The 142861-nt window shown below is 48.2% G+C and overlaps 2 protein-coding genes across 4 annotated transcripts in view; one reads left to right on the forward strand and one right to left on the reverse strand.

Moving 5' to 3' along the window:
• Positions 1–3145: 3145 nt before the first annotated feature.
• On the reverse strand, positions 3146–77450 carry ERICH6B (glutamate rich 6B). Its single transcript, XM_089303301.1, has 10 exons — positions 77287–77450; positions 69490–69541; positions 53331–53695; positions 23799–23935; positions 21532–21593; positions 16406–16563; positions 9395–9480; positions 9079–9231; positions 6668–6893; positions 3146–3533 (listed from the first exon to the last, which is right to left on the reverse strand). Exons 3-10 carry the CDS (start codon positions 53634–53636, stop codon positions 3327–3329), a joined length of 1335 nt encoding a protein of 444 aa, XP_089159427.1. The 5' UTR covers positions 53637–53695; positions 69490–69541; positions 77287–77450; the 3' UTR covers positions 3146–3326.
• Positions 77451–132231: 54781 nt separating this feature from the next.
• CBY2 (chibby family member 2) overlaps positions 132232–142861 on the forward strand; it is a 12249-nt gene continuing 1619 nt past the window's right edge. Inside the window, exons 1-2 of one of the 3 annotated variants that reach the window (XM_002712956.6) lie at positions 132232–132306; positions 132585–132665. In XM_002712956.6, the coding sequence (XP_002713002.4) occupies positions 132232–132306; positions 132585–132665 (156 nt within the window). Of the gene's footprint in view, positions 132307–132584; positions 132666–133757; positions 133806–142861 lie in introns of those variants that run through there. The other 2 variants (XM_051850053.3, XM_002712955.6) reach the window with 2 other exon arrangements.

A 142861-nucleotide genomic window follows, 5' to 3' on the forward strand; every position in this document is an offset into this window, starting at 1 on the left:
GCACTTGGACCATGATGCTTTGCTTCCCAGGTGCATTGGCAGGGTGCTGGATTGGAAGTAGAACAGCTGGGACTTGAACTGGTGCTCATGGTGTTAAAGCAGTGGCTTAGCCTGTGGCAGCACAGGGCCTGCCCCTAAGGTGGTATGAACTCTGAGAGCTCACAGGTCCAGTAGGGCCCTGGTTCCTCCCTGCTGCTGCTCAGCCTTCATTACTACCATTGAACACAGTAACAGAAAACAGTGCTAACTGTGCTGAGGGCAGACCAGAGGCTGGAGGGAGAAGATTCCTCTTTCATCAAAGAGTTGGTGCCGATCGACTCCATGCTGTGGCAGAGCCTGGCGGTCACAGCAGCATTCGTGACTGTGAGAGGAAGAGAGATGGGAGTTGGCAGCTTATTCCGGTGATGTCCTCACCATGCTACCGTGCAGCAGGAAGGCCCTCAGCACACTCCTGGACTCCTCGTCCTCCCGAGCTGTGAGCTAAATAAATCCCTGCTCTACAACTGCGCGGTCTAGGGTGTTCAGTTATAGCAACAGAAAGCATTGCAACACAGTCCCACTTAGGGCATTTCCTGCCAAGTCTTTGAAGACAAAATGATACGGAGCCGGAGTTTTTCCCTCAGGAAGGTGGGCATCCGAGGGGGGGGGGTTCAAGGGCATTAGGCCGAGCCGGGGACTCCCCCAAGTCTCAGCAGGGAGCGGGGCCTGAGAGACGGCGCAGGTGGGGTCCATGTGGTTGCCAAGATGCTCTCTGGGAGTCTGGTGTGTGATAGGGAGCAGGGTTTCTGTGCCCACTGAGCTGAGTTTGGGACAGCCAGGTGCTGAAACTTAGCGGTTGGCACATAAAGGGATGCGCCTCCAGTAGTCACGTAGGTCATTTACGGCTCATTACCTTGCAACAAAGTCACTGCTTATTTTAGCTCATGGCGCCGTTCGCCACCGAGGTGTGACAGTCACACAGTGGAAGTGACTGCGGAGTGTCCCTGCCAGCCTCCTGTCTAGTCCCGCCCCAGCTGCCTGGTGATGACATTTGGTGAAGGTCGGAGGCGGGCCGTGGGAGGAGGCCAGGGGGTCCCTCTGGTGTCACTGCTCACAGCAGGGACAGCTAACTGCTGGGCTGAGCCGGGAAGGAGGAGTTCCCTAGACTGTCTCCATTGAGGCTGGAGTTAATGTCATCTGGGGAATTTGAGGGTGTCCCGGGGATGTATAATGGGGGGCTATGTGGGAAGGGCTGCGTAGCTTGATTCCCTCCCTTGCCCTTTTTTTTTTTTTTTTTTTTTTAAGGTTTATTTGCAAAGCAGAGTTTACAGAGAGATCTGTCTGCTGGTTCACTCCCCAAATGGCAGCAGTGGTCAGGGCTGGGCCCAGCTAAAGCCAGGAGCCCAGAGCTGCTTCTGGGTCTCCCATGTGGGTGCAGGGGCCCAAGGACCTGGGCCATCTTCCACTGCTTCCCCAGGCGCATTAGCAGAGAGCTGGATCAGAAGTGGAGCAGCCGGGACTTGAACCGGCACCCACACGGGATGCCGGTGTCACAGGCAGCAATTACACCGACTGGGCCACAACGGCCCCAATTCTCCCTTTTCTAGAAACTTCTTTCCCCCTTCCTATGCTTGGGTATTGGTGAGGGACACATCTAACTCCCTTACACATTGGGTTGGACTAAGGGTGGTCTGATGTGAGTGAACCCAAGAAGGAACCCCTGGGAGACAAAGCCATGTGACCTGAGTTGCTCAGAAAACATGTCTGGGGCTCGGGGTGAGCGTTGCAGAGATGAGAGAGACTCGCTGGGCCCCACAGGCCTCTGCTCCAGTCCCTCCCGAGGCCCGACGCATCTTCTGTCTGGCTCAGTGTTCTGCCTTCTGGCTACTGTTTCCTTTTTGCATTTAGCTGCTTGATGATCCTTGTGGGTGACCCAGAATGTCTTGGCTGATGGAGGAGGTTGGGGTGGGCACCTTTGGGGCTCCTGGGATGGGGAACCAGGTGCAGGCTGGTGCAGGCTTGCTGTCTGGGTTTCTCTCTGTTGGCCGGGCGGGTGAGGGGGTGTTTGTGATGAGGCCCGGTTTGCTGAGAGCTGCTGAGGGGACAGTGAAGAAGCGTAGGAGATCCAGGGGCTAGGCCATGTCTATTCTCCACTCTCAGCCTTGGCCGTGAAACCAGGTAGAGTAAGAGCGGTGGCACTGGGGGTGGGGGCGTCAGCAGAGTGATGTCGCTTTGTCGATGGATAGGTGGGTGTGCCAGTCTCAACTACCAGGTGTGTGGTCCTGGGGGGTCACTTTGTGGCTTGGAGTCCCCTGCTGAGAAACCACTCTCCCGGCCACAGAGCCACATGAGGTACAGCTTGCACAGTGCTTAGCTCGGGCTGGCCTGAGGGAACTGGGCGGGGCCATGCCTCTGCAGCCGAGGGAAAGGCAGCCCCTCAGTGCCGTGGCTTGGCTGCCCGTTCCAGCCCCAGGGTGGCGCTACAGGGAGATGGTGGAACCACGGGGCAGTGGGGCTCAGTGGGAGGGCCCTAGGTCATGGAGGTTTACCCGCGGGAGGTCTCAAGAGAGGGCTGCTATACATAAACCTGGCTTTGAGCCTGCCCCCACTCCCTGCTTTCTGGCTTGGCACCTGAGCCTTCCTCCTCATGTGGTCAGCCACCCACCATGGATCCTTTGCTGGGGCCAAGCCTGCACCATGCTGCTTACACACTGGACCCCGCGTGTCTTAGGTAGTTGTGGCAACCAAAAGCTGATGAACACCCTCCGCCTTCCTGAAGGGATGCATGCGTGAGAAACACTGGGAGCTACCCAGGTGTCAACAGGAGGGCCAAGCTAACAATAATTGGAATGACATTTCCTGCGTGGTTTCTAGGCCCATTGTATGGATGCAGACACTGAGGCACAAAGCTCCTTGCAGAGCACACAGCCAGCAAAGGGCAGAGGTAGGTTTGAGCACAGTCTGTGTCCTGAGTCAAGGCAAGAATCCAAAGCCGGGAAAGAACTTCTACAGGGCAAGCGCCTGGTAGGGGCAGGCAGGGCGGGTGTTGGCGCACTGCCTGTTGCCCTGACAATGGGCTTCCGGTGCCGTCCGCTCCGGGCTGAACGTTCAGTCTTTCCCGTGCCCAGCCATCAAATGATTTCTCCATTAAGTGCCCCTCCAAAAACTTACATTTGTATTTTTTTTCAAATTAAGGAGCTGTGACAGGTCTCAGATGACAAACCCACTCTGAGAGGACACAGACAGGTCTTGGGGACCTGAGGACACCCCCGCACCCCCGACCCGGTCCCAAGATACTGCAGGGGCTTCTGGAGCCATCCTGGGACAGTTTGGTGATGGCTGTGACATCAGAAATGACAATCTCGTCTTCTGGCATGCTTCTCTAACAACAGCCTGGCGGCCTCTGCGAACTTCTCCAAGTCACGGATGGGCAGGGAGTTCAGGGCCCTGCTCATCCTTCTCAGGAGGGTCTGGATCTTCCGCACTATCGGGCCGGGTTCCACCTGCAGGATGGCTGTCTCCCCCATTTCACACAGCACCTCTGGGGTGGTGGGCTGGGGGGAATCCAGAGAGGCCCAGGTGAGGCCCATGCCCCCTCCCCAGGATTCGGCCCCCTTGCGGCCCTGAGTCCTTCCCCATCCCCCCACCCCCTCACCCCCATCCGAGGGCAGATCTGTTTTCCCAGCCCTGTCTCTTGTGGCCTTTCTGCTACCTCCCCAGACACACTCGCTTGGCCACGTCGATGCTGGAGACAAGGGCTACAGCCGTGCTGGAGCTGCAGGGCTTCACGGTGCCTGTCGGTAAGGCCCACTGCCACTTGGGGCCCCATCTGGGTTTTGCTGGGAAGAGGCTCTGGCTCAGCAAGGCCACCCCAGTACCCACCTCTGCCTTGGTTCACAGATGGCTGAGGGGAAAGTCTCCTGGATGGGGAATCTATAAAGGGTAATTCCAGTATGCTCAGTGCGTAAGCAGCCCCCAGCTCACGGAGTGTCTCTGCCCAGCGAGTTGTATGTAAGCCTCACAGCCACCCGCACTCACATCGCAGACAACCACAGGCTCGGCATTGGGCAAGGAAGGGTATGTCTGTCCCGGCGCCCCTGCTCGCTCAGCCTGGGCTGGTCCTACAGAGGCTGTGTGCACCTCTAGCTCCGGCTCTGTCCTTTCGCTCCATTGCACTGGGACAGACTAGCCTCACCAGGGACCCTCCCCTTCCCCGGCACAGCTGCCCCAGGCACCCAAGCCCCGCCCAGGGCTGTCAGGCCTCCTGGTCTCTGCCCATGTCTGCTCTTGACGTGAGTGTCCTGGACACGGCCTCCCCTTTCCAGCCCTCCTCCCTCAGGGAGCACCACTGCCACTCAGGGGCCAAGAACCCAGGTCTTCTTGCCCTTTCCAACGCCAGCTGTCTTGTTTGTCACTGCTATGGCAGAACAGTTGGACCGTCTGGGTGAGAGTGCCGACCACTTCTAGGGAGTCCACTGCTCTGGGACATCGAGTAGGCAAGGACATGGGATGTGGTTATCCAGCCTGTGAAACAGGCAGTGAGGCCCAGAGTGACCACCTGGCCAGGCCTGCTTGGCCCTCCCCCAGTTTTGGCCCTCAAAGACCCATGTCCTGGTAGAGCCTCCATCCTAGGCTGGTGACCTGACGCCCATCACCTTTCCGCCCCTCCTCCCAGCGCATTCGCAAGGCTCTGTTGTGCGGCTTCTTCCCGCTGCTTCATCACCTGCCTCACTGCTTCCAGAGGCCCGAGTGCCTCCCCATCAGGCTCTGCAAACGGCGCTGCCCATGGGAAACAGCCCAGGGGATGGAGCATGAACAGGCTCTTACTTAGGTCTTCCTAGGTGGAGATGGATGCTAGAGACACAACTTGCCCCTGCAGGGGTCCCGGGAAGGGTCTCAGGAGTCCACCTTCTTCCCCTACCACGGTCGGAACTCCAGGAGTCACCATCTGTGGTGGACAGAATTGTACCCTCCCTGACAGATCGGTCCAAGCCCTGGTCCCCTGCACCCAGGAATGTCACCTTATTTGGTCTTTGCAGATGTAATTGAGGATTTCAGGATGAGATCATCCTGGATTTAGGGTGGGTCCTACATCCGGTGACTGGTGCTCTTATAAGACAAAAGATGCAGATTGGACACACACAGGCACACAGAGAAAGCTGTGTAAAGATGGAGGCAGAGGTTGGAGATCTGCAGCCACAGGCCAAGGAATGCCTGGGGCCACTGAAGGGAGTCAGGACAGAATGGCAAAAAGATAGAGAGGAGCCAGCGTCATGGTGTAGCAGGTAAAGCCGCCGCCTGCGGCGCCAGCATCCCATATAGGCACCGGTTCGAGACCCGGCTGCTCCACTTCTGATCCAGCTCTCTGCTATGGCCTGGGAGAGCAGTGGAAGATGGCCCAAGCCCCTAGGCCCCTACACCCACATGGAAGACACAGAAGAAGCTCCTGGCTCCTGGCTTCCAACAGCTCAGCTCCGGACATTGCAGCCATGTGGGGAGTGCACCAGCAGATGGAAGCTCTCTCTCTCTCTGTCTCTCCCTCTCTCTGTAATTCTACCTCTCAAATAAATAAAATCTTAAATAGAGAGAGATGGAGAGAGGGAGGGAGAAACACAAAGAGGCCCCTCTGGTAACATGGAGCATTTTCTTAGACGAGCTGGGAAACCGACCTGAGCTGGAAAGCAAGCATGACAGTGAGAGAGGCAGAAAGAATCTCACTGATGGGCTGGGAGCAAATCAGGCTGTGGCACAAGGCCACGCAGAAGGCCAGGTGCTGGAGCCGTCTGGGCCCCGGCCTGGGAGCATGGTGCAGACAGACAGCTGCCCCCACCCACAGGCCCCGAGACAGCCCTGGAAAACGTCACGACCACACGGGCGGAATGGGACGAAGGAAGGCAGGATGAGCTCACCACATGAGTCCCGCTCTCCTTGAAGCTCCTGGTCCACACCTCCCAAGATCACTGCCCTCTGAAGAAGCCACCTTCCGGCTGCTTTCCTGGGAGCTTCCCCTCTGCTGTTTTAATCCCTTTGCTTTTTAAAATAAAACCCTTTGGCTAAAAATTGCCTTCACTGTCTGTTACCTGCCTCACTGTTCCGTCGCAGGTGGAGCAAGCTCCCCGGGGTTCAAATCAGCTGTAAGGCGACCGGAAACCGGAAGGGGCGGGCTCTCCCAGAATGGCAGCGGCTCTGACACCAACACCTTGATTTCGGACTTGCATCCTCCCGCAAGGTGAACGAGGACGCCCGTCTGTGTTCTAAGCCTCCCAGGCTGTGGCAGTTTGTCACGGCAGCCCCTGGACATGAGTGTACCCTTGCTGCTTTCTGCTTGCAGCCATGTTTCCACGTGACCCTTTTTGAAGAGGTAAGTGTGTTTGGGGAGGAGAGAAAAGGACTCCTGCTTAGGCCTGGCCCTCCCAGGGCTGTTTTCAACTGTCAGGCGAGATGATGCCTGTTGACATCTTGGATTTTGGGGTTTCTTGTTTTTTTTGGCTCCTAGCCAGCTCTTTGAGGCTGTCCGCCTCCCATAGTGCTGGGAAGTTGCACGAAAGCATTGGTATGTGGCTCAGCATCAGGTAAATGCGGGTAACTTGTGTTCCTATGGGTTGCCGTCTTACAGAACCTGGCCCAGGAGGCCCGTGGCATGAACCAACCCAAACCAGCAGTGTGCATGCAGGTGGGCACAGCTTACCTTATACCTGGTGCCCAGGTTTAAACAAATCCGCTTCTGTTCGTGGATGAAGTGCAAGATGATCTTATCCTGGCTCCTAATGTGTACCTTGATGTACTGGTTGATTTTCAGGGTTATGGGCTGGACGGGGGGTGTGTGCACGTGGATGCCCAGGTTCCACCAGTTCCAAGCCTTTGTGTGCTTGCCTTTGGGGAAGTAGTAGCCCAGGTTGCTGCTCAGGTTCAACCTAAACCAAGAGGGCTTGTCAGGCAGCCACCGTGCTTAGCCAGGGGGCTGGGATACAGCCCTCCTGTAATAGAGCAGGACCCCTGCCCACAGAAAGGCCTCTCAGGGTCGTGGCAGGTGGGAGAAGCTCCAGCAAGGAGGGCCAGCTTGGGACCCCAGGGTCCATCCTTGCTTGGCCCCTCCCATGCCATGGTCCTCCCTTGCTCCCTCTCCTCCCAGTTCCTGGTCTCACGCTCTGCACGCTCCTCGCTCTGCCAGGAGAGGCCTCGCTCCCTGCGTGGCGTGGCTGGCACCTGCTGATCCAATAGGGTTCAGCTTACATGTCCCCTCCTGATCAGTCCCTCCCACTCCCCATAGACTCACTGTTTCCACCTCTTGTTAGTTTCCCTCATATAATTCCCTGATATACACAGGCAATCCCTGTTACTCCCAGGAGGTCTATTCTTTGAAGTCACCAACTCAGTGAATATGGAATCTGTAACTCCTAGCGGAAGTTACTGTGCACCACAGTCCCCCCAAGACCCCCAAGGAATGCCTGAACCCTGTATACGCTCTGTTTTATCACACACATACACGTGATAGTGATACAAATCCTATTCCTGCGATAAAGTCTAATTTATAAATTAGGCACAGTAAGAGATGAGCAATAACTAGTCGTAAAATAGAGCAACCCCAACAACATACTAATAAATGTTATGTGAGAGCTCTTTTTTTCAAAATATCTTACTCTACTGTAGTCACCCTCCTTCTCCTTCCCCGTGGTTGACCATGGGTAACAAACTACAGAAAGTGAAGCGATGGCTCAGGGGGCTGTGTACACACAGGAGCACTCGCCCAAACACATCTCACATAGATGTTAATCTTGAATCCTAAAAGCCAACTCTTCCCGGTGGATTGTTTTCTCTATTTTACCAAGAAAATAAGGTGCAGAAAAGTCAAGCGACTTTCCTGAGGCCGTCACTGGCAGGCACTGGCTGGGTGTCAAATCCCGTCCCACTGGCCCCAGCGTGGGAGCTTCTTGCACCCCACTGCCCTGCCCCTTCCCCCATCTCCAGTCCCTGGCCCCCTCTGTGTGAGAGACAGGAAGGCAGAGTGTCACCTCATCCCACCTCCACCGGGAAGTGCACACTGGGCACCTGTTACCGCCAGCCGTTAACCATCAGGGACTGTACTGTGCTATCCCCATGCCCTGGGGTGAGAGGTCTGCCCTGTCCAAGGGTGCTAGGGCTCTCTTGGGAAGATGGAGTCCAGAACACCCAGAAATAGGGGGAGTCTGGATCCTCTGCAGGAGGCATGAACACCCTGAATTGTGGGGTGGGTTGATCCCACCCAGCAAGGCCCCTGTGCTTTGCAGCCTGGTGCGAAGCCTTGCTGTAGACTTCTTGGCCTGAGGGCTAAGACATGGCCATGTTTGGTATCCACACACCTGGCGAATGCCTGCCTTCCCCTCTGCCTTCCCCTTGGAGATGGAAATGCAGAAATGGTCCTTCCCAGTGCCCATGACACCAGAGCCAGGCAGGTCTGTGTGGTAAGGGTGTCGGGGGAGCTCCCAGCAGTTCTAGTGGGGCCCTGACTTAGCGGCTCCTGCTCTCCAAGGACGAGGAGGGGCTTTCCCACACCTCTCCCCGGGGAGCCTGGCACTGCCCTCTGCTCAGGGGTTCCCTCCAGAGCCAAGCCCTTCCTGCAGGCCTCCTGTTGGCCCCTGGCGCAGCTACCTCTGGGACAGGAGCCAGCTTGGGCAGGGGCCCACTCAGGGAGAGGGTCTGGCCCTTTTCTGACTTTTGAGGGAGATGGGTATGGCAGGGGGTGACAGGTGGGCCATCTTATCTTCGTATGCAGAGGACGGGGCTCTGTCCAGGTGCTGAGGGCGCAGAGCAGGGAGGGACTGGCTGTCGGGTAATTCCCACAGGGTCTGACTCTGAAGCAATGTAGTCTATAGGATGAGGTCGCTATGACTGTCATTGCCTCCTCCCGCCCCGGGGAAGCAGCAATGTGATGGGGATTCTCCTGTGCCCTCTCTCAGAGCAGGGACCTGCCGTACCAGTCTCTCATGGACACACTTTCCCATCTCCAGCATGTGGGAATCGGGGAGACAGGAAAGGAGGAAGACCCAGGCCTGGGAGCCTGACTCGGACCACACTGCTTCTCCCCAGGCAGGAGATCTGGGACTGGGGCCCCACGCTTACCAGATATCTCTGTTATCATCATAGAAGGTGGCGCTGCCGGAGTTGTTGATAAGAGCCCGGAGCCACGTTTCTGTGCGGTCTTCCAGAACAATGTATGTGAACTTATTGACTTGTGTGCACAAGATGAGCAGCGCCAGGTTTCCTGATGGATAGCTGAGGGGTGGTTAAGGCACAAGCAGTCCCCTGGGATCCCCTGGAAAACACAGGGCCCTGCAGAGGGGGCAGGCCTTAGGCGTGCCCCACTCTCCAGCCCGAAATGACAGACGCATTGGGTGTCAATACATGACCAGGAGCATCCCAGTGCTCCAGTGGATACTGTATCTGGCCTGTTCCATCAGGAAAGAGAATTTGGAAGACTTTCTTGTTGGGGTAAGGAACTATTTTTCCATCAGCTCGATGCACCTGGCAAGAGAAGACAAGCCTGTTGTAAATGTTTGAACATCCTCCAGAGGTCCGGGTGCCTCAGGTCTTATGTTAATGATTAATGGATGAGTGCTAATGGTTAATGGGTTAAGGGTGGACACTTGATCTGGTTACGGCATCTGGGAAGTGAGCCTAGTGTGGGTGAGGTCCTTTGGTCATAGGGGTGGGTTCTTGGAAGACGATTCTCAAGAGAGGACTGGTTATATAAGCCAAGTTCAGTTCAGACTAACTGTTCTCTCTCTGCTTCCTGGATTGCCATGCCCCCCCCCCCCCCCCCCCAGGCTCACGGCCAAAACCGTAAGCTGAAATAAACCTTCCTCTTTCCTAAGTAGCTTCTCTCAGGAATGTTAGGTAAGCACTGAAAAGTGCTTACACCCATGAAAAGTGCCCTTGATGTCCTACTGGAGACAATGATGGGGTCACTCGAGCACTTGGGTCTTATCTAGTCTCCCTGTAGGCCCTGTGCATCCTCCCTTCAACTCCCCCTACCCCCCAGTTCTCATGGGGCCTCGTTCACTTGTCTTTTAGGTGATGAGGCTGACCTGGATCCGTACTCTGTGTGTATGTGTGTGTGGATGCCAGCCTATCATTTCCACCGCCTCACCTCCATGCCTACTGGTTGTATTAGTTTCCTAGGGTTGTGGTAGGAAAGTATCGCAAACTGGGCAGCGTAAAACGAGACGTTTATTTGCTCACTGATGTGGAGGCCGGAAGTGTGAAGTCAAGGTGTGGGCAGAGTTGGTTCTTTCTGGAGGCTCTGGGGACGACTCCCTTCCGGGCCTCGCCCTCAGCCTCTGGCAATGCATGGCTGCCAGTGATGTTTCAATCCTGCCTCCATCCTCACATGGTGGTCTCTGTCTTCACGTGCTGTCTTCTTACAAGGACACAGGCGCACTGGGTTGGGGGCACACTCTGCTCCAGTGAGGCCTCATCTCAACATACCTTTTACATCTGCAAAGACTCTATTCCAGATCCGGTTGCATTCTGAGACACTGGGGGTTAGGACTTCGAAATGTCTCTTTGAAGGGACGTAATCCAACCCATGACATTGATATATTCTGGTTCTTCATTTCTTCTTGAATCAAGGTTAGTAAATTTGTCCATTTTATGTAAATTTTTGAATTTAATGCCATAAATTGCTTAAAAGATTTATTTCTTTGAAAGACCCCTCCCCCCAAACACACACACACACACACACACACACACACAGTGAGAGAGAGAGAGAGAGAGATCTTCCATCTGCTGGCTCACTCACCAAATGAGTGCAGAAGCCAGGGCTGTGCCAGGCCAAAGCTGGAGGCCAGGAACTCCTTCCAGGTCCCATGTGGGTGGCAGGTATTCAAGTGCTTAAGATCACCTGCTGCCTCCCATGGTGTGCATCAGCAGGAAGCTGGAATTGGAAGTGGAGCTGGGATGCCCAGCCTCCAGGCTGCTGAACCCTCAGCTCAATGTTGCGCTTTCGTATTTTCATTGAATAATAAGAACTATGTTGATTATTCCCGGTAAACAGCAATCGTGTTTCTCCAGTGGTTTCCTAACAGTCCCGACAGATGGTTCTGTGTGGCACCTTTCACGGGGATTGCAGATGGTGACTCCAGTCCAGCACAGCACTCGCAGGCGGTGTTTATCAAGAGTCCACCCATCAGGACTTCTCTGTTACGGGTGGCCATGGAGTCCTGCCCTGCTGCCAGGGCTCTGCTCTGCTCCGGACAGCCCTCTTGAAGCCTCATGCGTATTCTTTGCGCTATTTCAGAACATTTCTGCAAGCAGCATTCTGAACAGGTGGTCCCTCGGGTTTCACTTCTCTTGTTGTGAACTCTTTAGCACAGTCCAAAAAGCAGGTTTCTGTAGGTTTATTCCAAGAAATTCTTTCAGCCATTTCATCTGGTCACATTCTGGTGTTTTTGCGGCCGTATTCTTTGGGATGTCCATCAGCCACCTTTTCTGGGACGTGAATTTCCTTTTTCTCCTGGAAGCGTAGTTGTCCAATCTCGGCTCGAATGTCTCCTGTGAGGTCTGATTTCCGACTTTAAGTACAGGCCGGCATCTGACACCAGTCCTAGGTCGGGGTTGCGGTCAGCGTGGTGCTAAGGCTGCCGGCTGGGCTCATACTTCTTCTTTTTGAATATTTTTAAATTGATAGGCAGAGAGACAGCAAGATAGACCAATGGATCACACAGAGAGCTAAAGCTGCTGTCCACTGGTTCACTGTCCACATGCCTGCTTTCCTGTTGAAGAATTCTTTGTTCACAAAAACTGGAATGCTAAAATCTAAGATGGTAAGAGAATGAAATTCAGGTCTGCTGGAGCCTGGGCATCAGGATGGAAACTACCTCTCTTTTTTTTAAAAAAAGAAAAAAAAATGTTGTATTATTTAAAAGAAGAGTAACACATAGAGAGAGGGACACAAAGAGAGATCTTCCATTCATCCACTGGTTCACTCCCCAAATGGTCTCCATAGCCAGGGCTGGGCCAGGCCAATGCCAGGAGCCTGGAGCTCCACCCGGTCTCTCTCATGTAGATGGCAGGAGTCCAAGCACTCGGGCCATCTTGTGCTGCCTTCCTCAGTGCATTAGCAGGGAGCTGGATTGGAAGTGGAGTAGCTGGGACTCAGAGCAGTGCTGCTATATGCGATGCTGGTGTCACAGTGGCAGCTTAACCCAGGGTGCCACGACGCCAGCCCCAAAATCACTTCTCAAGGTGGCGACCGTGACTCAGCACTTTCCCTCCGCCAAATGAACTTGCACCAAGCACTTCACTTCTTTTTTTTTTTTTTTTTTTTTTTTTTATTCTTTTTTTTTTTTTTATCTTTTATTTAATGAATATAAATTTCCAAAGTATGTCTCATGGGTTACAATGGCTTTCCCCCCCATACCGTCCCTCCCACCCACCACCCTCCCCTTTCCCACTCCCTCTCCCCTTCCATTCACATCAAGATTCATTTTCGATTATCTTAGTATACAGAAGATCAGCTTAGTATACCTTAAGTAAGGATTTCAACAGTTTGTTCCCACACAGAAACATAAAGTGAAAAATAATAGATGATTTTTTTTTAAATGATGATGAAATCAGATCAGACCTATTGTCATGTTTAATCCCAGCCAAGCACTTCACTTCTGCAGTGCGGTGAGCCCACAGAGTTGGCACTGCCATTAGCCCTGTCGAGACGGCGGAATGACTCACACGGGTTACCCCATGAGGACAGAGCCAGTGAGCCAGCGTTTTCCCTCTAGCGGGACTGAAGGAAGGCCGGAGACACAGGCTCCTCTCCTTCCTTCCAGCTCCGAGCCTCCCTCTCTGGCCCCAAGCAAGTGGTGATGAGTGCTGGGTTTTAGACGTGCCATTTGGTCCCCATTTCCCAGTGAGAGAAATGTGCCACCTCCAGCTGTGTGTCAGGGATTTTGCTTTGCCCGTAGCGTCCTTATTGTCCGAAAGTGTCATGATGTGACCAGTGAATTTGCTGAGCAAAAAGCATCTCAAGAAAGTCTGACTTTCACAGTTATCACCTGAACCCCCAATACCCTCTTTCCATGAGACAAACCAACCACGGGTGTGCTCACAAAAACTTTCTAACCAAATTCCCACCCAAAGATGAATGGATAAGAAGGCTGTGGTATTTATAAAGGTAGCTAGGTATACAAGGGCATACCACGCAGCCTTAAAAACTAAGGACGTCGTGTCGTTGGGACAGTGTGCAGGAACCTGGAGGGCATGAAGCTGGGTGAAATAAACCAGGCTCAGAAGACAAATCCCACATGATCTCATTTACAGGTGGAGTCAAAATAAGAAGCAGAGAGGAGCCTGGGACCCGGGGGATAGGAGAAATGGGGAGACATTGGTTGCAGGATAAAATTATGAATAAAATATAGAAATTGCAGACTTGAAGATATAAAATTTCAGTTACACAAGAGGAATATGTTCTAGGGATCTATTTTATATCAGAATGACTATAGTTAACAGTATAATGCATACTTGAAAATTACTGGAGTAGATTGAAAATTTAAAGAAAAATTTAAAAAATTTATTTGAAAGACACAGAGAAAAAAGGGATGAAATAGATGCATGTAGAGAAATCTTCTGTCTACTGGTTCCCTCCCCTAAATGCCAGCAACAGTTAGGGTTGGCCCAGGCTGAAGCTAGGAGCCTGGAACTCAATCTAGGTCTCCCATATGGGTGGTGGGGACCCAAGTACTGTAGCTATCACCTGCTACATTTGCAGGAAGCTGGAATTGGAAGTGGAGCTAGGACTTGAACCCAGGCACTCTGATGTGGGATGTAGAATGTATTCCAAGCAGCACCACCCTGGGAGTAGATTTTCAGTGTTCGCATCACACATGAGAAATAAGTATATGAGTCACACACACAGTTGTGAGGACAACTCCTCTCAGCCCACTGCTTTCTTCCTGGCATCTAGCCACAGCCGGCAGCACCGCGCAGCACTTTTGGATGCTGGCTCTCCTCGCAGATGGAACACGTACTACAAGGGAGCGGAGACTTGTTTTATGCACCCTGTGTCTCCAGCACTAGGAAGCATGGCCGGATGCCGTGTGCTCCTCACACATATCTCTCCAGGGCCCACGTAATGCCTCTTGTGCGAGCTCCACGCTGTTAGCTCCCACTCAGTCACTGCAACCTGCTGGGGCCAGTTTTCACCTATGACTGTGTTGTATCAGTCTTTATAAGTGTCCCATTTGATTTTTTTTTTTTAAGGTTTTATTTACTGGTGCCGGCGCTGTGGCATAGTGGGTAAAAGCTGCTGCCTGCAGTGCCAACATCCCATATGGGCACCAGTTCGAGTCCCGGCTGCTCCACTTCTGATCCAGTTCTCTGCTGTGACCTGGGGAAGCAGTAGAAGATGGCCCAAGTCCTTGGACCCCTACACCCATGTGGGAGACTCAGAAGAAGCTCCTGGCTCCTGGCTTTGGATCTGCACAGTTCCGGCCATGGCGGCCAATTAGGGAGTGAACCAGCAGATGGAAGACCTCTCCCTCTCTCTCTCTGCCTCTCCTTCTCTCTCTGTGTAACTGTGACTTTCAAATAAATAAATAAATCTTTAAAAAAAAAGATTTTATTTATTTGAGAGGTAGAGTTACAGACAGTGAGAGGGAGAGACAGAAAGGTCTTCCAACTGCTAGTTCGCTCCCCAAATGGCCGCAACTGCTGAAGCTAGGCTGATCCAAAGCCAGGAGCCAGGAGCTTCTTCCAGGTCTCCCATGCAGGTGCAGGGGCCCAAGGACTTGAGCCATCTTCTACTGCTGTCCCAGACCACAGCAGAGAGCTGGATTGGAAGAGGAGCAGCCAGAACTAGAACAGGCACCCATATGGGATGTTGGCACCGCAGGCAGAGGATTAACCTACTGCGCCACAGTGCTGGCTCCTGATTCGTTTTTAAAGCATGCTTTGTTTTTTAGAGCAGGTCCCAGTCAAATATAGGGGGAAATACAGGGATTCCTGGAAGTCCTTGGCCCCTACAGACCCCCAACCCTCTCCCCACCAGGGAGGTAGATGTGTTAAAACAATCCACGAACCTAGACCAATACATCATTGTCACCCAAGGTCAGTAGTTTCCATTAGGGTCCCCTTTGGGGTGCAGGTTTGGACAAATGTTTAATGACACGTATCTGCCATTGCAGTATCTCACAAAACCGCTTCACTGTCCTAAGATCCTCTGTGCTCTGTGTCTCCACCTGGCCCAGCCCCTGGCAGCCACTGATCTCTCTCTTTACTGTCTGCACAGATTTTTGCCTTTTCCAGAATATCATATGGCTGAGATCATACAACATGTAGTCTTCCCAGATGGACTTCTTTCATTTAAGTTTTCTTTGTGTTTCTTTGCATTTTTTTCTCTATCTTTTCCTAACTTGATAACTCATTTCTTTCTTTCTTTTTTTAAAAGATTTTATTTATTTGAGAGGTAGATTTATAGACTGTGAGAGGGAGAGACAGAGAGAAAGGTCTTCATTCTGCTGGTTCACTCCCCAAATGGCTGTTATGGCCAGAGCTGCGCCGGTCCGAAGCCAGGAGCCAGGAGCTTCCTCCTGGTCTCCCACGTAGGTGCAGGGGCCCAAGGACTTGGGCCATCTTCTACTGCTTTCCCAAGCAACAGCAGAGAGCTGGATTGGAAGAGAAGCAGCTGGGACTAGAACCACAGCCCATATGGGATGCCAGCGCCGCAGGAGGAGGATTAACCTACTTCGCCGCGCAGCCGGCCCCATTGATAACACATTTCTTTTAGTGCTGTATGATCAGCAGTCCATCGTGGGGCCAGCGTTGTGGCGCAGCAGGGTAAGCTGCCCCCTGCAACCCTGGCATTCCACATGAGGCCCCATTCAAGTCCCAGCTGCTCCACTTCGATCCAGCTCCCTGATAATGACCCTGGGAAAGCAGTGGAAGATGGCGCAAGTGTTTGGACCCCTGCCACCCATGTGGGAAATCCTGATGGAGTTCCTGGCTCCTGGCTTCAGGCTGGCCCAACCCAGCTGTTGTGGCTTTTTGGGAAATGAACCAGAAGCGATTCATTCTCTCTCTCTCTCTGTATCCCTCTCTAACTCTGCCTTTCAAATAAAAAATGTTTAAAAATTCCCTCCTATGGGTGTACTACCAACTCTGTGTAGCTGACTTTTGAGGTAGGCTCTAGTTTATTAAGGGAGGGATCTATATATTATAACGCATATTTGCTTCCCAATCCGGATGCCTAAGACAGGCCTTACAAGGCAGAAGAATCTCAATAAACCCCAGTAAAAACCCCAGGCATTGATAACCTGCATGCTGAGGTGTCTCCCTGTACATTGGGTACATTGTCCTGTTTGTGTTCACACTGTGTGTTGGTCCTGTTGGCTCTCTGAGGGGGGTGCCTGTGTCTCCCTGTGCTAAGGGAAAACACCAGCGCACCCGCCCCACTTACCTGTGTCTTCTGCTTTATCCATTCTGGGTCAACTTCTAGTTTCTTACGACGAACGGGAACAACAGGTTGTGCTGTGACTTCTTCCTTAGGCTGCTCAAGTGCTTTTGGAGCCGACAGGGAAAATGTGAAAGTGGACGTTTCTGCTGCCCTCTGACTTGCTGTGTAATGATGGAGCGAACATTCAGTCCAGTGATTGGATTGAGTAAGAGTGTGAGGGCTCGGGAGAGCGGCCACACACACACACACACACACACACACCCCGGCCATGTCAGGAAGGCTCCCGAATAGGAGGAAGAGCAAGGCCTTGGAAGTGGGAAATGCAAGGGTTGAAATTCCAGCTGCTTTCTCATTCATTCAACACACATGTATCAGGAGCCTGAGATGTGCCAGCCCAGCTCTATTCTGGATACAGTGTTGAAGACCACCTGGTCCAGACGTGAGGGCATGCGGAAGTGACACACCACTCTACCAACTACGTCCTGAGCGGAGTGCTCACTGGACAAACGTGTGGCTGCGGATTCAAAATATGTGAGTGGGGAGAGGTTAAAAAAAGGAAGTGCATTTTACACCTCAGGTATGTTGTTTTCACTTGAAATATGAATGTGTGTTAACAGGTCACTTAAAATCGAGGACAGAATCTTTCCTTTGTGTGTGGCCTGAGGACCGGGGCTCCGGGATGGTGTCTTTCTCAAGCCATAGCCACCATTTATGGCTTAGCATCCTCAGTGTTGCCAGTTTCTAAACAGTCTTGAGTTTCAGAATCGTACAGTGTTTTAAGAATTTTACATTCTATAATCTTTTGTGTCTGTTTAGTCCACATCTAATTCAAAGTGGTTTTTATTTTTTAAAAAATATTTATTTATTTATTTGAAAGGCAGAGTTACAGAGAGGCAGAGGCAGAGAGAGAGAGAGAGAGAGGGAGAGAAAGAGAGAGAGATCTTCCATCCACTGGTTCACTCCCCTAAATGGCTGCAATGGCCTGAGCTAGGCCAATCCAAAGCCAGGAGCCAGGAGCTTCTTCTGGGTCTCTCACACGGTTACAGGGGCCCGAGCACTTGGACCATCTTTCACTGCTTTCCCAGGCCATAAGCAGAGAGCTGAACTGGAAGTGGAGCAGCTGGGACTCAAATCGGTGCCCATATGGGATGCTAGGACTGCAGGCAGTGGCTTTGCTTTACCTGCTATGGCATGGTGCTAGCTAGCTCCTTCAAAGTGTTTTTTTTTTTTTTTTTTTTTTTTTTTTTTTTTTTTTGTTGTTGTTGTTGTTGTTTTTACAGGCAGAGTTAGTGAGAGAGAGACAGAGAGAAAGGTCTTCCTTTTCTGTTGGTTCACCCTACAATGGCCGCTGCAGCCAGCGCGTGCTTCTCCTGGTCTCCCATGCGGGTGCAGGGCCCAAGCACCTGGGCCATCCTCCACTGCCTTTTCAGGCCACAGCAGAGAGCTGGCCTGGAAGAGGGGCAACTGGGACAGAATCCGGCGCCCTGACCAGGACTAGAACCCAGGGTGCCGGCACTAAAGGCAGAGGATTAGCCTAGTGAGTCTTAGCGCCAGCCTTCAAAGTGGTTTTTAAAAGCTATTTTTCTTAATTTTTAAAAAGCATTCAACTTAGCTTTTATCACCACAACAAGTTTCTTTCTACCTTCAATTTTGTCCATTCGTGTAACAGTTGAGGTTTGGGATTCTACTGGCAAGGGCAGCAGCAGGGCAGAACCCGTTCCCAGTGCCCATGATACATGTTGAATGGGGCTGGCTCTGTGGCGTAGCAGGTAAAGCCACCGCCTGTGATACAGGTATCCTATACGGGCGCTGGTTCTAGTCCCGGCTGCTCCACTTCCGATCCAGCTCTCTGCTATGGCCTGGGAAAGCAGTAGAGGACGGTCCAAGTCCTTGGGCCCCTGCACCCATGTGGGACACCTGAAAGAAGCTCCTGGATCATGGCTTCAGCCTGACTGAGTCCTGGCCATTGTGGGCATATGGGGAGTGAACCAGCGGATGGAGGATCTGTCTCTCTCTGACTGTAACTTTGCCTTTCAAATAAATAAAAATTTAAAAAAAGGTGTTGGACACAACAGTGGGAGCTGCAGGGGCCAGAGGCATGGAGAGGAATTGTGGCTGCGGTGTCACCCAGGATTTCCTGGTGGGGAGGAGGAGCCGCAGCTCACCTAGCATCTAGGTTAGGGGGAGCTCAGGTAAGCCAAGGAGGCCAGGGTATCTATCATGAGAGAGAGCTCCTGGGAGAGAAAGTAACCAGGTTTGGAAGAGCCCCAGCATGTGGAAGGGGAGGTTGGAATGGATCAATGGAGATGGTTCAGGAATGGTAGGCTGGGTTAGATTATTGGTTCATTTGCTCACGCAGTAAACTTTATCGTGTGTGTGTGTGTCTGTGAACACATGTGAGCGCTGGCTTGCAAAGGTTGACCAGGGAAAGTATTTTTGAGAAGGTAGCATTTCAGCAGAGCCCTGAATGAAGTGTGAAGTCACCCACAGGCTGTCAGAGCCAAGAGTGTTGTAGGCAGAAGGAGCAGTACATACAAAGGCCCTGTGGCATGGGACACTTGGTTCATTCAAGGAAGGACAAAAAAACCCAATGTGGCTGTGGAGGAATTGAGAGCCTTCTAAGCCATATGAGGCATATGGGCGTTTTCTTGGAGGCAACAGAGGGCTGAGGCAGAGATTTTAAGATTTTATACTGAAAACAATGTTAAGAATGAGAAAGGACTGAGAGACAAAAAGATGGGAGTCAGGGAGACTAGAATTCCAGGGGAGAGATGAAGGTGATGAGTCCTATATTTCTTAAAATAGGATGGCGCTGCCTATAGTGTCCTGGGTGTTTACTGTACGATAATGAATGCAAGGTGCTTGCCACCTGGTAGAAGGCCAGTGTATCTGTGTCCTTCTCCAAAAAGACCTTTGCATGTTGATGATTGATGATTCATGATACACACTGCAATGTTCTGCTTCATCTCACCGGACTTGAGGTCTGAATACAAGGGCTGCATAATACCAGGAGCCTAGCGCTGAATGGAAATATAGAGCCTCTCTCTCTGAAATCAGTAACAGTTTCAAGACAGGGATGGGAGAGCTTTAAACCGCACAGAGCCCCTCGCAATGCGGAGCCCCAGGAGACCTTGTAGGTTAAAGTACATGATATTGGCCTTGGTTTGGATGAAGAGTTTTCAAAGACATGGGGCTGTGTGCCTGGAACATGGCAGACTGGACTGGAGACAGCGGGGAAATGAGTTTGCATGGCAAAGGCAGTTGGAGATTTCTTTGGGACTGGCCACAGCACGAACATGAAAAATGTTACTGTATAAAGCACCCACACCTTCTAGAGGAGCAGGGGGTGGGTGGGGCTGGTGGTGGAGACCTCAGGAGGAATCTGGCTGTGTGTATTAGACCAGGTGTGATTCTCCAATTAGAACTCCTTCTCTGAGCGTATGACAGTAGAGTCTCCTAAAAGACCTTTATTTCCCCAAAAGGAACAAAAGCATCATACTTGCACGTACATATCCTTCCGTTTAAGGAACACTAAGCATCAACTGTGTACCTACCCAAGGTGCCAAAGACAGATACAGACATCTACAGCTCTGGCATCAGAAACACAGCAGGAGACAAGTGTGGCACAATTAGTAAAGCAGACATTCGCTGTTGAGATTTTGGCATCTGAGAATCTGAACTGCCCTCCTTATATTGGGGTAACCCATTGTGTGAGTCTAAGTGGGAGGTGGACCCCCACTTTGCTAATTGGAGGAGGCCCTGTCCCCTTAGGCTAATGAGGACATGAGACCTAGGCTCAGACACCCTATTTTCTTCTCTGGACACACCTGTGAGAAGTAAAGACAACTGGTTCATATTCAAAGTAAGATGTCCAGATGTGAGTAGAGAATTATTAACAACTAGCTAGCATAACAGTTTGCAGATGTGTAGAAAGTTACAAGTACGTTCAGCTGGAAAGTTCTGGAGTGATGGGTATTGAGCAAATGGAGTGGCTAACTTAGCAAAGCTAAAACAGATGGAAATAATAAAACGTAGGTGATGTGCAGGAAGAGGGTAATCCTGCAGTACTCAGCCAGCGAGGAACCAGGGGAGGGACCTGCATGCGAGGGAATCGACAGCTTGCTGTAATCCCCGCCCCTGGTGTGCCTGCCTACCAAGCACCTGATCTTGCAAGACCATTCATAAATCCTCACTTTAACTGCACCTCTCAAGTCTGACTCCATCCTTTGAGTGGTCGGTCAGGTGAGGATATTTCCCACATATCAACCTCTGGTTCTTCATTGAATATGCCAGGGGGACTAGACCTGGCTTTGGCCTGAGAGGTCTGGGGCTAGGGTGTGGTGCGAGGCACTTAGCCTGTCTGAGGCTTCCTTAGAAGTACTGTGTGCTAACTAGTTGTGCCAGTGGAGTACCCTAGTCTTTCCTTCTTTATCCTACTTCGCATGGTGTGAGGGTCTGTTTGAATCAAACCTAACCTAACGTATGTGAAAGGACCTAGCAGGCAACTAGTGTTGAGGTGAGGGCCATGAATTGGTGCTAGGGATGGGAACACTCTTGAGAGGGAATCTGAGACCATCAGAGATGAGCGACGTGTCCCCTGGGCTTCATCACATCTGTGTTAGTTGGATCTGGTAATCTGAAAGGTATTCCCTATTGTGGTTTTGAGTTTCTCAACTTAGTAGCCTGATGCCTTAGCCTTTTGACTCAAGCCTTTCATGATTAGATCCATAAAAGTATTCTGTAACTCCTGTGCTTGGCAAATTTTAACAAATGGACCCCACATGCCTTCAGTCTCCTGGCAAAGGGAGTGGTTTCTTTCCAATTAATATCAACTTCCTAGAACACCCTCACCCCCACCCCCCAGTCTAGGATAGACCCCATCCTGTGTGGTCCCGTCCATTGGCTTAGTTATTCTGTGTGGTAATTCTCTACTTTCTTGTCTTTCCCCAAGAAGGCATAAGCCTGTTGAGGTCCTAGACTGTATCTTTCTTGCTCTGTATTTTACTAACCCGGTAGGTCTTCAAGGGAGCTAATGGGCATGTTTGTCTCCCTTTCAGAACCACAGCAGGAAGTGAGAGGCAGCAGACAGACAAGCAGCCATGGGCAGAAGGTGTGAGGATGGTGCCTACCTTCCCTTCTCCTCAGAATCCATAGAATTGCTTCCTTGTATTTTTCAAAATTTTTCTTCAGTCTAGAAGGAAGGCAGATCACATTTCAAAGCCAAGGCTGAGTTCATGCACAGTGTGCATCGTCTAGCGGCTGCTGAGTTTTTCATATGGGTGGGAACTCGGGCCAGTGGTTCTGCCTGAGTCTGATGCAGCCTTTCTCCCAGTTAATGTCCAGGAATAAAGGGACGGCACATGACATTGATTCAGTGCTTGCTGCCTAGTCTGTACCTGACCTTCAACCTGGGCCCATGGCCTGATCCCAGAACTCTTCAAAATGAATTCAGAAGGGGTCACTTTGGGGGCCAGGGGAAGAGTCGCGAGGTCTGATTGCAGCTTGATTTTCTAAGGCTTGTCCACAGCCCAGTGAGGGTTGCCTCTGGAAGTGGCTTGGAAAAGCAGCACTGTTGTGAACTGGGCAGAGCCACCCAAAGTCTTTCTGCCTTCAGTAGGATATTTGCAAATAGGCTCAGTCACAGCTTATCAAAAAAGCCTTACTGAGGTCCAGCCTTTCAAAGTGATGGAGCCATTTATCCTGCTCATGTCAGTGTACAAAGCGAGTTAACCTGGCACTTCAATGACTGGAGCTGTGCTACTTGCAAGTAAGCAGGGTCTCTAGGGCAGCTGTGTTTTCTGATTCTCAGATCAGAGCCCCTTGGAAAGGGAGGGCCCCAGAAAGAGTGAGCTTCCCAGGCTTAATTGGATCTGAAAAGGAGGCCTTTGACATGACAGTTTTAAGTTCTTAGCTCAGCTTCCTCAGGGAGAGCAAAATAATTTAACCCTGTGCAACCCTAGGAAGCAAACATCCTCTGCTGGGAAGAGCTGCATTGCTTCCCCTTGCAGAGGGCATTGGTTTACTATTGTAAGCAGCAATAGGAGAAACTCAGAAATAAGGTTTTCACGGCCTGTTTGTACTAAATAGCAGTGGTTTTATTTGCAAACACTTTTAGTGGAATGGAAGCATTTACCAAGCCCACTGGCACCTGTGGAAAAAAGTAAGGCTAGGGAGGGTTGGAGACCTGTCCTCCAGGCTGAGAACAGGATAGTGGGTGCAGGCCAGTGTTAAATTCCAGGGAGGGGATCCAGCTAGTGGCAGCCAAGGCTCTGTAGTGAATGGCAGACTGTTCTTTCCTTGTTTTTGCCCACCTTTACAAGCTAGTGGAATCCCTACCAGTGAGCTCCTCCGTGGCAGAGATGATGGGTACACAGTGCTGTGTCCCAGCTGGATTAGCACAGAGCTGGTGCTCAGGAAGTACTTGTCGAGAGCAGTCAGGTTAGAATGAGCCTGTGTTGCAGGCTGACATGGAAGATGGGGAGGGAGGAGCACCTGAGCTTGCAGGATGATTGACGGAGAAGCTGTGTAATGTTTGTTTTTGCTGATCCCAAAGCTTGGAAGTTCCTAGTGCTTTCTAGTCTGTGTGTTTTCCCCTCCTGTTTTCTAAGGAAGCCTTGGGGATCTCTTGCCCCACAGCAGGAATTGATGACAGTCCTTCTCTTCCTGACTTTGTGAATGCTGGGCTCCCCCAAGGGATTTAGGTAGGGTGCTCTGTCCCCACAGCCTGTGCCTGGTGCCACTGCTGGAGGACCTGCAAAAGATCCCTGGAGGCCCAAATACAACCATGCTCTCTCAGGCTTCTGACCACAAATGAGAGAAAAAGCCAGGCTGGGTCAAGAGCATGTCATGCACCATAGGCTGGAGGCACAGCCTGGTTCTGGAACAGTTTGTGACCTGGTGCCAGCCATGGGTCTGCAATAGCCTTGTCATGCCCACTCTGAATAGGACTCTGACCATGATCCCAACTCAGGAAGCTCACAGCACTCCCTTCTCCACGAGGAAACCACCAGCCAGCTTGGAAGGAAGCTAGGGAATTTGCTAAGCTGATGTCCAGGATCTGGATACTTCATTGCTCCCCCCTTTAAAAGCCCAGGGGTTTAAGCCTTGCTCCCTGGACTTTTGAAGTTCATGGTTCCTTCAAGACTGTCCAGCCTCTGCCCCCACCCCCTTCCCTTTGCTCTTGCGCCTCTCAGGCTTAGGACTCCCTTGCCCTTGAGTTCTGATCTTGGTCTGGCAGCTGGATCACTCTCCTGTGCCTGCTCTTTGACACAGGGGACCTGCCTGGCGCTGGCTTGGCTCAATTCCCTGGTGGCCCAATTTAGCCTTCGACTGCTGCCTCCTCTGGCCTGCCCAGACCCACTGACCAATAAATAGTTCCACCCCTCCGGCTACTCACAGCATTCTCAGCTTCTTTTTGTTTCGGCTTTCCAGCAGCCTGGTCAGGGGAATGTCAAAATCCTCATCGAGTTCGCTGAGAGCCGTCATCTCCCTGATTATCATCCTAAACACTGTCTGGTAGGAGCTGTTAAGCATCTACAAAGGACCGCAGAATGAAACATCCAGGAAATGGGAGTTAATGATTTATGAATCACGTTGCCGACTCCCAGGGTTGGCAGGTGACATTTCAGCGTGTTATTAGGAAACAATGGGAACAGTTGGGTGGCCAGAGCATGTCTGCGATCCTCAGACCCTCTTCTTGCCCCCCAGGTCCCTCAAGAATCTTTTTTATCCTCAGAATACCAAGCAACCCTTTGAGAACATAAAAGTATCCTCTTTTTTCAGGTGTGGATGGAGATGGCTGTAGAAGGTAAAAAAATGCATGCATGCTTTAAGAAGTGTGACAGGCTTTCTGTAGGCTGAGCTCCCAGTGGTGGCTTGTTTATTTGATGTCAAGAGTGAATCTTCAGCAGCTGGCACTTGGTGCAGAGAGTAAAGCCATCACTCCACCACGCACGACTCTGACATTCCATATGAGCCCTGGTTAGAGTCCCCTGCTAATGGCGGAAGTGGAAGATGGTCCAAGTGTTTGTGTCCCTGCACCTACATGGGAGACCCATCGCTCAACTCAGGGCTTCAGGGCAGATCAGGGTCAAGGCCCTCACTGTCAGTTTCTGACATTAAATTCCTCATTGTTGACGATCCATCCCTTGGGATGCAGTGCCTATCTGCCTTTGTCATTGTGTTTCCTTTGAATTCTGTATTCTGCTCACCAGAAAATATAATGTCCACTGTGGTCCACCAGACAGCAAGACCCATCTGGGAGGTTCCAGTTGAGATTCTTGTTCCACCTAGGCTATGCCATATGTGCCATCTTTGACGTCTTATGGGGTCCTCATCATTGTGTAGGTGTATTGGGGACCTCAGTGATGAGGTCTCCCATGCCTAGAGACCCTTCCTGGGTGAATCTCTGGTCCTTGCAATCAAAAGAATTTTCACAGCAAAGTTTTTGATGCGTAATATGTCACAGAGGTGAAAACAAGTGAGTGGCAGTGAATTATAAACAGCAGATGACTTGTCACTGTAGCTAAAGGATAGGTCATTAGCTTCCAGCCAAACAGGAGGGTGTAAGCTCTCTCTTCCTCGTCTGTGCCCAAATGGTTTCTGTTATTCCCCTCAAAAGGGCCTCCGTCCACACAGCTTTGCAGTTTTGCAGCTGCAGGTATCTTGTGGCACTCACTCCATGTCTCCGGTTCTGGCCCCATTTGACCACATCTGCTGCCTACTGAGCTGCTTGGTGCAGCTCTGCTTTGCTGAGCTGTGTAACTGCCTATCACAGGAAGGGTTTATGTGCCACAGGTGCTGCCTCAGGATCCTGAGCATCCAGTCCTTTGGGGACCATGTGGCACAGACACTTTGTCACCTAGATCCTGGGACAGTACTGCTTGTGCCAAGTGTCGCAATGTACGTCAGGATTAGTTTTCATAAGTGACAGCCTTTACATCCTGACTGTGGGGGCTCAACTCTAGTCTGTGGCTTTTAAGAAATAAGACACCAAGCCAGCATCATGGCATAATGGGTTAAGCTACCACCTGCAACACCAGCATCGCACTGGTGGGCACTGGTTCAAGTCCTGGCTCTCCACTTCAGATCCAGCTCCCTGCTAATGCACCTGGGAAAGCAGCAGAAGATGGCCCAAGTCCTTGGGCTCCTGTGCACGTGGGAGACCTGGATGAAGCTCCTGGCTTCAGCTTGGCTCAGCTCCAGCCATTGTGGCCATTTGGGGAGAGAACCAGTGGATGGAAGACCTTTCTATCTCTCTCTTTCCAATAAAAATAAGAAAAATATTTTTTAAAAAAGAAACAAGACACAATATCACCCCCTTCTGTCATTTTTTCCCCCTGGAGCCTCCTTAACAGACCCAAACCCTTTCTCCTTGCTCTATGCAAACCCAAAGCCCCTAGGCTTATTGGGAAAACTAAGTAATATTGGTATTTTTTAAGGCATTAAAATTCAGTAATTTATTTAAAAAATTTATTTGTGATACATACACACACAAGAGAGGAGAGAGAGGAGCCAGGGACCCAATCCAGTTCTGCATGAGTGGCAGGAGTCTAGGTACCTAAAGCATTGCTACACCTCCCAGGGTGCCCGTCAGCAGGAAGTTGCAACCAGGAGTGGAGCCAGAACTCAAACCAGACCCTCCAATATGGGATGTGGCTGCCCAAGTAGCACCTTAACCACCACCACTGGCATATTTGGGGTTGGGTAAGGAAGTATTATCTTATTCAGATAAAAGATGCTCTAGGACCCCCTTTACTCCCAAGGCTTCAACTCCATGCTAAAGATTCTCTTATGGCTTGAATTATGGCCTCCTCAATTCATGTATTGAAGTTTTAATCCCTAGCATCTCAGTGCCCTAATTCCTAGGCCTTGTCTGGCAGTAGGTTCTTTATAGAGCTGATCAGGCTAACATGAGGTTGCTGGGGTGGATCCTAATTCAGTATGATTGGTGTGCTTACAGAGGGGACATTTGGACCCAGAGGCATGCACAGTGAGATGGCATAGGGAGAAGATGCCATCTATAAAACGAGGCGAGAGGCCTGGGCCAGAGCCTTACTTCCCTGTTCTTGGGAGGAAACAAGTCCTCCAACACCCTGATTTTAGACTCCCGCCTTCAGAACTGTGCGTCATTGCAGCTTAAGCCACTCCTGTCGTGGCACAGTTCATATCACAGCAGCTTTAGTAAACTCATTCAGAAATCATTAGCCAGGAGCTCTCTCCTAGACCCTAAATGAATTACTTTACTTTTCAACTGGACTTTATCTCAGTGTCTTACCGGTCTTAGTATGTTCCAAACTGAACTTGGCCTACAAAGGTGCCTTCCCTCTTCTCTTTAGTTTCTCAGGCTGCAGAGCAGAAATGGGTCCTACGTCATGGCAGGTGTAAGGGCACTGCCCTAAGCAACTAGGCTTTATGCATTTGTTCCATCATTCATTCTTGCCTCCCGTCTCCCCTATCCCAACCCATCACCTACAAAACCATTGTGGTGACCTTAAAAATGCAAAATTGATCCCTCTGCTGTGAAAAAATCTCAGTGTTTGGGAGGACTTTGGCTAGATTCCCTGTCATAGATTTTCCCCAAATAATTCCATATTATCTATTTTAAGAGATACTTAGAGAGCAAGAAGAAAACATGAATGGAACTCCATAAAGTTTTGGCTACGAGAAAGAAAAGACCTTTATAAACATGTAAGAGAAAGTGATTTGCAAATGAGACTCCCTAAAAATTAAAAATGACAACGGCATGGAAACTGCCAGAAAGGAAGTCGGGATAAAATACAGACTGGCACCGTTGGCGTGGTGGGGCATGATCTTGCTTGGAATACTCGAACTCCATGTTGAAGTTCTGGCTTGAGTCCTGGCTGCTCCACTTCGATCCAGTTCCCTGCTAATGTGCCTGGGAAACAGCAGATGATGGCTTAGGTACTTGAGACTCTGCCATCTTTGTGAGAGACCTGGGTGGAGTTCCTGTTATCCTGGCTTTGGCCTGGCATAGCCCAGGCTGTTGTGGACATCTGGGGAAGGAACCTGCAGATGGAAGATTTCTCTCCCTCTCGCCACCCCCACACCCCCACCCAGGTCTCCTTCTTTGTCACTTTGCCTTGCAAATGAGAAAATAAACATAAAAAAAAAACACAAACCAGGGGAAAATTTACAACATGTATATCAGAAAAATGACTACATTTTTCAATATATAAAAGCCCTGGAAAAACAGAAGGAAAGAGAAATAAGCAGCTGCTGTGATTTGGATTAGTTTGAATTTGACCCTCCAGAGCTCCTATGTTGGAAACTTGGTCCCAGGGTGGTGTTGTTGGGAGACAGGGATTGTAGGGTCCAGTCTTAAGGTTGTGATTTCATTCTCCCACAAGTGCACCTTCTATTGTGACACCATCTACCAGTCTGCACCAGTGGGGCCACCTGATTTTGGACATTGACCCTCCAAAACTGTGGACTAAACAAACCTCTTTTCTGTATAAAGTTAGCCTGCCTCAATTATCTCATTATAGTACTGAAAAACAAATATAGCAGCTTAATGAAAGAGCAGAGAAAGGATACAGGATAACCATTCATAGAGAGACACACACACATGACCAACAGATGTGAAAAATCCCAAACAACTTTTTTTTTTTTTTTACAGGTAGAGAGACAGAGAGAAAGGTCTTCCTTCCGTTGGTTCACTCCCCAAATGGCTGCCACGGCTGGCTGCTGCGCTGATACGAAGCCAGGAGCCAGGTGCTTCTTCCTGATCTCCCACGCGGGTGCAGGCACCCAAGCACCTAGTCCATCCTCCACTGCCCTCCCGGGCTACAGCAGAGAGCTGGACTGCAAGAGGAGCAACCAGGACTAGAACCCGGCGCCCATATGGGATGCTGGCGCCGCAGGCGGAGGATTAACCAAGTGAGCCACGGCGCCGGCCCCGCCCAACAACTTTCACAATGAAGGTGATGCAGGAGACATCACGGAGAAATGATGATGTTTATCCCATCAGAAGGGCCAGAATTGAGGATCCTTTTTTGGTGAGGATATGAAGAAGGAAGTCCTCTCATCTCTCTTGGTGGGGATAGGAAAATGGCACACCTAACTGGGATGGTGGGGGAGAGTTTATCCATACCTTTTGAGTTAAAGTTGCAGATACCTTTGGATTCAGGTTCAAGTGCCAGGAATTTATTCTTTAGCTACATTTGCATTTATGTGAACAATTCAATGCAATATATGAGTGTGTGTGTGTGTGTGTGTGTGTGTGTGTATAAAGAACTGGCAGGCAACTTAAGTATCTGTTCAGAGGGTGCGAGTTAAATTACAGTACAGGATACAATGGAATAACAAAGATTTTCCAAATATGTTATTAAGAGAAAGCAAATTATGTATACTGTGAATATTGTGATCTCATTTATGGCTGTGCATGTTTTTAAAGATATGTAAGTTTATAGAGGTATTAAAATTTCCAGAAGGATCTATAGAAAGCAGTATAGAATAGTTATTTCTGGGACATAAGGAGTTGGAGACTTGAAACATGTATTTTCTAGCCTTATTTACTGTTTCCATATTTAAAAATCTTGTGCTTATTGTAGCTTCACAAATCAAAAGCAAGGACTGAATTAAATAAAGAAAGAAACAAATTGGATGCGTCACACCCTCTGCTGAGAGCCCTTTTGTGACAAAGCCATGGGGTGGGGAGGTGCTGGTGACAGGTGCGTACGTGCTCAACCTGCCTGTCCTGTAGAACTCTCTGGAATGTTCCTGAATGGACCCCGCTCTTCCAGAACCTCACACAGCCACAGGGAGGGTGTGCTGCCTGGGAGTGCGGCACTGCCTGATAAGGGAAAACCTCAACACACACAGCTCTGAAGGTTTCTGAATAATTTAAAAGTCTAATTAAATCAATTCCTTGAGGTTTTCAACTCTAGTTGAAAAATCTTTCTAAAATACCTGAGTTTACTTCCCTGTCTTAATAAATTCAATACTATAAAGCCAAGTTCAAGCAATCTTTTTCTCCCTTCAATGTACTATTTCAGCATTTGAAATGCAAATCTTATTAATACAGAGCTGCAGAGAAGCAAATGCGGAAGGTAAGGGTAAGTAATTGAGGGCTACCTAGGAAGAGAGGCCAGAAATTTTCCCAATTAAAAGTTTTTTTTCTAAAGCTAATTTTTTTTGCCTTTCCTGATGGGAGTTTAGAAAAATACCTCTGTCTAATTTTGGGTTGCAGGGATACAAGCAATTATGTTGTAATTACCCATAGTTAGTACCTGCAAATCTAATAATTAATAGTGCTCTCATCTCCACCAACCTGAGTTCTAAGTCTTAGAGGTAAGTTGACACAGGAAATTAGGGCTACCAGGCTGCCAAAGCAGGCAAAATGTTCATATGGTGTATTTACAAAACAGAATAAAAGTTTTGCTTTAAAGACAATACTGATTGAGTGTTCCTACTCTGAAATGCTTGCGAGTGTTTCAGAGTTAAGAGTCTCTAGAAGGGGCTGGCACTGTGGCTCACTTGGTTAATCCTCCGCCTGAGGCGCCAGCATCCCTTATGGGCGCAGGTTCTAGTCCAGGTTGCTCCTCTTGCAGTCCAGCTCTCTGCTGTGGCCCGGGAAGGCAGTGGAGGATGGCCCAAGTGCTTGGGCCCCTGCACCTGCATGGGAGACCAGGAAGAGGCACCTGGCTTCTGGCTTTGGATCTACGCAGTGCTGGCCATAGCAGCCATTTGGGGAGTGAACCAACGGAAGGAAGACCTTTCTCTCTGTCTCTCTTTCACTGTCTATAACTTTATCTGTCAAATAAATAAAAAATAAAAGAGTTTCTTGAAGTAGGGGATATTTGTATATATGAAAGTTCTTCAAAAATGTCGTGGTCATAGAAAGTGCATTTTATGAAAAAAAATGCATGGATTTAAAATGTTTTTGCACCAAACTTATCTTTGAATTTCATTTTCTGTGAACTTGTGGAGTACCCTCATGAAATGAGATACCTTGTTGAAGAGACTCAACTCTAAACACAAAATTCGTTTATGTTCTGTCTATACCTTGTACATGTCACCACATCACCTGGAAGTAAGGATATACGGGATTTTTTTGTGATCCTGTGTTTTGACTGTGACCTGTCACATGAGGTCAAGTGCGGACTTCTCCACATGTGGCGTCATGTCGGTGCTCAAAAAGTTTCAGACTTTGAATTTCGGGCTTCTGGATGAGTGATGCTCAACCCGTACCATACAAGGCACACGCAGGGTTATTTCAACTGTTCTGACTTCGCTTCTCGTCTCTAGTTGGGAGCGCAGCAGAGAAGAGGATGCCCGCTGGATGTCCAGCACTATGTCTGGGTCCCCCTGCAGGGCGTGAGGTCAGAGGACCGCAGAGCTGGGGGAGATGTGTGCTGCTCTGGGTTGCGGTGCTTGCTGGGAGCACAGGTTATTGTCCAAGGTTTCCTCTTTCACCAGATCGCCCCGTTAGAGACGGTGGGCTTTTCTTATCTGTGCTTGTTGCAGTTTGGGGGTTGCTGTCTTTTCCAGCACTCAATCTGGGACATAAGAGTCAAAAAACCAAACCAAGCAAACAAAGCCCAGGGTAATCCCTCCCATGCTGTTCCTTTCTTGGTTCTGGAGTTCCCAGGCAGTCCACCTTCTCCTCTCCACTGTTCAGCGACTTCTAGGCCTCTTTTTTTTTAATATGGTATCCAGGGTGTTAAGCCATGCCTTGCTTTTTATATAGGATTTCTGCAAAAATCATCTGCCTTGACATCTAGATACTATTAAGAGTTTTCTTTTTCCTGTTCCAGTTTTCAAAAGCAATCTTGGTGGCTATTTGTTCATATTAGTAGCAAGGTACTCAAGTAGGGGCTTGGAATGCCATATAGGGCTTGCTTCTGGTCCCATATGACCTGATGTGGACCTCTTAAAACTATAGCTGCCGGGCTGGCGCTGTGGCGCAGTGGGTTACTGCCCTGGCCTGAAGCGCCAGCATCCCATATGGGTGCCGGTTCGAGACTCAGCTGCTCCACTTCCAATCCAGCTCTCTGCTATGGCCTGGGAAGATGGCCCAAGTCCTTGGGCCCCTGCATCTGTATGGGAGACTTAGAAGAAGCTCCTGGCTTTCCTGGCTTCAGATTGGAGCACTCTGGCTGTTGCGGCCATCTGGGGAGTGAACCAGCGGATGGAAGATCTCTCTCTCTCTCTCTGCCTCTCCTCTTTCTGTGTAACTCTGACTTTCAAATAAATAAATAATTCTTTAAAAAACAAAAAACAAACAAACAAAAAACTATAGCTGCTTTAACGGGAAGCTCAGTTGGGCTGTGGCAACAACACAGCAAAGCTATGAATCCCAGAATTCAGGCGGCAGTTGCTGCTGGCCCTGGGCTGCCCACTCCAATATTTGGAGGAAGAGGGTCCCAAATTTTTACCCAACTTACACTGACATCAAAGTCTTCAGTTTCCTGCTTGCCAGCTTCCTCTAATAGAGCATCCCTCAGATTCCTGTCAGAAATAGGCTCCATGCCTTTCAAGGCACATCAGATGGAAGGATATTGAGGGAAAAAAAGGGAGAAGTATATTTATGGCATTTACCCTTGTCCTTTCAAGAAAAATGCATACATATTGAGTCTTTAAATAATAAATAAATAAACTAAAATTCAACTTGAGGATATCAATAAAATAGAAACAAAAGGATCCCTTTCAGGGTTGACCTGGTAAGTATGGGTTCCTGGGGCCATGAAGACGCACTTGACAGTGTGATAATGAGGGTGTGGAGAATGAAGCTAGGGAGTGAGCAGGCGGACAGAACTTCCCAGTAGGGGACCAAGAGGGGGCCAGTTGGGGAGGTTGGAGAGGGACTCAGGGGCAGGGGCCAGTCCTCAGAGGACCTTGCAGGCCTTGGGAAGGACCTTAGGTGAGATTGATTCTGAGTGTGTTTTTCTCTTGTTGATCCCAAGACGTGTATCGCCCACCACTTTTGTCACAGACTGCCAGTTTCTAAGAATTGCATCCAGTTCATAATCACGGACCAGAGCAGAAGAGATGACTCCCCAGGCCAGTGAGCTAGAGGAAGTCGACCATGAGCACCTTTGTTCTTGGAGGGCAGCCACAGCCTCGGCACCCTCTGGGTCAGGTCAGGGACTGCAGCCTCCTGGGTAATGGGGTGCAAACTGAATTGTGGAATTGATCATTACCACCTGCGTCTCTCTCCCCTGCTCCTGGGAAGAGGCAGGTCCTGAGGCGAGGGCTCTGAGGCAGAGGCTCTTACGTGACAATTGAGCCCCGGAGCAATCATGGAGGTCTGTTGTGGCAGCTTCAGGATGACACCGGCCCCTTCAAGCTGGGGTGCCCAGGGAGATTTGAAAATCCACCGGATGGCATGGGGCTAACTTACTAGGTCTGAGTCTGTGTGCCTCTTAGGAGTTTGCGGACAGAGAGAGGCCACTCTTTGTCATCTCCTTCTTGCTCAATTTTGGTTCCATAATAGGCTCCCTGACTCATCCAGGCTCCCGATGGAAGGGAGAAGTTCACTGAGCTGTCACTGCTTCTGCTGACACTGAGTCCTTCCTGCCCGCACACTGCCTCTCTCAGCCTTGGATCACTCCTGACAGAGGGAATTCCCCGGCAGTTCTTCCCCATCACTTCCGACAGGTGCACGCGTGCCATCCTTGGGTACAAGGCAAGGGGCAAGTCCAGCTGGATTGCAAAAACGCTGCATGTTCCCAAGCTGTGTGCCATGGAAATAACTGAGGGGAGTTTGGAAGAGCCCTTTAGGAAAACCCAGCAGGAACCCACGGGAATTCAAGTAAGCACTCGGGAAGCTCCTTGTGGATGGCACCAAGAGAAGAAATGGAATGAACTGGTAGGCGAGGGGTTGAGAGACTGGGGACAGGCACCTTTCAGTGCCTGCCTGGGATGGAGACTGAGTCTGGCTCTGCCCAGAGAGCTCAGCCAAGGGCCCATCGTGTGTGTGGCCATATTTGAATAGGCTTTTGAATAGTACCGTTAGTTTGAGGGGAGAAAGAAGTAGATATTTATCATGGGAAGAAGGTGAACTTGGCAGCCCTTCATACTGTATGAAACGTCGTGCTCAGAAGCATTGGTCTCAGGGCAGTAATGAAGCTTAGTAACATCAATGGGCATTGTCTCCATGCCAGGGGAACACACTAAATAAGCAGTACTGTAGCTGGAACTGGGGCTGAATGCATAGGAAGAGTTTTACTTCTAATTAAACTGTCCCTGTGGGGGTGTCTGTCAACCCTGATCTCTGTTCTGGTGAGATCACTACCTCCTCCTGCAGTCACTCCCCCAGAGGCTGGGCGAGGCAGGCAGAGGGGTCAGGCCAGGTTCTAGTGGTGGCCCTGTCAGCCGGGGTCTGGGCCACTTCTGAGAAGTCACTCAGTCCCTCTGCACCTTGCCCTCGTCTGTGTAATGGGGACACTCAGACTCCTCTTTTGGGTAGCTCAGAGGACCAGTGCTAGTGAGGGTCAATTCTGTCCCTCAGTGGAGCCTGCCTTCCCCTGGGGAACAGATCTTAATTCTCCCTCATCCAAGTGCTTCTCCTGCAATGCATTTATTGATAGAACTACAATGTTCGGATTTGGGATAAATGTTTGAGCTGTATGTTTTTTTCCCTTCAAATGCAGAATGAAGGCCACAATCCCACATACTTGGGTATGGGGTGGAGGTATCAGGTCAACACACAGCTCATTGCATCCCTGTCCGTACCCCTTGGCTTATCAATAAACCCTGAAGTCTGGACCATTCATCTCCCCAAGAAGGCTGCTGCCAAGTACAAGGCTCTCCCTCTTACTCCATTTCCCAAGGTGTTTTGGAGCAGAGCTGCTCAGACTTCGATGTGCTGCACCGAAGGTTCTTTGCTTGACCCAACTTTTATCAGGTTCTTGAAACTTCTCCTTCTGTGCCTTTCCCTGTGTAATCCAGCTTCAGCAAGTTCCTTGCTAAGCCTTGCATAGGAAGCAACCACTCGTGATGGCTGATGAGCCTCAGTGTCTGACAGGCGTCCTCTTCCCTAGACATCTCCCAGGTGATGTCTGATCACCCTGGCCTACCTACAGTGAGAATCCAGTGAGGTCTGTTTAGCCCTGATGTTCTCCTCCCAGTTCCCACTGACCTTGGCCCTGTTCTTTGGGCTGTGTCCATTCGTACTTGCTCATGCTGTCTTCTGAGTTGAGCCTAATCTCTCTCTCTCTCACCTCAAAACCCCAGTGCTGTGGACCCTATACCTGCTCCCAAAGGTCCTGGAGAAAGTCTGCCTTACCATGCCAAGTGTCACTGCCTGAGTGTTTTGAGAGTTGACGAGGAAAAGTAAGCGAGGTGGCAGGTGAGCAGTGTAGCTCCACGATGAGTGAGGCACAGTGAAACCCAGTCTTGTTTTCACCTCCTCCATCCTGCATGTAGTGAAATCCTTGTTATCCCAGGCAGGTAGGTCAAGGGCTGGGCCGGGCTGGCGGTCCCTGTAGGCACAGATCTATAAGCTATTTGAAAGCCTGGCTGCTCAGTGTGTGGGCTGTGGCTGAGCTGCAGCAGCTGCTGCTGGGAGCTTGTTAGAAGGGCAGACCCTCAGACCTGCTGAATCAGGACCTGCACCAAACAAGCTCAGCATGGGACAGCACAGCGCATTGATGTCTGAGCAGCACTGCTCCAAAACACCCTTGGGAATGGAGTAAGAGGGACAGACTTGCATTTGGCAGAGGTCTTCTTGAGAGGTTGCATGGTCCAGAGTTCAGGGTTTATCGATAAGCCATGAGGTACGGAACAGGGATGGAATGAGGTGTGCATTGTATGTAAGACCTGACACCCACATCCCATGCCCAAGTACAACAGACCATAGTCCCTCAAGTGTTTTCTAATGAGGCTGGGTCTGGCTAATTGCTGGGCTTTCATTTTATGGAGTATTGTGTTTAAGCTGAGATTCTGTCACTATAAGGATTCTCCCCTCCTTCCCTCCTTAATAAACACTTAAAGAAAAATCCTTAATCATTCGTAGGAGCTCCCGTTAATTGGCTGCCAAGGGTCCAGTGGATGAGTCTATCTGGGCGGGGGAGGTCCATGTGTCCCCGTTAAGCCCTGATTTCCAGAGTTCAGGGCAGCCTAGGACAGATGAGCCCCTCTTTAACCACAGGGATCCCTACAGCAGCCCCTTTGAGTGCAGAGATGACCTGCTTTCCAGGTCTGTCCATGTCACTCCGCCTCCCTCTGGAGCCTGTTTTTCTGGTTTTATGCTCCTTCTCAGCAGGTTCTAGGGCTGTGTGCTCAGCATGTCCCAGGTCTCCTCCAGGACTTGGTGCAGGTCAGACCAGCAGTGGGTCCCCACCCCAGGGGCACCCTCCTCAGCCCAGGACACACTGTGGAAGTCAGGGACCTTTAGCTCTAGGTATATTATGGTGGACTCTCACCATCTTCATACTCTTTATCTATTTCGCTGACAGAATACTCTGAAAAAGAGCAGGAAAAAATATTAGTAGGAATTGGTATGGTAGACTCTAGGTTACACTTTTTTTTTTTTAAAGATTTATTTATTATTTGAAAGACAGAGTTACAGAGACAGAGGGAGAGAGAGAGCAAGAGAGAGAGAGCGAGAGAGCAAGAGAGCGAGAGAGAGAGGTCTTCCATCTACTGGTTTACTCCCTAAATGGCTGCAATGGCTGGAGGTGGGCTGATCCAAAGCCAAGAGCCAAGAGCTTCATCTGGGTCTCCCATGTGGATGCAGAGGCCCAAGTACCTGGGCCATCATCTGCTGCTTTCCCAGGCCACAGCAGAGAGCTGGATCAGAAGTGGAGCAGCCAGGATTCGAACTGGTGCCTGAATGGGATACTGGCACTGCAGGAGGTGGCTTTACCTGCTATGCCACAGCACCAGCCCCATCTACACCTTTTAATCTCTCAGGGAATTAGTTTTCAGATAATCTCCTAAGTCAGCTGGGGAAACTCAGAGTGGAGATCATTCATTTTGGGATAAGAGGTTTCCTTGATCTTAGCAGTTTGAGGCCTATAGCGTGTGCTCAAGGAATAGTGATTCCCCCACCTTGTGTATATTTTGTCCTGTGTATGTTTTTTCCTTCCTACCAAGCTGGGAGGGGCTGAGATGGTGTTGTACATCTTGATATCGAGTCCCAGCAGACAGCAGGTATACAGTGCATGTGCTGGCTGAGCAGAGCACAGATGACCTGGTATCTTCCCTTCTAACTCCATGGTGGATATCCCCTCACTTTCAAGAAGCTAAGGCACTTGGTGCTTTGTCTCTTTCTTGCCTGACCTTTGAGCTTTTTAAAAAAATTTTTTTTTAAATTTATTTATTTGAGAGGTAGAGTTACAGAGAGAGAGAGAGAGAGAGAGAGAGAGAGAGACAAAGGTCTTCCTTCCATTGGTTTACTCCCCAGATAGCCGTTTTACTCCCCAGATAGCTGCAATGGCCGGAGCTGCGCTGATCCGAAGCCAGGAGCCAGGTGCTTCCTCCTGGTCTCCCATGTGGGTGCAGGGGCCTAAGCACTTGGGCCATCCTCCACTGCCTTCCCGGGCCACAGCAGAGAGCTGGACTGGAAGAGGAGCAGCCAGGACTAGAACCAGCGCCCCTATAGGATGCCAGCACTGCAGGTGGAGGATTAACCTACTGTGCCACAGCGCTGGCCCCATGACCTTTGAGCTTTGACATTGAGTCCCAGAAACAATGTCTTGGCCATTGGCCTGAACTAAAGCTCCCACATCTGAAACAGTCCAGAAAGACTGGGCTCTTCTTGGCTGGGGGCACGCTCTTTCTGTGCTTCTTGCTTTCTCATGGACAGATTAGTAACTTCTGTAGTTTGTTTAAAATCATCATCATGGCGATGCTTTGGCACAGCATCCCATATGGGAGTGCTTGAGTTCAATTCCTGGCTCTGTCTTGGATTCCAGCTTCCTGATCACGCACACCCTGGGAAGCAGCAGGTAATGGCTCATATACTTGGGTCCCTCCACCCATGTGGGAGACTGGAACAAGTTCCTGGCGCCTGGCTTCTGCCTGGCCCATTCTTGGGGAAGAGAACCAACGTGTTGGAAGATCTCTCTCCATCTGTGTATCTATAATAAATAAATAATTTGAAATCATCTTAAATTATACCTTCTGTATCAGACTCCAGGGCAGTTAGCATTGAGGTCTCTTTGTCTGCTTTTAATTTTGATATTAAAGATGTTACTGTTGAAAGATAGACGAGGGTGGCCATTAATGATTGAAACCTTACACTTCTCAGTGGGTGCCTATGGGGTATCTAGGGTCTGAGGTTCTTTCTTGGCACCAAGGCGGATCATCACACTGGAAGAACTGACACTGGGGCCTATGTTGGGTGCTCCCTCTGTCCCTCCTCCTCCTCCTGCTCCAGCTCTTGGCTTTGGTGTCTTACTCTAGGTCTGCAACACATCAGTGGTCAGGAAATGTAGCCCTCTGGTAGCACTGGGGTTAGTTTGGGTCCCCAGGACCACCAGGATGACTGGGCTCAGGGAGATTGTTTTAGAGACATTCCTTCTGCCCACGACATCTTTAGACCAAGTGGCTCCAAGACCATGTAGACCCACAGTGGGATCTCCCTGTCACTAGCACATGGGAGTCTCTGGTATTCTGTCACTGAGGATTCCCCAAGAGATGGGGAATGGGGGCTGGTTGAGAAATATGGGGCTGTCTAGCACAGAGCCATTGAGATGTGCACTGGGAAGCGCCTATGCATTTTTTTTTTTTTTTAGAACTTCCGTTAGCTCTTTGGTAGCCTTGCTTACGTCTTCTGGAATTTTGTGATCTCTGCTCCCTTTTACTTCCCCCACCCCCATCTCCTGCCTATTCCTAAACACGTGTGCATGCACACACACACACGTGCACACCCTACCTTCTATTCTTAATAGCAGAAGATGAGAAGGCCGGTTACAAGAAGGTGGAGGCGAGTCTGCTCCACCTGGTTATGGGAGCGTCAGCGTTTGAGCCTGGCCTGTGGTGTTGTGATGAGAGGCCTTTAGGATCCTGACAGCAGCCACATCTGTGAATCCTTCAGTGTCAGACCGAGCACCTCTTACAGATAAGGAACTCCAACTCATCCTCCTACAGTGCAGCTCTCATTGTTAAGAATCATTTCTAGTGGTTCCCCATTCTAGATGGCAAGAGTCAGGTCTCCGTCTTGAGCAGCAGATGGTGAAATTTTTAAAGACAGTGTATTTTCCAGACTTAACATCATCCCCTTTTGCGTCAATGGCTTTTGGTGTGCATACCCTCAGCCTCTCCTTTGAGCCCCCAGTCAATCTGCTTCTTCTTCTTCTCTTCTTTTTTTTTTTTTTTTTTTTTTTTTTTTTGGACAGGCAGAGTGGACAGTGAGAGAGAGAGAGAGAGAGAGAGAGAGAAAGGTCTTCCTTTTCCTTTGGTTCACCCCCCTAATGGCTTCTGCAGCCGGTGCACTGCGGCCGGTGCACCACGCTGATCTGAAGCCAGGAGCCAGGTGCTTCTCCTGGTCTCCCATGCGGGTGCAGGGCCCAAGGACTTGGGCCATCCTCCACTGCACTCCCGGGCCACAGCAGAGAGCTGGCCTGGAAGAGGGGCAACCGGGACAGAATCCGGCGCCCCGACCGGGACTAGAACCCGGTGTGCCGGCGCCGCTAGGCGGAGGATTAGCCTATTGAGCTGCGGCGCCGGCATAAACTTTCTTATCTGCATCCAAAGTCCATCATAAAAGCGTTGCATGGGACAGAGCCCTGTGGTTGTCCACTGAAAGCCAAGTTGACTCTGATCCCTTAAACAGTATCTCCAGTGGTATCCAATCTTTCATTGTCCCATCACCTTACATTAGCATCTGCCTCATCTCTCTCTTGTCTGGGAACATCTGGAAGCCTTTGGAAATGAAATACCTTATGAAATTTGGTCTTATGGGGCCACAGTTCCTTGCCCTAATAACCTTGTCCAAAAGTGATGTAAAAGCCAGTGTTATGATTTCTCTTACTGATCTCTGCCGGTTTCTTGTGGTCATTTTGCTCTCAGTATTTTCCCCCAGATTGGCACTGACTCGTTTGTCCAATTTATTGTAATTCCTCAAAATCCAGAAATACATGATTAAGCTATTCTCTTTCTCTATATTCTGGGATATATTTTATTTAGGTCAAGAGGTAAAAGCTGCCATTCTCTTCTGATCTTTACATCAGTCTTTGATTTTTGCTATTTCTTACCTAATTTTGTTGTATCCTTTTCAGTCTGAAGATAATTTTCCTTCACAGTGAGGTGAGAATGAAACAGGATTGAAAAATCTGACTTTATCTGAATCATTCATCAACCCGTACTAAACAGTAGTGGCCTGGCTTGATCCTCTTTTTGCTCCAGTCATATTTTAAAAGAACCTGTGTCTTTTGTTGCTGACTGAATTAGTGTTGTCATTATTGTTAGCACCATCTTTTGGTCAGCATGTTTATCCTGGAATTCAGCTTTTTGACACTCTTCTTACAGTGCGGAGCTATTTTCCTGTATTCATCATTAGAAGTACCCTCAGGGTTTTAACCTCTGCCCGTGATCTTTCAAAACTCCAAGTCCACTGCAGGAAAAAAAAAATACCAGTTGGAATTTCTGGGGATTTCCTAACCCTCCTTTCTATTGGGTCACGGGGGCTTGAAGCACCACTTCTCCCCTCTCTGTTTAGCCGCACGCACGTTTGTACACACGCAGGCGCTATACATGCACATATTTGTACTCCACAGCCTCCCTCCTACCCAGACAGGTTCTTGGGAGCAGGATATGCCCTTCTGTAGCCGTGATCAGATACTGAATCAGACGAGTGTTCAACAACAATTTCACAAGTATTTAATAAATATTTATAGGTGCTTACTCTGGCCAGGCATTAAATCGTGAGGATTTCTACAAGCGCGGATATAATGCTTGGGGTTAGACTTTCTGGTCTATTTACTTTATAACCCTGCTCTGAGCCTGGATAGATAGACCCGTGAAGGTATAAATAGTCTTTCTGGTCCTCTTGAACACCTCCTCCTTCAGACCACGAGGTCCTTCCTGTGCCTTTAGCATTCTTCCCATGTCAGACCTGTCACCCTCTGGAGTAGCAGGTTTCAAGGATTTATCTGGGTGTTTTCTGCCATAGTTGGTTCAAAGTTCTATCTGTGCAGAAGGGTTGTTCCATGGAAAACACTGTTGCTGATCTATTGGGGTTTAATATTCCTATAGTGCAAAAAAATTTTTTTTTAAAGAAACAAGATTGGAGCATCTTGGAAGTTCCTCCTAAACTAGAGGTTGGCTGCTTTCTGTAGCATTTCTGTGCCCGGGAAATCTCTGGGCTCTTGTTAAGAATGCAGAGTCCGGGCCCATTCAGGCAGGAATGCAGATGAGGGCCGGAACCTACATCTGTACAAGCGCCCTGTGATGGGACACGCAGTCCTGGCCCTCTGCAGCAGGAGCCCATGCCTGCTGTCACCTCCGCTGGTCCCCGCTGGCCCTCAGCTCCTCACCTGCAGCCCTTGGCACTGCTTTGCTGTGGGTGCCTGTGCTTCTCCAACAGGTAGATGAGTGGCTTCTGCCTGGCCTTTTTTTTTTTTAAAAGGCCATGCGTGGGTATCTTTAGTATTCTGTCTTCCGGCCATAGAAGGCCTGGCTTTCCCCTCCCGCACGAGTGTTAGCCCTGTGTCCAACTTGGCCTTGAGCTCCTCTGCCTTCCTGGAGCTCCTGCATCCTCCTGCCTCCTTTCGCCCCCGAGGAGGTCTCCTGCAGTTCCGCCTCCTCCAGCCGTGAGCAGTCTGTGTTGGAGACGGAGCTCAGGGAGGTGGGTGTTCCTCCACAGTACTCCCCGACTCCCTTGGGACTTGGGCAGTGGAGCCGAGGACGGGGACTATTTCAGAAGGAGCACAGGGACAACTTGGCAGGAAGCACAGCTGGCTCGCCTGCGGCCTTCTCTGTTTTCCAGCCTGGGTCATGGGGTCCGATTTCTTGACCCCAGGAGGCTGCCTTTGGGGAGGTTGGACGGTTCCTTTCCAGGCTTTCTTGGCAGCCGGCTCAGCCAGCTGGCCTGTGAATATTCTCCTTGCATTTGGCAAGGTCAGGGTCCCAGAGCACTGCTGGGGCTACCCATGCATTGTCAGTCTTGGGTACACTCGCTCATTCCATTGACAGTACAAGTGCTCTCCGGGAAGACAGATTGTAACTCACAGGCAGAGGGGAAAGAAAATTTCCATGAATTCTTGTGTTTGAATCTCTGCTATAATGACTGTTGCCACAGGTACCTGCAAGGCACCTAGAGTGTTCTCACTGAGCCTAAATTGGAAGCTTCCACACAGTGCACACCCTGGCCACCACCATCACAGTCTTGATCATCGGACAATGACTGCGGGTGGTGAGACTGTTACTAAACACTCCATGTATGCTGACTTTAAGGAACTCAGTATTGGAAAGAGACGTGCCCAGATACAGCATTAACTATACATGATGCTCACCACCAAGATAGAAACAGACATGATTGGCTGTGTAGGTTAAGTTTAAAGACCAACATGATGGCGGTTTAACATGGCACATAAAAGAACCACTTAGCAGGGCTTCTTTCTGGGGTGGGCCCACAAGGGTTTGGAAGGAGTTGAGCTCTTTTCCTCTCACTCCCCTGCCTTCCTCTATCTTTTTTCTCCTCTCCCACATCTCTTTGAGCTTAGCCCTGGCATGTTTACCCAGTAAGTGACATTCAGGACTTTCCTTGTGAGTACTTAGGTGGAGGCTCAGGTTCCTCCCAGCTGTCATGCTTATGGACTCTGTGATGGTTCTACTTCTTGGGGCTCTGTGAGGGTCCACATGCTAACACAAGTGCCAAATGAACCGACCGAGCCTATAACACTCTCCATCATGTGCTAGCTGGTGTGGGCCCATCTTCCATCTCTCCATCCCCTCCTTTAGGGTTTCTGATGCCTAATTTCGCTGAGCCACATTTGAGCTACAAACTGTGGCAGGCATGGACGGCAGCAGGGAGGTGAGGCGAGGGGGGCATCTAATTTACTGCTGCCACGATTGCAGATGTGAAACAAGCCTGCGAATCAGTGATCGATTGATCCCACCTGGGCTGGATTTAAATGATTAATAATAAATAATAAATGATGTTCAGGCTTCCATAACCAGGAGCTCTAGGGTGAAGGGCCTTTGGGCTTAATTGGGCAGGGAATTAGGATCCTCAATGCAATCTTGCCAAACCTTCTCCTGGGGTCTCTCAGTTGTGGCTCTGAAAGTTCAGGGTCCAAATGGTTTGGGCTGGTTCTGAAGCCAGGGTGGCTGTGACCTGCTGCATTCTGAGCAGTCGGAGATGGTCTGGGCCCATGTGCCCTTGTCCGCATGATTGCAGAAGGTCTATGACCCCCAGGGAACCAGTCTGTAACCTGGGAAGGAAATGGCCAGCATCCCTGAAGGAAATAATGCCTGTGTTCACGTAGAACAAGAACAGGGAGACCAAGATAGGAGCCCGGGAAGAGGCTTGGGAAGGTGGAAGACAACGGCTGTTTTTGCACTTGGCTGCTAATATCTTACTCAAAGTACAGTTTCAGATGGCCCATGAAGCAGCCTGATATCATTAGTATGGGAGGCAATATTCAAGCCCCGGTATTTCTCACAAGGCGGTGTGGCAAGAACTTCCTTATTCCGCACCCCAGCCTGCAGAGAGCCTGGCTGCATGGTGGCCAGCAGGGGGCAGCTTCTCTTACCCAATTTTTTCTCATATGTCCATTCCGTCTGACTGTCCTGGTCTCTCATGGAGGAGGAAGGAAATGAGTAAGTGTAAGACTCGGTGGTAATCTCAGAGGTGGAAGGAGGAGAATTGAAGGCAGGTTGAACAGGGGAGTGCGTGGCCATCATGGGGGTGCCAGTGGCAGAGCTCCTAGGAGAGGAGAGGACAAAGTTTGGTCAACTTCCATCAGAGGCCAGGTCAGGAACCCAGCTGTATGGCATGCAGGGAGCTCAACTCTTGCAGTTGAGCTGTTTCCTAGTCCCAGATGGGCAGAGGCCACAGGGTTAGCAGGGACCAGTTTGTGGATCATGGGAAATAGGCCCATGTGCTACCCTGGGCAGCCAACAACTGCCTGATTAAAACATGAAAGAATTGAAGCCAGTCTTGTGGTGTAGCAGGTAAAGCTGCTGCCTTCAACACTGCTGGCATCTCACGTGGGCACCAGTTCGAGTCCTGAGTGCTCCACTTTCCCTGTTGGTGGTCCAGGAAAGGCAGGAGAGGATGGCCCCAGTGTTTGGACTCCTGACACTCACGTGAAACACCCAGTTAAAGCTCCTGGCTCCTGGCTTTGGCCTGGTTGTTGCAGCCATCTAAGGAGTAATACAGTAGATGGAAAATTTCTCTCCCCCTTTCTCTGCAACTCTGTCTTTCAAATAAATAAATACATCTTTTATTTTTAAATGAAAGGATCTGTGGATGCCTTCAAGGACCACGAGGCCTGATGGCCATAACTGACAGTGGAATGTTCCAGAACACTCCCCCTTCTTCCTGGCTCATGATCCTACTCGTTCCAGTGGCCCTTCCTGTCTCACGGTTGAGTGGAAAAAATTCCCAAGTGGATGCCGTAGCAGTTTGAAATCAAATGCTGAGGTCTGTTGCTATGGCTGGCCCATCACAAATGCTGCCAAGATCCAGAGCATTTTCCATAAGCTCTGATGGCAGGACACCGGCCTTGCTGTCTGGTAACCTTTGGATAAGGCATATGGCCCCAACACAGCCAACTACACCGTGTCCTTTCTTAGGAATCTCTGCCTTCTAACTGGAGCCAAGAAACTAATTCAAAGGAGTGAGAGGGGTCTCCTGGGGGCTTAGGGCCCTGCAGTCATTTGGAGTAAACTGGCCCAGCTGGCAGAGACTGTACCCAGCAGATCAGTGGGTGGTGACTGTGGTTGGTGGAAAGAACATGGACTTTGCTGTGACATGACCTGAGCTTCTGGCTTGTTCTTGAGCTATAGTGGTAATGTCTTGCTCTTTTAGGGGAAGTCAGAGCTGATCCCTATCTGGGCCAGGGTCCCCGACGCACAGACGGGGAGGGAGGTGGCATCTGGAAGTTGGGGAAAGCTGCTGCTGGTTCTACCAAGTGGCACCGGGGGAAATGGTTCCCTTCCATGTCTAGCGCGGTGACAGGCCCTGCAGGCACCACCTGAGGGACCTGTGGGAAGGCCAGGTCTGTGGTGGCCCTGTGGGCTGAGGCCAAGCAGCTGTGTTCCCCGCACACACCACTGGAAAGATGCTCATGTCCTAGGTCAAGTGACGATAGGGGCAAGATCAAGTGAACCCCGGTGAGCTCCCTGGGAATGTGTCACCTCTTGCCCTGCTCCGGGCCTGATGGAGCAATGCTTGTCCTGCCTCACTCACCAGACACCCACTGGGATGCCAAGAGGCCATGCAGGTCCGCCTGAGAGGACTCTGCAAAGCCACAGCTGCCTGACCAACAGAGGAGGCTATCCTTGAGTTGATGTTGGCCACCCAGTCATTTCCAACTGTGCCCCCATGCATCTGCCCTGGGCTGGGACATTGCAGGGCCTACAGGGGTGCTCATTAGGGCTGTGCTGTGGCCTTGGCTCCAGGAATTCAGACCAGGATTCTGGTCTATCTGGGATATCCATCAGCTTCATGCCCCATCCAGAAGGGAGAGGGGGCAAGGGGAAGCTCGTTAGAGCCTGGATCCCAGCAGAGTTCTGTTCCAGGCCTGTTTTTGCAGCCTCTGTGGAGTGAAGAAGGGCAACTTCGGCAGGTGTGAGGAAGTGGGCGGGGGAGCTGCTCTGCTCCTGAGATAGCAGGTGCCCTTCCTCTTTATAAGGGACCCAATGAGATGCTTGACTTGTATTCACTCCCCTTTCCCAAACTCTGCCTGCACACAGACACACACAGACACACAGACACACACCCCACTGTGCCCTTCTTGTCTAAAGGCACTTAGGGAGGGTTCAGTCTCTCAACTCTTGTGTGTGAGGAAAATCCAGGACCTGTCTGAGTGCACTGAGGTCCAGATCTGGCCCCTGGGAACCCAAGGCCAATGAGCACATGGACACTGGTAAGGCCCCCAGGGCTGCTCTGATCCTCACGGCTCTGTGCAGGGGCCTGGGAACGCCCCCAGTGCTGGAATGTGAATAAGGAATTAGACAGGTGTGTGTGTGTGTGTGTGTGTGTGTGTGTGGAGCAGAGCTGTTGAAAGCATGCTTCGTGCTCTGGGCACATGTGGCTTGTTGGGAGCGGCATGGAGAATAACACCAACTTGTAGCACTTGCTGGGTGTTGTGGCTGCTGGCCATTGCTCTAAGAGCTTCCTGTGGGTTAGTGCTCATGTAACCTTCCCCACAGCCTCTCCCCATTTTACAGGTGAGGAAAGTGAGGCACAAGGAGAGAAGTGTGTGCTGGGGAAGAGTGCAGACTCCGACTTAGGATATCTGACTCTGGGCTCTGTTCCCCATGGTGGTCACAGCACTGCCATGCCCATTCCCTGCCATGTTGCACTGTGTGATTTGGGGGTGTCAGTAGCTGATGTGAGGGGTCTTTGAAAAGCCTCTCTATATGTGCATCCCGTTTAGAAAGGGAGCTGCCTATCGGATCCCCCTCGCTGGGCCTCTGGGGTACACAGTGTGGACTGGGGAGCCTGGTGTAGAGCAGGGTGGGCTGCCTGGCCAAGCCCACAGGGAGCCTGTGTAGGAGTGCTGTGCCTTCAACTTCTAACTTGGGGCTTCTGTACTTGGAAAAGCCAGGGTTTCACTCCTGCTTCTCACTGTAGCCCAACTGGCCTTTTGTGCTTTCTTGAGATCTAGTGTCAACCCACTTCACCAGGGGAGAACATGAACACCTCACCCTACAGGGGAACACTGGGGAGATGCAAGGTCAAGGACTGTGGGTCGGAAGCCGTGAGCCCCTGCACTGGCTTCTGCAGAGCTCAGCACCCGGAAGGCATGAGGGCACGAACTCCCTGGCTCTGTTACAGGCAGTCTGGCAGGGGCCACGCTCTGCACCAGCAGTTTGGCCAACAGTCACTGCATGCCTGCAAGTGTCCCGGGCCTATTCCCTTCTTGGGCATTGATTCACCTGTTCCCCAGACAACGCTGGTTGTGAGCGCTTTGTTGCCTCGTCTGGATGAGGCCAGTATCCCTAGAATCAGGTGTCCCTGTCCTCTCGTCTGCATCTGTCCCTCTCCTGTGAGCAGCTGAATGGCAGACGTGAGCAGGGCCCTGACCTCGAGAAGCCCCACTCAGCCCTCCTTCCTCAGGGGACCTGCTGTCCATACCCTCACCTCCCTGCCACACACTCCCCGTGTGAGGTATCTGAAGATCCTGAAACATCGCCCCTAAGTGTGAGCTTCCATTTGATTTACCCCCCAAGAAAATGATCACCTTGCAGCAAGATTCTGTGTGGTTTGTGGTGGAAACATCGTCTTGAATTCTATTGGTAAAACAAACAGAAAGACAATATTGGTCAATAAATAAATAAATAAATAAAGCCTCTTTCTATTTAGAACTGCACTGGCACTGGAATGTCAACAAATGTGAATCAGCAATTTTGAATTTGAAACTTAAGCATTTAACATTTAATCTATCCATTACTCCCACGCACAGAAAATTCTTGATGAGCATTTCTTGGCTATTAAGATGGGGTCTACAAAAATTAAGCAACATGAGCAAATGGTGAAGTTTCAACATTAGGTTGCAAAAGTAAAACACAGGTTCCCCATTTTGTGTGAGAGCTGGTGAAGCCATCACCTGTGACACCAGCATCCTATATGGGTGAGAGTTTGTGTCTCAGTTGTTCCACTTCTGAGCCAGCTGCCTGCCAATGACCTGGGAGAAGCAACAGAGGATGGGCCAAGGGTTTGGACCCCTGCACCCATGTAGGAGACCTGGATGAAGCTCTTGGCTTTGGCCTGGCTCAGCTCTGGCCATTGTGGCCACTTGGGGAGTGAACCAGCAGCTAGCCCCTCCCCCACCCCAACACTGACTTTCAATTAAGTAAATAAAGCTTTAAAATACTGACTTGTATGCAAAGCAGGTTTAAACAGTAAACATGAAACAAACACCACAAACAGACCAAAGCTACCAAATACGCTAAAAGTAGAGGCAGGGGAGAGAAAAAAATCACTCAAATCAGAATCAGTTTTGTTTATATTACTTGTGAAGACATTGGTTGATGTTTTTCTATGTTTCACTTTACAAATTTTCATTTTGTAAAAGAATAAGAATAGATTTTGTTTCTTTAATGTCACTCTTCTAAAAATAAAGTGTGCGCACAAGTCATGAAAAAGCCGAAACAGAGGCTGAAAGGAAGAAGGAAGGGGGAACAGCAAGAAGTGGCAAGCAGAGACGAGAAAGGCGGGGAGGCCCTGCTGGCTCTTCCTGTTGTTGCCTGAGGCCTTGGACCCGTCACACCTCCTCTGTCCAACTCCAGGTTCTGCATCTGTGAAGTGGGGGCAAGGGAGATAATGGTAGGGAGAGGTAAAGGAGATGGAGATTGTGAAATCTGCAGCCTACACACTTTGCCCCATTCAGTGGTGTTCCTGACCTTCTCTGCACAAGACGTGCAGAACATGAAGCTGTTTGTAGCACAAGGGAGGCAGCAGATGCGTGGCCCTGGGGCTCAGCACCCCACAACCGCCACAAACTGTGACTCTCCCAGCAGGAACAGTGGGCTGGCTCTCCCATCCATGCCTTATGAGTATCTCTCACATCTTTCTTCTTATGTACACAAAATTGCTTGGTTCCCTGGAAATGGTAGTAGGGGCACCAATGCTCAACTGGAAATGGTAACTGAATCACAGCATTTAGTCCAAACAGCATTTGAAGCTGTTGAAGAGGAGCTAGCAAGGGTGAAGAAAATCCAGTCCAGAGCGCCATGTGCATCAGCATCCATTAGGTGAAAACACTGTGGATCAAAACCAATACATGTGATGTCTCTATGACATTATTTGCCACAGAGCAAATAATTCACCATTGGAAAGGTCTTGGGTTCTAAAAAAGCAAAGGAGGGGCTGGCACCGTGGTATAGCAGGTTAAACCCCTCTGCCTGCTGTGCCAACATCCCATATGGATGCTGGTTCTAGCTCTGACTGCTCTACTTCCGATCCAGCTCCTTGCTAATGCACCTGGGAAAGCAGTAGAAGATGACCCAAGAGCTTGGGCCCCTGTACCACGTAGGGGACCCAGATGAAGCTCCTGGCTCCTGACTTCCATCTGGCCCAAGCCTGGCTGTTGCTAGGAGTGAACCAGTTCAGGGAGTGAACCAGCACATGGAAGCCTTCTCTCTCTGCATCTGCCTCTCCCTCTCTGTAACTCTACCTTTCAAATAAATAAATAAATAAATGTTTATAAAAAAATAAAAAACTCAAAGGAGTCTCACTGTGGTGCAGTGCCACCGGATAGGGTGTTCTGTGGCAGCAGGGGAGCTTCCTTTCTGTGAGATCAGAATAGCATTTTTACACCTTACACTTTGTGGTGTAGGAGAGCTTCCAAAGCTCTTTCGGATCTGTCACTTCACTTTCTCATCACCGCCACACTGTAAAGATGGGGGTCCCTGCACCTGGGGGACAGAGTCCCAGTGATGGCAAGGGACACCCAGGGTTGGTCACAGGCCCCACTATGTGTGAAGTCTTCAGATTTCCACACCAGGCCATTATACCACGTTCTAAGTCTCCCTGGAAGGGCAGCCAGATATGAGTCTCAGCTAGCTGTGACTCCAGGGGCAATGGATGAGCATTTATATTAAAGTTTGCCATCTGAGAGAGGCGCCTTTCTCTGAAGGGAGGAAGGAACCTCCACTGTGATATGGCCTTGACTAAACAAATTCAGAGTTGGTGAACTCAAGGGGCTTCCATAGCCTAGACAGCTCATAGCAAGAGTCTCGGGTGATTGCTGACGTCATAAATAAGAGTGCCAATTGTTAAATCAACAATGGGAGTCACTGGGTTCATGCTCCCCTCGCAGGATCTCTGTCCTTAATATATTTAACTATGAAACTGAAAAACAACACTACTAGTCGAACAATACCCTATACCTGGTTCAGTTGTGTGAGTGCAACCTGTTGAAATCCCTGCTTAGTATATACTAAGTTGATCTTCAGTATATGAAGGTAATTGAAAACGAAACGTGATGAAGAGCGGGATGGAAGAGGGAGTGGGTGAGGGGAGGGCCACGGGAGGGAGGGGGGGGGAAGCAACAACAATACAAAAGATGCATTTTATATTCTACTTAAAACTATTGGTTGAACTCTGTAATTAATACACAATTACTCTTAGGTGTTTAATTAATGCTATAACTAGTACTCAAACAGTATTTTACACTTTGTGTTTCTGTGTGGGAGCAAAATGTGGAAATCTTTACTTAACATACGCTAAATTGATCTTCTGTATATAAAGATAATTGAAAATTAATCGTGATATGAAGGGGAAGGGGAGAGGGAGTGGGAGAGGGGGTCATTGTGGGTGGGAGGGAAGTTACGGGGGGGAGGAAGCTATTGTAATCCATAAGCTGTACTTTGGAAATTTATGCTCGTTAAATAAAAAAAAAAGTTAGCCATTTGATTTTACTGGATTTCTCCTACAGACAATGGAGGCAAATCATCTCTTTAAGGAAGAGAGAAAGGTGAAGGTTGTTCCTGGCCTAACCTGATTTGATTTGTCCAGGGCAATGGGCACCTGAGAAGTTGACCTTTGTGTGGAGTGAAAGGGCAGAAAGTACAGACCCTTCTCTCATCCCACTTCATTGCACTTCTCATATTTGTTTGTTATGTGCTTCACACAGGGAGGAGATGAGGCCTCGAGACTGTGGTCAATGGCAGTAGAGTAATAACAGATAACATAATGGCATACTAATCATAGTTAACATGTATATATCCTTAACATGCCATGTGCCTGGCATAGCTCTCAATGCTGTCTATGATTTAACCCCTTTAATCCTCACAAACATTCTAGGTAGGTCTGTTGCTATTCCTAATTTACTGTGAAGAAAACCAAGACAGAGGGAGGTTCAGTGATTTTTTTCGAGCTCATGTAACTAGGAAGTGGGAGAGAGCTGGTGTGCAAGCCAGGCCAAGGCTCCTGAGAGAGCAAGAAAAATGTGCCGTATGTGCAGACTCCTAGCTGCTACCAGAAGGAGAACAAATGGCACTCATGTCCCTCCTCTGCTCTGCTGCTCATCCTGTGGCAGACATCACTAGTTGATCACAGCATTCTTTTATGATGAGCTCAAATGAGACCTTGGCATCCTCAACATACTGCTCTACCACTAACCTTTAGTAATTAATCCATCAGAAAGACAGACGGAAGCCTATCTGTCAGCTCTGAGCTCACTTTGTAAATGTCAATTAATTCATAAGGTTATTTAGAAAACTCTGTGTGTGTGTGTGTGTGTGAGAGAGAGAGAGAGAGAGAGCAAGCGAGCGAGCAAGCGCACATGTGCCTGGCATTGTGAGTGACTGATCACTCGATTCAGTTTGCATTTACAGGAGCATCTGCAGTGGGTTAGCAGGCCAGTCATATTAGGCACTGAGGTAACAACACAAAAGGTAAACAAATTTATGTCTCCTAATACCTTTGGATTAGAAGACTATTCTACATAAAGAAAAACTGTGATTTAAATTCTTTTGAAAGGCTGAGGATTCTGCTGTAAACCCCTTCTTAACCTGTTTTGTACAATCTGGCTTGGTACCTTGTGTTTTCATAGACTAAGACATTCTTTCACGTGCCCTTAAAGGCATTTTAGCATTCCCCTGCCATTTTTTTCCAGTGTCCCTCTAATTTTTTTCTAGCAGGGGCATTTATTTTCAAAGCTTTTGCTTTATACACAGTTCCATTCACTTGACAGCACTGCATTTGTCCTACTCTAGTGGGTAATATATTTACAAAGATCTAGCACAGAGAGGGACATGTTAAGAATGTTTGATTCATACTGTGCTAGAGAAAAGCCCTGAATGCTATTTTTCAGTATTAGAATTACACTTGGTATTTGAAAAGCAGGGATATTAGGATTCCAAGAGGGAGCTTAGTGGTAGAGTCACACAAGAAAGAGTTTCCCAGTGATAGAGGAATTTTCTCTTCAATTCAACAACCACACTTCCACAAAGGGAGTAGGCGTGGAGGATGGCACATCTGACTTGACAGAAGGGGACATAAAGGTAAAAACACTTGCATGGCTGCTGAGACTACCCAGTGCTCAGGATGTAGGTTGTGTGTATTCAGACTTTGAGGGATGTAGAAATCCAAAATGCCTGGGATGCCTATGTTGGGAGCAGAATTGGATCTAGAAAAGTAGCTTATTTATACTTCTAGGTCAACAGTAAGATGATGCAGGTGGCCTGGGTTTTCAAATTTCTGTACTTAGCTGGATCTGGCCATGAAGACACGACATCGAGGGAAGACACCCCACGGGCAGACGAGTAGAATGCACATGAGCCACTGCTAGCAGACAGCACACGGAGGCTGCTGCCAAATAATAAAACCCAAATTAAGGAAACATTGCCAACTGCAGAAATAGTATTGGAAAAATGTCAGCCCTGGGATGAGAACAAGCATTTCAAAGTCAAATACTCACTGCAGAGGAAGATTTCTTCTGGGGGGCCAAATGGGCACCCCAAGAAGCGAATTTGTGACTACTGACCTCACAACAGGTTGTAGGAATGTATTCCAGGAAACAAGTATTGACCACTGAAAAAAAACTTAGTCACATGGATGTTAACCAAAGTGCTTTTTGTAGAGCAATACCAAATTAGAGGCAATAAAATATCAATGATAGCAGATTGATTAAAAATATAGTGCTTCAGTACCATGCAATGTGATAGAGCCACTGAAATGTTTTGTAGAAAATTTAATAACAGTAAATATGAAACATAACACATTTTCATGTAAGTACACAAATTGTATATATATTATATAAATTTACTAGAGGGTTTTCAGAAGGTTTATGGATGTATGTATTATGAAAAATCTATGCATGGATTTCAAAATTTTGCCCCAAAATAAACTTACTTTTAATTCAACTTTTCCATGAACTTTTTGAATTCCCTTTACATAAATAAATGTACCTTAAAAAGCAGACTGCAAATACTATATAAAGTTTGATATTTGCATATGGATTATAATATATATGTCTGAGGAGGATATAGCCAAACTGTGAAAAGTAATTATCATCTCTGAGTGATAGTAACTTTTGCTTTCTTCTTTTTGCTTATATAAGACTACTTCAAAAATAAGCTGATTTTAGGGGCTAGTGTTGTGGTACAGTGAGATAAGCCACTGCCTGTGATGCTAGCCTCTCATATGAGCACTTATTTGAATTGTGGCTGCTCTACTTCCAATCCAGCTCCCCTGTTAATGTGCCTGGGAAAGCAGCAGAAGATGGCTCAACTACTTGGATCCCCTTCACCCGTGTGGGAGACTTGGAAGGAGTTCCAGGCTCTTGGCTTTGGTCTGGCCCAGCCATAGCCCATTGGGTTATTTGGGGAGAGAACCAGCAAACAGAAGATCTTTTGCTCTGTGTGTCTCATTTTTTTCTCCTTCTGTTGCTCTGCCTTTCAAATAAATAAAAAGGCCATTTTAATGCAAAAAGATTTGAAATCAATGTATACAATTTTCATAATCTGCATTTTTCATGAAGTTTTTAAAGACTTCTCATATAGCTTCTGAAACATCCACAATGAACATGTACTACTTGTGAATATGGAAAAGGGGAGAAATAAATTATTACTGTTATTATTACTAATTATTATAAACAGGTACTTTATGCTCATGAGGTCTCCCTGACTGCTCTGTGGGTTCCTTGCTTTGGGGCGTGGCTGTTGTAGCTGTGAACAGAACTTGGTCAGTAATGAGTCTGTGTGCACCTGTCAGCACCATGGACAGGGTTGGGAATTTGAGCTTTGGCTACATCTTCAGTTTGTTCTTTGTCCTGGGCCTTGTGGTGAGCTACAGCCACCATCCCAGTTCTTCTTCATAGAGATACTGTCTCCCTTACACATAGTTTTCTTTCTCCAAGTACTTCCTCTCGTCTAGATACGCACCCTCTTGCAGGTATTTTCCATACAGGTAGTCCTTTCTTTCCAGATACTTTTCCTCATATAGGTATTCATCCTCCTGCAGATACTCTTCCTCCTCGAAAGACTCTTCTTCTTCTTCTTCTGGAGATGGAGAGGCATCCTGCAAGTTCTCTTCATCTACTACTGCTTCAACCTCCTCTTCCTCTGAAGACAAAATCTGTGTGGAATGATGGGAAGTGGTGGGAGGGGACGCTCCAGGTGATTGGCTATTTTCAGCTGACATGATGGGGAAGTTTTAAGCAGATTAACCCCTTCAGCAGCAGGCAAAGTCACTTTATCATCCTGGTAACCAAGAGAGGAATAAAATCCCATTAGTCAGTAAATACAGTCAATACTGCATATTGATTTCAATCTATTTGTGTGCATTCATTTCATTCAGTCATCTTTGGAGGGCCCTTTAAGTATGCAGATCAGTACATGGAGGCCTATGAAAAGGCACAAAGAGAGGGAGCAGAGACTTTACTGGCATTGAGCTGATTGGGAGGTCATATCTGAAGGCAAAGCCTTTGAAATTACTGCAAGATATGAAGTAAGCAATGAGGACTGGAGAGAAAAGGAGGCATCAGTATTTAGTGGTTTGATTATGAGGGAAGATTTTTATTTATTTTTCAAGAGCTAATGCTCCAACAGACAAGACAGAGACTGTTTTCCAGGAGCTGGAAGAAAAAAAGTATTTCTGTCCGGCGCTGTGGCTCACTTGGTTAATCCTCCGCCTGTGGCGCTGGCATCCCATACGGGCACCGGTTCTGTCCCGGTTGCTCCTCTTCCAGTCGAGCTCTCTGCTGAGGCCTGGGAAGGCAGTAGAGGATGGCCCAGGTGCTTTGTGGGGAGCAACTCGGACTAGACTAAGTTACTGGAATTAAGACTTATTCTATACATCTGCCCTCCCACAATATGGCGCTGGGAGAGGAGGAAACAGCTTCTACACAGCTGCCTCCAGTTCAACCAATAAACAGCAGGACCTGCTCCTGATTGGAGGAGAGCAGCGTACTCGGCGTGTGGGTAGCAGAGTTGGGATTGGTGGAAGAGGACTATAAAGGAGGAGAGAGACAACATGCACCAGGAACATCTATCCGAATAACACCTGAGCAGCCCCCGAGAGAGCCGGCCGGCGGTGTGCCGCTCCCCTGCGGAAGTGGGGAAAGCGGCAGGGGGAACCGCCCTTCCACGGAGGTGGAAGGGACGGTAGCCAACCCGGGAAGAACCAGCAGCAAACCCGGGGAGGGCCGAGCAGACGAAAGAACAGCGCAGGGTTCAGTGTCGTTCCTCCATGAAGAGGGGGAGCGACAGTGCTTGGGCTGCTGCACCCGCATGGGAGACTAGGAAGAGGCATCTGGCTCCTGTCTTTGGGTTGCACAGCACTGGCCGTAGTGGCCATTTGGGGAGTGAACCAACAGAAGGAAGATCTTTCTCTCTGTCTCTCTCTCTCACTGTCTATAACTCTACCTGTCAAATAAAAAAAAAAAAAGAAAAAAAAAGTATTTCTAAACATAAAGTGAAAGTATGATGGAAGTGGTATGTGCAGGATGATGTAGATACACTGGTTGGGAGGCACTCGGCCAATTAAGACCCTGGTGGTTGGAAGTCTGCAGGGCACATTCTCATGGCTGCCATGGCACTGTCACCTTGGCTAGAAACACCGCTTACTGTTTATTCACTCAGCCTCAACTGTAATCCCCAGCCTCAACTCCACGGTGAGCATCTTGACTCCTTCTGGAAGTCTCCCAGGCTCTATTCTCTGGTCCACCATGATGCTATGCTTTGGATATGGCCTGAGGTCTCCCAAGGCTTCTTGTACTGAAATGCAATCTCCATGGTGATGTATTGAGAGGGTAGGAACCTAATCTAACCATGGTGTTTACAGGAGAGGCCTTTGGGAGGTGATTAGGATTAGATAAGGGAATTCAGGTGGACCCCCATGATTGGTGGTTATATAAGAAGAAGAGAGTCCAGATTTACCCAAACACATGCACACACCCTGTCTCCCACCATGTGATGCCTGCACCACCTCAGGACTCTGTCAGCGAGGAGGCCATCACCAGATGAGGCCCCCGGACCTTGTTTCTCCAGAACCTGGAGCCCAAATTGCCCTCTTTTCTCTATCAGTCAGCTGACCTCAGTTATTTTGTTACTGTACTGAAAATACCAGACTAGTTCCTTCTACATTTATATCAAAGTCATTATTTTGCTGTATTCCTTGTTTGCACACTTTTCTTTCCAACTGTGTGAACAACTTCTTCTTCTTCTTTTTTAAAGATTTACTTATTTATTTGAAAGACAGAATTACAGAGAGGCAGAGGCAGAAGCAGAGAGAGAAAGAGAGAGGTCTTCCATCCACTGGTTCATTCCCCAAATGGCCACAACAGCTAGAGCTGGGCCAATCCAAAGCCAGGAGCCCGGAGCTTCTTCTGAGTCTCCCAGGTGGGTGCAGGGGCCCAAGGACTTGGGCCATCTTCTGCTGCTTTCCCAGGCCATAGCAGAGAGCAGATCAGAAATGGAGCAGCTGGGACTTTAATTGGTGCCTATATGGGATGCCAGCAGTACAGGTGGCAGCTTTAGCTGCTATGCCACAGCACCAGATCCTATGTGAACTTCTTAATGTTGGTGGGGGGAGTGTTGATTTTTTTATAAATCCTTTTTGATTCCTTCCTGCTACTACTGCCTGCAGTGTGACCACCTGTGGTGAACATGGCATCTCTAGTCTGGATTACAGGCTTTCCTGGGACCAATACAGCTGCCCTGCTAGCATTCTCCATGAAGATTATTGTAAACACCTAAATCATATCAGGATATCCACCACTTCAATCCTCCCAGCAACTTTATGCTGTACTTAGAATACAATGTAAACTTCATTGTGTGTCCTCTAGTGCCTGCCTGTTTCTCTGACCTTGTCTCTTCCCATCCCTTCTCCACTGCCATACTTTGTCATTCTTTCCTCCTGAACTTATCACTGTATCTAATTATGTAACTATTTCTATGTTTCCTTGTTCAGACTTTCTTATTCACTAGACCCAAGTGTCTCAATGACAATGACTGGTATGACCTGTTCACCACTCTACCACCAATGGTTTATCCCAGAATCTAATGCATGATAAATGTCCAGTAAATAGGTGGTCAGTGACTTAATGAAGGGCTATACAGAAGTGTCTGCAGAGGTTTATTCTGCACAATGGGATATGCTGAAGAGCCTGCTCATTGGGGAGGCAGCTGGTCCAGAAACCTCCTGTTTGCTCTGGGGAGTTAAGAGATCAATATTTATCCCGTAGTATCATGGGAAGCCAGCCAGAGGAGATTGCCAGGGTCACTTTTAGCATACAGTCTGATGCTTACAATGAGGGGTGTAGTGGGGAAGGATGTTCATAATGGCAAATGGGCACATTCATCCACCTGCAGGGTAGCTAGAATCCCTGGCTTATGGGATTCTGATACAGGGCTAGCCTGGGGGCCATGTGGTGAACATCATGGTGTGCCATCCAGATCCCTTTTCAAGACAGGGCTTCCACCCAGCCATGGGGAGTGTGGTCAACAGCCTTTACCTGCCAGCTCCTTCAGGATCTGCCTCGATTGCAGTAGCCCCTTCCAGGAGCCGTGCCCTTCTCAGGACAGAAAGATTCAAGTGAGAAAATGGGGTGGGTGTTAAAGAACCCAGCCAACCCCAGGTGGGACACCCCTGAGAGGCAATGTTCACCCTAGTGCTCTCCAGGCTGGCCAAGACTTGCCAAGCCAGTTCCACAAGTACCACCTCCCTCTGCTAGGTCTTGCTTCTACCTCCTTCTCTTTCATGAATTGATGCTCAGAGACACTTTGCATCTCAGCACTTTGTACCCCAGAATCCTTTTCCAGAGAACCCACACTGAGATAGCCAGTTGCTCAGAATGCCAATCTGGAAAACAATTGACTGCAAGAGTTGGTCAAGAGTTGGTTCCTTGATGGTGTAGATGGTTGGGCTTGGAGGTAGGGAGTAATCAGACCCACCTGGAACAAGGGAAACTGGCTTTGCTGAGAGATGAAGACTGTAAAAGTAGAGGAGCTGGTGGCTGGAGAACTCAAACCCATTATTACACATTTTCTATTGAGTAGTGTCAAAAGTCAAAATTAAGTCAAAATTAGTTATAGATCTGGTTGGCCTTTATTTCGGACTCATGAATCAGCACTAGACAATAGCAGAAGAGTGGGTTTTGTAAGGTGAGAACAAAGAAGCGGCAATAAAAGAAAGCTGATAGCTAACCTCAGGCTGTTTCAGTTACTTTTTCCTGCAAGGTTTAAAGCAGAAGAGGATCCCTTATGATATGGACTCAGTTAGACTGGATCCCCTGTTTTAGGACAAGCTGATCTGTTTTGGGAATCTATGTGGTTCCTTATGGTTTTCAGTTTGATTATGTGGCATTTAGTGTGAGTGATTCTGTTAAAACCAACAACCCCCAAGTAGTGCCTTGAATGCAGATGCTAGATATCAGCAGGTTTCAGTCTGCTAACCTCCCTCCCATAGTTTAAGAGTCCTTGCTCTGCCTTTTGACAGCACTCAAATCAACGTACTGGACTGAGGGAGTGGCACAGCTGTCCCTACAATGTCCTCTTCACTGGACTCCTGAGGTCATTGGTTCCTCCCACAGGCAACAACATCTTGATGACCAGTATTGTCTCAAGGGGGTTTTATTTAGTAGACTTTCAGGTCTGGGCAAGGGAATTCCAGGTCCAGGGCAGAAAGTACTGAAGCCCACTTGGCCTTGATAAAAATTCCTTGAAGAGTATGGCATTGCTGGCCAACCAGGAACTTGGACATGAGGGGGAACATCTAATTGGGCCACAGAACTGCTGTGACTTCAACCAGCCCCTTGTTGCCTGATTGGAGGCCAGCATGCGGCTGGCCTACCCTTTGTTTCCCTTGTTCCTGATTCCCCCTTCCTTGTGGCCTCCTTAAATACCCCAAAGCACCCTCATTTACAGAATGATTGTTCTGGAGACATGAGTCTTCTACCTCATCATCTTTTGATAGATTAAACTTGTTTTTTTTTTTTTTTTTTTTTTTTTTTACCCTCAAACCTTGTCCATGTTATTTGGATATGGCACTGTGGACAAGGACTGAGATTTTGGTAACAGCATCACTGGCTGATGCCCCAAAAAGCTCAAAAATATTTATTGTGACTCATTTCTACTTGAAGATCTTAAATTTTTCAAAGCAACTGGCATCCTCCAAAGTTGTTTTTGGGATTTCAGCGACATTCTGGGGAGCGATGCAATCACCAGCCACCCTGAACTTGTCCAGACCCTACTGTAAGGGCAACGCCTGCACAGATGGGTCAGCAGGTGTCCTTGTTTCACTTTAATACTAAGATCTCCACCCCAGGAGGAGCTTAAGCCCTATTACCTTAACATGTGATACATGTCAAGACATGTTTCTGATCTACACCTGCATGGACTTGTGTCCACACCTATATGTGATGACAAGATCTCCCCCTCTTGCATATTCATTTCCCCTTAGAATAAAAGATAACCATTTCTCCTTGTTTAAGGAATCACAGCTTTGGAAATGATTCCCTGTGGTCTCCTTATTTGACTCAGATAAATTACTTTGTGTGACAGCTCCCTTCTGGTGCATTTCTAATGAACTTGCCAGGAAATGAGCACATAACTTTGGGTGGTAACACTTCCATGCTAGTGCCTAGAGCTGGAGTTCAGTCTTAAATGAGCACCTCCATACTTCTTGCTCAACAGTGGAGACCAGGAAAGTTAGTATTAAAGCAGCTTTTGGAACAAGAGGATGCTTGTGGCCATTTGCTGGACAGTTAAGAAATGATAGAGCTTGAGAGCTGGGCCTGCAGTTGACTTTCTCTTTTCTGGCTCTGCAGTAGATGCATGTCTTCGTGTGGGTTGCCTCAAATGCAGAGGAAGCAAAATATTTATAATACATGAGAAGTAGAGGAAGCTGTTCTTGGGGCAAAGGGCAAGACACTAGAAAGCTCTAGGTCCTCTCTCTCTCTACAGAAGCCTCTTCCATTTCAAAGGAAGCCATCCAGCATGACTTTGCCTTAAAATCTAAACACACCATCTACAACTTCTTGCTCTTGATGCTGTCTACATAAGTCAGAGGGAGGGATGGTGAACAGGGTGACAAAGATACTTATTGGACTACACTTTAGTCAGGTTCTTAAACTTTCTTTCAGGCCCATCTGTGCCCTCCCTTGTAAAATTCAGTTTTAGCAAGAACCCTGCTGGGAAAGGGTGATGTTGAGATGGAATCGTTCCTGAGAGGAGAAACGTGGTGGGGGCAAGAGGCGCAGAGTCACCACACAGACCCTGGGAGTCGGGTGAAAGTGGGCCATCTTGGCATGGCCTTCTCATTCCACCACATTTCCCCCTTTTTGTTTATTTTTGAGCAACAGGAGGCATGATTCTTGGCCATACCATTGTTGACCCTGTTTCCATGTGGTCTCTGTACGCGGCTGTGCTGTCTTAGGTTGTCCCCCAGGGGATCTTACCCATCGTTGACTAACCAGCACTCAAATCAAGAGTCTACAGGATTGCTTGCTCAGATAGGGGTAGGAATGAGGAATAATGGGTATCAGGAATGGCATGACCTCACACAGGCTGTGGGCCAAGATGGTCGCTGGCAAGCGAGCATCAGTTACTCAGGAATGGCTTTGAAACCCACCTGGCAAATGGAGCCTGCCTGGCAACAGGCTGTGATTGGATGGTTTTGGAAACCACATGGCAAATGGAGCCTGCCTGGCAACAGGCTGTGATTGGATGGCTTTGGATACTACCTGGCAACAGGCTGTGAATGGTTAGAGCATAAACTGCCCCTTGACCGGATTGGCTGTCTTGGCTATATAAGCTGCTGTACTAACTGAAATAAACGAGTCTGCGGGCTGCTCGCCTCTGGCCCACTTTCACCTGACTCCCGGGGTCTGTGTGGTGACTCCGTGCCTCCTGCCCCCACCACGTTCCTCCTCTCAGGAACGAATCAACAGCAACAGGGCAAGATATCCCACCTAAAATATATTTCTTTGTTGTATTTCAAGTTGGTTATTCAGAGAAAATCAGACCTCTGCAGACACAGGAGTGGCTCTGCCAAGCTGTCCTTTTGTAGAGGAGACACTTGCAGCATCTGTGCACATTAGTGAAGGAAAAGCAGATACAGACAGGGTTTCTCTGCTAAGCTCCTCTCAGTTCATGGGGAAAAAAATCCTGCCACAGGAAGAAAGGGGTTGGAGGCCACATCTGACCCAGGCAGAGCTTTCCCCCAGCAGCTGAGGGCTGCTGCTTGGAAGATTTTTCTCTGCTTAATAAGACAAGCTTTGTCGTGCATTCCTCTCTGCCATCTTTCAGAATTTGACCCACCTCTTGAAGAAGCCCTAACCATAGTTTTCTATTTCTTCCTTGCAGTTCAGAATGTTCCAGAAGGCCCAGCCCTTTTGCCCCTCATTTGAGTCTTGCACTTTGTATATAGCTCCTGTGTTTAGGCACATCATACAATTTGTATAACTAACCCCCTCCCCCTGTTAATCTGTCTATTGCCAATGTACTTCATAGACTAAAATAATCAAGCGTTTAGAGGGAAAACAGTAAAGTTAAGACTTCCCTACATAGCTAAGTCAGTTCAGTGAGACCTCCGGCCCCCTCTCTCTGTATCTGACCACACTGTGTATCTGAGTGCAGTCCTCATCCTCCACAATCCCCCAAGTGATGTCTGGTCACCCTGCCTGTCTTCTGCGAGAGTCCTGTTAGCTCAGGTTCACCAGAATCCCCCTACCCCTGACATGTCTTAGTTGATTTCCCATCCACCCTGTGGATATCCTGGGGTTTCCTCTTGCTAATTTTCTATCCACTGATCCCTACCCTCCCTACCCTTGGCTGTAAATTCCCACTTCCCATGCTGTAATCAGAATGGAGCTCCGTCCCTTTTCTCCTGTCACAATAGCTCTGAATAAAATCTGTTTTTACTCCCTTAATGGCTGTGCCTTTTTGGTTTTGATGGCGGATCTGTCCAGCTCTGCCCTGGGAGGGGTGGGGAGCACCCGTAGGCACAGCCACTCCATCAAAGGCTTACACATCAGGGTTCCTTGCCTTTCAGACTTTTTAGCTGCTTAAGAGATCCAATCAGCTGGTCCCCTGGACAGCCTGAGTGCGTTTATCAACAGCGTGCTGTCACTCAGAGCTCCAAGTCTTTTCTCTCCATTTTCTCATCAGGCCTTGTGAAAAGGGCCCAGTCAGCCGCATTCTCATGTGAAAGCGCAGGAAAGAAACTGCATTCCAGACACCCTCCCTTTAGCTCTTTTAGAAATTTGTTTAGAAAAGCCTACAGGCACTGAAGATAGTAATGGCACCCTGGCATCCAGAGATACCCATCTTGGCCCAGTGCAATGGCCGTTTCAGACAGCTTGTGGGCTAATTTCTCCAGTCATCACAAGGAAAACAACTTTACAATGTAGGTGGTAGCTCATTAATCTCTAGCCTGGCTTCGCAAGATGGCTGCCTCCATCAAATCAGGCTGGTGGATATATTTTACTTGGCTTAAATACTGTTTTCCTAAGAGTTAGAGCAAATAATGAGGATTGACAGAATTCCCAAAAAAATTGTAGGTTGTGGCTTCTCTAAGCAATAGGAGTCAAACCTGGGCTTGCTTTCTGATGTGGAAACTGACAAGAGAACATTTCTGAGATGTCCTAAATTTAATTACAAGGGTTGGAAGATGGAAGAGAGGAGAGATAGGGGAGCTAATTGATGTGGGGGATATAGGCAGGAGTATTAGGTAGAAACAGGTGAGCTGGAAGATTGTTTTCTCATAATTTCTGCATAGCCTTGCATCATAACTCCACCCCTTATCTGTCAATCCAGCATGCCCACACACCCACTTTCCTGTGATGCACCTGTGTCTTATCCAGGATCAGGAAAAAGGAGGTACCATTATGCGCACAAGGAAGTTAAATGCCACATACAGGGGCCATGACATTCACAGAAAGCTTCATATACACTAAATCCCACCCAGACCCCACCCCCTTCATATATTCAATTAGGGCATCACCCTCCCACCCATAAAGAGGACTGTTACATGTGAGAGCAGCCCTTTTTGCTTTTTGGTTTCTGCCCCTTGTTTTTGGGTCTTTCTCTAGCCTCCTGTTCTCTCTCTACTCACAGGCCCACTCACGACAAGTATCTCTCTGTGAGGGGTTGCCCACACTCAAATGTGACTGTATATTTATTCTATTTTAAATAAATCCTGTACACCATATTTATGCCCCTGTTTCAAATTCTAACCTCTATGGGGCAAGAATTCAGAATAAAAATTAAGATACTTATTCCCTTAACATAAAGGGTTGGGGATGGAGGAGGGGAGAGAGAGGAGGTTAATCAGTTAACAATGGTGGTTCAAACCAACAAAAGACTAATCCACAGTCCTGAATGTATTCTAAGACTTTGACCTTGATCACCAGGTGCTGTCTCCCCAGCCAACCAGAAACAGCAAGTGCTTCTCCTCACTGCCTGCCCTGCTGTCCCCAAACTTTCCCCTTCATTTTATCCCGCCCTTCTTATCTAGAGCCAAGGTCAGTTCAGTGTCAACAACCTATGCTGTCTTGCCTCAGGTTTTCATTATAAAAATGCTCTTAGCTTTAGGTCCAGCAGACATATTTCCAACTGCCTTGCAGTCCCACTGTTGGTAGTCGTGAGAGCTTACCCCCCGACCCGATCCTTTCTTGGGTAGCATCTGTAATGGCCCAATAAACCCACTTGGTTCAGAGATTCCTCAGTCTCATTAGTTCTGGTTTAATGACCCATTGATGCTGACTCGAGGCTTCCCTCTTTGAAGAGGACATGCCCCTTCCATTGCTGCCCATGTCCCCGCCTCTGCCTGTGTATGAATGCTGGATTCAGAGGCGGGTTATCATCACCTGCTCTAAAAGTCGAGCGACCGTTCTCTGTGTTCAGGTCTCCAGCAAAAGTGCAAAAACAGCAGCTGCACTGAGGTCTGATGTTCCCTCTGCCTCCTCAAGCATTGGCTTTATCTTTCTGGCTCCTGCAGAGAGGCTGGGCCTTGCTCCAGGCTGCTGTTTTGGTGGGGGCAGGTGTAACATTCAAACCATTCACCACTGAACACTTGCCCTTAGCCGAGTACTGGGCACATGTTAGGCACTCAGTAGCACAACTGAATGAGTGAATAGAGGAAAGTATTTTCTCATGTGCTTTGTGCTTGGTCAGCTCTATTTCCTAACGATGAGTGTGTGCTGAGTGAGTGAAGCGGGGTAGACCTTCACGCAGAGGTTGATGCACTACACAGTCTTCTAGATGGAGTTCTGCACCGCACGGTCAATGTGAGGCTGACTCATTCCCTATGTGGAGGTATTCCTGTGTCCCCTGTTTGATTCTGAGGTCAACATTCTTAGTAGCAGCAAAGGAGGAAGACACAAGTAGCGAAAACAGCCAGGACACGGCTCTGTGAGTGGCTGACTTGATGACGAGACTGAAAAGAGAACGAATGATCACCACCTCTGGTTCCCAGCAAAGGACCCAGCAAAGGGCTCCAGGCCCTGGCTGTGGTTGTGTAGGGAAACAGGGCTCTGCTCTGCCTCCTGTGACCAGAAGCTGCTGCTGCGCCTGAGCTGCTCTCTGTCCTCTCACGGGGGCCCTGACACGTCCTCCTGACTTTCTAAGCACTTTGCTACTTCAGAAGCTAAATGAACACAAAGGGACCGGCGGTTGGATTTGAGCAAAGTCCTTGGGGTAAGGGAAGGGAGCAAGAAAAGGATGCTCTAGGGCCGGCGCCGTGGCTCATGTGGTTAATCCTCCACCTGTGGTGCCGCATCCCATATGGGTTCTAGTCCCGGGTGCTCCTCTTCCAGTCCAGCTCTCTGCTGTGGCCCAAGTGCTTGGGCACTTGCACCCGCGTGGGAAACCAGGAAGAAGCACCTGGCTCCTGGCTTCGGATCAGCGTAGCGCTCCAGCCGTAGTGGCCATTTGGGGGGTGAACCAATGGAAGGAAGACCTTTCTCTCTGTCTCTCTCCCTCACTGTCTTTTCTTTTTTCTTTTTCTTTTGACAGGCAGAGTTAGTGAGAGAGAGAGACAGAGAGAAAGGTCTTCCTTTTTCTGTTGGTTCACCCCCCAAGTGGCCACTACGGCCGGCACGCTGTGCTGACCTGAAGCCAGGAGACAGGTGCTTCCCACTGGTCTCCCATGCGGGTGCAGGGCCCAAGAACCTGGGCCATCCTCCACTGCCTTCCCCGGGCCACAGCAGAGAGCTGGACTGGAAGAGGAGCAACCAGGACAGAATCCGGCGCCTCAACCGGGACTAGAACCCAGGGTGCTGGCGCCTAGTGAGCCGCAGTGCCGGCCTCCCTCACTGTCTAACTCTATTTGTCAAATAAATAAATAAAATAAAAAAAGACAATGATGCTCTGTAGGAAGAGCAGGTTTGTGTGGCCCTTGGTGGTGGCCTTGGGCTGGGAGGGACAGACAGACAAGCACATGGCTTTCCAGTGCCACTGTCCTTCCCTCCTGTGTACTCCTGATTGAAACCGAGCTTCCATATAGTGCCTCAAATGCAGATGTGAGAGCCCGTCAGGCCTTGTCTCCAGGCCTTCCTCCCTTGGCTGTGACTTTGACAGCAAATCAACCACTTACTAAAATTAACTCACCGAATGGAGGGAGTGGTGCAGCTGGCCCCGCAAGGTCCTCAATCACCAGACTCAGCGGGGGCATTTGCTTCTCCAACAGCTAACACCTTGGTGTCAGTGCTGTCGTGAGGGGTTTCTCTTCCAGGAACCCCAGGCCCTGAGCAATGAGTTACTACCACCTGCACATAACCCCCAGGCTAACTGGACCCACTCTGCCATTACCAAAATTCCCTAAAGAACATGACATTGTTGACCAATTGAAGGAGGGCCACAAGCATTGCAGACCAACCAGGAACTTGGACATGAGCTGAGTATGCACCAAGTTCAAACTGTAAGAACCTTCACCACTAATCCCTCGGGAGTCCCGTCTGGCTCCTTTCTGCCGCCACCCTGGTGTCAGGGGTTGGCTTTCTGTGTGTTGGGCGCGTGGCCCCTTTTTGGGGCATGTTCTATCTCATGACCTCCAGAACTGATGTGATTCTGGGGAAGCAGCCCAAGGACTTCAGTTGACTCCTGGGCTCCTGCCACCAAAGGGCAGTTCTTGATCACCACCAGACTCGCTCAGTGCTGCTCCCAACACGCAAGGCACAGAACCCCGCTCCCCACTTAGGGCATTTGCTCTGTCTGTCCTCTGGGCTCTTCCCCCAGATCTCTGCCTGGCTCATGGCCCCGCCTGCTGCCCTGTTTACTGTCACTCTTCTTACGGTGCACTTCTGGTCTCCCTTAACCTCACCTACCAACAGACTAAGTAAGTGGCTCATGGATGACGAGTATTGTCTGTTTCCTCTCATCAGAAATTTACTTCCCTGAAGGCAGGGACCTTGTCTTACTGATGTAGCCCAGGTGCGGGGAGCCCTGCTTAGCACATAGCCGGTAATGATACTTAATGAGGAAATGTGTGAATCAGGAGTCTTTCTTGACAGTTCCCTCACCATCCAGTAGATGGCGTGGTTCCCAGCGCCTTCACCACTTTGGCCACTACTAACGTGGCTGAGCCTGGAACAGAACCCGAGCCTGGTTCCTGACTGAGTGGGCAGAAACGAGGCATAGATACCGTTCCGACCTCGCTTGGTGGGTCAGGGCCCAGTGAACTCTGTCCACTCTGTGGACACATCTGGATCCCTCACCCCAAAAGGGCACGTGGGTTCCTGTCTCCTCCCACGGGGGCACTGCCTTTCTCCAGCTTTGTCTAAATAATGTTTTATTGGACTGCCGGCTGTTTTGGAACCCTCTCGGCTTCATTCTTCTATGTCCAGGTGCTGCGGCAGAGAGCCCCAAGGACGCCCAAGTGGCTGAGGACTGGCTAGGGACCCCCGGCTCGCTGCTCTCCGGCCAAAGTCAGGAGAGGCCGCGGGCAAAAAGCTAAGCATTCTGTCCAGAAACGGCTTTCAGTTTTCGAGGGAAACAGAAGAGCTCAGAATCTCTGCAAACGTCAGAAAAGTCGTTTGAGGGGAAAAAATGGTTTCTTTTCAGAGTGGAAAAAATGAGCTCAAAAATGAGAAGAAGAGCAGCCTACTAGGAACACTGTTGGAAAAACAAGAAAGGTCTTGAAGAACACGGCTCTCTGAGATTCTTCCCTGGGGCCCCATCCCAGGACTTTCTGGAGCTCCTCTCCCTCCTCCTCCTGAGCCCCCCACCCTGCACCCTGAGGCCCTTCCCTCTCTCCTGGGGCCCTCTCTCGCCTGAAGCCCCTCCCCTCCTCTTTCGGAGGCACCTCCCTCCTTGGTTCCCCAAGAACTCTCCCCTCTGTGAAAGTTTCCCCCTTCCCTAGTGGATGGTCGGAGAGGGCCAGTCCCTCAGGCCCACCCGCCTTTCCCTCCAGGAATCCCTGCTGTCCTCTGGCCTGAGGGGTCCCAGCCTGACACCCTGGAATGTTCTAGAATTCTGCCCAGAGGCACCATCAGACTGCCTGGGCTATCATTTTGCACATCTGCCTTGTCCTCTTTTTATTGAAATCAGGGAAATTTCTCCATGTACTGCTTCCGTTCTCCACTATGGCTGAACAACTGGTACGGTGCTTTGAGTTGTAACACGCTTTTGCCGGCCTATAATTTATTTATCACAGCAGCCTTGTGCAGTAAACACTATCATCTACACCGGGCGGATGAAAGCACCAAGGTTCAGAGAAATCAAATCACTCCACCGAGGAAGTAGCCAATCCAGGGCTTGGACCTGGGTCTCTTGTTGCCGAGTACCACGTTCTTCCCCGACAACAACCATAATGTGTTCTTCGGAGAAGAGCGCCTCCTAGGGGCCCATCTTGGAGTTACCCCCAGGGCTTTCCTCCCAGCAGCCTGTTCCCCCAAGCTCTAATCAATCATGCATCCTGATAGACATGAAGAGGAGGTGGAGAAAGCAGGAGGGAGCTGCTGGGCTTCTGGCATGCGCTGAGCACTATTATGTGGCCAGGACAGAAGAGCATGCTTTGCTTTTTTCTTTTCCATTCACAACCATTCACAACCAAAGCTGCTAGATAACTGACCCTAAGCCGTAGTTACTGAGCTCTGTCTTTGGCATTGGAGGGAAACCAGGTCTGTGTACTCGCAGTATTTTAAACCCCTCTGCGAAAGAGGTGACAAACAAGATCTCTCTCCATCTTTACATCTCAAGTTCTTAGGGATTCCTTCAAATATCTGCAGGCTTTCATGGCAATTATTTCAAAGAACAAAGAAACAAGTTTTAGATTCCCTGCTTGTGAAAAGGAAACTCATTTAGATGGAAAGACACCCTCAGTTACAAGCTTACTGTATGAATTTTGTAGAGTCATGTGGCTCATCTTTCAATGGACCTCCCTCAAATCATTGAAACTTATCAGCAACAAAGCAGGATGATTGGAACTGTTAGAACAGATGGCATATTCAATTTCAGATAGCTCAACTTAGCTTCTCAGTGGAAGAGTGTTTTGGGATGGTTACCCTGCCTGCACTGTCACTGTGCTGAGATGTCAGCGTTTCAACACATACAGACACATGAATGGGACACCTCACGGGATGGTAAGGAGCAGGTGCCAGGAGAAGTTGCCCCATTTTGGCTGAGCTCCAATCTCAGAATGCAATTTTTGAACACGTTTCCTTTTCCTACTACCTGGCTCTAGATTTCTTTTCTCACTTAGAGTATCAAGAGTTTGACTTAGAAGGTCTGTAGGTTCCTTCCTACCTTGTGTTCCTAAAACTAACTAAATCGTTCAAAGCCCTCGGGGCCAGTTATGTTGTGAAATTCAGGTACACTGGCTATTTGGCTAATAGAGGGAGGGGACCTAGGACAGCACCCCATGGTGAATCTTACTTAGTAATATATCTGCAGAAAATGTGTACATTTTCTGTCGGCGCTGTGGCTCACTAGGCTAATCCTCTGCCTGTGGCACCGGCACCCAGGGTTCTAGTCCCAGTTGGGGCGCTGGTTCCGTTTCAGTTGCTCCTCTTCCAGTCCAGCTCTCTGCTGTGGCCTGAGAAGGCAGTGGAGGATGGCCCAAGTGGAAGACCAGGAGGAAGCAAGCACCTGGCTCTTGGCTTCGGATCAGCGTAGCGCTCCAGCTGTAGTGGCCATTTGGGGGGTGAACCAATGGAAGGAAGACCTTTCTCTCTGTCTCTCTCACTGTCTAACTCCTCCTGTCAAAAAAAAAAGTGTACATTTTCACAGAAAATGGGATGAAGAAAGAATTTTAAATAGTCCTATCATAGTTTAGGTTGGACCCCCCCCCCCCACTTGAATTCTAGAAAGTCAAATTTCAGGCCAAACAAGATTCCCACAAACTTATCAAGAAGACTTCCAGTTTTTAGAACCTTGGCTAATTTACAGAGAAGGGATATTAATACAGCAATGACCATTTCTTTGGATGCTTTATGGATGGTAACACCAGCATTTATCTGAGGTACATTCTTAATGGGAAAGATGATAGATTTAAAATGCTTTTTCTGTAGGAATCTAAAATCCACTTCACGGAGATCCAGGATGGCCTTGCTGTTTCTGGGATCACCGTGTGGCTAACATGGAGGACAGTAAGAATTATCAGAAATTGTGACTGTTTAGTCTTTTTTTTTTTTTTTTTTTTTTTTTTTTTTGACAGGCAGAGTGGACAGTGAGAGAGAGAGACAGAGAGAAAGGTCTTCCTTTTGCCGTTGGTTCACCCTCCAATGGCTGCCGCGGCTGGCGCACTGTGGCCGGCGCACCGCGCTGATCCGATGGCAGGAGCCAGGAGCCAGGTGCTTTTCCTGGTCTCCCATGGGGTGCAGGGCCCAAGCACTTGGGCCATCCTCCACTGCACTCCCTGGCCACAGCAGAGAGCTGGCCTGGAAGAGGGGCAACCGGGACAGAATCCGGCGCCCCGACCGGGACTAGAACCCGGTGTGCCGGTGGCGCAAGGCGGAGGATTAGCCTAGTGAGCCGCGGCGCCGGCAGAAATTGACTGTTTAGTCTTCAAGACTTGGATCAATGTAGCCCCATTAGGCTCAGGGCTCAGTACTTACAATGTTAGAGAGTGAACTGAATCCAGTCCAAGAGGGTTTTCAACAGTAACAGCTGAAAGGAAAATATTTTCTGTTCAGATATACAGCAACTTAGGCAGAGAACACTTTATTTCCTAATAATACTGGCGGTCAGATATTTTGGACTGACCTTTGCGGGTCAGCAGCTCTCCTTGAATACCCAATAAGCAAACTGAACCTAAGAAACCATCTGTCTTACAGTATTTTCCTCGTCTCCCACCCCTCATCTCTAAATGGTATAATGCACCTGTGCACTCAAGGCCCCTTTAGCTGCAGAGGTCCCATAGGGACATGTTGGGGTTTAAAGTTTTGAGGGAAACACAATACTGCACATCTGTTAGACATCGTATGAACTGCTATCTTTAGTTATACTACATTCCTTTTAATGATGGCATATTTTACAAAGCTGATTTTTTTGGACAGATGTTGAGATAAAAAGCAAGTACTACCCAAAAACCCAGTGTGGCACAGGAAGTTAGGATGGCTGAGTCCAAGACTTAAGGAGTTGTGTAGCCTCAGGGGGCACATATGTGACTTTAGTAAGCTGTTGTGGCTATTTCAGAATGAGATAAAAAAAACATTTTTCTTTAATTGTCAGGTTAAATTTTGACATAAGTATGTGACACAAGGATGAGACACAAATATTTATTAGGTTACTTGGACATCACTACTTAGTAAATGGAACCATTAGGAATTTCTTTTGGCTTAGAGTACTGTGAAAAACTCACTGAGATGCTAAGGGTGCCAGTGTTGCTGAAAGCTTGGTCCCTGTCCCTGGTGCCAAACAGAAATAACAAAGTTTTGGGATAAAGAAAAGAGAACATTTAATCTGTCGGCAGATGAGAGGGTAGCAGACCTCAGGCTTTCAAGGACTATTGCTGTGCTGGATGAGATGGTCTAGGGGTTTATAAAGGGGCTCCGAGGAAGGAGGTGCTGGTATGGTGACGTCACAAGCCATAAAGGAGCTGCAGGTCTTTGGTGTAAGGAGCCAGGGCTCGTCACTAGGCTGATGGCAATGCCTTCCTTCTCAGTTTCATCATGATGGTCCTTGAGGTCCATGGGGAGTGACATTTGGCCCAGTTCCTCTGTGTACAGCTTCATCTTGCAGGTGCATCAACATCCCACAGCAACAAAAATGGACAGTTTTCCTCCGGAGTTATCACTGTGTAGTCTCTCTTTGATTTGTCTGATCCTTGAAGCTATTTCCACCCAGGAAGTTTCACACCAGTAGTTTCTAAGGGGATATCGGGCAGGTCCAGCCTGCTAGGACACACTTGCTTAGTAACCTATAATCAGTCATGTATAGGTTCCCCATACGGTCCAGAAGCAAGGTGGCTGGATTTTTAGAGCAGCATTAGGTTATCAAATAACATGACTTAGCATTTCCCAAACAGCCAGCACCCTCCCTTTTGTTCCAGAAGTGGCAGCACACAGTGAGCTGCATGTACTGTGGTGGACCTGCCGGAAGTGAACCAGTGTGTCTCCTGCAGTGCCTCACAAGTGGCCTTATCCTCAGACACAGCCTTGAGTGACGATGTCCAGGTTTCTGAAATGTACGCCATAAATCATTTTATTTTTCCCAAATGTTGAGTCGCTACTCCCAGTCCCACTCCTTTGACAATGACTCTCAGGCAATCATGTGTGAGAACCCTATCTTTCTAAACTCTTAGCCAAACTAGGTAATCTCATAAAGACAAGGGCTTCTTATATTCTTTGGGAAGAGAGAACAGCTTGTTAGTTAATGAGGGCTTCATTTTCCTTAGCAATACTCATGATTTATCATATGCAATTGTTCTGGGTTGGATAGTTAATGAATGAAGCAACTTCATTTTATTATTCTTCATAGCAGGCAAGCTCTACATCCCTTATGCTTCTGTCCTTTAACCAAGAAAGAAAGACTTGCAAAGGAGCGTTCCTAGAATTAAACCAACTCGCCGATGTGTTTCCTTCTGCAGCGGTTAAGTCCAGGAAGGGTGCCCTGCAAGGCAGCAGCAGGAACAGGTGCAGAATCACTCAACGTCTCTGGTAAACAGCAGTAGGGATTAACAGAGCTTCCTTTAATAAGATTAATTCTGAACTACTAAGAGCGGCTTGGCATATCCCCAAAGATACGAGGCATTTGTATCTCTGTAAGATTAAAGGAGCTTTCACACAAAGCAATTTTAGTTTTCATCATCAGAGAGAGGCTCTGGCGGGGTTGCTGGAAGGAGGCACCCTACAACAAATGGGTGCAGCACACGACTTCTTGATAGAAAAGGCTGTTCACTCAGCCGGGAATTGTGCTGGTAGCTTTCACTGCCCAGAACACCCGGGGCATTGTTCCTGGACTCTCAGGATTATGGAAAAGAGGCCCTGGGTTAGGAATCAGCACGACAAACACCCCAGGCAGGTGGCTCTCTGGTGATAACCTTGGGTTTCCAGGGATGGGGGCTCCGTGCTTTCAGAGGCAGACTGTTTGACAGCTCCAATAAATAATAATGGCCATGACGCGGGTAATAATCACGATAACAAAGATCACAGCCACCATTTGTATGTGCGAGGCACTGTACTTAGCATGTAACAAATGACACAGACGTCTGCCACTAAATCTTCCTCCTGTGGGTTCCCAGCCAGCCCGCCCAGGTCTGCGCTCTGGAGCTGCACACAACGGACTTGCTCCACGGTAAGCTACAAGCACGAGAAAGCGGCTCGCGTGTTCTTCACATGTTTGTTTGTTTCTGTCCTAAACTGGTTTATTTTCTTTTGAAATGAATACAGGTATTTACATGGATTAGTATTAAATTTCATCGTGCCGGTGTTGCTTCACACTCCCAGGCTGCGCAAATATTTGTGAATCCTGGGTTTAGTACTCAGTGCATTAGTCAGACCTTATATAACATGAGCCTGCAATTTGTAAACCTCTAAGTCCCCCCTCCCCCTCCCCCTCTCCTCCCTCCCTCCCTGCCTCCCTCCTTTCCTTCCCTTCAAATGCAGCCACAGAGAGGGAGACACACAGAGAGATCCTGTATCCGCTGACTCGCTCTGCAAATGGCAGCAAGCAGGAACACTGGGGGCCCAGGGGAAGCCAGGAACCTGAAGCTTCATCTGGGTCTCCCACATGGGTGGGTGCAGGGGCCCAAGCACTTGGGCCATCTTCTGCTGCCTTCCCAGGCACATTAGCAGGGAGCAGGGGATCCAAAGCAGAGCAGCTGGAGGACACAACGGTGGGCCCCTTTCACCTTCTTTTCCTCTTTCCTCCCACAAGCATTTATGAGAATGCTGCATCAGGCACTGGGGCTGGCAGGTTGCATAAGGCCCACCTACAGGCCTCGAGAAAGTTTCTTGCTTAATCAGGAAGACAGAAAAATAAACTAAAATACAGCAGAGTGTGATTATGTACTAAATGAAAAGGTTTTTTTAAAGATTTACTTATTTATTTGAAAGAGTTACAGAGAGGGAAGGAGAGAGGGAGAGAGGGAGGGAGGGAGGGAGAGAAGGAGAGAAGGAGAGAAGGAGAGAGGGAGGGAGGGAGGGAGGGAGAGAGGGAGAGAGGGAGAGAGGGATTGGGAGAGAGAGAAAGATCTTCATCTGCTGGTTCACTCCCCAGATGGCTGCACTAACCAGTGCTGGGCCAGTCCGAAGCCAGGAGCTTTGTCCAGGTCTCCGACCTGGGTAGGCAAGGGCCAAAGTACTTGGGCCATGTCTCGCTGCTTCTTTTAGACCATTAGCAGAGAGCTGGATCAGAAGTGCAGTGGCCAGGGGATGCTGGCATCGCAGGCAGCAGCTTTACCAGCTAGGCCACAACGCTGGCCCCCAAAAGAGGGGGGAGTTGTTTCTCGTTTTTTTTTTTTTTTTTTTTTTTTTTTTTTGATAGGCAGAATTAGACAGTGAGAGAGAGAGAGAGAGAGAGAGAGAGAGAGAGAGAGAGAAAGGTCTTCCTTCTGTTGGTTTACCCCCCAAATGGCCGCCATGGCCGGCACTGCACCTATCTGAAGTCAGGAGCCAGGTGCCTCCTTCTGGTCTCCCATGCGGGTGCAGGGCCCAAGCACTTGGGCCATCCTCCACTGCCTTCCCGGGCCACAGCAGAGAGCTGGACTGGAAGAGGAGCAACTGGGACAGAATCTGGTGCCCCAAGAGGGGAGTTTTAACATGAGTTGGAGGAGAGTAATTATCTGTAAGGGGAGTCAGTGGGGGCCCAGTAGAAAGCCAGCACTACCTCAGGATCCTGGGGCAAGGATCCCCCAGGGAAATGTGAAGTCCCTACTGAATTAATGCCAGCCAGAGGATGCCCCAAGGTGTAGCTGCCTTGGCTTGGTGGTCTAGGCTTTCACACATGGTAGACTAGAGAACCAGAGAGCATTCTAGATTTCAGTAAGAGACCGGGGAGGAACGGAGTCAGAGAGGAAGGGTGTCTTTTACAATCTGACAATGCTTGGGGAGACATCAGAGAGGCTGGTAAGGCCAATGCAAAGGAGCTTGGTGGTTACGACCGTCATGGGTTTCTTCCAAACACAGTCAAGCAGGTCACGTGGAGGTGGTTCTCAGCACAGACGCTGGAATCCTCAGAAGTTCGGCAGCATGGCTTCTCCGCACACGCTCACAGAGCTCGGGATGCTGACAGGGGCCTGCAGCTTGCCAGGAGTTAAGAATTTTGCAGGAGACAGAATGGGCGACCTGGGCAGACCCATCGTCCCAACTTGGATCCATGTCCTTGTTCAAAGACAGTATCCTCAGGGAGCAACACCTGCGACAGCATCCTGGAAATTAGTGGTTCTCTTCGCAGTGCCTCCTACAGTTCCTCAGACCATGTAGAAAGCTGGTTGCAGACTGGTTTGATTAGGGCTACTGAGCTCTGCCTGTTTGCAGGAGTTCAGAAATTAGACACAGGTGAAAAGTACTGATAGTGTTTGTTTCATTAGATAGTGTGTGTCTGTGAACATGGGCAGGTGCAGCTGGCTGGGGCAATGAGTGCGTCCATGGCCATGGTGAGCGTAGACCACACACATACAGCTGAGCTCCAAAAGCAGCGCTGGAAGCCCTGAACGAGCATCAAGTTGGAGTTGTCGTAGCTACCGTAAAAACAGGACTGAAGAGTGTCTGTGGATTTGGAGCTGAGGAACAGGCTCAGGACTTGGAGTGGGCGGTCTCAGCACACCTTTCTCCTACAAGGCTAATCCATCAGTCTGAAAGGGCCCAGGTACTTGCTTCCATATTTGGAGTTCCGAGGTACCGAGCATGAACAATAGAATAAATTCCACTATTAAACTAGCACTTTCTATGTTTGGTGGGATAGAGAGAATCCAGGCAGGTGTTTTTAGGAGGTTTTTGAGCTCCTCATCCTGAGGGAAAGAGGCCAGATAGACCACCAAGATCAAGGAGAGGAGCAGCAGGTGCTGGGTGAGGGCAGGTGGTCCAGGTCCCTGAGATCTGGGAAGGGGCAGGGATGAGCCTCCAAGGCCCTTCCTACCAGCAGACGTCAGGCCCCTCTGCATGGGGAGAGAGGGGAGGGCAGGGCTTCACCCTGTCTCAGGATGCAAAAGCAGCCTTGAGCTATGTTCCATCATTGTAGGCGCATTTTCCACCAGGAGACTGGAGAGACATTTGGTTCCAGAACAGACCGATTTATTGAAAATTCAACACGTCAGACCCACGTCTTGCTCATCAGTCCTTGATGGGCCCACAAGGAGCACCTGTGAATAGTGTGACATCATGCAACATCAAGAATCCACCTGGAGGGAGGCCAGGCAGCCTTGGGCTAGTCACGTTCTAGCTCAGAGGGTACCAGGCCCTGCAAACCTCTCCGGAGCCAGGACCGAGGGCTTGGTCTCTTGAGCAGCCTCCTGCCTGGGTGTCGTCCTAGCCAGTGTTTGAGCATATTCCCAGTCCTGCTTTATTTTCCAGAGGATATAGTGTGTGTTTTTGCCAACTCCTCCAATGTGGGACTTCTTTTAGACTCAGAGCCTTGCTTCTGAATTTCCTTATCACTCAAAAGCAAGTCAATTAACTCTTTAAAACCCAAATCAGAGTCACCATCCCCTGGAAGACACGCAGCCTCTTCCAGAAAGTGTCTTGTTTCCACTATGGCTCTCTCATTTTTTTAAAAAAAAGATTTATTTGTTTGAAAGTCAGAGTTACACAGAGAGGAGAGGCAGAGAGAGAGAGAGAGAGAGAGATCTTCCATCTGCTGGTTCACTACCTAGCTGGCTGCAAGGGCCGGAGCTGTGCCGATCCGAAGCCAGGAGCCAGGAGCTTCTTCCAGGTCTCCCTCGCAGATGCAGGGGTCCAACGACTTGGGCCATCTTCTACTGTTTCCCAGGCCACAGTGGAGAGCTGGATCAGAATGGAGCAGCCAGGACTCAAACCGGCACCCATATGGGATGCCAGTGCTAAAGGCGGTGGCTTTACCTGCTACGCCACAGAGCCGGCTCAGTCTCTCACTTTTCTTACCGTACTGTGCTCATTTGTTTGTGTGTCTACCTCACCTGTAAGAGGGCAGCCCATCACAACACCTGGCAGAGGTTGGATTTCAACAGAAGGGGATGGAATGGATGAGCCATAGGTGGAAGCAACACGCAGGGGACTCCAGCTGCCATTCCAGCTTCCAATGTGGACATACCAGGCTCCCGTCGGCTTCACTTGCCCTCTCGTTATGGGACAATCCAGGAGGTGAGTGCTGGGTGGGCCCAGACAGCACAAAGGAGCAGGCAAAGGGGAAGGGCTGGGTTGCAGGACCCCTGGGTGGCGTTGGGGTTCTGCCAGCTGATGCTCGGGAACCCTAGCCGGAGCAAGGGGACAAGTCTCATTCCCAAACTATCTTGCAGTGATCTTGCAAAAGCAAGGTGTTCCTGTGCGCTGTTACTGTCTTCTGTAGCTCTGTGCAACCTCTTTACCTGGTAGAATTCTTGGCTGAAGGCTTTCCATCCCGAGAGGAACAGCTGATGAGCCACTTTGGGGAGTTTCATCAGTGCCACATCTGGGCCGATCTGGGTTCAAGTGACAACATGCCAGCAAGTAAACACTGAAGTCAAAATGTTCCATGGCAGGTTTTGTCACTATAGACACCCTGTGCACTCATTAAAGCATACTTTCCTAGGGCCTTTTTTATAAATTCACTTCCAAATGTATCTGCGTTTGAGCTTTGAAGCAGGTTGACTTGAGCCATCATTTGTCTCAGAACGTTTGGAAAACACCAACCCTTGGTGACTGCTCACCACTCCATGGAAGGCTGGGTAGGGCTGCTCTTTGCCTAGTATTTGGAGAAGTGAGTGGGGAGATGGGAGGACCCACTGGGAGACTGGGGGCTGGCCTTTGGGTCACAGGAGTTGGCTGGCTGGGCCAGGCTGGAATTTCAGATCTGCGGAATGTTTTCCTGGCTAGGTAACTGATTGCCACACACTGGAAAAGTAATAGGACCAGGAGCCATATCGTCCCCTTTAATGTCAGGGCCAGGGGCTTCCTGGAGCAGAAGGTGGGGGGGGGGCAATCCTTGCAGAAGTATCCTGACCCATCCCCAAACACTGCCCTTCACCAAGGGGGAAGCCAGGTCAAGTCCAAGCAGGGAACAGAAGCACCCAAGGAGGGGCGGGGCAGAGAAAGCGAACAAAGGCGCTGTGCACTTGAGGTATCTTTGTTGCTCAGCCTTTGGGCGGCTTTCACCCCTACTGCTTTCTGCTTGACCAGAGGCTCACGCGTTAGCGGAGGAGGAGGAGGAAGGAAGGAAGGGGAGAGGGTGGAGGAAGAGTGGGAGCCAGGTCTCCCAGAGAGCGCAAGGCGGCCAGTGCCCGAAGCCCAAGCGCTTACCTGAGCCAGGCTTGTCCTCTGCCATCTCTGCGGCCCTGACCCGTGCGTCTGTTTGCGCTCTCGGTTACCATGGGGACGGCGCCCCCTCGACCTCCGCGGCCCCCATCTAATGTGGCGGGCAGGGAGTTCTAAGCTGCTGCACCTGTCCCCAGGCGATCTCCTCGCGGGGCGGGGCGGGGCGGGGCGGGGCGGGGCGAGGCGAGGGAGGGGGTGGTGTTTGGGTCAGTCCCAGGGGCTGCCCGCAAAGTTTTCTTCATTGTTTGCGTCACAGGTGGCAGTTGCAGCCACAGAGGGGGACTGTGTTTCCCTGGATGGAGACTGTGCATACCACACTCCAGTACGAGGAATTCTAGAATCCTGGAGCCCGGCGATGAAGAATCAGGCAGCGTGGCTTCCCCAGGGGCAGCCCTCTGACGGAACCCAGAGCCCTCAGCAGCCTGGAAGGAGATGGAGTCGACTTGTGTGAACTTCGTGTGGGGTCAAGGGTTGGCGGCGCCCTGGCCGCTGTGGGGCGACATGCTGGAACGGCATAGGGTTCAAGTGGACAGGTGAGCAGTCCATCCTAGGTGGGCTTTTCTGCTCAGCTACCACAGCGATTTCAGAAGAGCTGGATCTTTGACATGCCTGGAATTCGGTGTGATTTCTTTCCCCATTTAAATAAATAGTCATGTGTGCACCCACATTTGTAATGATAATTTTTAAATTCTTTTCCTGGAAGAAGCCCCCCCCCCCCCCCCCCCCCCCGTGTAAGCTCCAGCTAGCCACAGAGAATCTTGGGTACTCCGTGGAGACCAGGTGTGAGTTACTGGTGGTGGTGTTTTCCTATTGTCCCCTGGTGGCCTGAGCTAAGCTCTTGGGAGGGGGTGGAGATGACAAAATGGGGGGGGGGGGAGTCCAGTGGGAGAGGCATAGGGCACAGGGGACCCCAAGGCTGCTGTGCCTGGGTTGTATAAGGAGATAAGCTAGATTCTCGCGCTCCTCCTCCTGTCCCTGATGTGGAGAAAGTGGGAGAAAAACAGAAGAGTTGCCGAGTCTGCCCCAGCATCACGGGGTGTGGGAAGCAGTAGAGGAGACCCGGAGACAGAGGCTGCTGGCCTCTTCGGTCCACACCCCAACGATGTCTTGAAGCACAAAGGAAGACTTTGAGGGCAGAGATTACGATGCATTTTGCTGGCCTGGGGGACCTGGGCAGATACTGCTTCTCGGGTCTATGCCTTTTGATGACACTCAGGGGCCGTGCCCATGAGCTGGTTTCAGGAACTTTTGTAGCTCCCTGTGGTCTTCATCAACCTCAGCAGAGTCTAAGTGACAAAGAGAAGTTTCCCAGCCCACGACTTCCAGGGACCATGGTCCCCAAGCGTCTGACACACAGAAGGTTCCAGTGTCCACTTGCAGTCAGAGGCCTGCAATCCTGGAGGTTGTCATGGCAAAGCTCGTAGGTTTCATGTTGCCTGTTTATGTGGATTGATGCCTTCCTTGGCCAACATTTTATTGAACACCTACTATGCACTGCCAGTGTTCTAGGAAGTGTTGGGGATCCAGACTAAGCAAGATAGAGTAAATCCCTCATTTCAAAGACTTAAAAAGAAGGGATTTTTTACTCTCTGAGACAAAACTCATCAGTGACAGTTTTGAGAGCTTTGCTTCATATTTAGCGGTTTCACATTTTTTCTTTCTCTACTCTGACAAGGCCTGTTTGGCTGGGAGGAGAAGGGAGAGAAAGAATAAACTATCTTTGTGGAAGAAAATCCACTCTCTGAGATCCATCCTTTTGCCAGGAAAATACCAAATCTTAACTTGGTCAATGCCAAATTGTGGCTAAGCACCTGCTTCTCATCCTGGGCTCTCAGCTTTGGATTCAGCTGCCTATTGGAGTGAATTCATGGCTCCTCTTAAGAGAACTTCCTGCCTCCAGGGTGAGGTGAGGCTCTGAACCCTCCTGGATCCTCTCTCTCTCACCCCCATGCAGCTGATTATAAATCACTATTGCCTCTACTTTGACCTGGGTGGGCAAATGTCAGACTCCTGGGCCATTTGCAGCAGAGTGTCAGGCTTGCCCCCTCCCACCTGCCCCAGAGAACAAGGACAACCACAGAGCTTACTCTTGGCGAGGCAAGCCAGCAGTGACGGTTGGGGAGGCAGACTGAGGTCCGTGTGGACCGTGCGTTCCTCTGGGTTCACTGAGCTCTCTCCTCGCTCTGAGTTAGGTTCCTGAAGGCAACACCTTTCAGGTCATTTTTGGCACTAACTTGGCTGCCTCTGGAAAGGCCTTTACCTAGCTGTGATTGAGATACATACACTTGAGCTTTATTGCAAGCTGATAAGAAAATGGTCATAAAACAAATGTTTCTGTACTTTTGGCAAAAAATCCTTGTGAAAGACATCATCTACTTACTGATCACTACCCTGTCTGTAAAGATTCAGGAGCAGAACCCTAGACTCCCATCTAACCACCTGCTGGAATAGGTGTGTCTCATTGGACCAAACCCAACCCGATTTGCACCCTGCACCCCTCTGCCCCGCCCATCCTCCCTTAGGTCATTGCTGTAGCTCATACCAGCGGCTCTGAACCCACCTGGGATCTTCTCTCTCTCTCTCTCTCACCCCCATGCAGCTGGTTATCAAATGCTGTTGCCTCTACCTTGAGTGCGCACCAGAATCTCACCATTTCTCCCCACCTCCCCCAGTGTGGAAGACTATACAAGCTTCTGAGTTGGTCTTTCTACTTCTGTCCTTTGTGCCCTACCCCATCAGAGCTGCCAGCCCCAGCCTTCACCACACACGTGGCCCATGCCCAGCTTGGCTCAAAGGCACACCATGGCTTTTCATTCTTCAGGGGATCCCTGCTTCCGCTCCCTGCCCTGCCCCTGACTTGCTGTCCTTGAATTCAGCATGCTCCTGATTCGTGTCACAGAGCCACTGGGGTCTTCCCTGCCTGCGCACTCATTCACCCTGTCTGGAAGACACAGGAAGGATAGCCATGTGACTGCTCCCTCTTTGTGTTTCTCTGCAGGCCTCAGTCCCTCGGTGAGTAGCTTCCCGGCCACCCCATTAGAATGGCAGCCGCTCTGTGAGTGCTCGCTTTCCTCTGCTCCAGTTTCCCCTTCCTCCTCGCTCTGGTCACCTGATCTGACAATTCTCTGTATTTTGTCTATGATCTGTCCCACTGGGGTGGAGGGCCAGTGCCCTGAGGGCCGTGACTTTTGCCTGTTTGTTCTGTTTTGCTCACTTCTGTATCCTGACCTCTAGACTACCTGGGGTCCGGTAGGTCCTCAATCCATACTCAATGCTTGATGCTTGATGAATACTCAGATGGACTTTGGCAGAGCAGTTAACGCTGGGAAGGACGAAGCAGTGACTAGCAGTAGGGGGTGAGCCAGAGGGCTCCAAATAAAGTGACTCCTTGTGACTCTGGGAAATCCTGCAGCCCCCTCCCCCCCCCCCCCCCCCCCGAATCCCAGCCCCTTGAGCTGGGTCTGCCCTTTGCCTGCCCCTGAAGCAGGATGGATGTGATCCCGACCTACTGCCCGTCCTGCCTCCTGCTCCCCACCTCCCTCAAAGCACCGCTTACTGGCTTCTGCAGCCTTCGCTCCCTCCTGCCCCCTGCCTCCCTCAGCCATCAGAGGCCAATTCCTGAGGTTGCCTGTGGCAACTATGGAAGCTTCCAGAGATTACATCTATTGCTTTCTAGCATCTGCCCTTCACTCTGCTGCTGAGCCAAAGGCGGTGAGGCTGATAACAATTTGTTTTTCCGCAAAACAGGGCTGGTGGCTTCTCTTCACCTGGTATTGTTCCAGGTAACTGCAAATGGGCTCCCGGAAAATCCATTTTAATGTTTTTTTCCAGATATCACAGGTTGACCTGTGATTGCCAAGGGCATCTGTTTTCTTCACAAAGCAGGCACCACCTGTATCCCTTTTCAAAACTCTGGTTCCTAGCTTTGCTTTAACCCTTACCAGATTCTTACTTATTATGCAATTCCCATCATTGTGTCTTGCCTGGTGGTGGGTGTTAGTTCTGGCATCTTATTCTCATTTGGATTTTTACCTTCTCATTCTAAAGACAGTTGGTTCTTTTTTTTTTTTTTTTTTTTAATATTTGTTTGAAAGGCAGAGGTACAACGAGGGGTGGGGGAGATCTCTATCTTCTAGTTCACTCCCCAAATGCCCACAATGACTTGTGCTGGGCCAGGCTGAAGCCAGGAGCCAAGAGCTTCTTCTGGGTCTCCCTCATAGGTGCTGGGGCCCAGATACTTGGGCCAGCCTCTGCTGCTTTCCCAGGTGCATTAGCAGGGAGCTGGATCAGAAGTGGAGCAGCTGGGATTTGAACCAGCAGCAAATGGGATGCTAGCACTGCAGGTGGAGGCTTAACTCTCTATGCCACCGTGCTGGCCCTGACAGCTGGTTCTGATAACCAAAACCCAGAAAACCTTTTTCTAAAGGACGACAGAGGTGAACAATATTTTGAAAATCCTGCTTTTTCATATATTGCCAGCTTTTTGAAAAAAAGTTTTATTTACTTATTTGACACAGAGGAGATTGATTGATTCCAACTGTTAGTGCACTTCCTAAATACTCGCAACAACTGGGGCTGTTCCAGGCCAAACCCAGGAGCCAGGAACTCCATCACGATCTCCTTCGAGGGTGGCAGGAACCACGACTTGAACCATCACCTGCTGTTCCCCAGGATGCTCATTAACAGGGAGCTGGATTGGAAGCAGAAACATGACCCAGACCTAGGCCCTCTGACAGGGGATGCACGACAGTGCCTGCCCCAGCCAGCTTTTCCTCCCCAGCGTGGTGCTCCTTGGGTCCCCTTCTAACTGCACAGTGAAACCCATCCTTCACATTGCAGCTGTCCCATTGGTGCTGTCCCCATCCAGCCACAAGGAAGTGTACCCCAAGGTGACAGAGGCCACGGATGATCTCCAAGGCCCAGAAGTACGAGGGGTCTTCAAAAAGTTCTTGGTCATTGTTTCTTATGAAAAACAAAAACCCACTGGGCATGAATTCTATGCATCTTTGTACCAATACTTTTAACTCCATTTTCCCACGAACTTTTCAAACGACCCCCGAATAGGGAGAGCAAATTGTCCCATGGCTAACTTGGCTCAGTTACTTCCTATAGGAATTAAAATAGTGTACAATGAATTCACCTGACAAATATTTTCCTAGAAGCTTAAAATTTCCATGAATATCACCTGAAAATCTACTGATGCCTTTACCATATTTGAGGATGTCACGAGAAAAAACAAGGCCTGCAGAATAGGTTATGAGAGAGAGAGAGAGAAAGAGAGAGAAATGGAGCACCATATGTCTCTCTGGTTGTATAGCAGATTTCATTCCGCTGTTCAGTAGTGGTCCATATGGGGAAGATCTTTTTTCCCTTTTGTGTTATATCCTGCCTGGGACATTGAACTCTCTTAGTAAGCCAGAGGGGGAGAGAGGCACGGTCCACATTCCCTCCCCTTATTTTTAGCAGGGCGGCCAGCTGTGTTTATGATGGGAGTTGAGTGGATGTTTGCAGGGCGCAAAGCACAGTCCTGCTCTGGTGCACGGTGGGGATGGAGCCACATTGAACACCTGGCTGTGGAGGTCACTGCTAGAGCTCTGTGAGCAGGGCAGATAAAGGTCAACTGCAAGAACACCGCTTCCCCATGGACGGGTTCATGGGAGGCCTGTTGCAGAGCAAGCCCTGCTATTGTCCCAGCCTGAGTGCCCGCGGCTGCACCCTGGATGGGTCGATTCCTACCCCATAGTTGCTGAGAACAATCCTAAGCTCCACTGCCGGCAGCTGGTAGGAAGCCTTCTTCACAGTTCTTCCTGGATCTCCCTGGAAACTGCCGGAAGCAACTTCCTTTTGTTGCACAGGACTTCCGGTTCTTGCCTTGTACGGTAATCTGGGCTGGAGGTGGACACTCACCCTCAGCATTGCCAGCACAACGGATTTAACGGCATCCAGGGATTGGGAGGGTTTTCCAAAGCTCTGCTTCCCTTGCAAAACTGAGTAAACAGAACATGGTCTTTCAGGGATCAAGAAATGTCTGTGCCTGGGGACAAAGCTTCGCTGGAATGAAAGGAGGCGCTTCCGGGTGGCTCAGGCTGTCCTCGGATACAAGGTCTGTGAAGATGAAAGCAGAGCTCTCTTAAACTGTGGACAGACTCATCGCAGAGTGGGAGCGTGGATCTGCGGGTGGTGTTCTCCAGATTGGGATAAATAGGAGGTTCCACCACGCCTGGCTGCTCCATTTATCTACACACCCACTTAGTTCACCTGGCGGACAATGAACCCCGGAGTAAAATGAAGAAGCTTTGAATTACTATCTCCAAATGTGCACCATTTTTATAACCCGTTCTGGGGGATGATGAACTCATCAAGGGAAGGAAGTTGCCAGGCTCTGAGAGCGCTGTGCTGTGATTGGGTGCCTGCGTCCCAGTGATTTATAGTCCCTTTTAATGCAGTTGGGATTGGGAGCGAAGGTCAGCATGGGTATTTTAGTAGATGTATGAGAGTGGATTTTAGATATAAATTATGCAACACTCAAAGTTCAACACGGATACAAATTGAGCCGCTCCTTCACGGTGTTTGGGGAGTTGTGACTGATTTGTGGTCTGCCTGTGAATGGGAACAGGTCACCCTTCAGTTATGAAAGTATTTTTCACATTAGGACACCCATAATTAATTAAGAGTTCATGTGGTGGGGTCATGAATGGCGATGCTTGGTGTTTTGACCCCCTAAATCCGTGTTCTTGCCCACAAGGCTTCAGTGATAGATTTCTTTCATAGTTCACAAAGGAATTATCGGATCTTGGCTCTGAGTGTTGCATGAAACACTTTTATGGCACCATTAAAGTCGGAGCTCATTCAGGTTGTCGTTGGGAAACTGATTTTCTCTAAGACAAATCCTAGGCTATATTTTGTTTCAATCCAAGGTTTAACTTTGAGACTCTTTGATAATGATTTTTTGTTTTCTAAACATTTTGAATAGAATTGATTTAACTTTTCCATTAGGAGGTTTAAAATGGGGTTCCACACAACCTGGCCTTTACCTGCTAGAGCTAATTAAATGGAAAAAACCTTGAAGCTGTAGAGCAGCCAGGAATAATTTGCTTCTGGGTTTATTAATCTGCACCCCCTTGTGATGGTTGCTGGGTGCACAGAGCTTTGGTCTGAGTCAATTCTGGAAAAGCCGAAGCCCCAGGAACTAAGTCAGTCGTTCCTTTTCATGAAGTATTTAATGCTCAACATACATACTGAAAGGATTTGGGCTCTTGGGCAAGTCAAGGTATCTGGAAACCCCAGAGGCTGGGTCCCTACCTCCCACTGGAAAGACAGCAGCTTGAACGAATGAAAGACTGGTTGGAACCCTCCCAGCAATCTCTGAAAACGTGGGTTCTGCTCCAAGCCTGTTCAGCTCAACCTTTGTTTCCAGGCTTGGGAGTGGCAATGCCCAGCTGCTACATCTGTTCATTCTTGAACCACTGAGAGAATTTTGTTCTTATATGTCCCAGGGTGCGCTCAATATACACTGGGACATACGTCTCCAGCCACGTGGTAGACTTTGGTGAGTGTTGATGTCTATTTAGGTTTGGAGATTCAGTAGGACCGACAGCTTTTAAATCAAAACTGCGGGCCGGCGCCGAGGTTCACTAGGCTAATCCTCCACCTTGCGGTGCCGGCACACCGGGTTCTAGTCCCGGTTGGGGCGCCGGATTCTGTCCTGGTTGCCCCTCTTCCAGGCCAGCTCTCTGCTATGGCCCGGGAGTGCAGTGGAGGATGGCCCAAGTGCTTGGGCCCTGCACCCCGTGGGAGACTAGGAGAAGCACCTGGCTCCTGGCTTCGGATCAGCGTGATGCACCGGCCGCAGTGCGCCGGCCGCAGCAGCCATTGGAGGGTGAACCAACGATAAAGGAAGACCTTTCTCTCTGTCTCTCTCTCTCACTGTCCACTCTGCCTGTAAAAAATAAAAAAATAAAATAAATAAATAAAAAAATCAAAACTGCATCTTCCTGTGGGTTGTGATCTACAGTGTTTCCCAGGGAGAGCTGCAGGATTGATTTCCCCCTCTGCGTCAGAAAGGAGTTTCTCTGTTTCTCCCACATGGCCGACCCCTTTCACTGCCTGTGGCCATTTCTTGCCCCCTTGCTCTCCTTCACTGCTTTCATGATTCTTGGAGCACATGATGCCCCTCTGTTTTTGCACAGTAGAAATGTCCGGGGGCAGGGGAGGGAGAAGGAAAGAATGGATAGAAAGAGAATAACAGGTCCTGCTGACTGTCCTTTTGGGTGTGTGGCACTGTCCTGTGCTCTTTTTTGTCACTCAAATTTCAACCAGAAACATGGAAGTGTTTGAGGGCAACATCTTGGACAGAACATTGGTTCAAGCATGGCCAGGAACCATATTGTTAGCCTCACATGTTTCAGCCATGGGGAACCCAGCCAGCTCACGCCACAGTCCTCCTCACAGAGGGGAGAATATAATGAGAAATAGGCAAGAGGCGAATACTTCCAGGGGGCCCCCTCTGCGAGCAGTCCTGAATGAGACAGTTTCTCTCACGTGATGCACTTACTCTTACAGCAAATCTCAGGTAGGCAGTGTCTTTTCAGCAAGGAAACTGAAGTTCAGCAAATCGCCGGTGGCCAAGCCATGGCCACATCTGAACTGAGGGCTCTGATGCCACTGTCTGAACCGTCCTCACTTTACAGGCATCCCCGGAGAGGCTGACTGTCCTTTTACTGGGCTCAGTTGAGCTTCCACTCAGGGCAGGTGGAGTGTGTTTGTGCCAAAACCAGTTCTCGGTTTGACTCCAAATCCTGTAGTTTCCTATCTTCTCCTACTGTCCCAGAGAGGGTCCCCATAGGCAGAGGCTTGCTAATGCAGACTCCTCCCAGTGCTGTGGGATAATGGTTCCAAATGCGGCATCCCGTGCATGGGCAGGGATGGAATGGTGCATGTAGCCTCACTGGGTCTTGTATTCTGTGCAGCTATTTCTCTCGTGGACCCCACATGCAGGAAAAGAGCTGAGGCCTTTCTGGGAAGACAGTGCCCAGACTGCAACCCACCATCCTTCCCTTTCTAACTGTAGCTCTGCTGCCCCTTCTGCTGAGGTGGGGATGCCACTGAACAGGAGTGAAGCCTTAGCTGGGGACCCTAGAGCTTCGTGGGCCACTTCTGGCTGGGACAGCGTCTCCAAACAAACCCTGAAGTGACTAGAAAAGAATACGAGTCCCGGGGCTGTTCTGTGAAACTCTGTTGATGTTTTCTAAGATTTTTTTTTAAAAAGTGTTGGCATCAAAGCTTGCGGAATGGAAGTTGAAGTATTTTGGATGAAAATCCTGGAGATAATAATGGAAGCTTCTTTCATGAACTTGTTTGGTGGTAGAGCAGATGATATTACGCGGGTAGCCATGATGTTACAATTCTGAGTTAATGAGTAGTTTAGGATGTCTGGGGTCTGGGAAGAGACATCATGGATGCCTTACCCCACTGATTGTGTCAAATTCTCCTTATTAACTCGAAAGAGTGAACCATGGCAAAAATCTATACCTAACCAAGCCTGAAAGAGTTTTGTCAATAACTATAAAACAAAACTCCAAGATATAAAAAAAATCACTTAATTGCTAAGTATTTTCTCTTTATCTCGGCATAAAAAAATAAAGGAAAGATACATCATCTGCCATGGAAAGAATCTTGGATTCAAAGACACGTGGTGCATACCTCACCTGGAAGGAAAGATGTCTACGATTATGAGAGTTGCCATCATTTAGAGAATCCATAACTCACATCTGAAGATAATTTTTTTAAAAAGGACATGCAAAACAGAAAGACAGCAAGACGGAAGAGAATGGGGGAAAGAAAAGAAAGTAAACCTTTTAGTGTGTGGTCAAGGCAACCTCCCATGGCACCTTCACAGCTCATCCTCACGGGGGCTCATTTCTTGCTCTCGTAGACTCCCCTCACTGTGGTGGTGGTGATGGTGATGGTGATGGTGTTGGCGGCAGTGGTGGGTGTGGTGGAACACACAGCTCTGCGCAGGACCCAGACTGTGGGGGCTTTGCGGGTTTCAATTCCTCTCTTCCAAAATTTCCTGTGGTCTGGAGCCAGCAGACAGAGGAGGAGAAACTGGAGACATTGCCAAGTTGGGAAAGTCATCTGTTTCTAGACTTTTAGATCAATCTGAGAAATACTTTGAACAATGAATGCCCATTAAAATGTAGCCTCATGGAAAAGATAAGATTAAGGGGATGGAGATGTTGGAGAGAGGCAAGGAAGGTTTGAAGAATAGGACCGGGGAGCTCCCCTGGGGTGTAGAAGCAGGGCCTCATGGGTGCTTCCCCAATGCCAGCAGGGGGCCTTCAGCTTTCCTTCCAGGAGAGCCTTGGAACATCTGTGGACAGTGGCCACTGGAATCACCCAACTCATTCTTTTTGAAAAAGGAGTTTTTATTGGGCTCATTCTATCTCTGTTTGGAACTTTCCAGATTGAATCTCTTCAGTGTACGTGTGAGGTGGGATAGTCAATTTGTCTCATTTCATGGGTCACTGCCAGTTGGGATCACAGCTGCTCCTGCTGGAGAGGACTGTACATCTTTGGTGAGTTCCTGGGCTTTTGATCGGGATGCAATGGCTAAGTGAGTTTGGGTTGCATTTCTTCAAGGAAGGCGGAGTGCCTCTCAATTAAATGGATATTTAATGATGAGAATTTGTTCAACAAGTTCATTTCCATCTGTTGTTATGGATATAACAAAGCTACATTTCTCCATCAGTTCTGTGTAGACACACAATTCAGTTTTGGTGAGTTGTAGGTAGAAGGGATATAAGCCACTCAGGCTGGCCCATTCTGTGTCATTCTCCATTTGCCAGTCAAGACACTAACACTCAGGAAGACCTTGGAGGCCAAGAGGTGACAATGGAAGGCCATCATCAGCCTGGTTTCTGTGTGACATAAGGAGCAGAGCCTCCTGCGTCAGCTTTGACTTCCTATGAGTGTAAAACATACATTGTCTTAGGCCTCTTAGATTTCAAGGTTTATCTGCTATAGCAGTTGGAATTACCTTGGCAAATACAACAGTGAAAAATTCCTGGGGAATGTTAGACTGCAAGCACGTAGCATAAATATTGAATGAGCAGTCTTGAAATAGAAGAGGCACGGCCGGCGCCGCGGCTCACTGGGCTAATCCTCCACCTTGCAGCGCCGGCACACCGGGTTCTAGTCCCGGTCAGGGCACCAGATTCTGTCCCAGTTGCCCCTCTTCCAGGCCAGCTCTCTGCTGTGGCCAGGGAGTGCAGTGGAGGATGGCCCAAGTGCTTGGGCCCTGCACCCCATGGGAGACCAGGAGAAGCACCTGGCTTCTGCCATCGGATCAGTGCAGTGCACCGGCTGTGGCGGCCATTGGAGGGGAACCAATGGCAAAGGAAGACCTTTCTCTCTGTCTCTCTCTCTGACTGTCCACTCTGCCTGTCCAAAAAAAAAAAAAATAGAAGAGGCATATGGCAAAGGAAATTCTACTAATATTTTTGAAAATAAGGTGCTAAACTCTCTTGCAACAACCTGGACACTGGGATGAGGAGAAGGGAGAAGAAAGATCTTCGAAAATGCTTCCCAGAGGACACTCAGTCCTGTATTTGTAAGAAACTTGAACAGATAAAACAAACACTTAAATAGGTAAAAGTTGAAAATAATGAAAGGCACAAAGAGATGGAAGGCAAAAGCAAAGAAAGGACTGGCAACATTAGACAAAGTATAATTTAAAGTTATAGTATTAAATAAATAAAATAATAATAATAAATAAAATTAAATAAACAGGAAGATTTTTGAAGTGATTCAAGGATGTTTATACACTAGGAATCATATACATTAATATAGCAGCCACATAGTACAATCTACTAGAAATTCAGCTATGAAACCAGAAATGTTTTGGGAATAACAGAGGGAGAAGGAAGAGTGGTTGGGAGTATGGGTGGGAGGGTGGGCATGGTGGGAAGAATCACCATGTTCCTAAAGTTGTAATTATGAAGTGTATGAAATTCGTGATTGTAAAGCTGTATAGGTCTGCATACATTCCTTCAGGCTTACTTATAAGGGAACAGTTTTAAAACTTGCCATGGGACCCCAAATCCCCTTAAACTGGGTGATAAAAATACCATCTTAAGTGTTAAAGAGATTACATGGATAGGATTAAGTGTCTTGGAATAATAACAGACAGAATTAAAAGGAGGGAATCCTCCAACGTGGGAAGCAGTCCACAAAGCAGACTCATAGAATGACAATCGCTTTAAAGTAGTACTCTGACCTCAGAATCAGCCCTTAAGGCATTCTGGTCTGCTGAAAAGAGCATTTCAGGCATGGAAAGCCAAGACACTGTGGCAACACTTGTCCTACATGAAGGACCTTGGTGGGTGAGACCCCAGGGGAAAGAAGTGATCATCAAAGAAGGAGGTAGCTTTCTCTGAAGGAAGGAGAGAACTTCCATTTTGCTATGGCCTTGTCTAAATACTGATGGAGTTTGTGGATTCAAAAGGTGTCCATGTCCTAGGCAGCTCATGTCAAGAGCCCCAGGTGATCACTGATGTCATACATAAGAGTGTTAATTGTTAAGTTAACAAGAGTCATCGTGCACTAACTTCCCATGCAGGAACTCTGTACTCAAAGAGTTGTATTACAATTATGTCTAAGTGCTTGCAAAAAATGCATCATTGTTGGGTGCTGCTTTAAAGTTAATTAAGTTTCTAAAAAAAAAAGTGAAATTAACTTCAAGATGCAATGACTTTGAACAGCCCTTGTCTCTACTGTTGAGGAAGTTTTTTTCTTTTTCATGCAAATTGTTGAACTCTTTACTTAGTATAGAGGTGATCTTCTGTGTATAAAGTTAATCAAAAATGGATCTTAGTGGAGAATGGGACTGGGAATGGGAGAGGGAAGAGGAGGAGGGGTGGGAATGTGGGTGGGAGAGTGGGTATGGTGGGAAGAATTACTATATTCCTAAAGCTGTACTTATGAAATGCATGAAGTCTGTATTCCTTAAATAAAAGGTTTCTTTGTGGGGAAAAACAAATTAAAAAAAATATGACCAGGCATACAAAGCAGATAACTATGAGTGCATAGAAGATTGGATAATATGATCAACATACTTATTTGAACAGATTTGTCTAGAATCATATATCACTCAAGATGAAAATATACATTTTTTTTGTTTGTTCGTGAGACAAAAAAAAAATCAATTACATATTTGGCTGTAAGGAAACCCTCCCAAATCAAATAAAGTAGTGATTTTATGGGCTACATTCTCTGGTTGCAATTCAATAACAGTAAAACTAATAACAAAGGGGTTCTTCTCACTGCTGCCCTTTCCCCACAAATACTTAACTACTTGAAAAGTAAGACTTTTCTAGATAACTTTTGGTCCAAAGAGGAACTCAAAAGTACAAGCGACATACAAGACAAAGAAAACATATTGTACCTTTATTATTAAAGAAGATAAACAAAATACAGGATTATAGTTTTGTTTTAAGAAGGTAGAAAAGTACAGTAGCTGAAATTGATGAAGTAGAGCATTCTCCAAATGTGAAAGGTAAATAACACCATGTTTTTGAAAAGATCTTGAAAATAAGGATAAATTCTTTGAAAGCAAGCATAATTTAATGTTGGACATGAGGAAATAGAATGAGAGAAAGAGATCCACAAATGCGCGTGTGCACACACACACACACACACACAGATTGTGAATATATCCTAGAATATGAGTGTGAAAGCTCAACAAATGGTCAGAAGAAATCAAAACTTAAGCACTAAAATTGGCTGAAGAAGTCAAAAACTTGAATTGACCAATTACCACAGAAGAAATGGAATAGAGCACCAAGATCAGATGAATTCACTGTTGAATTCTAACTCTTAAAAACCACGTGATTCTACTGTTACATAAGTAATTCCAGATCCAGAGAAAAGGAGGAGAAATTCTCAGCTCATGTAATTTTAACATAAGAAGTGAAAGATGATAAGTAGAGAAATCTCTAGACTATTTTACTTGTTATTTATGCAAAAATGTTAAGTAAAATTAATAGCAATGTAATCTGGCAATGAAAAAAAAAGCTAGTAGTTAAGATCAAGAAGGGTTTGATCAAAAAGTTCCAGGATAGTGAAACAAGGAAATCCATCAACCTAATTCACTGTGCCACCGAAGGAAAAAATGGTTATGTCAGTTAAAGTTGAGAATCTTCTGACAGAATTGGCAGCACATTATGGATTTACATGAAATGTAATTGGTTTGGAATGTCCAGCAGACACAGTCAGGTGGTTAACTTTGACCCATTTTCAACCTCCTCTGTCCTTGACGGCTTCCATTACTGAGGCACAGTTACTGTTACGGGTTGCTATGTGACTTATGCTATCTGAAGTCTGCTGTGGATTTCAAAAAATTGTATTTATTTGTTAGAGAAAGAGAAGGGAGGGGAGAGGGGAGAGGGGAGAGGGGAGAGGGGAGAGAGAGAGAGAGAGATTTTGATCCACTGGTTCACACTAGTTCATGCTCCAAATGTCCACAATAGCTGGAGCTGGCATGGAGTTGATTTAATCCAAACTTCCCACCTGGGTGGCAGAAGCCCAATCACTTGAACCATCACTGCTGACCCTGGGTCTGCATTAGCAGGAAGCTGAGGTCAGGAGCCAAAGCTGAATTAAACCCAGGTCTTCCAATGTGGGACATGGGCATCTTAACTGCTAAGCTGAATGCCTGGTCCTTCTTTTTCTGATAAAGCTTTTGCCTTGAATGCGACTGTGATGCCTGGAATGGTTCTGGTAGAGTTGGTAGAGCCATTCTACAACCATTAGGTAGCAAGCATGAGGGATAGGCCAATCTAGTCACAACGTTTCATTTCTGACTTCATTGAGCTGTTATATCATTGGTGGTAATTATCTGTTTCTACGTTTCTTGTTTAAGTCATAGTCATATTTTCAGTTACTTTCAGCCAAACACACTTCTAACATAATCAGAAAGAAGCTCCTTAAAAATAATAAAGATCACTTACCAAAAATCAATAGCAAATATTTTGAGTAATAAAATGCAAAAGCTGTTTCAATTAAAAACATGCAGAAGCTACACAGGGATGCCATCTTCTGCCATTAGTCTTCAAGAACATTTGAAGGCTCTATGGAATGCAACAAAACTGATTTTGAAAAAGCACACAAAATGAAGTAAAGCAACACAAGACGTGTAAACCCCCACCGTAATGCAGTCAATGAAGCTCCAAAAATTCAGCTGTGCAGAGGCTGGAGCTGTAATTTTGTGAGTTAATGGGAGGGATCAGTTGTGCAGCCAGTTGGGAATTTGGGAGTCTGGCTGTGCTGTCTAAACCAATTTTGGTGCTCCCTGATAGAGCTTGTCTGATTCACTTTAAATATCACTGGACTGGACATTTCAGGACAATGGCAATAAATCTGGGTATTTCCCAGTTGTTTTGTTTCTATTTTGCTGGGGAGATTGGTCCAGGAAAATAATGGGATATAGGAATTCACCACCCATCTCCCCTTCATGTGTTTCCCAACCGCACCAAATGAAAATGATCCTGTTCTCATTTGAACTCAATTTCTGATTGTGTTACAGTGGAATATACATTATCATAGAGTACATTATTATTTTTGTGATCAACATAGATATCAAGAGAAAACAAAGTTTTTCTTTCTGCTTACCATGGAGACTGTATTCTCAGAAAATATGAGTTTTTAGTATAAACCCATTAGAATTAAATATAGAATTTGGTAAAGTGTTCCAATACTACCTAAATATAGAAAATCAATAGCTTTTCTGCATTTTAGAAATAGCCAGGTAAAGCTTAAAATTTCACAAACTGTAGTTGTTAAAACTATAGAAGTCTATGAAAAATTTAACAGAATGGACAGCACCTATAAGACAAAAATATTATTTGAACAAATGATAAGTCATACCATATTCTTGGATGGGATGACATGATAGTGTAAAAGCATCAATTACCCCAAATTAATATAAATGTAATGAAATTTAGATTAGAAATCCAATACAGTTGTATTTGTTTGTTTGCTGGTTTTGAGTTGGGTAAGATGATATTGAGGGTTATTTGGAAGAATAATTATATCTGAGGTTGATAAAAAGTATGATAAAAATAATAGCAGGAGGGTCTTCACATTACCAGATTTTGGAATATAATAAAGCTGACCTGATTTTAGGCAGGGTGAAACATTGTAAGTGGAGCAAAGTAGAGAACCAGAAGTGGATTCTACTTAGTAGGAAATGGTTGATTAATTATTGTTATTATTATCTATTTTTAAGATTTAGTTTATTTATTTGAAAGACAGAGTTACAGAGAGAAGTAGAGACTGAGAGAGAGAGAGAGGGAGAGAGAGAGAGGTCTTCCATCCGTTGGTTCACTCCCCAAATGGCTGCAACAGCTAGAGCTGAGCCGATCTGAAGTCAGGAGCCAGGAGCTTCTTCCGGATCTCCCACGCCAAGGACTTGGGCCATCCCCCACTGCTTTCCCAGGAACATTAGCAGGGAACTGGATTGGAAGTGGAGCAGTCAGGACTTGAACCAGCACCCATTTGGGATGCTGGCACTGCCAACCAGAGCTTTAACCTGCTGCGCCACAGCGCCAGCTCCCCTAATTTTTTTTTTTTTTTTTTTGAGAGGCAGAGTTAGACAGTGAGAGAGAGAGACAGAGAGAAAGGTTTTCCTTCCATTGGTTCATCCCCCAAATGGCCGCCATGGCCAGTGCTCTGCGCCGATCCGAAGCCAGGAGCCAGGTGCTTCCTCCTGGTCTCCCATGCGGGTGCAGGGCCCAAGCACTTGAGCCATCCTCCACTGCCTTCTCAGGCCACAGCAGAGAGCTGGACTGAAAGAGAAGCAACCGGGACAGAACCGGCGCCCCAACCGGGACTAGAACCCGGGGTGCCGGTGCTGCAGGCGGAGGATTAGCCTAGTGAGCTGTGGTGCCTGCCCCTAATTTTTATTATTTAAAAATTTATTTATTTATTCATTTGAGGGGCAGAGAGAGAGAGAGAGAGCGAGAACACTCTTAGTTTCTGGGTCACTCCTCAAATGCCCACAATGGTGAAGCTGACCCAGGCTGAAGCTGGAAATCAGCCCTGGTCTCCCATGTAGTGAGCAGGAAGCCAACTCCTTGAGCCATTGCTGCTGCCTGCCAGGGTCTGCATTAGCAGGAAACTGGCGTCAGGAGCCAGAGTCAGGAGTCAAACCCAGGCGCTCTGATGCGGAACATGTGTATCCTAACCAGTGTCTCAATCGTCATGCCAAACACCTGCCTGGAGTTTGATTTGTTTAATCAAAAATCCCACCCTTTAGGCATGCTGCTACCATGCAAAGAAATCTGCTGGCCGTATGTTGCTGGGCTGAGAGCCAGCATCAGCTCTCAACTTGCAGGTGGGGTCAGCAGCCTAATGACTGTGTTCACATGAACGAGTCTTGAGAAGAATGGAAGAAGAACTGATCAGCTGAGCCCTGCTCGTGGTGCTAACTTACAGGACCATGAAGCAGTAAATGGTTGTTGTTTGAAGCCAGGGTTCAGCAAATTTTTTCCTTAAAGGTCTAGGTAGTGCATATGAGAGTCTTTCAAAAAGGTTATGGAAAAATGGAGCTAAAAGACAAGTTTAATTTGGTGTTAAAAAAATGGGGATCCATGAATAATTTTTTTCATACTATGCAATTTCCATGAATTTTGGGGAGTTATCTCATATCTGAGGTTTTGAATCTTCTGGTTCTGGTCATAACTATCTGGCTGTATATTGCAGGACAAAAGCTACTATGGACAATATAAATGAGTGGGTATAGTTATGTTTCAATAAGACTTCCATTTACCAAGACTGGTTGCTCATTCGTTGGCCTTGGTTCTGCACCCTCACATTACTTAGTTTTCTGTCCATGACCTTGTCCAGGGGGAAAGCCGAGTTGCAGAGTCACATGTAGAGTGTGGTTTGGCTTCCCAGTAAACCCCCTACATGAGCACGTGTCTGCAGGAGTGCCCATGTATGAGCAATGAGAGAAGTCCAGAGTATGCACCAGACTCCTGGCTCTGGGTTCCTCAGAGCAGATCACCGGGTAGAGGCATGGTGGAGCTGAGGTATGCTGAAAGGGACTCCTTGCTGTATGGCTTTATGTCGTTTCATGTTTTGTAATGAGCATAGGAATTCCAAGCTTTGACAAAAAAAAAAAAAAAAAAAAAAAAAAAAAAAAAAAAGGAAAAAATGGAAAAGAAAGCAATGTCTTGAAAATTCTGTGCAGTGTGGCTGAAGATCATTACAGCTCCCGATGCTGTCCAGGAAGGGCAGCAATAAAATGCTCCTTGGACTCCCTCCACAGTCATCAGCCTGGGGTGCCGGGCATTACCCATGGGGCATTGCCCAAGGGGCAGGAGTGTGTGGCTGGTGGTGATGGGAAGGACATGGGTGCTGAGCACAAGGGTTCCTTTTGTTGCTGAGTCTTTGTTTCTAGGCTTGGATTTTCTGAAGGCACACCCCGATTGCTCTGGCTTACCTCTTCGGGTTGACTCTGCTTTTGGCCAACAGTTGTCTTAGCTCATACAGACCTTCAAGTGAGCTCTTGCCATCATTGTCTGTGGCTCTATGACAGTCTGTGAGAACCTGTCTTCACTGGAACACGAAATTTCTTCTTTTCTCTGCTGCAAACCTCTCCTGATTGATCATGGCAGTTGTTTTAAGAAGGAAATCATGTACAAGAAGGATCAGTGAGTAGTGTCGTGATTTCAACAAAAGTGCTTCGTAGGCTCTGCCAGCCATTCCCTACCGATTCAGGGTGTGTGCGAGTGACCGTGAGGTGAACCCCAGTGGAATGTTCTGGTGAGTCCTTCGCCTCTGTGACGCCCAGTCTCTCCTCCCAAAGATGCCTGGCTCTTTACCAAGAAATTGCTCTAGATGAGGGAGAACTTAAACACATATGGAAAACATGAGAAATACAAATGGATGGAGGGTTTTTTTTTCTTTTCTTTTTTTTTTATGTTTCAGCTTATTTGAAAGATAGACAGAGATCTTCTGTTCATTGCTTCACTTCCCAAATGCCCTTCAGTCCAAAGGCAGGAGCCTGAAACTCAATCTAAGCCTTCCACATGGGTGGCAAGGATCCACCTGCTGCCTCCCAGGAAGCTGGAATCTGAAGTGGAGCTGGGACTTGAACCCGGGCATTCCGATGTGGGATATGGCATCTTAACCACTATACCAATTGCCCACACCAAGGATAGAGGGCTGCTCAAGAGAAACTCTTTGAACTAATAAATAATTTTATCTAAATATATGTTACACAAGCATCCCCCTGATTTCTATCTCACACACTGCTTTTGCAGTTTAATATCTTTTATCTCATTCAAATCAGTGTATTGATAGTGGATTGAGTTTATCTTTGGTTTAGTCTCAGTTTGTCTATCCATGGAAATAATCTGATCAATAGATGACATGATGTGAAAGTAAATGTTGAAGAAATTAATTTAGTCTCAACAGTTAATTTGATTTCTAGAGATTTCTTAATGGTGGGCCAAGAGGGGACAGAGGGGGCAGGTGTCCCAGGCACCAGGCCATGGAGATGGAACAAAATGCTAGCTTTGCAAAAGCCAGCAGGCAGCCAAGGTAGTGGGGAGGGCAGACACAGCTGTCCTTCGTCCTCATGACCCAACCATGAGAACCAGGAATACCATACACACAGAGGGTGAGCGTTACCTAGCCCAGCCACATTTTAAGTACATGGAACAGAATCTTCTGGGGGACTTATTTATTTTTAGTGTTTTTAAAAAAGATTATTTATTTTAGAGACAGAGTTATAGAGAGAGACAGAGTGAGGTCTTCTACCCGCTGGTTCACTCCCCAAATGGCCACAATGGCTGGAGCTGTGCCAATCCAAAGCCAGGAGCCAGGAGCTTCCTTGGGGTCTCCCAAGTGGGTGCAGGGGCCCAAGGACTTGGGCCATCTTCTACTGCTTTCCAGGGCACAGTAGAGAGCTGGATTGGAAGAAGAGCAGCCAGGACATGCACTGGTGCTCATATGGGATGCTGACATCACAGGTGGAGGCTCACCCTACCATGACACAGCTTTGGACCCCTATTTTTTTTTTAAGAAGAAAAAAAAAAAAGATCGCCACAACCAAATAGGATGTAACACAACAAAACCATATTGCAAGAACTAGTCTGGAAACGTTCCACTGCTGTTCGGCAGAGGTAGGTCACAGGTGGCCCTGAGGACCCGCTCAGACCAACTTGCTCGATGGTGGGTTGATGTGACCACCATGTCAACAGGACACAGTGTATCTCCTGTCTGCCAAGTAGCCTCGCACAGGGACGTGTTGCAATTGCACTGCTGCTGAGCTGCCTCTCGCTGCAAGGGTCTAGTGATCCAGGAGGGACCTTGGTTCTGGAAATTCTAAGACACCAGGACTCCACCTGCAAAAGAAGGCAACCTCCTTCTCAATGCTTTGCCAGGATCAGTAACAAAAAGAGTGCCTACAGTTGGGAGAAACACAGTCTTCCGTGTGGAGAATGTGTGGCAAAGATTGCCTTAGGGGCCAGCACTGTGGAGTAGAGAGTTAAAGCTGCTGCCTGCAGTGCCGGATCCCATATGAGTGCTGGTTTGAGTCCCAGCCCCAGCTGCTCCACCACCAATCCAGCTCCCCGATAACGTACCTGGGAAAGCAGTGGAAGATGGCCCAAGTGCTTGGGACCCTGCATCCACGTTGGAAACCTGGAAGAAGCTCCTGGCTCCTGGCTTTGGATCTCCCCAGCTCTGGGCGTTGTGGCAATTTGGGGAGTGAACCAGTGGATGGAAGATTATCTCTCTCTCTCTCTCTCTCTCTCTCTCTCTCCCCCCCTCCTCCTCTGCCTCTCTGTAACTCTGCCTTTCAAATAAATGAATAAAATCTTTAATTTTTTTTTTTAAAGATTGCCTTAGACACAGCTGTAGAGGAAGTAAGGCAAAGGGAAGGAGACTTGCCCATCTGGGGAAGACAGTGAGAAAAATTCATTTGGAAGACAGAGAGATTGAGAGAGCTCCTATCAGCCAGTTCACTTCCCAAATGCCCCCAGTGGCCGGGGGGCCAGGAACTCAATCCAGGTCTCCCTGTGGGTGACAGGTGCCCAACTCCTTGAACCCTCACTGCTGCCTCCCAGGGTCTGCATTCACAGGAAGCTGGAGTCAGCAGTCAGAGCGGAGGCTCAAACCCAGGAACACCAGTGTGCGATTTGGGTGTCTTAACCACTGGACAAGCACCCACCCCTCAAAAACGGTATGGAGGGCGGTTGGCATTTCATTTGCTCGCCACTGCCCTCTGCTGGAGAGAGCAGAGAGGTTTTCCTGAACTCACAAGGCTTCCTTTTGCAGGCATCCTCTATAGAGCCTGGTGTGGCCCAGGGAATCCGTTCCAGGAAGGGAGCCCCTGGCGTGGTGTAGAAGCTGGAATCACCTCTTACCAGCTGCCTGGACAAGCCGCTGACCCCAGTTCAGTGCTGCAGTTTCCTCGTCCATTCAAGTGAGGATAGTGATACACTCACAGGTAACGGGGAAGATTAACTTTCACGGGAAAATAGAGTATATTGAGAGAGGCATGAAATAATCCAAGTGCTTAATCCTTCATCCATTTGTTGTTTCTCACCAGGCATTTACTCGTCTCCTGGGCAGGTAGGTTCCACCCACGCTGACACCTGTGACAAAGGGTTCCCAGACCTGTGGTCTCAGTCTTACCTCCAAGTATCCGGGAGAGCATTTGTTGGAAGGGAGTGGCTGGACGACGTGGAAGAAGGAGGTGGCAGTCCCCAAGATAGGTCAGGGGGCAGAAGCCACTAAAGTGACGTCCTGTGCCCGAGGAGCCTTCAATCAAAGAGTGCGACCTCTTTGTAAGTGAGATTCTTGCTTTCTGCCGAAAGTGCGTTCATCCATAACACTCATTCCACCGTCACCCAGCTAGAAAGCACCGACGCTAATCCCTGGAGAGGACTTTGCTCTGGGTCTGACTGTGTAGCAAAGACCAGGCGTGGGGCTGCTGCCTGGGGACGGCAGACACCTCATCAGTCAGCGTGTGCTGGAGCTGAATCTGCGTGCAAAGTGACAAGTCTGCAATTCGTGTTCTTACGAAGATAATGAGCTGTCGCAAACCAGCAATTTGGCTAAAAAAGAGCCTCCAAGACTCCAAGAAAACTTGTCACTTCATGCGGCCCTCCCCTTTCCTAAGTGGTAATGCAAGTTTGCAGTTGAATTTCAAGACTCTGAAACCACATTTCCTGGCATTCATGGATGTTACATTGCATGTGGGATGCTTCGTACAGTATATTTTTCATTTGTACCCAAATGAATCTTGGAACAACATATGCGGGTGAATTGTTTTCTGTTATTCTTGTTTGCTTGCTTGTCTTGGCTCTGCAGTCTCCTAACCCAGAAACCATCTTGTTTAGTTCAGTTTTAGAAGTTTTGGGGGAACCATTGTTATTATACCAACACTGCTCCCACAGCTGTGCCCATATTGTTTTAAATAGCAGGCAAATGTGCTTTCTCTGGAACTGAAAAAATGCTGTGTGATTTTAGGATCTGTCTTGGCGTTTTTTGGGGTCAGAAAAGGATGGATGAAAATATCCAAAACAGAGTCGCTGGAGAAGGAATCAGAGGACCTAACATGTTAAAAATGCAGTCTTGGGGCAGGCGTCTAGTGCAGTGGTTAACATGCTGGTTGGGGTTGCTGGCGCTGTGGTGTGGCAGGTAAAGCCAGTGCCTATGACACCAGCATCCCATATGGGCGCCAGTTTGAGTCCTGGCTGCTCCACTTCTGATCTGGCTTCCTGCTGATGGCCTGGGAAAAGCAGCGAAAGATGGCCCAAGTGCTTGGGCCCCTGCCACCCACGTGGGAGACCTGGAAGAAGCTCCTGACTTGGAGAGTGAATCAGTGGATGGAAGGTCTCTCTCTCTCTCTCTCTCTGTAACTATGACTTTCAGTTAAATAAATAATTATTTTTTTCCAAAAATTTATTTTATTTATTTGACAGAGTTACAGAGAGAGGTATACACACACACACACACACACACAGAGAGAGAGAGAGAGAGAGGGAGGGAGACAGAGGGAGGTCGTCCATCTGCTGGGTCACTCCGAAATGACTGTAATGGCTGGAGCTGAGCCGATCCGAAGCCAGGAGTTAGGAGCTTCCTCGAGGTCCCCCATGTGGGTGCAGGGGCCCAAGCACCTAGGCCATCTTCCACTGCCTTCACAGGCCATAGCAGAGAGCTGGATTGGAAGTGGAGCAGCCGGGACTCGAACCAGCACCCATATGGGACATCGGCACTGCAGGCAGGACTTTAACCCACCGCACCATAGAACCAGCCCCAATAAATAATTCTTCAAAACCACAAGAGAGATGCTGGTTGGGATGCTTGCATCCTATATTGGAGTGCCCGGGTTTGAGCCTGGCTTGGCTCTCGATTCTGACTTCCTGTTACTGTGCATCCTGGGAGACAGCAAGTGATGGCTCATTATGTAGCTGGGTCTCTGATACCCACATGAGAGCCCTAGATTGAGTTCTGGGCTCCTGACTTCAGTCTGGCTCAGCCCCAGCTCTTGTAGGAGATCTCTGTCTGTCTCTGTCTCCTTTGTTCTTTCTGCCTTCAAGAAAATAAAAAAAAATAGTCAAATTAAAAAGGAGAAATCACAGAGAGTCAAATCTGGTGCACTATATCAGAAAGCCTTCTTAAAATTCTGTCTATCGCAAAGAGCAGATTAGGGAGGAATCAGAGCTGTCCGAAGAGGAGTTCGCCTGTGAATTTCGGCTGAGCTGAAGATGATGTAGCAACATCAGCAGTCAGATAAGAGAGGGGGCAGCAGTCTCAGCGGGGTGGCAGAGCTACATTATGGACTGGAGCCTGGCTCTCCTCTGAGATCACATGGACTTTGAGTGAAAGGAGTTTTCACGGGGTCATTCAAAATCTTTGACAGCTTTATGGACGTGGACATCATTTATTTATTTATTTTTTTCCAGCATGAAGAATGGGCTCTTATACAAGCGTGTCCTAACGAGGGAAAGGATTAGCTTGTGTAGACTAGCTGACTGGATCTGGGCGTCACGCCACCTAGTGCCGGCTGTCCCCACAATATGCCAGTTTACCCTGATGCTTAAGCATTCCTTCAATGGCGGTGCTGATGGGCTGTTGTTTGCAGCCTTCTATTACATTTTGAGCATTCTCTTTTGTCCTGGAACTTTGAACATGCGCTAGAACCAGTGGCTAACCGGCCTCTAGCAGAAGGAAAAGGCCGCCAGCGTGCGAGCCCAGCAGGTGTTGCAGTCACCTTTGCAGAGCTGGGCAGACACGGAGGAGGAGGAGCTGTTCCCCGAGAAGCCGACTGCAATTCCTTACTGCTGTCGATAATGGTAATTATAGTTATGGAGCGCCGCTCCCCGAGGAGCTCAAAGTACTTTATGGATGCTGTCCCATTGATCCTCTAACACGAGTGTAGCAGAGAGAAGGAGCAAGCCCTGTCATCATTTTCTAGTGGAGAACTCCACCTAGGGAGGCGGAGGATACACAGCTCGCGGGGAGCAGGTTGTGGGGCAGAGGTCTCACCACCTGGCATGCTGCGCTCATCGCCCCGCTGAAGGGCACCAGCCCCAGAGCAGCCTTTCTCAAGGAGGAAGTCAACTCCAGGGCGGCTCCAAACTGGAAAGTTGTCCAAAGATAATTCAGTTCTTTTCCTTTTATTCGTATTTTCTCCAGAAAGGCCATGGGGTAGCTTATTGTAAAAACCGTATCCAGCCAGCACCGTGGCTCAGTATGCTAATCCTCCACCTTGTGGCGCCGGCACACCGGGTTCTAGTCCCGGTCAGGGAGCCGGATTCTGTCCCGGTTGTCCCTCTTCCAGGCCAGCTCTCTGCTGTGGCCAGGGAGTGCAGTGGAGGATGGCCCAAGTGCTTGGGCCCTGCACCCCATGGGAGACCAGGAGAAGAACCTAGCTCCTGCCATTGGATCAGTGCGGTGTGCCAGCCACAGTGCACCGGCCACAGCGGCCATTGGAGGGTAAACCAACGGCAAAAGGAAGACCTTTCTCTGTGTCTCTCTCTCTCTCTCACTGTCCACTCTGCCTGTCCAAAAAAAAAAAAAAAAGTATCGAAGGAAAGATAAAAGATCAAAGGCCAAATACCAGATGATGGGCATGAGATAGGGGTAGTGGTGTGGCAGGGGGATGATAGTTAGGGTAGGCAACGTGGGCTGGCACTGGACTCTGAGATTCCTGGCAGCCCAGGATAAGAGGAAAACTTGACGACTTATGAGACTCTCTAATAAGATATGAGGCCAGAGAAATGTCAGTGTGTGAGCTGAAGTGGACGAGTTAGGCTCAGAATAAAGGTTAATTTTGTATTTTCTGAAGCATCAGTCTAAGGCCAAGCCACAAGACTAGTAACTGCTCATTCCAAAACACCACACACACACACACACACACACACACTTGCATACACATATATGTACACATGTGTACACACACAAGCAGAACTACACAGGCACAAATAGATCTTTACATTACTGTACTTAGAAGCTGAAGGTGAGGAGCTGGCATTGTGCAATAGTGGGTTAAGCTGCTGCCACCTGCCACGCCAACATTCCACATAGGTGCCAGTTCCTGCCCTGGCTGCTCCACTCCTCATCCAGCTCCTTGCTAATGTGCCTGGGAAAGCAGTGGAAGATGGCTCAAGTGCTTGGGCCCCTGCCACCCATGTGGGAGACCCAGATGAAGCTCCTGGCTCCTGGCTTCGACTTGGCCCAGACCTGGCTGTTGCAGCCATTTAGGTGGATGGAAGTGGATGAAAGATATCTCCTGCCCTCTCTCCCTTCCCCCGCATGCCTGCATAACTCTGCTTTTCAAATAAATAAAATCTTCAAGAAAAACAGTTGAAGGTGAAATGTGGTTAAAATTGGCATCAAGGACAGTGTTGAAAGGGACAATGGAGTAGGAAGCTTGGCAGGTGGAAGGCTGTGGAGTGAACAAGTTTGCCAGGTCTCAGGCTCTGTCTTTGTGCAATGACCAATGATGGGATGGATTCTTCTTCCACCAACTCTCTTAGTCTCCTCCCTAACTTGATTATTGCGTGGATGGCTAGGATCCTTCACTGATCCTTGGATACGATTATCTCAACATATATACCTGGGACAAAGTCTGATCTCCAGGTGTGTGTCAAACTCTGGAGTGAGTTCTTTGCTCTCTGTTGGTGAGAACAACCAGGTCTCTAAGCTTCCTGCCAGCCAGGAGCCTTTTAAACCGTGTTTGACCAAGAGGCCACTGAATGGTTCTTTCTTGCCTCTACTTCTTACTCTCAGCTGAGAATAGACTTGCTGAGAGTTACACGTTTTGAGGTTTAGCTTTTTCAGTTCTGGATGATGGATGAGAATGTCACTAACTGTCCTAAACATAAGCATTGTCCACAAAAAAAGCATCAACATTCTGACAGGGGCCAGCAATCTGGAACATTCTCTCAAACACCGTCTTGATAAGCAATGCCCACTTTACCTAAATCTTGTGCAAATATATTTTCACCCATGGTGTGTGCACCTAGGAAGTTTTGACAGCTAGACATGAGGCAGAGAAGGACAAGATTAGCAAATGTTGCCTTAGATACTAGTGCCGCTAAAGCCATTTGCTGCCTTTGTATCCAGAGGTAAAATACAACTTGATTTCACTATTGATATTATTTCTGGCTCTTAGAGACCTATGAAATGAGAACTAAGCTTTTAAAAGCGTTGCAGTTAATTGCTGCTGAGTTAAGTGTTTTTTTTTTTTTAAACACCTTCATGCTGACACATAATTTAAAAAATCAATCAAGGAGATGAGGAATAAAAATACGGGTCTAAAATACTCTTGGCTAATTACAGAACACTGTAATGGACTCTGACTAGCACAGAGCTCCTTGGAGGGGCTGGGGCTGGTGTGCAGGACAGCTGGAGGGAGGCAGCAGAGCCGGGTGTGTATCACAGATGGGACTGGGGGCAGGAGAAGGCTTTGTTCTGATAAAGGTGTTTCTCATGGGGCAAAATCAGGCATAACATTTCTTTTTTTTTTCCTAAAGATTTATTTTTATTATTTATTTGAAATCCAGAGTTACACACAGAGAGAAGGAGAAGCAGAGAGAGAGAGGTCTTCCATCCGCTGGTTCACTCTCCAGTTGGACGCAGTGGCCAGAGCTATGCCGATCTGAAGCCAGGAGCCAGGAGCTTCTTCTGGGTCTCTCATGTGGGTGTAGGGGCCCAAGGACTTGGGCCATCTTCCACTGCTTTTCCAGGCCATAGCAGAGAGTTGGATTGGAAGTGGAGCAGCCCGGACTCTCACCATCGCCCATCTGGGATGCCGGCATTGCAGGAGGCAGCTTTACCTGCTCTGCCAGAGTGCCAGCACCATAACATTTCTCCTAAGGACTTGTACTGTCTACTTGAGGGGAAAGGCAGTTTTGGAGGTGGTATTTGTGCCTTCTGTGGTTGAGTAGATGCCATTGTGTCAGTAAAGAAGACCTAGCTTCAGGGCCGGTGCCGCGGCTCACTAGGCTAATCCTCTGCCTAGCGGCGCCGGCACACCGGGTTCTAGTCCCGGTCAGGGCGCCGGATTCTGTCCCGGTTGCCCCTCTTCCAGGCCAGCCCTCTGCTGTGGCCAGGGAGTGCAGTGGAGGATGACCCAGGTGCTTGGGCCCTGCACCCCATGGGAGACCAGGAAAAGCACCTGGCTCCTGGCTCCTGCCATCGGATCAGCGCGGTGCGCCGGCCGCAGCGCGCCGGCCGCGGCGGCCATTGGAGGGTGAACCAACGGCAAAGGAAGACCTTTCTCTCTGTCTCTCTCTCTCTCACTGTCCACTCTGCCTGTCAAAAAAAAAAAAAAAAAAAAAAAAAGACCTAGCTTCATGTCTGACCCTGACAATATTAAAAAAAAAACATAGATCTACCCCGGGTCCCCCTGTTTCCTGGGGACTCCTTTGTCCTTTCCCATTTACCAGATACTCAATTCTCTCCACTTCACAGATGCACCTGGCTCTACTGATCAAACCTTTTGCATGCATTTAAGTCTGGATGTTCCTTCCCAGATTGCTTCTTTGAAGGCAAAAACAAAACAAAAAATTAGTTTTTCCATGTATAAAGCACAGAAATGTATAAATCTTACTCTTTAAAAAAAGATTTATTTATTTATTTGAAGGCAGGGGCAGGGAGGGGAAAGAGAGAGAGAGATATCTTCCATCTGCTGGTTCACTCCCCAAATGGCTGCAACAGCCAGGAGTGGGCCAGGCTTGAAGGCAAGAGCCAAGAGCTCCATCCAGGTCTCTCACATGGGTGGCAGGAGCCCAAGGACTTGGGCCATCTTCTGCTGCTTTCCCAGGTGAATTAGCAGGGAGCTGGATTGGAAGTGGAGCAGCCAGGACTTGACCCAATGCCCATATGGGATGCTGGTGCTGCAGGCAGCAGCTTAACCCACTGTGCCATAATGTCAATTCCCTAAATCTTACTCTTTTCACATATAATTCACAGAATACATGCAATGGTCACATAGGTACACATTACATAAATCTGTGGTATTAGAATTGCCCAGGTTGGGTGAGCAATTAGAACAAACAGTATTTTAAAAGTCCCCTTGCTGGGGGAGTAGGGCAGTCGTGGAAATAAGATTGGGAAAATGTTTCTGTAGATCAAAGGCTTCTTTGGTCCAAGTCAAAGAAAGTGGCCATGTCTCGGATGGTCAAGTCTTCGACAAGACTTGTCGCCAATCTTTCTTCGGGAATTAAGAAGGTTGATGAAATAAATTGGGCCCCAGTAGCTCAGTCACTTGTGAGTTGGGGGTAGAGTTAAACCAGGCATTCATTGTGCAATGAGTCATTCCAGCCCAGCAACACCCAAGAGACCTTAGGAGAAAGACGTGGGTGGGGGTGGTAGAGGTGGAGGAGGACTATAGGGGAGGGGGAGGGAAGGGGAAGAGGCGTTGGTGGGCTGGCACTGCTTTCTGTGAGGACCGTCTGTCCCTGTCTGGGCTTTCCTTGGTTGGACACATTTGAATGATACTGCTGTGGGATCGGCTGGGCCACTGCCTTGGTCACTGAATTGTGAGAGGGGACTATTTGCCACCTGTGGTCTCCCGGGCAGAAGTTTGATTTCCCTGCCCACCAAACGGTAAAGTCCAGCTCTGTGGTCCTTATGAGAACAACACAAAGCTTCCTCTCCCTGGCTTTGGCATTTTCTGTCTAGTTGGGCCTTTAATTTGTTCTCAAGTCTTTGCTTTTGGCTAAATAAGCTTTGTGTGCCCAATCTTGTATCTGATGTCAGCCAGAGACACGTTGGCAGTCAGGGTGCTTTGATGAGTCTTATAGATAAACACCCAGCCTGGGAACCACCTTCAGAGCATCTAAGTAACAGAGTCTTACAAGGATTAAATTAGCACCAAACTCTAAGAAGTGAAGGAAGAAGTTCACAGGAAGTTACCAACCCATAACTCTAATTTCCTACTTGGTAAACTGCTGAAGCCATCAACAGCACAGACCGACCAAGCCCCTGGGGGGAACAAAGGTGACAAAGGTGTTGTAGTCCCCAGATAGAGAGGATGGTGTGGGCGAATGTCCCCTGGGAGCCCTGGGTAGGGGGGGTCAATGGAGGGCTGCCATGGTAACCTTAGCAATGCCCTCCTGTGTCTTGTGCCAGTGGGTGTGGAATGTACTGAGCTGGTAGGTGGAAGCAAGCAAAGGGGATGGTTCACAGAGCGTTTGGTTGAGGGTTTTCTGTAGTGGGTCACAAGATCAGAAATCTATAGGTGCTCAAGCCACATGAATTTTTCATGGATTGCAAAAGTGAGTGGAGAGGGTCACTGCTGGGCAAATGAGCATTGGACTTGATTCAACACAAACCAAGTGCATTCAAGGCCTTCTTCCTATCTTCATTTCGGTCACTAAGCCGTCATAGTGTCCTAGGTGTATGCTTTGTGTCTAGCAGCAGTGGATATAAAGGGCTCAAGTTTGCATGATTAATTATAGTGGACTTGATTTATACTAAGTAATTAATCCATGCCAGCTGGCATGACACCTGGCAGTGGTCAGTTATGCAAGGAGAATGGTAGACAGATGGCCAGACCCTCATGGCCTAGGCATTCGAGTAGATCAACAATTTGGAGAAATTATTATTTTTTCCTTTTGGCTCAAGTAGGCTGTTCCTTACAGACAGGTGGGCTACAGCTGGCTAACCTCAGGTATTTTTTTTTTTTTGGAATGCCTGGGGATGCCATTGGCTACCACTGTCCAGAAGAAGGAACTATGAAAAAATACCACCACTGCTGCCGCTGAAATCAGGAAATGTGGCTTCAAATCTTGGACTAGTCACTTGCCTCTCTTCAACTGAAGTCCTATTAAATGGAGATAATTCTTCCTCTTTTAAAAATGAGATTTTGGGGCAAGTACATGGCTTGGCAGTCAGGCTGCCAACTGGGACCCTCATGTCCCGTGTCCGAGAACCTGGGTTCCAATCCTGGCTTTGATTCCCAATTGATGGTGTGAACCCTGGTAGGCAGTAGGTGATGGCTCAGGTGTTGAGTTCTTGCCAATCCTGATGGAGACCTGGATTGAGTTCCCAAGCCCAGGCTTTGGTCTGGCTCAGCCCTAGCCATTGAAAGCACTTTGGGGAGTGAACCAGTGGATGGGCCACGCTCTCTTCCTCTGTCTCTGTTTCTCTGCCTCTCAAATACACACACACACACACACACATGCACACACACACACAAAATTTAGAAAGTGAGGTTTTGTGTTCATGAAAGATTTTGTGATATCCTAGGCATTTGAGTTTGATTGCTAAACAGGCACACGACAGCTGTTGTTTAGGGAGGCGACCCAGGGATGTCTAAGGGGAATGTGTGCGGTGGGACTTGAAGGAGGAGAGGACACATCTGTGTTCCTGAACTGACGTAAGGAATCTCCTTACTGAGTGTAGCATCTTGTTCTGTTCCTGGGCTCTCTGGTGACAGTGTGCAGATGGCTGTGACGTAGCCTGTATCACTTCTACTCATACTGCTGCGGTTAGAACTCATGCACCTGACCTTGACCTGGTGCATCGGGGCTGGGAAATGCAGTCCCTGGCTGGACAGTCACTTGTCAGCCATAAATTCACACCACGGAGAGGCAGGAGCACCCATCCCTGGTGATGCATGCTCCGTCATCAGCATGGTGGGAAATGCAGACAGTCCTGGAATATGGAAAAATAGGAATTAAAGAAGAAAAAAATTGGATAATCTACTAAAAACCCTTTCTTGCTACAGTAAGAAAACAGAGCTATTTCTAGGACCTGATCTGTTAGCCACTTTCCACCTGAGTGCTTTTTTAAAAATTTTTTTTTATTTTTTTGACAGGCAGAGTGGACAGTGAGAGAGACAGAGAGAAAAGTCTTCCTTTGCCGTTGGTTCACCCTCCAATGGCCGCTGTGGCCGGTGCACTGTGGCTGGCGCACCGCACTGATCCAATGGCAGGAGCCAGGTACTTATCCTGGTCTCCCATGGGGTGCAGGGCCCAAGCACTTGGGCCATCCTCCACTGCACTCCCTGGCCACAGCAGAGAGCTGGCCTGGAAGAGGGGCAACCGGGACAGAATCCAGCTCCCTGACCAGGACTAGAACCCGGAGTGCCGGCGCCACAAGGCGGAGGATTAGCCTAGTGAGCTGCGGCGCTCCAGCTCATACCTGAGTGCTTTTAAAGTCACCTCTCCAAGGGGAAAAACATCACCTGACAGCCATTTGGGCTCTCATGCATTCTCTGCAGCATTTCATGCAAAATCAGGGCCATGTGTCCTGGAGTTAGAGGGCCATCTGGGTAGAAAAAAAGAAATGTCTCTGGGAGCATTCTTAAGGTAAGTATACACATTTTTTTTTTTTTCATTTATCATGTGGAGAAAAGGAGACACTAGAGAGTCTTGGCTCAAGGTGCCATGGCATGTGGAACACTGTCAGGGTGCAGGACCCGAGAGGCCAGCAATTCCAGCCATGGCGTACAAGGAAAACCTTCATTCCCCAGCTCCAACTTCTGCTGGCCGCTGCAGGCTTATTGTTATCCTGATCATGTGAATAAATAATTAAACTTCTGCTTCTTCACACCCCCTCCTCCAATCTCCTACCCAAACTTCTTTTGAAAGTTGGGTGCATTAATTGTGAAGCTGCTTTTTGGGGAAGACGACTTGCCACCCCACAGAGCTCTGTGACTGCAGAGTGGGAGATGCCCATCTCCATGGCATCGCCTGGGAAAATGAGCTGCTGCCAGCCCCAGAGCCCGCAGGAGCAGCCGAGTGCGAGGTCTGCATGGGGAACACAGCTGCTCGTCTCCCGCCTGGAGCTCCTGCCACCACCGCAGCCTGTATTTCTGGATAGCATACTTTTCGTTCGTGTCTCCCCTGTTAAGAATTGAGTTACAATGGAATTTTGCTTAATGACGGTAGGAGAAAGCAGTTTCACAGAATCAATTTCAATTTTAAGAGCACCTGGAGGATTACTGGGAGTTTGTACGTTTTATTAAATTGAATTAATAGGCTTTTCTGAAGCCAAGATTCTAGAGTCCAGTCCATTTTTTTCCCCCTGCTTGGCTTCGCTTTGATGATCATGATGGAGAGAATGAGCTTTAAATGAAGCTTTGGAACCCACATGCCTTGCCATTGAATGGTCCTTGTGGAAATACAGCCAAGCTTTTGCCAGTTGAGGTTCTACCATTAAAAGTTGAGAGTCTGGCCCCATGACAAGTGTTTTCAAGGAACTGGGTCTTTCTTTTGGAGCTATTGCTGGTATTTTCTACTCAGGGGGTAAAAGGACGATAATGTTCAAGTGCACAAAACTTATCCTTCAGCCCAGCCAACCTAAGCATTAGTGCTTGTGGCTAGAAAGCTACAGGACTCTTTCTTTGATAAGTGCTTCCCCAGATAGGACACTATAATAGCACCAAATGCAATCACTCTGTAGAAGATTCTTAAGATGATTTGGTCCTTGTCGGGCTTGTGGTGAGAGGGGATTGTGTGACCTGCTTTGAAATCTTCAAGGTCATTTGTGTGTCTTATAAAGTTAGGGGTTCCAAATGTGGTTGAGCATTGGAATCACTTAAGTAATTTCTTTTCTTTTCTTTTCTTTTTTTTTTTTTTAAAGAAAGCATAGGTCCCTTAGGCTCCATCCTGATAAACGAACTCTGATTTTAGAGTGTGTGTGTGTGTCGGGGGGTGGCTATTGGGAATTCATATGTTTAAAAAATTGCACCTCTACTTGGGAACTGTGCGGATTCTCTTCCATTGCTTCTGCCCAGGATGCCGCCTGCCTTGAGGTACTCTCTTGCTCTCTGCCTTCTTGGGTTTGCTCAGTGGGAATTCCCAGCAGGGGAGGAGAGGACGGGAAGGCGGCACAGTCAGCTCTCTCGACTGCCCCCAGTGGGGTCTTCATGGGTTGGCTGTGGCCAGCCACTCCTCCCCTGAAGGCTCACTGTCTTCTTCCTCTCTTTACCATGTTCCGGCAACTACTCACTGTCCTCTGCTCTTTGGGCTTGGATGGGACCACTGGTCTGTAAGTGCCCGAGGGGCTGCATGCTCCCCTCTGGTGTCTCTGCACCCTGTAAATCCTTTTATACATGTTGTCATTCCCAACTTACCTTATTGGAGGGATTGTTCATTTTCTCCATGATCCAGGAACCATGAGAAAACTTGACTTTCTAAGTCAGTCCTAGTATTCTGCAAGACTTCTGCCCCTCTGCAGCTGCCTGCTAGCGCCCAGACTGTCAGTTCTGCAGCATTCCTTTAAGAGAATTTGTTTGTCAAGCAGGGGCCCAACGGTGAAGACAGTAAATGCTGAACCTGAATTTTCAGGAGGGCTTGTGAGACACTGTTTATAAAGCTGTGAGTTTAAGGAAACCAACAAGGCGAGTGCAGTGACCTGGTACTTACAGAAGCTAGGCCTTTCCCAGCCCATCCCTAGAATCAGAGGAAGTACAAAGGAAGTGGTTACTGCAACCCCAAGGAGCAGTGATTTGGAGGACACAGCCAGGCTAATAGAGGGAGCAGGGAATTAACCCTGTTTGATCGTATTCCCATTCTCCTTTCTCTTTCTAAGGTGCCCCGCCCCCAGCCCGAGAGCAAGGGTGTATGTTCCTGAGTCCATACACACAGGTCAGCATCCGAGGGCGGGGAGGATGGAGAGCAGATCTGGATAATCAGATGAAAGAGCTCTGGCCCAGAGGTATAACAAGCTGCCTGAGCTTATTTTCAAAACACATTCAAGACACACAGCTAGATTAGCCACTTGGTCAGACTGCACAGCGTTTCCCCCGTTCTTTCCAAAGGTAGAGTCTGTTACTTGGCTTGTGAAGCCCACCAAGGGTGAGGGTAGGGGTGATAAAGCTCCCTTTCTCCCAGGACTGAAGAACTGACAGGACTTGCAGGAGGTGGTATTGCAGTGGGAGGCGAAAGCATGAAGTCCTCCAGCTCCTTAGAGTGAATTCTGGATACCTCCTCCATCTTCAGGGAGACCTTTTTTTAAGGTTTATTTTATTCATTTGAAAAGTAAAGAGATAGAGAAAGGGTGCTCCTATCCACTGGTTCACTCCCTAATGACCACAATGGCTGGAGCTGGGTTAGACTGAAGCCGAACCCTTGAACTCCATTCAGGTCCCCCATGTGGGCGGTAGGTGCCCAAGCACCTGAGCCATCCTTTGCTGCTTTTCCAGGCACATGAACAGAGAGCTGGGTCGGAAACAGAGCAGCCAGGACTCAAACCAGCGCTCTGCTATGGGATGCTGGCAACCCCAGGTGGCACCTTAACACACTGCACATCATCGCCAGCTCCTGGGAATCTCTGCTAAGTCAACTATGTCTTTGCTTCTTGGAAAAATACCTAGATCATTTCTCACCCTTTTTCTGCCTCGCTTTTATAAAAATTCTGCCTTAGCTTTGCTGTTGGTTGTCCCATAAGTCCATGGAAGCCCTAGTTACAAGCAGCTTGGCTACACAGTGTCATGGTTAGTGGTTGAACTTGAGCCATTTCTGTACAGTGTTGCTCCTCAGAGTGCAACCAGCTAATTCTGCTTTACAGAGACAGTTCTGCCAGACACGTGTGACTGGTGTTGGATTAGTTTGGGGTGCGTGCCTGCTAATGCGCTTCCAATGATTGAATAGTAGCTGCTATGTTCAATGCGCTCTGGTTTGGGTTTCTGTGAGCAAGAGGAGAATGTAATCCTGTGAATTACAGAAGAAAAGGAGGCGCTGGGAGTGTGATCCTGAATTTGGGAACCCTGACTGTACTGCATAGCAGTCAAGTAATTTGGAGTTAGGTCACTGAGGAAAGCCATTCACATTCTCACCACCAGCTTTACTATTAGGCTTACTGTAGGGGCTGGCACTGTGGCACAGTGGGTTAAAGCCCTGGCCTGAAGCACCGGCATCACATATGGGCGCCAGTTCTAGTCCTGGCTGCTCCATTTCCGATCCAGCTCTCTGCTATGGCCTGGGAAAGCAGTGGAGGATGGCCCAAGTCCTTGGGCCCCTGCACCCACGTGGGAGACCTGGAAGAAGCTCCTGGCTCCTGGCTTCGGATCGGCGCAGCTCTGGCCGTTGCAGCCATCTGGGGAGTGGACCAGTGGATGGAAGTCCTCTCTCTCTGTCTCTGCCTCTCTCCGTAACTCTGACTTTCAAATAAATAAAAATAAATCTTTAAAAAACCAGGCTTACTGTTGAAAAAGGTGTTTTGAGGCCAGCATTGTGGTGCAGTGGGTTAAGCCTTTGCCTGTGACACCACATGAGTCCTAGTTCATGTCCCGAGTCCTGGCTGCTCCACTTCCAATCCAGCTCCCTGCTAATGCACTAGGAAAGCAGCAGGAGATGACCCAAATATGTGGGCTCCTATACCCACGTGGGGGATCCAGATGGAGTTCCAGGCTCTTCTGGCTTTGGCCTGGCCAAGCCCCAGCCCCAGCCATTGTAGCCATTTGGAGAGTGAACCAGCCCATGGAAGATTGTCTCTGTCTCTGTCTCTCTCTAACTTTGCTTTTCAAATAAATAAATCTTAAAAAAACTTCTTAGTTACTCAGAGAAAGTAAACAAAATTTGCTTATTTTGTGGTTGAATAAAACAAGTTTTCAGTTTCTGATAGAGTGTAAAATAAATATCACTCAATTTCTAAATAAAATGTTAGGTGTACTGAGCCATTTGGAATGAAGTTCAAGTTCAAGTACTGAGCTAAGGAAAGAAGTTCTCAATCCATTGGGAATAGCCGATTTTGCTGCGGATGCCACACAGAGTTGCAAAAGCCATGATTTTTCCAGTTAAATTTTGGCCAGCCTACAAAAACAGCTTCATACCCATGGCCTCAGGGGAGAAAATGAGCACAGCTTAATTTTCTAAATAGTTTACAGACAAGCCTTTACAGTTTGACAAGGGCACTTCGGCTACTCTGTGTTCTCTGTTTGAAGCTTGGTCTTTCATTCTGTGTCACTGTGGTGTGCGATAAATGAGGTGTTAATGGGCATTCTGTTTATTTCACTTCTAGGCCCAGTCTCCATTGTGACTCTCACATGGCCTCATTTGTCACTCTCTTTGACAGTAAGAGGACCGGACCAAAGCAGAGAGCTGATGTTGAGGGCAAGGGAGGAGGCACAGAGTGGGGTGGGGAGAGGCAGGAAGAACACATTGAAATTTCTATTTATGTTAATTTTTTTCTAAAAAGTTAGAGAAAGGTGGCTGGCGCCGCGGCTCAACAGGCTAATCCTCTGCCTGCAGCGCCGGCACACTGGGTTCTAGTCCCGGTCGGGGCACCGGATTCTGTCCCGGTTGCTCCACTTCCAGGCCAGCTCTCTGCTGTGGCCCAGGAGTGCAGTGGAGGATGGCCCAGGTCCTTGGGCCCTGCACCCACATGGGAGACCAGGAGAAGCACCTGGCTCTTGGCTGTGGATCAGCGCGGTGCGCCGGCCATAGCGCGCCAGCTGCAGTGGCCATTGGGGAGTGAACCAACGGAAAAGGAAGACCTTTCTCTCTGTCTCTCTCTCTCTCACTGTCCACTCTGCCTGTCCAAAAAAAAACCATTTAGAGAAAGGTAAGTTCCTGTGATCTGTAACTCATGGACAGGCGTGGGCACCTTCATGCCTGAGTCATGTCACATTTCTTGTTAGTAAAGGAGAGTATCTTAAGTGAAAACAAACTTCTCCAGGGATTGAAGACGACACCTCTCCTTTTTTGCATATTGCCATGATGGATGGCAGTTCATGGTGTCAGTGACAGTGGATTTATGGATGATGTTATCTAGGGTTAACCAAGCTAGTTATTGCAAAATAGACCCTTAGCTTAAGAAGCTATTATGGGGGCTGGAGCTGTGGCACAGTAGGTTAATCCTCCGCCTGCAGTGCCAGCATCCCATATGGGCGCCAGTTCTAGTCCCGGCAGCTCCTCTTGTGATCCAGCTCTCTGCTATGCCTGGGAAAGCAGTGGAAGATGGCCCAAGTGCTTGGGCCCCTGCGCCCATGTGGGAGACATGGAAGAGCTTCTGGCTCCTGGCTTTGGATAGACTCAGCTTCGGCCACTGCGGCCATTTGAGGAGTGAACCAGTGGATGGAAGATCTCTCTGTCTCCCTCTTACTGTCTGTAACCCTACCACTAAAATAAATTAAAATCCACCCCCCCCAAAAAAAGAAGAAGTTTTTGTGGATAGAGTGCAATAATAGGATAAGCCTAAGGGAATAAGAGAAAAAGTGGCAGCGACTGTTTTGTTTCCAGAACTATCTTTTTCAGCAAAATTACTACGCCGTTGGATGAATACTAATTTGCACCCACTACCACTAACAATGGCCCTCACCTGACTGTGCTATATCATAAGATACTAGCTAATAACAGCATGAAGCCAGCAGGATTCAAAAGACCATAAAAATGTCTGCAATCTTTCTCGCTGATCTAAAATCATGTACTATTCGATGCAAAGTCTTAAAATGTTAATAAGCGTAATGGAAAATGCTTAAAAGCTTCTTTTGTGATTTCTTACTTAGAAGTGGGACAAATAGTTGTTCTACCCACTGCAATAAATACAGCTGAAGTAATGCATGTGAAAATATGGCGATAAGGCTTTTAGTATCAACTATGTACTGACAAATCCCATACTGATTTTTCTACTCCAAATGCTTCCTCTTGAACTCCAAACTCAACCACACAACTGAGTTCTTGACACCTTCATCTGGAGGTCTACAGTCTTCTGCAACTTACCTTGTCCACATTGAATCCTTTTTTTTTTTTTTTTAAAAAAAAAGATTTATTTGAAATGTAGAGTGACAGAAAGGAGAGACAGAGCGAGAGCAAGAGAGAGAGAGAGAGAGAGAGAGAGAGAGATCCTCCATCCACTGGTTCACCCCCTCAAATGGCCACAGCAGCCGGGGCTGGGTCAGGCTGCCAGTGCCGGGTGCCCGGAATTCCAGTTGGATCTCCCATGTGAGTGGCAGACACCCAATTCCTCCAGCCATCTTCTGCTGCCTTCCAGGGCACACCTCCAGGGAGCGGGTTTGGAAACAGAGCGTCGGGGACTTGAACTGGCGCTCCATGTGTGGATGATGGATAAGCCACCTTGAAAGTGGTGGCTTAATCTGCTGTGCCACACAGCTGGCCCTCCAAGTACAATTCTTGATCTCCATTCCTTGTCCTGCCTTCAGACGTCTCCAGCCCCATAAATAGATACTATAGTCATCAAATGCTTAGGCTAAGAGCTACTCGAACCCTTTTCTATCTCTTTCTCTATATTCAAATCTACAGATCTTGTTGGTTCCACATCCGAACAGGATCGTTCAGTGTTTCACCGTCTTATTGCTGTCATTCGGTCTGTCTATCATATGGATGCTTTAAATTGATCCCCTGTTCCTGCCTGGCCACATTGCACACTGTTCTCCATGGTGGGCTAGAGAAATCTTTTTCACCCTAAATCAGCTCATGTTGCATTCTGTTGAGTAACCCCAGTGACTTTCCATTTTGCTCGGAATACAACTGACAGTCCTCGCACTAGCTCTGAAGGCCCTACGTGATTTTCCCCAGGCTGCCCCCATCTCGCTCTGCCTCCAGGCACGGTGGCCTTGCATTCCCACCAAGCTCTTGCCTCAGGGCCTTTGGCCCTACTGCTCCTTGTACTGATACACTCTTCTCCAAGATAACAGTAACCCATGGCTTTCACCATCCACACACACAGGCTCAGCTTCTCAGAGGGTCTTCTCCTTACCCAGAGTGGCTGCCTCGCCACTCTCTGTGAGGATAGCTTGAAGAGGTTCTCCCCTCCCCTCCTCTCCCGTACCCTCCCCTCCCTTCCCCTCTTCTCTCCTCTCCTCTCCTCTCCCCTTCCCTCCCCTCCTCTCCTCTCCCCTCCCCTCCCCTCCCCTTCTCTCTCCTCTTCTCTTACTTCCCCTCCCCTCCCCTCTCCTTTCCTCCCCTCCCCTCTCCTCTCCTCTCCCCTCCCCTCCCCTCTTCTCTTACTTCCCCTCCCCTCTCCTTTCCCCTCCTCTCCTCTCCTCTCCCCTCCCCTCCCCTCCCCTCCCCTCTTCTGTTACTTCCCCTCCCCTTTCCTTTCCTCCCCTCCCCTCCCCTCTCCTCTTCCCTTCCTTTCTCTCTCTCTCTCTCTCAAGATTTACTTGTTTACTTGAAAGAGTTACAGAGAGAGAGAGAGAGAGAGGAGAGAAAGAGAGATCTTCCATCTCTTGGTTCACTCCCAGATGGCCGCACAGCCAGGGTTGGGCCAGGCTGAAGCCAGGAACCAGGAACCAGGAGCTTCATCCAGGTCTCCCATGTGGGCAGCAGGGACCCAAACACTTGGGCCATTCTCTGCTGCTTTTCCTAGACCATTAGCTGAGAACTGGATCTAAAGAGGAAAAGCCGGGACACGAACCAGTGCCCAGATGCGATATTTATAGCTTTACCTGCTCTGCCACAACCCCGGCCCCCAAGATTTTCTTTAGAGCCTTTGCCCCTGACTTAAATGGGTACTTCAAAAAGTTCATAGGAAAGAGAAATAAAGGGTAAATTCATTTTGGTGTAAAGACTTTTGAAATCCATGCAGATAAGGAAACCTTCAAAAAGTTCACAGAAAATGTGTTATGAAAAAACTATACATAGTTTTCAAAAATTTCTTTGCACCAACATAAACTTATCTTTAATTCTATTTTCCACGAACATTTTGAAGTAGGTTTGTACACAATCAGCCATTATTATCAGATGATTCTATCTCCATAGAGTCAACCAGTCACATGTTAAAAAGATAAAATTTTTAAATTGGTACCTATACTGAACAGGGACAGACTTTTGTCCTATAGAAGTTATTTTCATTTTTACCCCATGTTAGATATTGTAAGTAATCTAGAGAAGATGTAAGGATGTGGGTAGGTTCTACGCAAATACTATACCATTTTCTATAAGACACCTGAACACCTGCAAATCATAGTGTCCAAGAGGGACCTGTGGACATGTGGGGCAGTTGTGTGTGCATTTTTATAAGACGATTTATTTATTTATTTGAAAGACAGAGCCATAGAGAGGCAGAGGCAGAGACAGAAAGAGAGAGAGGTCTTCCATCCATTCACTCCCCAGATGCCTGCAATGGTCGGAGCTGGGCTGATCCAAAGCCAGGAGCCAAGAGCCTCTTCTGGGTCTCCCATGCGAGTGCAGGGGTCCAAGGACTTGGGCCATCTTCTACTGCTTTCCCAGGCCATAGCAGAGAGCTTGATTGGAAGTGGAACAGCTGGGACACGAACTGGCACCCATAAGGGGTGCCAGCGCTGCAGGCAGCAACTTTACCCGCTATGCCACAGTGCCGACCCTGCAATTGTGTTTGATTTTAGAAATTTTCACACTGTGTGTCTTCCCTTACAGGAACATAGCTCCATGAAAACTTAACTTTGTCCATTGCTTCCTCAGCACCTAGAATCATGACTGGCTCATACTAAGTCCTCAAAAAAAAAAAAAAATCCTTTCTGAAGGACTGAATGTAACTAGCATTCATCCTTAGCTAATATAGCCGGCAGACACAGAGAAAACTCTAGAGACAAGTATGGAGGCAAATCAGGTGATGCTTGCTCTGCAGCTGGGTGAGGTAGAGACGCGGATCCCGCTTCAGTAACACAGCATGACAGTGCTGCTCCTCCGTGACCCAGTAGAGACAGGCATGCCAGAAGAGATGTGATCTCCATTGCTAATAACGGCTCTGCTACAAACGATGTGCTCATGGAACAACGGTGTAAAATAACATTTGATGGGGTGGCTGGTGTGGCTGGGGTTAGAAGAGGAGTCCAATGGGGGCGGGATCAGTCCCCGACTCTGTGCGCTGGGTGGAAGCGCACCGTTCCACGAGTGCTGCAGAGCAGCTGGAGCCAGGGGTGCACCATGAGCCGCAGGTAGCACGGATGCGATTGATCTGCTTTCTAAAAGTGACGGAGCGGTGGGAGATGCCAAAATCTTTGAAGCACTTCGTACCAAGACAGAGAATCATCCTGAAAATCTTGTGGCATGGACAGTTTTACAATGACCTCTTTTAACAAAAAGGACAAGTGTTCCGAATTTGCTGACCTTTTCTTGAGATGACAGGTAAGTGGCTGCTAACAGGGTACAAGTTAGGAGCCATATAGGAAAGGAAGAAAAGTTCCAGCAGCTTTGGATTTCATGGTAAAGGTGGTGTTCCAACAGTGAGTGGGGGAGTTGAGAATTTTTTTTAATATCGAAATGTATTGGCTAGCGCCGCGGCTCAATAGGCTAATCCTCCACCTAGCAGCGCCGGCATACCAGGTTCTAGTCCCGGTCGGGGCGCTGGATTCTTTCCCGGTTGCTCCTCTTCCAGGCCAGCTCTCTGCTGTGGCCCGGGAAGGCAGTGGAGGATGGCCCAAGTGCTTGGGCCCTGCACCCCATGGGAGACCAGGAGAAGCACCTGGCTCCTGCCTTCGGATCAGCGTGGTGTGCCGGCCGCAGTGCGCCAGCCGTGGTGGCCATTGGAGGGTGAACCAACGGCAAAAAGAAAGACCTTTCTCTCTGTCTCTCTCTCTCTCACTATCCACTCTGCCTGTCAAAAAAAGAAAAAAGTATTTAATGGAGACATTTTGAAAATGGTAGAAAGATTTCCAGCATTCTGCGTATTTTTGTGCCCCCCATGGAAGATCACCTACAATAACCTTCATATCTTTAGAGTGAAGAAGTTGGAAAGAAATCTTTAACCTGGGGGTGAGTGTTGACATTTCCCAAATGCCTGCAATAGCCAGGGTTAGGCCGGGCTGAAGCCAGGAGACAGGAACCTCATTTGGATCTCCACACAGGTGGGAGGGACCCAAGTACTAGAACCGACATCTGCAACCTCCAGGGATGGGCATTAACAGGAAGCTGGAATTGAGATCAGAGCTAGGGCTTAAACCCAAGCATTCCGACAAGGCATGAGAATGTCCCAAGTGTTGACTTCTGAGCCGTATGCCTACCCCTCAAAATGCTTTATTGGGGAGATTGATGATGAAAAGGCTTTATAGCCCACTGTCTGTAGATTACAGGTTCATATATAATTCCCTGGTGGTATGTTTGTAACAGTCCGGATTGACTTCTCATATTTAGTGTCCAGGCTTTATCTGGGGAGCTCAGGGCAATTTAGCTGACAGAAGCTCTGGTAAATGAACAGTAATGGCAGTGCAGATTCAGAAGCATTAAATTTTATCAGACACGTCCTGCACGCCAGGCACGGTGCAGAGTTGTCACGCTCAGCTTCGTGTCGGATCACAGCAAACCAGGCAGTGGAGAATGGCAACTCCTTTTACAGACAGCGAGACTCCAAGTCCAAAGCTAGAGGGCTACATAGAGAGTATGGTTGATTCAAACTCAAGACTTCCAACTCCAAGCCCAGATCCCCTCTTGCCATGTATCCTGTAGGCAGCATTAAGGATGCAGGATCCAGGTTCATGGCAGCTCTGGCGCTGGCTCTGACCAAGTGGCTGTGGGTACTCGGTGCCCACCTTGGTTTCCTTATCTGTAAAGTGAAACTAAAGTAACACCAGTGCTGTCTCACAGGACTGTTGGGATAATCGGACGCTTACACGGCTTGTGATAGCACCTGATACGTAGTAAGCATACTAGCTGCTATTGTCACCATATTTGTTTCCCCCAGATCTTCTCTTAAGTCAGATTGCAAGGGGTGGTATCTGATCTCTCCTTTTCTCTGTTTCTTTCTTTTCTTTGCTCATCTCACTCCCAGAGGGCCTTGCTCAAAAACAATGCTCAGGTGTTTACTAATGGTGAGTTAAGATCACCTGAACTTTTCAATCAATAAGTATTTACAACTCTGGGGAAGCCTGCCCACAATAGTTTTGAAATCCTTTATCTCTTGTGTTGTTTGATTTAGTTCTCATCACAACCTTAAATGATAAGAACACCGTGTGCCTATTCTGTCCTCAAAGAAAGTGAGACTTAGCCTGGTAAGTAGCAAAGGTCATCCAATTAGCGTGTGGTGGAAGCAGAGTTCCAACGCTGGTACTCTGACTCAGGGTCTGTGCCATGTCAATTTTACCTGCTGTGATGTCCAGGTGTGGAGGTGAAAATTTCTTCTCACGTGGTCACCATAGGAGTTCCTTCTTTCTCAGGATCATGCAGGTCCAGTCTCAGACCTATTTTCTAAGACCCACACACATCACAACATATTGAAGAAACCAAGAAAATGAGAAGAAAACACATACCATGGCTTGGTCTCAAAAGGATTGCAAAGTAATTGTAGAGAAGAATTTGGAAAAACAGATCTGATGACAGGAGTAGTAGCAGTTGTTAAGTGCCTACAATGTGTCAGGCACTATCACAAGCCCTGGGAATGTCGGTGAATCGCAACAATTCTAGAAGACAGAGTGTTTTGAACCAATATTTTTATGAATTTACTCGGCACTGTTCATAGATCACATGCTATTGAGTAAACATCCCATTATCGTTAATGAGCACTAACGGACAATTCATTTCAGGGGTTACACAGGGAAGTAATTTGATGATTTTTAATTTTGGTTACATTGAAAAGTACAGAATTGTATAAATGACGATCAAATTATAAACAAAGCTTAGTCAGAAGCGAAGTGGAGACTCCCTGCCTCTTCACTCCCAAGTGTCATATCCATGACCCTGGCTTCAAAGGTACATTTCCTAGAGACTCTTTTCCATTGGGTATCTTTTGTTTTATTTGACAGAGTTAGACAGTGAGAGAGAGAGAGAGAGAGAGAGAAAGGTCTTTCTTCCATTGGTTCATCCCCCAAATGGCAGCCACGGCCAAAGCCAGGAGCAAGGTACTTCTTCCTGGTCTCCCATGCGGGTACAGGAGCCTAAGCACTTGGACCATCCTCCACTGCTCTCCAGGGCCATAGCAGAGAGCTGGACCGGAAGAGGAGCAACTGGGACTAGAACCCGATGCTCATATGGGATGCCAGCGCTGCAGGCAGAAGATTAACCAAATGAGCCACGGCACTGACCCCTCCATTGGATATCTTTTGATAGAGCTCACTCTGTAATCAAGTGAGAATATTAGCTAGCATTAGAAAAAAAGTCAGAACTTTGGGGGAATTTCTAGCTCCTGTATTCAGAAGGCAAGTTTTTTTTTTTTTTTTTTTTTTTTTTTTTTTTTTTTTGACAGATAGTGTTAGACAGTGAGGAAGAGAGACAGAAAGGTTTTCCTTCCATTGGTTCACCCCTCAAATAGCTGCTATGGCCGGCACACTGCGCCGATCCAAAGCCAGGAGCCAAGTGCTTCTCCCTGGTCCCCCATGTGGGTGCAGGGAGCCAAGCACTTGGGCCATCCTCCACTGCCTTCCCGGACCACAGCAGAGAGCTGGACTGGAAGAAGAGCAACCGGAACTAGAACCTAGCACCCATATCTGATGCCTGTGCTGCAGGTGGAGGATTAACCAAGTGAGCCATGGTACCGGCCCCCAGAAGGCAAGTTTTGTGTGGTTTGTGCACAGATCTGGACCCTTCAGATTTGGATGCTACTGATGGAGACCAGCTCCACACATGGTCTCTTTTCTGACCTCACCTAGCCCTCTATTCTTCTGATTATCTCTGGAACTTGGGTGTCAACTACCCTACTTTCTGTTGCTTTCCTTCTCCACTGATTTCTGAAATATTCCAGCTAACAATTCTTTTTTATTTTTCCCACAGAAACCTTTTATTTAAGGCATACAAAATTCACACATTTCATAAATACAAGTTTAGGATCATAGTGCTAATGATTCTTCCCACTGTACCCACCCCCCACTCTCACCCTTTCTTCCTCCTCCCTCTTCTATTTCCATTCTTATTTTTTACTAAGATCTACTTTCAATTAACTTTATACACAGAATATTAATTCCATACTAAGTAAATATTTCAACAAACAGTATGAAAATAAAACTATTCCTCAACAGTTTTTTGATTTCTCTTTTGACTTCTTCTATGACCCAGTGTCCATTCAGGAGCATACTGGTCAGTCTCCATGTATTTGTATGTGTTCTAGAGACTCTTGAATTGTAGATCTCCAGCTTCATTCCACTGTGGTCAGAGAAGATGCATGGAATGATTTTGTTTCCTTTGAATTTGCTGAGACTTGCTTTATGGCCTGGCTTGTGGTCTATCCTAGAGAAAGTTCCATGCACTGGTGAGAAGAATGTGTATTCTGTGACTGTAGGATGAAAAGTTCTGTAGATATCTGTTAGATCCATTGGGCTTATAGTGTTGATTAACTGTTGCTTCCTTGCTTATTTTCTGTCTGGTTGATCTGTCCATTGCCAAACAAAAGTGGGGTGCTGAAGTTCCCCATCACTATTGTATAGGAGTCTGTGTCTCCCTTTAGATCCATCAACATTTTTAAAATAACCAGGTGCCCTGTAATTAGGTGCATATACATTTATTATAGTGACATCTTCCTATTGAATTGATTCCTTGATCACTGCACAGTGCCCTTCTTTGTCTCTTTTAACAGTTTTTGTCTTAAAGTCTATTTTGTCTAATATTAGGAGGGCTATACCAGCTTTTTTTTGGGGGGGTTTCTGTTAGCATGGAATATCTTTTTCCATCCTTTCACTTTCAGTCTACATGTATCTTTGTTGGTGAGATGTGTTTCTTGAGGCAGCAAATAGATTTTTTTTCCCCATTCAGCCAGTCTATATCTTTCAACTGGAGAGTTGAGGTCATTTACATTCAATATGACTATTGATAAGAATGATTTGGCTCTGCTGTTTTTCCATAAATATTCCTATTGTTTACTTTGGATTTCCTTTGTACTTTTACTGGGAGATTTTCTGCCTTCACCTTCTTTCATAGTGATGACCAGATTTCTGTTTCTATGTGTTGCACATCCTTAAGCATCTTTTTAGCCTGGTTGAGTGGTGACAAATTCTTTCAATTTCTGTTTGTTATGAAAGGTCTTTATTTCACCTTCATTCATAAATGAGAGATTTTCAGGGTACAGTATTCTGCACTGACAGTTTTTTTTTTCTTTTAAGACTTGGACTGTATCTTGCCCTTCTCTACGAGACTATAGCGTTTCTGATGAGAAGTTAGCTGTGAGTCTAATTGGAGATCCTCTGAAAGTAATCTGGTGTTTCTCTGGTGCACATTTTAGAATCTTTTCTTTATGTTTCACTGTGGAGAATTTGATTACAATGTGTTGTGGTGAAGAACTTTTCTGGTCATGGCTATTAGGAGTTCTATATGCTTTCTATACTTGGACATCCCTTTCTTTCTCCAAATTGGGGAATTCTTCTGTAATTATTTCACTAACAAGGCCTTCTAATCCATTCTCTCCTTCCACACCTTCAGAAACTCCTAAGACCCATATGTTAGGTTGCTTGATAGTATCCCATAGATTTCTAACACTGTTTTTTGGTTTTCTAATTTCTTCTCCTCCTCCTCCTTCTTCTTCTGTCTGACTGTAAAATTTCCAGAGATTTATCTTCTAACTTGGGTATTCTTTCTTCTGCTTCACTGAGTCTGTTGTTAAGGCTTTCCACCACATTCTTTATTTGTTCTATTGAATTCTTCATTTCCAATATTTCATTTTGATTTCTCTTTAAAAATCTCAATTTCATGAGGAAAATTTTCTTTCATGTCACATACTTATTTCTTTAGTTCGTGGATTTGCTTTGATTACTTATAAGTAATCTTACAATCAATTATTTGAATTCCATTTCTGGCATTTCTTCAATCTCTTCATTTTTTCTCTTTTAATTTTTTAAAGATTTTTATTTATTTATTTGACAGGTAGAGTGACAGACAGTGAGAGAGAGATACAGAGAGAAAGATTTTCCTTCTGTTGGGTCACTCCCCAGAAGGCTGCAAAGGCCAGAACTGCGTTGATCCAAAGCCAGGAGCCAGGAGCCTCCTCCGGATCTCCCTTGCAGGTGCAGAGGCTCAAGAACCTAGGCCATCCTGTATTTCCCCCAGTCTCTTCATTTTCACATTCTAGTATTGAAGTGTTGTTGTGTTCCTTTGGGAACATCATGTTGTCTTCCTTATTCTTGTTTCTTGAATTGCTGCACTTATTTTTAGGCATTTGTGGGGATACTTGTTGGTTTATTTTCTTTCCCTACCATGGCTGTTATCTTTGGACTATTCCTCTGTGGCTTAGTGGAGTGTCTGCTCTTTCAGTGAATACACTGAGGTCTGTGCTGGGTGTGGCCAGGGAGCTCTGTTCAGTGCTCCAGGGCGAGGGGAGTGTCCAAGGTGACTCCCAAATTGGGTATGGTAAATCTCTCTCTCTCTCTTTTTTTTTTTTTCATTTATCAGAGGGGAGGTTTGTTCAGCTCTCTTGGTGTAATCTCATGCTTACCTCCTCTCCTCCAAGGAGACTGATGCCTGGGCACTAGTGGGTAAACTATTCACCCACAGTGCTACAAGAACCACAGTCCTCAGTGCACAGATCTGTGCAGTCCTCAGTGTGAGCACAGATCCTGCAGCAATGACCCTCACCAGGGAATCATGGAGCCCAAGTGTGTGAAGCTGCTCTCAGTGACTGCCCAGAGACCCAGCCACACCCTGCACCCTCCCATGCAGCCACAGTGTTTTCACAGTCCCAGCACACAAGGCTCCCACAGTTGTGAGCACCCAACCCCATGTCAATTCTCCCAGCCAGACTCAGGTATCTCCTCCCAGCTGGTTGCTGAGGGGGCAGGTGGGCAGGGCGGACATGAGCTGTCACCTATGTCCAAAATGGTACCAGCCCCCTCAGGGCTAGTTATAGGATACCAGTGCTGGGTGGTAGGGGAGAGAAAAATGTGTCCCCTTTTTTTCCTCCTCTAGGTTGGCAGGTACACTGTCCCCCACAGGGCTCCCAGCCAGACTCATGCCAGACTCTTCCCACAGCTTTATTGCCAGGGGCTTGGGCTGCTACAGTCTGGTTTAACCTCATTCTCCAAAGCTGGTGCTGAGGCTCTTGGCTGCTGGGGTCTGGAGTTGTGCATGTCCACACCTTCCATGTAGATCATCAGTGTCCCACTAATTTGCATGGAATTTCCTCTGCTGTTTTATCCTTAACGTTTCCCTGAGATTGCAGTCTCCTCACATTTTTTAAACTATCTTCCCCTGGACTGGAGCAGTAAGCTCCCTCCTTTTTCTGCCATCTTGGTGCCTGTCCCAAATGATTCTTCTATCTCATAACAAGTGTTGGCCCCAACCAGTGGCCATTCTTCTTTTCTACTTCCTTCCACTCCCAGACTTTTCCAGCAACTTGTCAGCCTCATCTCTTGCACTTTCTGGTGGCCACCTCCCGCATCCCTGGAAGGCAAGTGATCTCAGATGTCTGTCCCAAGAGCAGCTTGACTCAAGGCCTTGTTGCACCAGGGCGGTTCCTCTGCCAGTAGAGCTACTTTCTGCTCTAAGTGGTAATAAATAAGCAAAGCTCCCAATCATCTTGTGCAATTTGGAGGTGACAGACATCATGATAATTCATTGCATAGCAATCACTTTCCCATACCCCCATGCCCACCTCTGACTCCTGGACCAAGATGTAGTCTCTGTGGCTCTCTGGTGAAAGGCAGAGAGCCTTGTGTTTCTGAGGGGCCCTCCTGCAGGCTGAGCTCCCCCTGTGATTCCTCATCGTCGGGCAGTGGCAGGCAGAGCAGAATGCGGCTTGTCCTTCCCTTTGTCTCTGCTCTTCCTGTCTGTTCAGATTAGAAACCCACAAGGCATGTCTACCTCTGTGCTCCGTGTAGCACCCACCAATTGCAGACGCTCACACAATGTGGATGATTGATGACAGTGTTAGTCTGAGTAATAACAGGAGTGTGCAACATGATCTCAAGGAAGCTTCTCCACACTGGGTTATGGATGTGTGTCCTACAGAGAGGGAAGAAACCCAACCTAGCGAAGAGGGAACTACAGATACCGAAACCAGGATGGCCCACTTTAAAATGTTCCTCCCTTTAAAAATAAAAAGAAAATCTGTCAATCAAGCAAGCAAACACACCCTCATATAAGCTGCAGGATCAAAACTTTTCTGATACAGCATCAGCAGAAGCATAGATTGTGTCAGCTGCTAGCAGAGTTCGGGAACCTTCTTTCCACCAAGGGCCATTTGGATATTTATAGCATCATTTGCAGCTTATCAACTTAAGAAAAAATGGCCTACTCTAGATTTATTGAATGTCGAGGCCCTCCTGCAGTTGCCTTGGCAGGGCCAGACCGAATGATTTTTGTGGACCTCGTGTGGCCCACAGGCGGGACCTTCCCCACCCAGATACTCTGAGTCAAAGGGAGCCGGGTAGTTCTGCAAGAAGGATGCAGAATAATGCTCACTGAGAGCTTCCCAAACGTCAGTTTTCTTCCATGTGCTACCCCAAGTGAGATGGACGTTCTCCACTTTGGCAGTAAGGAAATGGAGCTTCTGAGAGGTGGGGTGATTGCTTAAGTCACATGTGCCACGGACTGACTGTGCATGTACCCCTAAAACTTACACATTGTTCCATCACTTCTCATGTGATGGTTTTAGGACACAGGGCCTTAGGGGAATGTTTAGGGTTAGATGAGGAAAGGAGGGTGGGGGCCCCAAGGATGAGATGCATGTCTTTATGAGAGGAGCAAGGTAGCTCTCTCTCTCCTCTCTCTCTCTCTCCCTCTCTCTCCCTCTCTCTTTCTCCTCTCTCTCCCCCTCCTCTCTCTCTCTCTTTCCCCTGTCTCTGTCTCTGTCCCTGCTGCGTGAAGACACATTGAGAAGTCAGCCATCTGCAAGCCAGGAAGTGGCCCCTGACCAAGCACTGAACCTGCAGTCACCTTGATCTTGGACTTTCCAGCCCGCAGAAATATGAGAGCAACATGGATGCTGCGGCAGCCACCCAATCTGGTGTATTTTGTCACAGCAGCCTGAGCTGACATAGACACATCGTGAGTAACTCTTTCTTAGCCTCCAGATTTGCACACACATTGTTGCCAATGGCCTTGTTCTCTGCAGCTCCAGTTCTTCTAATCAGTGCCCTTCTTTTGGGTTTAGTGGTTCCTCCCATGCTCATGTGGCAGGGCGGTTCACGTGTCCATGTGCTGCCCTTGCAGGACCTGCTGCGAGGGCCTTGGGTCAGACTGGATACTGGGTCACCGTTTTGTGGTGGGTGCCTTCACTTTCAGCCATGGCTATGGTGTTGCCCAGCTTCACTGTGAGATCCAGAGGGTCTGGGGCTGCCCTTTCACTGGGAGGCAGGCCTCTGGGGAAAAAAAGCAACTGACTATAGCAGAGAGGAGGAGGCAGAGAGACCACAAAGAGAAGGGCCTCTCGGTTGCCAGTGGGTGGCACACTGGGTAAAGAAATGATTTGCATATGATCTGGGACCTTGGGAGTTTTCATAGTCATGCAATAACAAGACTTCCTTTCTAGCAACGAGTGTACTGCAAATTCCCCCTGATATCCTGGATATAACTCTGGACTCATGCAAGAAATCCACAGAGGAACTCAATGGAGTGTATTTTTCTCCAGATAGATAGAGCTTTCAGGATAGAGTCAGGGTTTTACCACACAGGGGAGACCTATACAAAGTCTGAACAAAAGTGTGGAGAAGATAGGGCACCAAGAGCAAGCCATATAACATAGCAGAAATAATGCTAAATATAAGAAATGTACATAGTGGCAATACAAATACTCCAGGTTACTTTCTGCATGTGGGGTCTTCCAGGGTGGGGCTTCTGCCCTTGGCTGTCCATGGCACTAGAGTCCCCTCCTGCTGAAGGAGTGACCCACTGAAAACAGGCCGGGGTGATGATGGGTTTAGGGTCCCTAAGCGTAGAGACGTTATATCCCTGGAGTAGGGGGAACTGCATGTATGACTCTAATTCCAGGGAGACAGCACATGTAAAGCAGCCCAGTGCCCATGCTTGCTAGGTATTTAATTAGTGTTAGCTTCTAGTACAGGTTGAATTGTGTCCCCATAAAGATATGTTGAAATTCTAGTCTCCAAAACCTCAACTGGTGATCTTGTTTTGGCAATAGGATCATCGTGGATGAGGTCAGACTAGGGTATCATGGACCCTTAATCCAATAGACCTGGTGTCCTTAGAGAAAAAAGAGAACAGAGGCAGGCAGTGAGGGGAGAAAGCACCAGTTGGTGGCAGATGTGGAGACTAAAGTTGCAGTGGCAGTAAAGGGGCATCAAGTAGTGCTGATGACCAAGGAAGGATTCTGCTGGACAGGTGCCAGCAGGGGACGGCTCGGCCAACACCTTGATTTTGGATTTCTGGCCCCTCAAAGAGTGAAGCTGCACAGTTGTGTTGCTTTACGTCATCCAGTGGATAGCCTGTTGCTAGGGCAGCCCTAGGAAATGGATACAGCTGCTTCCCTCTTTGCTTGGCCTTCCTAGCTCAGACCCAGTGGTCAGCAAGGGGGTCCACTGTCAGCCCCTTCCAGGCCTCTGCTTTTTGGTGACAGTCACATTTGCCTCATGCTTTGCCCAGCTCTTCTCATTGTAACCCAGATAAGATGTGTGTATGAAGGAAAATGGAATTCTGTTTTCAGACAATGAGAGTTACCCATTTAAAGAACCCTCAGAAAAACAGAAAACAAGTGTTGGTGTGGACGTGGGGATATGGGATCCCTTCTGTTCGTGGGATTGCAAAAGAGTGCAGCTGCTATGGCAAGCAGTGTGGCGGCTCCTCACAAAATTAAAAAGAGAACCAGAAACAAAAATAGATCCCGCAATCCCACTTCTGGGTATATGTCCAAATGAATGCAAAGCAGGATCTCAAAGAGATATTTGAGTCCTCATGTTCATTGTAGTATTACTCACAACAGCCAAGAGGTAGAAAAAACCTGAATGTTTATAGGTAGATGAATCAACAAAATATGGTCTATAATATTATAATAATAAATATTATTATAACATAATACCCAGTAATAATATATATAGAATGTACAATATTATTATAATATAGTAATATACAATATTATTCAGCCTTTAGAAGGAAGGAAATCATGTCAGATAGTACAGTCTTTTTTTTTTTCTTTTTAACAGGCAGCAGAGTGGACAGTGAGAGAGAGAGACAGAGAGAAAGGTCTTCCTTTTGCCGTTGATTCACCCGCCAATGGCCGCTGCGGCTGACGCACCGCGCTGATCCGATGGCAGGAGCCAGGTACTTATCCTGGTCTCCCATGGGGTGCAGGGCCCAAGCACTTGGGCCATCCTCCACTGTACTCCCGGGCCACAGCAGAGAGCCGGCCTGGAAGAGGGGCAACCGGGACAGAATCCGGCGCCCCGACCAGGACTAGAACCCGGTGTGCCGGCGCCGCAAGGCGGAGGATTAGCCTAGTGAGCCGCAGCACCGGCCTCAGATAGTACAACATGTATGAACCTTAGGGTCATTCTGTTAAATGAATAATTCAGTCACAAATGGACAAATGCTTTGGAGCTGGTCTTGTGGTACAGTGATTAAACCATCACCTGTGATGTCGGCATCCCATATGAGTGCCAGTTCCAGTCCCGGCTGCTCCACTTCTGATCCAGCTCCCTGCTAATGTGCCTGGAAAGGCAGCAGAGGATGGCCTAAGTGCTTTGGGCCTCTGTATCCACATGTATCTACATGTATCCTGTATCCACAGGAGTTCCAGGCTCCTGGTTTTTGCCTGGCCCAGCTCCGGCTGTTGTGGCCATTTGGGGAGTAAACTGCAACTCTGCCTTTCAAATAAATAAGTAAATCTTTAAAAAAGGACAAATATTCTATGATTCCACTTTTATGATATCTAAAGTTGTCGAAATCATAGCAATGGGAACTACAAAGATGGCTGCCAAGAACCAGGGGTAGGAGTGAGGGAAACCCAGTTTAATGAACCCAAAGTTTCTTTTTTGCAAGATGGAAAGATTCTAGAAATGTGCTGCACAACAATATGTGCTCAACATAATTGAACAGACACCTAAAACTGCTTAAGTTGGTCAATTTAATACTGTGTGTTTGTAGCCACATTTTTTTTTTTTTACAGGCAGAGTTAGACAGTGAGAGAGAGAGAGAGAGAGACAGAGAGAAAGGTCTTCCTTTTGCCGTTGGTTCACCCCCAAATGGCCGCTACGGCCGGCGCTTCGCTGATCCAAAGCCAGGAGCCAGGTGCTTCTCCTGGTCTCCCATGGGGTGCAGGGCCCAAGCACTTGGGCCATCCTCCACTGCACTCCTGGGCCACAGCAGAGAGCTGGACTGTAAGAGAAGCAACCGGGACAGAACTGGCGCCCCAACGGGGACTAGAACCCGGTGTGCCGGCGCCGCAGGTGGAGGACTAGCCAAGTGATCCACGGCGCCGGCCGCATGTTAGGTCTTAAAGCAAAGCTTTCTTGTAAATTTGGGTGTGGGGGACTCAAAAAGGTGGTTCTGGCTGGTGTCTCAGGATCTGCTGCCTCTGGTCCGTCATTCCCTTCTTACTGCACGTAGGGTTGGGGTGTGCCACTGGCTTACGGTACAAGAAAAGGCTCCCATGAACAGCCTCTAGTGGTGAATGATTTGCCCGAAGTGAGGCCAGGGCATGGGGCATTGTGGTCTTGATGCTGTTACCTCCGTGGTATAATAAGAAAATAAACTCTGCTTTTGTCCTTGATTCCTGGCACAGAGCTCCTAAAATCCTTGGCATTTCCTCTGTGTCTTTTGTTATTCATAATGAGCCCCTTTGGAACACACCTGAGTTTCAGCTAATGAGGCAACCCTTGAAGGCTGGGGGCTGCCGCCAGAAAAACTGACCATGTGATTAAAAAGAGGAAACTCTCATCACCACCCCCCAACCCCTACCTCTAGGAAGGGGGGAGGGGCTGGAGATTTAAACAACCACGCCTGTGTAATGAAACCTCAACAGTGGGGTTCAGAGAGTTTCCTGGTGGGAGGACACGTGGACGTGCTGGGAGAGTGGCTGCCCAGGGCTGGCACGGCCACTCCACACCACCCTCAATGCCCAATACCTTCCCTGTGCATCCCGTCTATTTGGTGTTCCTGAGTTGTGCCCCTTATAAGAAAATGGTCATCATAAGTAAAGTGTTTTCTTGAGTTCTGTGAGCCATTCTTGCAAATTATTGAAGCCAAAGAAGGGGTCATGGAACTCCTGGTTTATAGCTGATCAGTCAATGGTACAAGTGGCATCTGAGGTGAAGGCAGCTTGGTGGGACTGAGCACCTAACCTCTGGGATCTGGCACTCGCTCCAGGTCGATGGTTTCAGGGCGTCCACTGGTGACAGCCCTGGGGAATCAAGTGGTGCCACAAAGCTCCTGAGTCCCTCTTTCCTCCTTTGGTCTGGGAATTCAGTTGGTATTTCTTCTTGAGCAATACAACTACAAGTAGATAATGCCCCTTCTGGAGAGAGGACGGCCTGGCAGTGGGGATGACCAATCAGGGCCTGGTGTTTGGGGTATTGTGTGTCACACTGACCCTACTTAGCCACGTGGTCACAGATGCTGCAAAACTCTTCCTACCTGCCAGATGCTTCGTTCCCACCTGTGACGCTCAGAGAGAAACCATGAGCCCTGCAGAACACCATATTGTTTTGTGATGTCACCTCTGGAATGTTCTGAGTGTTTTGGTGACCAACTTCTGCACAGGACCTATACCTGGCACCTCACATTGGTATGGCTTTTTGCTTGGGAGGGAAACAGTAGTCTTACACAAGGATGTAGATATTAGCAATCAGTGCTTCAAAGACATCAGCTATAGTATCTGTATGAATTTGTTTAATAAAATATCAGAGATTGTCCACACACATTTGCAGATGCAGATTTTCATAATGTACCTAATTGACAAGAAGCAAATAAATGAGTAGAAAGTCCTATAATTGTCAGATGAGCAATGGAGGCCCAGAGGGTGGGTTGGGCAACAGAAATTTTCCTCTTTTCTCTTTTCTACAGCACTCGAGGCCAAATTTTACAAGAAAACGAGATACCAGATCTGAAAGCCTAGAAATCCCAATCAATGTGGTTCTGCCTCAGGTAGGATTAATCACAGAAGGATGAAATCTGCCCGTTTAAGGCAGAATAACACTCCTCTTCCAAAACTCCAGCCTGATGTGGAGTAAGCTGAAGAGTCAAGGCCTCCGATTCTAGTTGTGCATTTGACCACCCACCCATTCTGTGCCTGGGGGAGGAAACATGGCCTCTGTGGGCCTTGGGTTCCTCTTCTCTCATACGAGGAGTGTGAATTAGATGACCTGGCCACCCTAACATTTCAAGTTTCTATGCTAGACTGAAAACAAAAAAAAACAAAAAACAATCAAATATTCATCCTCAAAGGGAGATCTTTGGTGCTTGGTGATGTATTAGCACTCTGGATTTCTAGGGGGACAAGTAGACCTGGGGCTTGGGGTCAAATGCTTACGAATGAGTCCATGAGGAGAAAACCTAGCACATTGACTGGATGCTAAGGTATCATTTGGAGATGTCAATAGAATTAAGCCCTGCTGTGTACCAAAGAGAGAGCATAAAGGATACGTGCATGGTTTTGTTTGTTTTGCTTGTTTGTTTTTTTAGGACAATGTGTAGGTGCAGTTCTGACAGGCTGGATTTTTTTTTTTTTTTTTTTTTTTTTTTTTTTTTTTTTTTTTTTTTTACAGGCAGAGTGGACAGTGAGAGAGACAGAGAGAAAGGTCTTCCTTTGCCGTTGGTTCACTCTCCAATGGCCGCCGTGGCTGGCGCGCTGTGGCCAGCGCACCGCGCTGATCCGATGGCAGGAGCCAGGTGCTTCTCCTGGTCTCCTGTGGGGTGCAGGGAGCCAAGCACTTGGGCCATCCTCCACTGCACTCCCGGGCCACAGCAGAGAGCTGGCCTGGAAGAGGGGCAACCGGGACAGAATCCAGCACCCCTACCAGGACTAGAACTTGGTGTGCCGGCGCCGCGAGGCGGAGGATTAGCCTAGTGAGCTGCGGCACCAGCCAACAGGCTGGAGATTCTAAGGTCTTCTCCTGCAAGTGGCTGTTTCCTTGGTGGGGTTCTCTTGATTGGATTGTTTCTACTGCTGTTATGTCACAAAGGGCATGGCCTTGCTTCTCCCAGAGTCACTCAAGGCCCCTTTGGAAGACCATGGGCATGCAGTCAGAGGGGTTGAAATGTAGAATGGAGAGATCCAATGCAGAGGTAACTATCTGACAGCTCTGTCCAGAGTCATGTAGGAGGGTGGGTCACCAGTGGGCATTCTATGTATGTGACTGAACAATCTAGGCATGTATGTTCAGCAGGAGGCACAAATAGAGGACAAGAAAATATTCTGGATGTTTGTTTTCACATTATCCTTAAAACTCTGCAAGTAACAGACACTTTCTATCTGTTTCAGCTCATGAGACTTAGCCAGAATATAGCATTGCTGATCATTTGACAGGATGATGATAAGCTACAGGAACCTTTCTAGGTCCAATTCTTTCTGTTGTATACAGGGAATTCCATTGGACACTATTCCTTTTGATGGTCGGTGTTGCTCCTTTGATTCTTCATAGCCTGTGTAATTCAATCTTTCCATTGTTAAAGGATGGGTAGAAGATGCCAATCCAGGGTGGGGTGGAGGTGACAGTGAGGGTGGGAATAGGATTTAAATAAGTGATGGTCACATGATAGAAAGATTGGAGAGATTCTTCTATCTATATCCAGCACAACTTCCCCTATCCACTCCCAGAAACATCCTAGCAATCAAGGAGGAGAAAAGGAGGCTTGAGACTATGTCCCTGGCTTGTCCTGGGGCCACCCACTTTCTGTGCTATAGGACCTGGTACAGCTGTTGGGCAGTTGGAAGACAGGGTGGGTGTACAGTGAGGAAAATGTTCAGCAATTATCTGGGCACATGTACCCCATGTGGACAGATGTGGCCTCAGGGGTACACATGACAAAGAAGCACAACCAGGAAGCAGGTTGAAGGCACCTTCCAGGATACTGTAGACTAGTCATCTGCAGGAAGGAAGTGGGCAAACCACCACTAGTGCTGTGAGAAAGATGATGTGTTTGCTAACTCTCCCAACATGAGATGGTGCACACAATTGGAGGTAAGCATTGGCAGAGGAGAAAAGAGGGGGAGAAGTGTTGACTGAATATTGATCTATTGATCATATCATGTTTTGAGCACAAAGACACGCAAATGTAAGATTTTCTAGGTATGGGAACCAGGAATTCCTAGAGCCCTTCAGGTAATAGTAGGGTTGGAGTCAGGATCTTGAACCAGGTCAATATCCATACTCACTTGGCTGCACCAGGTCACCTCTTAGCTCTATAAGTCTTCTCCTGCTTGTAGGAGGTAGTGCCTCCTGTCTCCCCATATTCACTGCTCATTCCTAAGCCTTCTACATGCATATCCCCCAAGATGCTTTATTTTGGGGCAAGTTGGTTTGTTTTAGAAGGGAATTGCAGCTGTAGACCACTCTGTCTCCAGAAAGTGCAGCTGGCTCCAAGTTCCTAGGCCTGCTGGGTGTTTGGGCTTCTTAATTCCACTGCACAAGCCCATGACTCACTATTGGTCATCATCCTTAGGTCTCTTCTGGTCTTATTGATTTCCTATTTTTCTTTATCTTATTAAATATTCTTGTTTTCTGACCTATTTCCCTCCAGCACATAAACTTACAAGCCATAAGGTTATTTCGCACACAGGCTGTCTGATCTCCTGGTTCCTTTTGTATGCAATGGTTCCATTTTCTCAGGCCTTCACATTTCCCCAGGACTCTCTGAATTTCACTAAGGCATTGTGTATTCCTAGATCGTTAGTGAAGGCTCCCCAGCAGATCAGATGAACTCTTCAATGCTTCCTTTGTCCCTTCCTGTTGCCTTTTCTCATTCTCTTTTGTTTCAGGTTTGCTCTTCCATATCTCTGCCAATGTAAACAACTCTTCAGAGGGTGATTTGAAATTCTTTGTTAAACAATTAGCTAAAACATGACATCTCCTTTATTCTCTTTGCTGTTGATATTGTTAATTCTATTAAAATTCATTACACTTACCATTGAAAATTATTCTTTTACTTGCTGGCATCTTATTAAAACCAAACACTGGCCTGACTGTGGTACCAGGGAGATGAGTTAATTCTGGAAAATGAAAATGAGACTTGGCTTTGTCATGTCATCTCACAATCAGGCGCATATTTGGCTTTTCTTTCCAGAATCTTGGGGCCTTCTGGCTTCCCGTGCCTTAAAAGTACATGAGATGCTGGAGTTTCCTTTGCTAACCCTCTGTCAAGTTATCGAATAGGTGTTTAAGAAGCCTGAGCACCAGGCTGAAATTCTACTGCAAATGTCTATGGCAACCACACTTTCCTGGACTGTGGTAGCCATACTTTTTCAAGAGTGGCGAGAACTCCAGTACATATTCGCTAAGTCCGGTTAGTCATTGTCTAGTCTTGATGAGAGGCCGCCAACCCTGGCAGCTCCTCTCCAGAAGGGCCCACACAGAGGTCCTGATACCTGCAAATCCTGTAGCACCATTAAGAGGGTTTGGTCCCACGATTTCTCTTTTCCCTTTGGCCACTGTCTGCTTTCTTTCAGTTGGCTGTTCTTCCCCTCCGTGTTCTTCCCTTGACACGGGAGTAGTGATTTGACGAAGGCAGACAGCTGTTGGTGGTTTCAAGCATTTTTCTTTCCGGGATCAGTCATTTAAAAACGAGATGCCAGGGAGGGGCCAGGTCTAAAGCTGAGAAAGGATTCCAGTCGCTGGGTGGGGTTGCAGGCATCTGTGAGGGTAGTGTTTGTGACCAGGACTCTTTCTGGATCCCCAGCGTGAATGCATCATTTGGCCACAGCTGTGAGCACTTGGCATTTGAGGACAGTCTCTTGGTTTCCTTTTTAACAAGGCCTGATGGGAAGGTAGGATGAGCCCCAAAGCCAGGTGTGTTCCCCTCCTGAATCTGCTTCCTATCTCATTCTTCCATGAAGAAGCCAACCTTTGTTTTTCCTAACGGCTGGGTCTCTATCCCTATGTGAGAGCATTTCCCAGTGACTGGGGAAGAGACCATTCTTGCCTCCAATGGTGTAGGGGGGAAAGGAAGTTCCCATCTACCCTCTGAAAGTTCCATAACTGAGTCTGCTGGAGCGGATGCCCAATAGATAAACTAACGTGAGCAAAGACGTTCAAATTTCTTTATAAGCAAATACACATAAACAATGAAACCCAGAAGAATGGCCACATGGCCGAAGCTTAAACAGCACCCTGAGCTACAGAAAAAACCAGGGGCTAAGGTTTCTGGGAGGAGGTGGTGACATGAAGGAATGGGGGTCTAGGGCCACTGCAGGGAGCTACAGGCCATGGGAAGGTGAAGGAAGGACATGCACAGTGAACAAATGCTACCTTGCAGTGCAGTGAAGTCTCAGGAAACAGCCCTCAGTGTATAGACGGTTGCTGGGCCAACTAGGGTGGTCCTAAATCATGTTAGCATCCACATTTCCTAGGTATAGAAATGGAGGTGCATGGGTGAAGTGACACATTCATTCACTGACATAAATGTAGAGGAAGAATTGGTACTATAAGATTCAGAGTGCAATTCTGATTAGACTGAGGATTTTCATAAGGTTAAGAAAGAATTTTCTTTGAAGAGTCATTCTAACTAGGTTTGATGGGAGTCAGTGAAATGCCATGGGAAAGAAAGATTTTTTGGGGGCTCAAGGTTTTCACGGAGTTCACCCACGATTCTTGTCTGATGTGGCAATGCTTGCATACTTAATATTCTTCCTTTAATTGTCTCACTTTTGCTGCTGCTTTACTTTATCCCCACCTTAATAATATTCATAGGATTACAGGTTTGATAAAAATAGATGTATTTTTTTTTTTGACAGGCAGAGTAGACAGTGAGAGAGAGAGACAGAGAGAAAGGTCTTCCTTTGCCGTTGGTTCACCCTCCAATAGCCGCTGCAGCCAGCGTACTGTGCTGATCCGAAGCCAGGAGCCAGGTGCTTCTCCTGGTCTCCCATGTGTGTGCAGGGCCCAAGGACCTGGGCCATCCTCCACTGCACTCCCAGGCCACAGCAGAGAGCTGGCCTGGAAGAGGGGCAACTGGGACAGAATCCGGCGCCCCGACCAGGACTAGAACCGGTGTGCCGGCGCCGCAAGGCGGAGGATTAGCCTAGTGAGCCGCGGCACCAGCCAGATATAGTTTTCTAATACCGGTTCAAATAATGACATGAGCATTAAAATTTTAGGAAAATGTTTGAATGTTCTAAGAAACTAAACCACAAGTGATGCTAGGCTTGACCCTGTGTTCAGACAGGAGGAAAGATGGGCGGCCTCAGCCGCAAGTCATAAGTAAGGATTTGGTTTCCTGTTCAGAAGGCACTATTAGCCGATCAGTATTTCCTGGATTAGGTGCCACAGGGATGGAGCAGAGAAGGCACAAGGTCTGCTTGGGAAGAGTTGACCACTTAAGGGAGGGAACAAGGTTGGTAAAGGGGGTGTCTGGGGTCAGAGTGGTGCCGATGTACAAATGGGGATTCTTTGGATGAGAGAAAGTTATGTCCAGAGGGCACTGTTTCTGACCCTTCATAATATGGAAATGGAAAACAAGATTGGAGAGTGAGAGGATATGACCAAGGTCACCTGATGTGCAAAACGACAAGGGTCCAGATGTCTGGGCTGTCCACAGCTAAGCATCTGCCACTCGTTAAGGTTTGATTTAGTGCATTTCTGCTGAGGGGACGGTCACAATTCCTTGTGTACCCAGATCAGAGTGTGCAGATAGAACAAAGGCAACCAAACAGCATGAATTAAAGGCCATATGGATTTAACACGAACAGATATAAAGCATTTGTGATTCCTCTTTGGATGCGCGGGTGGATCGAGAAGAGCGCTTGATCGAAGCAAAACAACTGCAAAAAAGAAAACACAAGAAAACGAGGGAAATTTGATTATGGACTCAGTGTTTGCTGATATTGAAGGGTCATTGTTAAATGTTAAATGGAATGATGACAGTGCTGTGAGTCTATTAAAAAGAAACACACTGATGAGTTTGTGGATAAAACGACAGGTGGCCTTGAGTTGAGGTCTGGATGAAGCAAAATGGCCTGGATTTGCTCACTGCTATAGCTGGGTGATGGGCACATGGACAATTACTAGTTTGTCTGTCTCCTTAAAAATTTTCTTTAAAATTTATTTATTTGACAGGTAGAGTTGTAGACAGTGAGAGAGAGACAGAGAGAAAGGTCTTCCTTCCGTTGGTTCACTCCCCAAATGGCCGATAAAGCCAGCGCTATGCTGATCCGAAGCCAGGAGCCAGGTGCTTCCTCCTGGTCTCGCATGCGGGTGCAGGGGTCCAAGCACTTGGGCCATCCTCCACTGCCTACCCGGGCCACAGCAGAGAGCTGGACTGGAAGAGGATCAACTGTCGCTCCCCCATTCGCGGAGGAACGACACTAAACCCTGCGCTGTTGTTTTGTCTGCTGGGCCCTTCCCGGGTTAGCTGCCATTCCCTCATTTGTGGAGGAACGACGCCGTCCCGGGTTAGCTGCCGGCCCCTCAACCTCCGTGGAAGGGCGGCACCCCCCGCCGCTTTCCCCGCTTCCATGGAGGAGCGGCACACCGCCGGCCGGCTCTCTCGGGGGCTGCTCAGATGTTATCCGGATGTTCCTGGTGCATGTTGTTTCTCTCCTCCTTTATAGTCCTCTTCCACCAATCCCAACTCTGCTGCCCACACGCTGAGCACGCTGCTCTCCTCCAATCAGGAGCAGGATCAGCTCCTGCAGCTTATCAAACTGATGAGGCAGCTGCGTAGAGGTTGCTTGGTCTCTCTCTCAGCGCCATATTGTGGGAGATCAGATGCACAGAATTAGTCCTAGTTCCAGTAATTTAGTGTAGTCTCAGTTGCTTCCCACAATCAACCAGGACTAGAATCTGGCGCCCATATGGGATGCCGGTGCTTCAGGCAGAGGATTAACCAAGTGAGCCACGGCGCCAACCCTTAATATATGTTTGAAATTTTCTACGATAAAAAGTTAAGGAAAGCGTATCTGGACCCCCAAATTACTGCAAGCCATTTGATAAATCCACAGCACTTTTCCCTGTGTGAGCTTCACACATCCAAGTGTGCTTAATCCGGGGAGCTGGAATTGGGCTTGTGTCCTAGCGACTGAACTAGTGCTGGTTATTTAACTTCTTTTTTTTTTTTTAAGATTTATTTTTTATTTGAAAGTCAGAGTTACACAGAAAGAGAAGGAGAGACACAGAGAGAGGTCTTCCATCTGCTGGTTCACTCCCCAGATGGCCGCAACGGCTGGAGCTGTGCCGATCCAAAGCCAGGAGCCAGGGGCTTCTTCTGGGTCTCCCACGTGGGTGCAGAGGCCCAAGGACTTGGGTCATCTTCTACTGCTTTGTCAGACCATAGCAGAGAGCTGGACAGGAAGTGGAGCAGCCAAGATTCAAACCAGCACCCATATGGGATGCTGGCACTGCAGGCGGTGACTTTACCAGCTATGCCACAGCGCTGGCTCCTCGTTATTTAACTTATTTGGGTTTCAATGTCTCCACCTGCAAAATGGGAATGCAGTACTTTTAATGTCAGCGTTGTAAGGAATAAGAGAATTCAGTAGGTAGAATGCTCCACTCCGGGCCCAGCATGAAATTGGTGCCCAGTATTTGTCTCTCCCCTTTCCTTCTCAGGATCAGGCTACACGCTGTCGACTAAAGCCGCAGTATTCCAGGGCAGGATCTTCTGGAGCCAGATCCTGACAAGAGGGAGTCTTCTAGTGCAAGACAGAGGGGCCTCTACAAATGTGTGCCTTTGTGTCCTTGGGTAAATTTCACAGAAATTCAGGACCTTAAACTTACAAGGAAATGGCCTGGGCTATCCACGGTGAGCTTCATTCCGCTCACAGACTCAGCCTCAGGAGCCAACGTGCTTTCCCAAATGAGAAATGTGAAAACCATGGAGGCTGAATTTATTGAAAGTAAATAAGGTTCTGATCAGAATGCCCTCACAGCCTTGCTATCTGGAAGATTGAGCATATCCTTACAGAGTTAATGACATGTGCTTATTGCGAAGTTAATGGCATGGAACTGTGTCTTCTATTTATCTAGCTCTTTGAGTCTTATAGGATTGTAACCAACTTTATACACCGTGCAAATTATTTCTCTTTCTCTATACATATATATAATGCTGATAACCTGACTTGTTTCCTATCTTCTCGCTCTGTAAAATTGTGAAAATAACCTAAGACATGAGGAATTGTTACCTGGAGAGCATTTTGATGTACTCGGATAAAATGCTTTTTGGTGTATTTAGGAGAAGCTATTTTTATTTAAATCCATTGCTGCAATTGTAACCTCTTCTCCAGCATACATTCTACCTGCTCACTTCTTTCTAAATACATCCCCAAATTCTTGCACTTCTCGTCATAACAATCCCTACATTTCTGTGGCAGTTTTGAGAAAACATCTTTGCTTTCATTATCTAACTCAATCTTCAACAACTGTGCTGCAAACTAAGCAGAGTGCCCATCCTTCCCATTTTACGTGTTCATTTCACTGGCCTTTGATGTTGGAAGGTGCCTTTGAGATCACGGATTCGGATTCTCTCATTTTACTAGTGAAAAACTTGTATCTCAGCAAAGGTGAGAGCTTTTCCTGCAGTCTCAGACTACCCAACAGTGACAGACCCAGGGCAGGAATCCTCGTGACTCCTGGCCTTAACTCTTGGGCTTTTAGCCCTGCTGTGGTCCTGGCCTAGGGAAGGCTGCACATTTTGCCAGACTCAGAGCTGTCTTGAGCACCTGCAGGCAGAGTCACCAGAGGAAGATGGTTGGAAATGCAGATTCCCGGGCCACATCCCGGAATCAGACTCATCTACAACTCACCGGGGTTATTCTTCTGTACTGGGAAGTGTGAAGGCTGCTGGCTTGGTGGATGCAATCCCTGTGGATCTGGAACCTGCTTTATGCTGTGGTCCTGAGGTTCATGGCCGACATCTCACAAGCTTCTTCATGAATTCCTCTGTGCCCTTCGCTGTCTCCATCTGCACACTTTGAACGCTGCTCAGTCAGTGACATATCTGGGATCGTGCTCTTTCCTTCCAGAACCGTCAGTTGGATTCTCCTTTGACCTTGGCTTTATGGTGGGGGCTGGGGGAGGCGGATGTTTAGGGGCTGCTGCTGGGACAGACTGAGAGGCGACTGAGAGTGGAGGATGAGCATAGATGGAACAGGGGAGAAGGCAGGTCTGACCCACGGCACCATCATTCTGGATGTGGCCAGTTGGGTAGCCTTTGAGGGACTCTGCTGGTGCCTAACGTGGTACACACCTGTGTCTGAAGTAGCTTTAGAGCTGTGTTTGGTAAGTGTGCCAGAGCCCAGACTTCATGCTTTTGTACATTACCTCTTTTAGATCCAAAAAATAGTTCCATGAGGCAAGGAGGTAGATGCAATGATCCCCGTTTGAAATTACAGAAACTGAAGCTCAAATAACTTGCTCAAGCTCATTTAATGGGAGGCCGGCACCGTGGCGTAGTGGGTAAAGCCACTGCCTACAGCGCCAGCATTCCATATGGGTACCGGTTCTGGTCCCGGATGTTCTACTTCTAATCCAGCTCTCTGCTATGGTCTGGGGAAGCAGTAGAAGATGGTCCAAGTCCTTTGGCCCCTGCACCCACATGGGAGACCTAGAAGAAGCTCCTGGCTCCTGGCTTAGGATCAGTGCAGCTCTGGCCATTGTGGCCATCTGGGGAGTGAACCAGCAGATGGAAGACCTCTCTTTCTCTCTCTCTCTCTCTCCCTCTCTGTGCCCCTGCCTCTCTGAAACTCTGCCTTTCAAATAAATAAATAAATGTATGTAATGGATAAAGGGTGGGGCTAGGACTCGAACTTTGTTTGGCTGTAAAATCAATGCCTTTAACCTCCACCATACACAATCAATTCTCATTCTCTGTAGCTTCCCCATTTGCAAATTTGCCTACTTGCTAAAATTAATTTGTGATCCCAGAATCAATACTTGTAGAAATTTATGGACATTCTCAGATGTGGCACAGAGTGGTGGAAATTGGAGTTTCTTGAGGCTGAGCTCCTAGCTGAAGTCCTTGTTTCAAGTGTCACGCTGCAAAACAGTGCCCTTTGCACAGTCTATTTAGCGACTTTTCTTTTTTTCATTTTGGTGGTCTGTGTTGGTTTTGTGATTTTGCTGTTGTTTAAGTGGCTTCCAAGGCATGCCAAGCCAAGTGCTGTCTGGAGTTCTTAACTGCAGGAGGACTGT

The sequence above is a fragment of the Oryctolagus cuniculus genome, chromosome 9, assembly GCF_051225735.1.
Source record: "Oryctolagus cuniculus isolate XC-2025 breed Fujian yellow rabbit chromosome 9, ASM5122573v1, whole genome shotgun sequence".
In the NCBI taxonomy this organism is placed as follows: Eukaryota; Metazoa; Chordata; class Mammalia; order Lagomorpha; family Leporidae; genus Oryctolagus; species Oryctolagus cuniculus.

Bases quoted from the DNA above. Each gene is read 5' to 3' on its own strand.
- ERICH6B (XM_089303301.1), bottom strand. From the start codon at position 53,636: ATGTCAGCTGAAAATAGCCAATCACCTGGAGCGTCCCCTCCCACCACT. The intron at 21,594-23,798 runs GTGAGTAGCCGG...CCTTCCTTCTAG, and splicing joins AAAAAGAAGCTGAGAATGCT to ACTGAAGAAAAATTTTGAAA. The intron at 9,232-9,394 runs GTATCCACTGGA...ACCACCCCTCAG, and splicing joins GATGGAACAGGCCAGATACA to CTATCCATCAGGAAACCTGG.